The 135,751-nt window shown below is 36.2% G+C and overlaps 2 protein-coding genes across 12 annotated transcripts; one reads left to right on the top strand and one right to left on the bottom strand.

Moving 5' to 3' along the window:
- Positions 1-20,024: 20,024 nt before the first annotated feature.
- On the bottom strand, positions 20,025-99,018 carry khdrbs2 (KH domain containing, RNA binding, signal transduction associated 2). Of its 8 annotated transcripts, none has more exons than XM_048204782.1 (14): positions 98,683-99,018; positions 83,990-84,117; positions 61,810-61,926; positions 55,554-55,700; positions 48,697-48,824; positions 46,436-46,634; positions 36,433-36,515; positions 36,263-36,321; positions 33,957-34,043; positions 32,016-32,063; positions 28,285-28,406; positions 20,549-20,714; positions 20,257-20,398; positions 20,025-20,068 (listed from the first exon to the last, which is right to left on the bottom strand). In XM_048204782.1, the coding sequence occupies exons 1-10, from the start codon at positions 98,771-98,773 to the stop codon at positions 32,041-32,043; spliced, it is 1,062 nt and encodes a 353-aa protein (XP_048060739.1). In that variant the 5' UTR covers positions 98,774-99,018; the 3' UTR covers positions 20,025-20,068; positions 20,257-20,398; positions 20,549-20,714; positions 28,285-28,406; positions 32,016-32,040. The 8 variants fall into 8 exon arrangements, with proteins under 8 accessions (XP_048060739.1, XP_048060738.1, XP_048060740.1 ...); XM_048204781.1 differs by having other exon boundaries at positions 20,613-20,714; XM_048204783.1 differs by having other exon boundaries at positions 20,613-20,714; positions 33,957-34,040.
- On the top strand, positions 63,520-131,475 carry si:dkey-103j14.5 (isoaspartyl peptidase/L-asparaginase). 4 transcript variants are annotated; one of them, XM_048204778.1, is made up of 8 exons: positions 63,520-63,739; positions 64,967-65,019; positions 109,228-109,433; positions 111,218-111,360; positions 118,323-118,480; positions 123,400-123,518; positions 123,721-123,831; positions 129,941-131,475. In XM_048204778.1, exons 3-8 carry the CDS (start codon positions 109,247-109,249, stop codon positions 130,147-130,149), a joined length of 927 nt encoding a protein of 308 aa, XP_048060735.1. In that variant the 5' UTR covers positions 63,520-63,739; positions 64,967-65,019; positions 109,228-109,246; the 3' UTR covers positions 130,150-131,475. The 4 variants fall into 4 exon arrangements, with proteins under 4 accessions (XP_048060735.1, XP_048060736.1, XP_048060734.1 ...); XM_048204779.1 differs by lacking the exon at positions 63,520-63,739 and adding an exon at positions 64,467-64,563; XM_048204777.1 differs by lacking the exons at positions 63,520-63,739; positions 64,967-65,019 and adding an exon at positions 105,854-106,008.
- The last annotated feature ends 4,276 nt before the right edge of the window (positions 131,476-135,751 follow it).

Here is a 135,751-nt window from a genome sequence, read left to right as displayed (position 1 = left end):
AAATTTTCTTGATAAAAAGTACTTATTTTTATACCAACCCCCTAAGAATTTTAATTCAAAAAGGCAAAAATATTGAAAATAACTATATATATTACTCTAAAACAGCAAACAAGTTTTAAAATTAACTGAACAAATACATAAAACATGGGCTGAGTACTAAAAACATAACAGAAGGGTGTGTGTGTGTGTGTGTGTGTGTGTGTGTTGTCACAGTTATGCCAAAACTGGCTTACACTGTTCCCTTTTTATTTAGTCTTTGTGGGCCCAGTAAACTGGAAGCAAACGGGCCTCCAAAGTAGTAAGTACATGTTAGGCTATATATCACATTAAACAAGAGAATCTGCTGATTCAGGTGATACCAGATCGGTCCTTTAACATCCATTAATCTCAAATCAAATTATAACCCAAAAGTGAAATTAATTTTCTACCTCAGAATAGTTTTTTGTCCATTAAATCCTTTCTATTTTTGCTCCCCTGTGCCATATTGCTCTCCAGTGTTTGCAGACATTAGATTCAAATGAACTGCTTTTTTCTTCTTTTGCCTTTGCCATATTTTTACATCATGAAACCGAATGAAAATACGTTAATTTGTAACAGTCTGTCAGCAATACAAAGCTGCACAAAGGAAAGTTCCTTTCACTTTGTAGCCGCTGGAGTTCCACAGCTCAAGAAAGGACATGTGAAATTGATTCCATTTTCCCGTTACTGGCTCCTTTCCCTAAAGATTCACTTTTGGGCATGTAATTAATTTTAATTGGAATGTGATGTGATGCACACAGAAATAGCAGTGGAAGAGCGGGCGATCTAGCGGCGGCGGTGGCGGCGGCCTGTCTGTCCCCTTTTCTTAGCCGTGTGTGATGCATGTTCATTTGAATTATTCCCACCCTGATGATGATCTGCTTTTAAAACCATTTAGCCCAGTTCAAACAACTGTACACAGAGTAGATGCTTTCTCTCCACATAACGTTGCCATCCAAAACACCAGTATAGAAAATTTGATTTCCCTTTTTGAATACCGTCACATGTATTAAATCAGAGTGTGACATATCAAAAGGAAGAAAATGGAGGGCGGAAAGGTTCTTTTTAATAGAGTGAATTTCAAGAGTGGAGTCCTCAGAGGATGCTGGGAAGACATAATGGCACTGACAATCAACTGGCTGAGTGCCTTCCTCGTTCTCTTTTCATCGGCTGGGATTTGGGGGATGCCTGTGTCTGTGTCTGTTTGAACCCGACACAGAGCCGGGGAGTCAGCTCGACTTAAGTGGAGCAGAGATAAGCACCAGGAGGCCGTGTGGAGACCCAGTTACCCATAATCCCACAGACCGCCCTGTGACATTGATAGATTAAAAGAAAAAAAAGGAAATCAGTGCTCATATGTTCAGAGCTCAACGCTGAGCTTGTTGTGGCTGCGAATTAATACATCACAACATAAGTCTTTAAAAAAAAAGTTCCATGGCAAGATAGCAACCGTCACAGCTCTGTCTGATGGAGGTGTGATTGCTTTTTTTCTTCCTCTCAGACCTTGCACCTTTAACAAAGTAAACAACGGATTTAAAATCGCTTTTCCTTTCTGGGTACTTGTTTATCTCTGTGAAGGAATCTGATTGCAGTGCACATTGCAAACATTCAGCTTTTTCAATAAACGTCACATCCACTGCATATCTGAATAGATGCCTCATTAAAAAAAGAAAAAAACCCATCTCCAGCTAATTTTGTTATGACATGTAAAACATGATGGAACGCTCATAAACATGTCCAAATCCCCAGTTAAATGAAGGTTACCAGACATCCTACTGTCAGCTTTGATATTATAATTACAGGACACAGTACTGCAAATATGTAGATATCTGTAAGGTTTATTTACTTGTTGAAAATGTTGAAACTAACAGCTTTAACGTAGGTGTCATCTGAGAGCATCTGTTGTGATATATCACAGGTATGGTATGTTCCTCTTGATGTTTTCATATTTAAATAAAACTGTAATTTGCCCATGTAAAAACCAACCGGTATAGAGATACTAAAATGATTTCTGCTACTATATCAACCTAATTCTACCTTCCCCTCTATAACTCTTTTATAACCCGATACATTAAAGAAATATTAATAAAGAGTTCAATACAAGTTAAGATCAATCCACAGCACTGATTGATGTGTTCTTCCTTTTCTTAAAGGTGCCGTAGAACATCTTTTTAGAAGATGTAATATAAGTCTAAGGTGTCCCCTGAATGTGTCTGTGAAGTTTCAGCTCAAAATACCCCATAGATTTTTTTTAATTAATTTTTTTAACTGCCTATTTTGGGGCATCATTAAATATGAGCTGATTTAGGCTGCGGCCCCTTTAAATTCTCGTGCTCCACGCCCACAGAGCTCGCGCTTGCCTTTAACAGCATAAACAAAGTTCACACAGCTAATATAACCCTCAAAATGGATTTTTACAAAGTGTTCGTCATGCAGCATGTCTAATCGCGTAAGTATGGTATTTATTTGGATGTTTACATTTGATTCTGAATGAGTTTGATAGTGCTCCATGGCTAAAGCTAACATTACACACTGTTGGAGAGATTTATAAAGAATGAAGTTGTGTTTATGAATTATACAGACTGCAAGTGTTTAATAATGAAAATAACGCCGGCTCTCTTGTCTCCGTGAATACAGTAATAAACGATGGTAACTTTAACCACAGTACTTTAGCAACATGCTAACGAAACATTTAGAAAGACAATTTACAAATATCACTAAAAATATCATGTTATCATGGATCATGTCAGTTATTATTGCTCCATCTGCCATTTTTCGCTGTTGTTCTTGCTTGCTTACCTAGTCTGATGATTCAGCTGTGCACATCCAGACATCCTGCCCTTGTCTAATGCTTGAACATGGGCTGGCATATGCAAATATTGGGGGCGTACACCCTGACTGTTACGTAACTTATTTTGAGATTCGCCTGTTTTCCAGAGGTCTTTTAAACAAATGAGATTTATATAAGAAGGAGGAAACAATGGTGTTTGTACATTTCCATGTACTGAACTCTTGTTATTTAACTATACCAAGATAAATTAAATTTTTAATTCTAGGGCACCTTTAAAAAAAAAAAAGAAGCCAAGTCTGGGTTAAAGTGAGTCCCTAAAGCCCAAAGTATAGTTCATTTTTTATGCGTACACGAGGGTCAGCATACAATGACGCAAATTTTGTCATCAGAAGAGTACGCGCACGTATCGCACGTAACCGCACATACTTCTACGCGCAGGTCGCACATGCATTACTTTTTTTTTTTTTTCAGTAATTCGTTTACCCACAAGTTGGCAACTGTGCTCTGGGGCATCGATTCACAAGGTAGTCAAAGAAAAACCGCATAAACAGAACAGACAGGAACGCATGCAACATTGGAGGCCTACATAGACGAGAGATTGTGCGAAGAGGTTAGAGTACAACTCTAGCGTGAAAGAATACAAAGATGTTTACATGGGTTGTAACTCGTGGTGCAGCTTCAAAGGGCTTTAAACGAATTTGAAGCATTTGAAGAATGTGGAAAGCGGAAGTACGTGCAAGGCGATATTTTGTGTTTATAAAGCATATACAGTTGTATTTTTTTCGAAAATGACCGATTGTTTCGCTAGATAAGACCCTTATTTCTCATCTGGTATCGTTTAAAGCCCTTTGAAGCTGCACTGAAACTGTAATTTTGACCTTCAACTGTTTGGGCTCCATTGAAGTCCACTATAAGAAGAATAATCCTGGAATGTTTTCATCAAAAACCTTAACTTCTTTTCGACTGATGAAAGAAAGACATGAACATCTTGGATGACATGGGGGTGAGTAATTTATCAGGAAAAGTTTATTTAAATGTGAACTAATCCTTTAAGTATACATTCCAAGGCTGTGCGTTCGATTGTGTGCGTACACTAGCGTATGTGTACAAAAACTAAGTATACCCAGGGCTTTGCAGAAGTGAATGTGGGTAATTGGTAAACATTAAAATACTGTTTCAACAGTATAGCAACCAAACGTAAACAATACGCATGATTTTAGTTTTATCAGACTTACAATTTTGTTGACATGATAATATAATGCCTAAAAGACTTTTAACAGGTGAATAAGCACTGCAACTCCAAAAATTGCCCCATTTTGTTCAATTGTAAGTGCCTCACAACAACCTTAATTTTTGCTTTTTTATTATTCAAAGAAAATGAGGGGTGAGTCCAGTTTATTTTTACAAGGTAATCAACATTATCCCACAAATGTTGACACAAATTAAGATGTTGTATCACACCAGACTGTTTTTTTAAGTTCACTGTTTAATTCTACAGTTTCAAACAAATAAGTACAAGAAGTTTTGAGAAAAGTTTTGGAAACGGACATTGTGAGGGTGAGGAATACTTGAGCAAGTATATTGTAATATACACCAAATCTTCACTAACTGCTGGTGATTTAAAAGCTGCATTGCTAACATTACAGATGGAGAACATCACCTTCATGACCTTTACAACAACCAATTAAAGCAGCATTACAGACACTGCACAAGAGTGCCAGCGCTCCAATTAACAAGATAAATAACGACATTTGGATTTTGTCTCCTCGTCTCGGAGAAATGTGCCCCATCTAGACGCCGAAGTAAATGACAAAATAAAAAAGCAAACAGAAAACACTACAAAAATAAAAAAAAGAATCTTAACAATTAGTATCAATAACACATGACAAATTGTATCAACTAGCAACTAGCATCATTAAAATAGCACTAGATTGACTGATTCCATATTATTTTAGGTTGATTGACAGACTCACTAATTAAATTGTGAACTGTATTAATGCACCTCAGTCTACAAACTAGTGCTAATACACCTACGAACGCGGTTCCTAAATAACCTCACTGCTTTATGTAACTGAACTGTCTGTTGATTGAAATGAGCTCATCTTTATAACTGCCATGTGGGAATGACAATTGTCATATGAAGAAAACCTATTTCTTTATTCTTGCCTATAATTTAAAATATCAGTAGCTGTATCTGAATTGTTTTCCTTCATTATCCCTTTCTCGTTACCATGGGAACTTGTGCAGACAATCTTGTGTGTAGTTTGAAATATGAAGACATATAGTGAATAAATCTTTTCGCATTAAATCTTGTTGAGAGATCTCATGGAAGTCCTTAAATATGCTCTGAATAAAGCACAGGAGTCACACTTGAAGAATTGAGTCTAGCGTATCAAATATCAGCGAGTCATTCATATGTTTTGTTAAACAGCAAAAATTTTCCTGTGCACCGTCTGTGGGGTATATGCGGAAATGAACATTTTCTCTCCCTGGATCTCATGCTCATGTTCTCTGGGAGGTGGCCTTTATCACTCCTCTCCTGACATGTGTTCTGTGTCTATACAAGGACACAAGCGGTGCTGGTATGGAGAATTATAATGAGGAACTTGGCTAGCTAAAGAAAAGCTCATTCTCCTGGGTAACACTTTATATTGAGCAGATAAAAATGAATAACAGCTAAGAAAAACCTTTTATATCATTATCTTTTTGGACAGAAAATAGCCTTACATCTGTATATTTTTCTGCACTTATCCACATCCCCCTTTCTTTCAGAATCTCTGATTGTGATTTTGCAATTTGCATATAGCATATGTTCAATTTTTTTTTTTTTTTGAAAAGTCCTCATTGGCGGTTTGGATAACAGAGCCCAGTTTCACTCATGCTGGTAATTGTCCTCTTGACATTGCTAGATGAATAATATTGGTAATGTCAAGAAGATAGTTCAAGCAGAAAAGATTACCGGTCAATTGAGTTCCATTCGCTCGGTTCAAAATGAGTCAATTATTCCCGTGGCTGGATCTCGCACGACTCTCGAGTTCCTTCACAAAACGAGCCCCCCAAAGGAGCTAATTGTTCATCCTTGCAGGTGTTCTTTTAGTTTTTAAGGAAAAATTTCTCTATGTCATTTATTCCAAGTTTAAAATAAATTTAATAATATATATATATATGCAACAGAATAAGAGTGCAATCTGTAAGGACTGTTTCAGGCCAGTTTTTAGACAGGCATATCTGAAGTCTAACTTGCCTAAACAGCTACTTATAAAATCAAGGACATGGTTTCAATAAAGTTATTTCCAGTGCGTTCACTGGAATTCCACTTCATTTTAAGGTGAATTCAGCCATCATAACATCAGTTTTGTGACAAATATTTGACTTGAAAGCGTTACTCTTCAGGTTAGATTTTTAATTTAAAATCTGAGAGATTCATGAAGGACAACTACTTCACCAAATGGCCAACCACATAGTTTCATCACTCAAAGAAAACTCCCTGACCTCTTGCTCATTTATATAATGCTAAAAATATCAGAGTAAATGTGTTTTTGAGATCTGAAGTCCATGAGCAAATGGAAAGGAGAGATGTTAGAAAATGTCAAAGTGTCTCTTTTTGGAAGTCCCTGAGATTTCACTTCTGTTCCTTGCAGAAATTGAGGTGCAGTGTTTTCACAAGAGACAAAAGCCAAGCAAACACGGCTGCAGGGCTTGCCACATTGATAAGGTGAGGTCAATGCAAGCTCATAATCGACTTCAACAGCTTATGGCGCTTGCCCTCTGGGAATTTCCACATATCAACAAAAGCAGCTCGGCGGAGCAAGTAATAATCTGCTGATATCTGGACTGTGGCATGGGACTACCATCGCCAGCGGCTTTCTGAAATGGTTTCCAAACAAATCCCTTCTAAAAAAGAGAAGAGTGCTTTAAGTAATTTATCAATACTCTGAGGCCTTTGTCTTCATCTTTTTGAAACTCTCTGGAAATGCATTTCTGCTTAAATATAACTATATTCTTTCCATAATTGCAGTTGAAATGTCTGTAGTTGCGGTTCTGACTGGCATGGGTGCTCTTTTCAGTTTCTATGTGTTTCGTTTCAGTATTCTATTCTATTCTTTTCTCAGTTTCTATACTGCTTCATGTCGTATTCAAAGTGCTGTAGTGTCGAAGCAAATTAAACTAATGTGTGTACACAAATAACTCAAAGTGAACCTAAATGACATGTCAACATTTGTAATGACTACTGACGTGTGTCAAATCAGCTTTGTTGTTCATGACCCATTTACTTGCTTCTATTCAGCAGTGTTGGTGCCATTTAAAAGGATTATATTAAAATACACACACACACACAGCAGGGAGTATTGAACACACACTGTGAACACACTTCGGGAGCAGTGGGCAGCCATTTTTGCTGCGGCGCCTGGGGATTGGTTGGGGGTTAGGTGCCTTGCTCAAGGGCACCTCATTTGTGGGTAATGAGAGTGAAAGAGAGCACTGTTCATTCCTCCCCACCTACATTTCCTGCCGGTAAGTCCGACTCTCTAACCATTAGGCCACAACTGCCTCAAGGTGTAATTGTAACTAAATGATAATGAATGTGTAGGAATATCATTCAAACTTTTCTCTTATTTTTTGGTTGGTCATTGATTGTTCAGTAAAAAGTGTTGCCTCCGAAGCCGATTCAGTGTAGGAATCCAACAATCCCACCTGTCAAACCGTAAGCAAAGGGTGGTGTATCAGAGGACACATCACTGTGATGGATCATGAACTCTCTGCGGTGTGACATGGGGGTATACATCATGCTGTCATGTGTTTTGATCCCTCTAGCCAGAACTCAAGTGTGTGACGCTGTGCTGCAGAGGGAAAAAGCGCACGACCTTCATTATAAAGACCCCATAAAATCATTATTTTTACCCTTCTACATATCTCATGAATTCATTTGCCCTCTATGTTTTGACACAGCAGTCCATAAGCTTTAGGATCAAACCCAGTTATGGTGTAACACACTTTTAGCTATGACAATGTTGAAATGTTGAGAGCAGCTCCACAGTAGCTGTCACTGAAACAGTAGTTTTGGTGAGGGCATGGCTTGTTGAAGGGTGCATGCACCCAAATCTCACACTTAAATCACAGTTTTTTGATGCTTCGGTCAAATATCTTAATCTGAAATGTGCCTCTACAGACTTAAGCCTACTTGACTCTTCACATTAAAGGAATAGTATCTGTCATTATTTTCTTAGAGGAGATGTTCCAAATCCTTTTCCTTTTATATTATCTGTTGAATACGAAAGCTTGTATTATACAGTAGCTTTAATATACAGTATGATTGATCATAGTGACCATGTCTTTTAAAGTCCCTGTAAAGTCAATTCTGAGAATTATTTGTAAACACTTTATAAATGTTACAAATGTATTCCTGAAACGCATAGCAAAGTCTGTGAATTGTGTAATGCTTAATTGTGAAGTTAGAGCGTTAAACAGTTTTTCACCAAGTCTCTGCTCAGGATTTTTTGGGCGGAGCTATAACGGGGGTCTGATGACGCACATCGTCCCCCAAGCATAACCCCTCCCCTAACACTATATAACTGTCGATGACGCACCGAGCGTGGCGCCGCCTCTACAGCGGTTCTCTCGCTCAATCTCGAGTGTCATTACAGTTATACAGCCCTTTGTACATTTAGCTAGTAATGCCTTCGTCACGCAAATGCATATTACATGGTTGTTATAATATACAATATGCTCGGTCTCCTTATTTAAATTTCCTAAAACGATGACATGAAGGATTCTAAAGTGATCGTTCAACACCGGATAATTTTACAAACTTTCATCAGACAGCTGGGATTCACAGATAATCCGCTGTTTTTGGTGAATGTGACTGAACAGACCTCGCAACCTAATTATGTTATAATTAGTAGGTGGTCCACAGTAACTACTAAAAAGTGCAACCCTCTAACGTGATTCTTTTGTTTATATGCATCAGTATGTTTGACTCATTAGACAAGTAAGTTGAGACGGCAGCTCTCGCGAGTGGGTGTGGTTTCAGCTCCGACAGCGGACACGCCCCCAGCGTTTGAGAGCAGAGAGCACTGCCTATTTTTTCGAGATTTTGATAACTTATTTCATTTACTTGCAGATTTTTTTTAATCAAATTTGTCTCATGCTCTAAATTAAAAGTCATACAAAAACTGTGATGTATATTACAGAGATTTAAATGCCCACAGAAGTGCTTTGGAACACGCAGCATTATTCAATGTGTTGACAATTTCATCTGAAACAGGAAGATGGGGCGGGACATATCGAACAGCCCCTCCCCTTTTTTTTTTTACAATAGCCAATAGCGTTTTGTTTATATCACAGCTCAGCCAGAGCCACTAAGCTTGGTAAAGCCTCAGTTTCTTATGAATCTCTAACCGTTTCTCCTCCATATAAAATGACAGCATTCTCATTCAAAAGGGTCCGATAAGTTTTGTGGTGCGCCGATGGCACATCCTGATTTTGCTGAGTTAGATGCGTTCCTGTGTCAACATATTTTGATGCTTTCCTGGGTCAACCTATTCCTACCCCTAAACCTAACCCTACCCCTAAGTTATCCCAAAAATCAGAGGGAAATGATAGATGAATAACACTGATGTAGAAGCACCAATTCATGATTTTAATGAGGTCTGAGGTCTGCGTTTTTTTTTTCTTACCAGTGTGAAAGAGACTCAAAATACTCTGTTAATGTTGCACATACAATTAAGAGTTATCCACCATTTTAATCTGTGGAATATCTTCTTTTATTTGTGTACACTCAGAGTAAAAACAAAATGTTGTGCTTTTTGTAAAATAAAGAAAACTAACATGATGCATGATCTCTCGTCTCCCTCTGAAGGAAGTCCAATCTGATAGTTCTCAGAAAATGAATTGTAACTTAGTGAATACTAATCACAAAAAAATTTGATTTATGTCTAAAAAAACGTTGAAATGTCAGGTTTTAAATCATGTAAGTCAAATCGAAAACAAACATTCTGTGTTTATGTAATCTGTATGAAAAGAGAGCCATGTCAGAAATCCGTGATTCAGCTCATTATCCGCTAATGCGGCCACGCCCACGGAGTCAGCGCTATTCAGTCAATACATGCATTCATCGTCTCAATCGTGTATTTATTGTCTTGAAAAGTATTTTGAATAGCCATAGTTAGCGATCTCTGTCCTCTGTTAGTTCGGTTAGTTCCTGGATTGCCTATTCTTCTTTAGTGCTCAGGCATTTGTGGACTAAAGGTGTACAGAGCGCCCTCCGGCTGCAAGTATGAATTGACAGTATCCAGCACTCATAGTAATGACAGTAAATCCTGAATAAATATTACTCTTCTGTATAGAAAATTGACAAACATATGAGAATCCATCAATATTTCTCCAAATGTGCATGCTTTTAAGCTAAAAGCCTATATGAAATGCCATAGAGGTAACATAATTGTTCAGACACTTTGCATCACAGAAATACATTATATTTTAAAGTATATAGAATACCATTATTTTATATTGTAATAATATTTCACAGTATTGCTGTTTTTTCTGTATGTTTGATTTACACCATGATGAGATTTGAATCATGATCACAGAGGGTTTTTTCACAGCCTACCTGACTGAAAGGCCTCATTAATATGCAAGTCATTTCAGGTCATTATTATGTGATTCTTTTGTCTTCTCAGGTGAGAATCACCCATTATACATGAGGATTCACGCCTCCACGCATATTGTGTTTCTTGACCAAAGATGTTTTAGAAAATTTAAATCTCTCTATTGTTTTATATGAACAAGCAGGCAGCATAATTTTTTACCTCATTTTGAAGCAAAAACTCTAGTCTACAACCTCCAATACCCAGAAGTCTTGTGAACAAAGATTTAATATATATTTTTTGGCTTTATTTCAGTGACTTAAGTTTTTTGTTTTTTCAATAACCACGCATAAACGTTATTCCTTCAAAAACACAAACATGTACATACATGTTCCTCACATATTATTGTAGCCTAGTTTGTGCTGAATACAGTGTAATGACACTTTTTCCATTAATATGTTTATGAACAACTGAAAAAAGCACAAATGTCAGGGCATGTCAAAACTTCTCCAGGGTCCCAAAAATCCTCAGACCCCTGAGGGTTAAGCCTAAACTTGACATAATCTGTAAACTTGTCCCTCAAATCTGATTGGTTGATTTGAATGTTGTTCCAGGATCAACAAAAATGTTGACCCAGGAACATGTTGAACTCAGCAAAATCAGGTTATGCGCGCTGATGCGTGGTTATGATCAGCTCTGTGCTCTCATGTCTCTGGACCAGGAACAGACTGTGCGCACTGCTGGAGTTTGCGTGACACTAAAGTGAAACCAGACTACATTGGCCTCAATAGAAAGCATATTTACACTGTCTTAATCGTTCCCTGTTCCCTATATAGTGTGAACAAGTGACCGATTTCAGCCGCAGCTTCAGCGTTTATTTCTAATGTAGGGGACGGGATGCTTTAGATTCTAGAGAGCATTTGATTGGACAGAAGATTCGATGAGAAACTGAGGTGCGTGGTGATGTCATGAAAATCTGTGATGCATTTTAGTGGAAGTGAGAGACTGTAAGTTTTGAATGCTTATATCTCCTAAATGTGAATTTTGTCATTGTTTTGGAACACACCAGCTTATTCATAACCTTAAGGCTAACATATTCATAATAAAAGCTAAAAAACTTACATTTTGATTTCAGGGGGACTTTTAAGTAATTAATCACTGCTTAAAGTCATTATAATTCAAGTCTTTAATAGTATAAAGTCTACATTTAGCTTTTTACCTCTGGTGATTGTATTTACGCTTCAAATAATCCAAAAGCCAATGGAAAAATTCTATTGGGCTTTTGTTGAGGGAACCAGGGTGATGCTAACTTCCCCAAAAATGCGTTATCACTGAAGCACTCTATAGGCACAGTTCAGAATTTATTTACTGCTGCTGTCAGATAATGGCTTTGGTGTTTAAGTCGAGATCACAAGAAAGAAAAACTATGCATGGCCTCTTTTGTAGATGTGCAACGGCGGGAATAATAAAATGGCTCACCTGCACTTGAGCTGGACTGGCTGGCCTTGAGACTATAAAATGAATTGGAGACGGTTAGTCTTGAAAAGTGCTAACAGAGGGGTTCTCTCATGGCCATAAGGCTGATTTTTCTAACGCATAACTACACGACTGGATGGGTGAACACACAAACTCACCAGGACAAGTATGGAAAAAGTCACTGGGGCCCATCAGCTGTTTGGTTACTGACATTCTTCAAAATATCTTTTGTGTTCAGTAGAAGAAAGAAATTTGGAACAACTGCAGGGTGAGTAAATGATGACAGAATTTTATTTTTTTTTAAATACACAAATATCAGAAAACAATCCAGGACAAGTAAACTACACTCAGTATAGGCTTTTAATTAGCAATGGATAAAGGCATGTTAATGCGTGATTCTTACGTGTGTGAGTGTTGGTTCATGTGGCGTTGCTGCATATGAGAAAGAATCCTTAATGACGAACAGCTGGTGAAAATCTCACTGAATCTCATTACAAGGTTCTTCTCACTTCAGAGGTGCAGCAGCGCAATATACCTCAGGAAAAAGGGGAGATTTTCACATGCAGCTTTTCTAAATGTGTTATAAAATATTCCATTCAGGAAACTTTACTATGGGTTTAGAAGATAACGTGTGTCGGAACTCACACCGTGCTCGTTTTAAAATTTTATCTTCTTCTCACAGAAAAGTGCATCGCTGGTAAGAAGGTGTGAGCCAAAAATTTTTGGAAATTTATGAAATTACCCCTGTCAGTGACATGTTTGAAGTTTTGCTTTTAAATCACTGGAGTGTCCTTGACTACAGTGAGATTTTAACAGCCTATTTTTAGCAGCTGTCACCACAAACCAGAGAAGGTTTGCCTTCATGTGCTAACTGCTAAGTGCTCTCCATATGAACAATTTGCAAGCAACGTGGTGCTGGAAAGCCATATTGCGGCAGCTCTAAATACAAATCATGTCTGCCATTTGTGGGTTGTATTATCATGCGAAAAACAAAATGGTAAAACTAATATATTAATAATGGATGATGTGATTTATATGCTGTGGGATTTTAAAAGGAAGAGGGAAGTGTTGTTGTATTAAACCCCTGCATGTTCACAGGCGATTTAATACAAATCTGATCATAAAGTGCTATGTATGCATTTTTAAAACAAATCTCTGTCCTGGGTTTGAAACCTACTAAATAATTCATTTATTTGATTAACTTTAAAGGAAAAAGGCTGAGTAGATCATTATTAGAGAAGATAAATTCATGACAGTGTGAAAGAGCTTTATGAGATTTTGAGGAGGAAATGCTAAAGCTCTGATGTCTGTATTTGATAATTAGACACATATAGGCTTGTGCCAATATAACTAAAGTGACTAAGCATTCATGTCACAAATTATAGTACACTACATATTTTGAAGTAAGCATTTGTCAAGGATTTACTGAAGGATGACTGAAATGGGCACCTGGCAATTGACAGACTTGTTGCTTTTTACTTTTACAGGTTACAATTTATGTATACGTAAGTGTATCTTGGGTTCATTCTGCTTAGGTTTTGTAGCACATTAAAAACAAGTATTTCTATGAAATGGTAGAACTTTAGAAACATGCTCTGCTCCAGCTCAGGCACTTCAAACCTTTTAATTATAAAGTGGTTAATTTACACAGTGACGAGAAAATTAACAGGATGCCTAAGATGATTGACAAAGATCCAAAGTTGCTCAGTGAGAATTAAAGTGAGAAATAAAGTTGAGCACTGAGAATTAGTCTACTTGAAGATTATTTGGATTTTTTTTTTTTTAAATCGTTTGGATATTATACCCATTTCAGTATTTTTATCAAATGGGATGGAAAGTTCTAAAGTAAGATCAACAAACTATTACTACAAAACATCACAGAATTCATAAAATCCACTGCTATTACTTACTGATGCTTGTGCTGTTTTCCCACCAAAGTGATGTCACTTCCTGAGGGATGATGCCATTAAGGGAGTGGCTTTTGTTAGTTAAAGGAACAAGTGAACTGTAATGAAAGAAAACTCACTAATATGATTTACATGTATGAAGAGTTTATTATCCAACATGTTAAAGGTGCCCAAGAATGCTTTTTCACAAGATGTAATATAAGTCTAAGGTGTCCCCTGAATGTGTCTGTGAAGTTTCAGCTCAAAATACCCCATAGATTTTTTTTAATTAATTTTTTTAACTGCCTATTTTGGGGCATCATTAACTATGCACTGATTTTTTCAGCGCGCCACCCCTTTAATTCGCGTGCTCCCTGCCACACGAGCTCTCGATTATATTACAACACATTTTCAAAGTTCACACAGCTAATATAACCCTCAAATGGATCTTTACAAGATTTTCGTCATGCATGCTGTATGCATGCTTCGAATTATGTGAGTATAGTATTTATTTTGATGTTTATAGTTGATTCTCTATGAGTTTGAGGCTGTGCTCCATGGCTAACGGCTAATGCTACACTGTTGGAGAGATTTATAAAGAATGAAGTTGTGTTTATGAATTATACAGACTGCAAGTGTTTAAAAATGAAAATAGCGACGGCTCTTGTCTCCGTGAATTCAGTAAGAAAAGATGGTAACTTTAACCTCATTTAACAGTACATTAGCAACATGCTAACGAAACATTTAGATAGACAATTTACAAATATCACTAAAAATATCATGCTATCATGGATCATGTCAGTTATTATTGCTCCATCTGCCATTTTCGCTGTTGTTCTTGCTTACCTCTGTTGATTCACCTGTGCAGATCCAGACATTACTGGCTGCCCTTGTCTAATGCCTTTCATAATGTTGGGAGCATGGGCTGGCATATGCAAATATTGGGGCATACACCCGACTGTTACGTAACAGTCGGTGTTACGTTGAGATCCGTGTGCTTTCCGGAAGTCTTTTAAACAAATGAGATTTACATAAGAAAGAGAAAGCAATGGAGTTTGAAACTCAATGTATGTCTTTTCCATGTACTGAACTCTTGTTATTCAACTATGCCAAGGTAAATTCAAATTTTGAATCTAGGGCACCTTTAAGACTTGATGAAGACATAAAAATGCCTGGAATGACTCGCTAGGTCCTGTAACGTCTCCATTTAAAGTTTTTTTTTTTTTGCCTTGTTCATTTTAAATAGTCCTGCAGTGTGATGGAATGTGAAACATTGCTTATAGGACACTGCAGTCTGGAACATTACAATTCACTCTCTGAGCTCAACAGTTATAAATTGCTGACATTTGTGCTGGTAGCAAATAGTACAAATCCTGGAAAGACAGATTTGAATTTGATACTGTCAGAATGTGTGCAGGTAAGAACCTGTTTGAGCTGTCAGCTCATCCTTACATCCTCACATCCAACCTGGCTCCCTGCCAGTCCAAAAGAAAAATGAAAAAAAAAGATGAATTCTGTTTCATCATTGAAATTCTAATTTTAGACTGTTTTGAGATAAGACTACAGCTCATCAAATGACATTGTTTAAGCTACCTGTCTCCATCCAGGAGGAAGTACGCTGTTTGATCTAGTGCATTGTTGTTTTATCTCAGGGAAAGCTTCCACTCTAAAAGTTTAATTTTTAGATCAGTATTATGAGAGCTGATTAACTTTTTCTCATTGCTTCTCTTCTCACTTTAATCATGAAAAAAACAAAAAAAAACTGAATGGCAAAATAAAAATGTATATACTATGTAAATGTATTTTGCAAGGCAGTCATATTGGGTTCAGGGTGTCCCGTCATGTTGTACCTTAACATTATCACTGAAGCAGTTTTCTCAAGAGCACGACAGCAAAAAAGAGAGACGTACAGAAACATGTCTGTTGGGCACTGTTGTCCATATCTTTTTGGGCATTTAAAGGGATCATATTTCTCACCACAATTTATTGTTTTTTAGCCCATTGATATTGTTAAAGAAGGTTCCTTGCAACTCAACACGGTGGTAATTAAATTTTAGTTTCCATCTGCTTTTCTTTCTCTTTAAATTTGCTTTATTTGATCCTTCTTAGATTTAAACAGGCAGTTTTTTGCTGAGCTAAAAAAAGCCTGTATCTTTAAGACCACATGTAAATAGAGTTCCTCAGAGATGACGTGTTTTTGTAGGCAAAACCCGGAAGCGAGTTAGCATTTTAGGACTTCCAGTTCCATCGCCCTATGGTCTATGGGTTTTTTGAATGGGTTTTTGCTAAATCGCCTGAAATAAGGTCTGTGGTTAACAAAGCCTCTAAATATTTTCACGTTTTGATCTATGACATAAAACACACCAGTTATTTTGTGATTTTTTTAAAAACCTTTATTGTGTCTAAAAAATGGCAGTTGCTAACAAGTTGCTAAAAGGGACAACTTCCTCTGGCGGGGACTTTAGACGTCATCATTAAAAACGGGACATTTGGACAGCATTTCTCATGAAAAAGTGGACAAGTATTCAAACACAGCGTAGATCATAATCAGCGAGCATGTTTTTAAAAAAAAGTTATTTTTTAAATAAAGTTTGAGGAAGCTTGGTGGTGGTGACGTTGATCCGTGACCATGGTGTGCTGTAGTCCGTTTATAGCCTACTGTTAGCCTTTTATATCTGACGGCTTTATTTAGGCTTCAAAATGTATAAATGTTGTGTATAAGACAAGATTTTCTTGATAGACAAAATGTGTACGTGTCATAACCCTTTGTTAAACACAGAGCTTATTTTTTGCGATTTTCCAAAAGTCTATGGGAAAAATGCATAGGCTTTCGATCGAGAGAACCAGTAGTCTGGAACATTACAATTCACTCTCTGAGCTCAACAGTTATAAATTGCTGACATTTGTGCTGGTAGCAAATAGTACAAATCCTGGAAAGACAGATTTGAATTTGATACTGTCAGAATGTGTGCAGGTAAGAACCTGTTTGAGCTGTCAGCTCATCCTTACATCCTCACATCCAACCTGGCTCCCTGCCAGTCCAAAAGAAAAATGAAAAAAAAAGATGAATTCTGTTTCATCATTGAAATTCTAATTTTAGACTGTTTTGAGATAAGACTACAGCTCATCAAATGACATTGTTTAAGCTACCTGTCTCCATCCAGGAGGAAGTACGCTGTTTGATCTAGTGCATTGTTGTTTTATCTCAGGGAAAGCTTCCACTCTAAAAGTTTAATTTTTAGATCAGTATTATGAGAGCTGATTAACTTTTTCTCATTGCTTCTCTTCTCACTTTAATCATGAAAAAAACAAAAAAAAACTGAATGGCAAAATAAAAATGTATATACTATGTAAATGTATTTTGCAAGGCAGTCATATTGGGTTCAGGGTGTCCCGTCATGTTGTACCTTAACATTATCACTGAAGCAGTTTTCTCAAGAGCACGACAGCAAACTTCCGTGCGCCGCTAACTTCCGGGTTGGCCTACAAAAACACGTCATCTCTGAAGTACATTTGTTCAGATTGGCTGGTAAGACAGGCATACACTCCTAAAAACCAAAGCTCTTTTTTGGCATCAATAGTTCCATAAAGAACCTATACCATACATGGAACATTTTCAAAAACAATGGTTCTTTTAAGAACGGTTCACTGAAATGTTCTTTGGGGAAACAAAAATGGTTCTTCATGGCTTCACTGCGAAAACCCCCTTTTGTATCCTTTATTTTTACCTTTATTTGTATGGTAATGTCCTGATGGTTGTGGTGTCACTGGCATAATGATTTCTTAAAATTCCCTCTTTTTTTGAATTTCATAATCGGTCTAGGTAGAGCTTTACGCTGTGATGTTCTCTTTTAAATATTTTTTTTGAATGAGACAAATGAAAAGTGAAATGTGTTCTACATAGTGATCTGATATTATACACTGAAAGCTTATGAATGGTGACCGCAGTGCATATACAACTGAGCCATTTAAACAGTGAATATGCAATGCAATATAACTAGACGTTCAGACACAGATTTCCCCCCTTGTGGTAATAATACAGACATGATGAAAATCCCTAAACATTGCAGTTGACAGAGCGCCTCTCAAAGCTCCACTGCAGCCTTTTCCATGTGTTAGCTCCAACTTGCCAGATGCCAGACATCAGACACGCTTATTCACTGTCACAGCGACGGCCCTCAGATGCAGCGTAAGACAGGGGCTTTGCGTTTTGTCGGCATCTCTGCTGCTGGGGACAGATTTGTGCAGGAAAGAACCCCTGTGACATCTGGCCCTTATGTCGGCAGTGGGCCTAGCTGCCTAATGAAGGGACATGCTTGTGCTTGGCACTGCAGTGCACACCATTTATTAACGTCAGAGAAAGTCACACCAGGGTCTGCTGCACTCTTTAATGATGGCACACTCAAGCTCACAGAGTTTGCAAGCATTTGTGTGAGAAAGCTAGTCCTCTCAGAGAGGCTTACACTTAATTCATGCTCCCCTGTCTTTGAGTGCTTGTAAAATGTGTTCCTAACTAATAGAAGATACATTCAATATGATATTATATGAAATGATGCAAAGTTCAAAATATAGATCCAACATCAGATTTCTAATTCTACTTAAAACAGGCATTTGCTAATATTAAAGGCCTTGGGATCTGCTTTCAAGCAGTTTACATCTTGCTCCAGCACACCTGCCAGTGATTTCCATGTGAAACTGTAAAGCCTGATGGGGTTCAGGTGTATTTGATTAGTATTGAAGCAGAATAATGCATGATGGGAACAGTTGCACAAAGATCCCAGCCCAAAGACACAACAAAATTTTCAGCTGAAAAAGAGAAAGCTTTTTATGCGTTTTTGCCATTTATTTACATGACAACAGTGTTTTGGGGGCCCGAAAATCGGTTTTATAGTTCTTATTTTTGAAACCGATAGCGTTATCGTACAAAAACGTGAATTTGTGAAAACGGTGACGTCATGCGCATGCTTATTACATGTTTAGTCTATAGGCATGTAGTGTTTCTTTACAAAGTGACATCGCCATCTACTGGCCTGGCATGAATACAGCATTTTTAATCGATTTGCGGATCCGTATGAATGGGGATCATTTTGACAACATTGTCATCCGTACATGAAAAACGTTTCCATTTTTAGTACATTGTTGTTGTGTAAGCGTACCCTAGAACTGAAGACTTCATAAGACATCATGCATTGGTATGCTGTAAAGTTTTATTATGTTCTGTGAAGTATAAAACTCTGTTGCCGGTCAGGATTTTATCAGTGTTACTTTTATGCATTACATTACCTGAGAGAATTTGCTTTTTATTGTGGTTCATATGAGTTCATACAGAATGTCCCACTATTGGTACAAGTGATGAGAGTCTCATTACCTGGTCTGGTAAGTGATCGAAATTAATTAAATAAAATCACTTTTATCAATTTATTCTCTCTATGAGCACATAGAGAGATGATAGAACTGCTAGATTTGCTGACAACAGCTGAGTGAAATTGCCAATAAACTGGTTCGAAATTGGTTTCAGAAATAAAAGGATTAAAAAGATCCTGTTTGTATACGACTATAAAAACAATTATAGTTTTATTGTATCAGTTGAAATGCATGCAAAATCTTTGACAAGCCTACAGACGATTCTGTGCAAACTTTTGATTGGTTTCAGGGATATGCGTTGAATCCTACAGGCTTTCCACATTCTTCAAAAAGATGTTTCATTCGTAGTCATAAGAAAATTGAATTTTAAAATTCTGTCTGAGCTGCGCTGATAACCTCAAGGGCACTTAAGACGGCGTTAAAATGCCACTTAGAAAAACATGATTGGATGTTTTGAATTTTCATTACAAGGAGAAAAAGCTCAAACACATTCAGCTGAGGAACTCAAAGCATTAATGAGAATATGTGTTTGTCATAAGAGTTTTGGGCTGGATATTGTGTGAAATTCTTTTACTGTATGTTTTGTTTAACTGTTAAAGTATCTTTAAAGCCTCAGGCTTTGAAAGCACAGGTTCTGATGAGTAATATGCGCTGTATTCCGACTTTGCTAGTAGTGACATTCGCAGAGCAAACTGAGTCATTTGATCACAGATGTTACAGTGGCAGAAAGCACAGAAACAAGCTGCTTCTATAACCCCAAAAAATACAAGCAAAACTGTTTGTGTGGCATAAAGATATTTATAGGTATTTAGTTGCAAGTAGCTGTAGATCAAGATTTAATGCACCATGTTAAACCCTCCCATTTAGCTGTCATTGAGGTGACATAGCGTAGACAAAATATACTCCATCTTCAACAGCCATTTAATCCAATTATGTCCTTTTTTGTCCTGTGGGATAAAAAGATTAAGCTAAAAGAGGATATATGACCAAAAAATGCAAGACTTTACAGTGCAACATTATGCATGAGAAAGGATTTAGCTGTTATTTAAACCTGAAAACAATGTCAGGATCAACATAGCCTTATGTTACACCACAATATGTGGCATGCCTTATGTTAATTTTAACACTGTATTACCATATCTCTGTAGAATTCAAACTGGATTTTTAGATGTGATACAGCTTAAGAAAGGTATCTTCTTGGACCTTCTACGGTGGTCTGAATAAGCCAATCCAGGAGGGAGGTCAGCCTCATAAGATACTGTTCAGCTTTGAATTTGCTGAAAAAGACGATAAAAACAAGCGTCGCAACTTAGTGTCACTCAAAAGACAAATTCCTATACATGTATATTTTTAACAGGGAAAAACAGGCACAAAAGCAGATCAGCACTGTATTCTACATTCTACCTGTGCTTTTTATTTTAACTTACTGTAATTTCTCATGCCGTCCTTTCCCATCTGTCACAAACCAAGTGTGTCTGTACAGTGACTTACACAAAATGTATACGCAGTGGTCATCTGGGCCCTGCAGTGATGTTCTGTCGAGGTCAGCTCTATCGAACGGCTGGGGGATCCATAGAAGCGAGAAGTTCAACACTGTTGGGGAAAGAAAAGAGAGAGGTAAGTAATATATTTCATGGATTCTAAACACCATTAATTCTAGTACACTTTTAGATCTCCCAACAGAAGAACATTATCACATACAAGTAAGACAGCTCAAACACTGTGGGCTGAAACGCATCTCGAGCGATGTTGGCAGTGACCTCGAGAAAGCACAGTTACATTGACAAGCGTCTGTCAGTTGGAAGCTGTTGTCTACAGCCCTGCAATTATCTTTGGTTTCCAGAACAAATCCCTCAGTCGACTTGCCAAGTGTGTAGTGTTACCATAATGGCAGAGAATAAGAGAGTGCAAGTGCACTCCTGCAAGCAGATGGTGTCATTGTATCACTGTCAAACCTCTGAATTTTCAGTCCGACTGCATTAATTGACTCTTCAATCTTCACTGCTTTTGGTGCATAGCAAAAAGAAATAAGAAAAAAAAAGAAGAAGGAAAAAAACTAAATGAGACTAAATGAAATTTGTTAAACTGAGTCATGAATACAAATAGTATTATGCATTATGAGCAATACAACACCTTCTTCAAATCAGGGGGCCAAGGTTTGGCTTGTTAGCATGTTAGGGATGCCGTCACTACCATACCTGGTTCTTTTTGAACCTAAAAATTCTTAAAAATAAGAATCTCTCTCTTTTCACCATGAAATCAAATGGAACAATTCTTGTTTTGTTTTTTCCTTTTCAAATGGAATATTGCAGTATTTATTATAAATGATTTATCCGTGCACATTACTATAACACTTTATTTTGATGGTCCTATTTAGACATTCTGTTGACTATGCAAGAATATTAGTAGACTGTCTGCTTAATATCTGATAACACTTTATTGTGATGGTCCTCCAACAGACAATCTACTGGATTTAAGTAAATTTGCAAGTACATGTCAATTTATTCTACTAACCCTAACCCTACAGTCTACTAATGCTCTACTAATAATCTAATGGGAGTTGGTTGACATGTAAGTGCAACCCCGCTAGAAATTTTACGTTCCCAGAACATTCTCAGAACGTCCCCAGTGGTGCTAAGGACGTTGCCTAGTAACGTTCCCAGTATGTTCAGAGTTCTTTTAAGGGTTGGGGGACGTTATTTGGCGGGCCTTCACAGAACATTCAGGATGTTCTCTGAACGTTTAGGGAACCATATTTAATTTGTGATGTTCCCAGAACATCCCTGCTGCTGAATTGAAAATTAGAGCTAAATTGACTACCAAAAGTGGCTGTTCAAACAAAAACTAAATTTTCTTTGTCTTACAAAAAAAAAAGCACTTTGCAGGTAATTCCTGGATTATTATGAAACCTTTTCTTTAAAATGCAAATCTCTTGCAGTAAGTCATTAACTGACAACAGCACATGCATGAACTAATGTAACTACTGTATCACTACACCAGCAACTACACAGTTACTGCTTTAAATAAAGCAACATGCAGCTCATCAGTGTTTCTGGATCATCACTGACTGAAGCACAGGCTCTACTGTTCAGCACAATGGTGACCTCACAAAACTCAGATAACAGAAACAGAGCATTAAACACTAACAGATCTCTCTAGATCTCTACATCGTCATTTATTACAAACTACTCTGACTTTATTTCTTTAATTCAAAATGTATTAATGAGGTGTTGATGTTTTATTGAAAAAATGAAGTTTGAAGTCACCGTTATGGAGGTAAGCACTTGCTTTTGCTGGGCTCCTGACCTTGACATTTTAACTGTAATTTTTCTCCAACTGTTGTAACTGTGTGTTTTTAAAGCACATTTGTTACAAAACAAAATTATGAGGAAAAAAAAAATCTGATCAGGTGAATTTGGTTGGCTATTGTTGATGATTTCATCATTGTCATACAATGGCTTTATTTACTGATCTCTGAATATTGTATTATTTTTACATTATTGTAGCTCTATAATACTGCATAAAATCCTGACCTGCTTTGATATTTTGAAAGTTTTTGTCATTATGCAGAAATTATTCAGACAGGATCATGTAGACTCACGCAGACATCAAGATTCAGCGTTTGAACCTCAACAATGGTGACAATTTTCAGATAAACAGATTAACTCTGAACATCACAAAACAAGCTACTAAAGATTTTTGTTTATTGTCACCATTGTTGAGGTTCGTATGCTGATTAATGATGTCTGTCTGTGTGAGTCTAAAAGACACTACTCAAAACTCTGTATAATGAATTTTAAAAAAAAATCGTAAAAAAAAGAAAAAAAAAAACCTAACAATTAATGAAAAACTAGCAGTTAACAAACTCAGAGTTTAGACTCGAGAGAGAATCAGGACACTGCATGATGCTTGAATCACCATCATTAAATAACCAAATTCATCTGAATAGAAATTGTCTTGCAATTTTTACTGTAACAAGCATGTTTTGGAAACACAGTTAAAGCAGCCAGAGAAAATCTAATGTTAAAATGTCAAGAATCAAGAGCCCATCTAAAGCAAACACTATCCTTCATAACGGTGACTTCAAACTTTATTATTTTCTATAAAACCTCAACATCTAACCTGTCACCTGGTAACGTTCCCAGAATGTTCAGAAACGGTCACGATGGAGTTCTTTTAAGGGTTGGGGGACATTATTTGGTGGACCTTCAGGGAACATTCAGGATGTTCTGGGAATATTTAGGGGACTATTACTATAGGATGTTCTGTTAACTTCCCAAATGTCCTTTTTGTAACGTTTTCGTGCAACCATAAAATAACCAGAATAAAACGTCCCCCTAAACTCATATCGGGAACGTTATAAAATGACCAACAGAGGACCGTGTGGCAACGTTCTGTTAATGTCCCAAATATCCTCTTTGTAACGTTCTTATGTGACCATAAAATAACCAATATGGAATGCCCCCTAAAGTCATATAAGGAACCTTGAACTGCAGCACTTTCATTACCAAAAGAGGACGTTGCAGGAACATCCCTAACGTTTTGTAAAGGTTCGTAATTTTCGTCACCTTTAGAGAACTTTTAGGGAACATTGCGCAAGGTCATGAGAACATCTCCTTCTATGTGGGATTTTACTTATAGTCAACATAATGTCTAAAGAAGGCTTTCAAAATGAAGTGTAACCCATCATTATTATGATTATTTTTTAATTCATGTTCCAATGGACAAAATCAAGTCCTGCCCTGCATTTTTTCTTGTTCAAGAAGACATTACACTTGGATATATGTCACAACAGGGAAGAAAAGACTACCGCAACTTCTGTTTCATGGCAACTTTCATATTATTTGCATTTTCTGAAACAAAAACAGCATATAATATCAATGATATACAAAATCAGTATATCATTTATACTTCATTACAGCACAGCACATGCAACTGCCTTTGAGATGCTAATGGATTGATTTGCACAGTTATTATTGACGTCCTTGATACAACCATCATTTTCTACAAAGATTTCAAATCAAAATTGTAATTAATCACTCATTGTCTTGTTTTCAAATGTCCTTGAATCACTGCAGAACAATTAACTTCCTAAAAAGCTGTAATTTGTGAAGAATTAAACAGATGAAGAGATGGGTGAGTGATAAAATGATTACATGAAAACAGGTGAAAACAACAAGGCTCGCTGCATTCTGAATTCACAAACAGGCGCTAGGCACTCTGGGAATGTGGCCCCTGGCTCACACAGTTATAAGCTCAGCATGAGAATGGCTCTGTGCAATGTGTCTGCCAAAAGAGCACCAATAATGCTGGAATCCATTATACTCCTATAATACTAATCAGTCTAACACCAAAACTAAACAGAATCTATGCAAACATGGCTGCATTTTCCAGGTGCAATGTTCAGGAGGGACTACCGGAGTGTGATTTTCACTAGAGGAGACAGGATAAGCCACAAATGCATGTCTTCCTAAAGCATATGGAGTGTTTATTAAATGAAGAGGAAAGTTCTCTATAATGAGAAGAGTGGGACTACAGCTAATTGAGATTCATTAAAAACTAAAGGATAATTACATTGTGTCTAGCATGCTGAATAGAATATTTCATTATCACACGATCAAGAGTGCTGTGGTTTCGAAGCACAGCTGTGATTTGGCTGTGGGTCGCGCTGATTCAGACCGACAGAATGATTGCGAGTATAATATTGAAACAACAATTCAGTATTGTTGATGATAATATTGAGTAACTCACATTTTACACACAATATTGCCAGTTACTTTGTCTATTCTTACTGCGACAGCTAAAATAGTTACACAGAGTCAAAGCAGTGCTTGAACTAATCACTTGAGTGATTAATTCAATGAAGCACTTACAGACAGACACTTGTTTTGTTCCTGAACGAATCGATGTTGTTGAAACAAATCAGTTCAATAAATGATTCACTCCTATTGGCGTATCTATGAAAAAACTACAGAAAGAGTCACTGAACAATTCATACCATTATTGCACAGAATGACAGTCTGTCTACTTGGAACATGCAAACATGGACAAATGAAAAGTGCTTCAAAGTCCCAGGGCTGTTGGGATGTTTATTAGCGCTCTTGGAATGCCACTTGGCAAATCAAATTCGAGGAACGGAACTAAAGGCCTCTTCATGCCAAGAACTATAACAATAAAGTTTTAATAGTTGTTCTAATTCTCTGAGACTCTATAATGATAATATCAATTTTTCCAGCTGATGAAAGATAAAAACATTGACAACAAATCAGAATCTGAATGAGTTTAAGCATTTAACAGAACGTTATTGTGCATTGGTGTGGTTGAACACCAAAAATGATAACTATAAAGATAACTATAACGATAACTATATTAGAGTCCACACAAAGGCATGATAATGTTATGTTTATTGTAAGCATGTGCTTCAGTCATGCCATTTGTCACTTTAAATGCTTGATCAACTTAAAGTTTGGTGAATTCTGATTGGCAATCAATGTTTTTATCCTTCATCAGCTGAAAAAAAGTTCTGAAAATGACTCCAATGATCCGTTATAGTAAAAACTGATTAAAACTTCATAGTTATAACCCACATAGAAGGCGATGTTCTCGTGACCTGGCGCAACGTTCCCTAAAAGTGAAGAAAATTCTGAACCTTTACAGAACATTCAGGACGTTCCTAAAACGTCCTCTTTTGGTAATGAAAGTGCTGCAGTTCAAGGTTCACAATGTGGAGTTCTTTTAAGGGTTGGGGGACGTTATTTGATGGACCTTCAGGGAACATTCAGGATGTTCTGGGAATGTTTAGGGGACTATTACTATAGGATGTTCGGACCCACTTTATATTAAGTGGCCTTAACTACTATGTACTTACATTTAAATTAATCATTTGATACAATGCACTTATTGTGTACATACATGTTTTTGCATTGTACTTATATTTTAAAAATACCTGCATGTAATTACATCTGTAATTAATTTCTGTAATTACATTTATAATTACACTGTTGACCCATCCCTTACACCTTAGCCCTACCCTTAAACCTACCCATACCACCAAACCTTTCCCTAACCTTACCCGTATCCCACCTCAATAGCAGAAAAAGTGTTTTGCAATTCAATATGAACCCAATAAGTACATTGTACTTATTTTTTGATGTAAGTACATAGTAGTTAAGGCCACTTAATATAAAGTGGGACCGGATGTTCTGTTAACTTCCCAAATGTCCTCTTTGTAACGTTCTTGCGCAACCATAAAATAACCAAAATAGAACGTCCCCCTAAACTCATATCGGAAACGTTATTAAATGACCAACGGAGGACCGTGTGGGAACGTTTTGTCATGTCCCAAATATCCTCATTGTAACGTTCTTATGTGACCATAAAATTAACCAAACTGGAATTTCCCCCTAAAATCATACAAGGAACCTTGAACTGCAGCACTTTCATTACCAAAAGAGGATGTTTTATGTCCCAAATGTTCTGTAAAATGTCTGAATTTTTGTCACTTTTAGAGAACGTTTAGGCAAAGTTGCACAAGGTCACGAGAACGTCGCCTTCTACGTGGGTGTTTTATAGAAAATAATAAAGTTTGAAGTCACCGTTATAGAGGTGAGCGTTTGCTTTAGATGGGCTCTTGATTCTTGACATTTAACATTAGATTTTCTCTGGCTGCTTTAAATGTGTTATCAAGACACGTTAGTTATAGCAAAAAACGCAAGAAAAAAAATCTGATCAGATGAATTGGGTCATTTAGTGATGGTGATTCAATCATCTTGGAGACTAAACTATGCGTGTACTAACTGTTAGTTTTGCATTAATTAATGCTTAGATTTTTTTTTAATGATTTTTTTTAAATTCATTATACAGAGTTTTGAGCAGTGTCTTTTAGACTTACACAGACATCATAAATCAACGTATGATCCTCAACAATGGTGACAATAAACAAAAATCTTTTTTGTGACTTTAGTAGCTTGTTTTGTGATGTTCAGAGTTAATCTGTTTATCTGAAAATTTTGTCACCATTGTTGAGGATCATACGCAGAATCTTGATATACATGATCCTGTCTGAATAATTTCTCCACAATGATAAAAACTTTTTTAAAAATATCAAAGCAGGACAGGATTTTATGCAGTATCACAGGACTACAGCAACATGAAAGAAAATACAATATTCAGAGATCAGTGAATAAGACCACTGTATGATGCTAAAATCATCAACAAAACTCATTTGATCAGATTTTTTTTTCCTCACAATTGTTTTTTGTAACAAATGCTTTAGAATCACACAGTTACAACAATTAGAGAAAAAATAAAGTCAAGGGTCAGGAGCACAACTAAAGCAAGCGCTTACCTCCGTAACGGTGACATCTATACATTTTGATAAAACAACAACACCTCATTAAGAAGATTTGAATGAAAGAAACAAAGTCAGAGTGGTTTGTAATAAGTGAAGATGCAGAGATCTAGAGAGATCTGTTAGTGTTTAATGCTCTGTTTCTGTTGTCTGAGATTTGTGAGGTTACCATTGTGCTGGAGAGTAGAGCCTGTGCTTCAGTCAGTGATGATCCAGAAACACTGATGTTCTGCTGCATGTTGCTTTATTTAAAGACAGTAACTGTGTAGTTGCTGATGCTGTGATACAGCAGTTACATTAGCTCATGCATGTGCTGTTGTTTTTCTGTCTTTTGTAAGACATTTAAGAAAAATTGTTTTTGTTTGAACAGCCACTTTTATTAGTCAATTTAGCTCTAATTTTCAATTAACTTTTTTGACAAGGGCAGCAGGGATGTTCTGAGAACATTTCCAAATAAAATATGGTTCCCTAAACGTTCAGAGAACGTCCTAAATGTTCTGTGAAGGTCCGCCAAATAACGTCCCCCAAACCTTAAAAGAACTCCACATCGTGACCGTCTCTGAACGTACTGGGGACGTTACTAGACAACGTCCTTTACACCAGTGGGGACGTTCTGAGAATGTTCTGGGAACGTAAAATTTCTAGCAGGGTAAATAGTTATATATATATAAATGTATGTATAATATGATATACAGTAGGCTATTAATACTGCTATTATCTATACAAGTAAAGGCAGTCTACTTATTTTTCACTAAGCTTTCTGTACACTTGTAAGAGGCAAGTATAATCTACAGTATATGTAACACGAATTACCTGGCATACAGCATCTGCACAAAGACTGTTTATAAGCACTTCCTCAGCCAAATGAGACGGAGCCCCCTCACTTCTCACTGATTGGTTTTATCAATATGCTCCACATATCAACTGCAAAGCACCTGCAACGACAGGGAAAACATGTTACTCGGGTTAAACAGACACAACGTTTAAGAAGGGATATCCTACTCTTGGCAGCATAACATGCAGAGACTAGAGCTTGGATATGTGGGAGGACTTTGGTTGGGGAAGCAGCTGATGATAGTCATACCCTCCTCAGCGATAATATTTGTGTCTAAAATCTTGCCTGAAGATAACATGAATATGACTAGTGTATTTTGCCTGACAGTAGTGGTAGTTGTGAAAAAATGAATAGCCTAAAATGCCTCGGAGGTTTCCTAGCCTCCAACTACATCATGTTTATACCCTGCTTATGATTCATGATCTACTGAAGGAAAAGCTGTATCTTCTTTCACTCTCCTCCACACTGACTGTCCGATGGTTTAAAATAGGTAATGATTACATCTCACATAACATTCCCAGGCTTAAATGAAAGCTACAAGCTTCATTTAAAAGAATTTAGAGGATTTATTTTCAAATCTCTTCATCGTCTGCGCCGATCATTGATTATGGAAAAGTAATGGAGGCTGGATTAACTGGTCTCTTTCTATTATCCACGTTCATTCCAAAAGGGTCCTCTGAAGAGGCTTAGGCTCGCACACCCTTTCAGGCACAAGTCTTTTTAATTCTTGTACAATGGCTTTTATTGGCATTGTAGGATATCAACATCACAAGGGTATAAAATAATATAAGTCTACATTTGAAAAGATAAAAGGCCCAACAGACCCCTCATCTAACATTTCAAAGGACTGAACACTGCTAAGAAATCAGAGCTTGTCGATTTCTCATTTTGCACAGTTAGGAGCTTTGTGTCCTTAACATTTGTTTGTCTGCTCTCCCGCTGTGTTAAAAACCCATAGGAATTTAATTACATGACCAGCAAGTAACATCTTCAAGCACCACGCTGCCTGACAAAATCTTTTTAACTTATCCTTGTGTTTAAGATGGTTAAATCTGCATATTTATATGTTTGATTTAATATTTAGGTAGTTAATGTTGATATTTTTGATATTTTTACCCTTATGCTACTGACGGTTATGTAGAACGCTAAAGGCCTACAGACAAGTTATAAAGCTGAATAAAATGTACTGTAGCTAATCTTTAAAAAAATTGCCAATAGCTAAGGCAGGTGTTTTTATAGCAATTACAATTTTTGTTATTGTATTGTCGTGCAAGTGCCCTTAGTTTTTAATATCATAGGTATATTAAAAGTTGCTGTTTGGGACAAACAAATAATTCCCACAATGCGAAAAGAAATGTGATGACAAGTCTAAAGCCCTTTTGTTAAAATGACTCTCCATCTCAGTCTCTCCACGTGATGACCAACTGTCACAGAAAATGACAGTAATTTTCAACAGAGATGAAAATTCCACTAGTATTTGACAGCAAATTCAATGTCTTGTGTGTGAATACAGTCTCCCAGAAGAAAGCATCATGCATTCATCTGTTACTGTCATCATAAATGCATTCCTCCTCACCACAGAAAAATGCAAAAAGATTGTATCAAATAAGACCAGATTAACAGAAAACTTAAAAAGTCCTGTTACTTGATACTAATGCTGCCTTCACGTGCTCTCGGAAATATCGTAAATACAAGTTTCCTATATGTAACACCCTCCCATTTTGAAACTTGAATGCGATGAGCTCGTAATCACGACTTCAGGGAATTATCAAATTTCCGATAGCCTGTGAAGGCAGCATAACTAACCCTGACAGAAACAAAGTGTCGGCCCAGATCCGGCCCCCATCTGATCCGCATGTTATCCACATGGACCAAACGTGGGCCGGATCTGGGCCACACTATGTTGCTGTCTGGAAAGTCTCATTAATTCACAGCACACATGAGACATAACCCCTTTTTTCATGTTAAGCACCTTCATGTTTGCAGTTGAAATATCAGACCTCCTGCACTCTCTTTTACCGTGGAACAGTGTTTAAGGATAAATGAGCTATATATCCAAGCTTCAAAATCCACTGCTGACATGTTCATGCCGCAGGTACAACTGCAAAACCGCCACCTGCGTGCCACTGATTAGAAGATACTGCCCATTTTAATTAGCAGTCATATCTGTCCACAAATCACAATAATACCATAAATATTATTTAAATAATGCATAATCTATTTTTGATTCTATTTAATTATACGCTATTTTACACCAATTAAATATAGCAGCTGAAGATTTTTATTCAAGCAGAGCATTAAAGATCAAAAACCACAGCAGTGTTAATGCAGCTAAAACATCTTCACCATTGTTTCCGTTCCTATTACCTTTCCATTGTAAAATAAGCCATCTGATAGGCAATGTGATTTAATCATCCTTTGTTGCTTTACAAATGGTTCTCAGTGTGAAAAACGCATCTGTTTGAGCATGTCCCTGTCTTGTCCTTAATTAGACTATAAAACATGGCTGACCTCTACAAAAGACTTCCATCCATCAAGAGAACCAAAATAACATGACGATGGTCAAAATTAATAGATGAACTAATATATGAAGTTACAAGCTTTGAATCTTTGAAAAAGCTTAAATTGATAACGAAAAGGTTGCGTTAATTGATTTTTTTTTTTTTATTTGCTCATAATTACTCTAGCAGAAAAAACACCAAATGAACACTGTTTTAGTCTCTTGTTGCTGTTATGCTCCACATGTGGGGATAGCCTGCATCATAATTAATACAAAAATTGTTAATTACCCAAATGTTCAAAGCATTATTCCTGAAGGCCACATTTCACTCGAGGTCATACTGTTGCTTCTTAATATTTTAGTGGTGTGTGCAATTAATCTGTGCATAGTTTCACAAGTCTACTTCATACTGAGAGGGATTCTGTCTTCAAGCGATCCTAAAGGGATGTTTGTGTTAATTGCTAAATGGCTTATTAATTGTACTGTCACAACAAAACATTAATACATGCTCCTCACTCTGAAATAAAATTGTTTACTTTATTGTTTTCTCTTGCTAAAAGAACGCTCTGTGGTACATATAGGTACTTGGTGTTTCTGTTGTTACATGACACATTTATGCTAAATGACTTTCATAATCCATCTGCCCAGGATGTTTCCCTGCCTATACAGAATGGGATGTTGGGAAAATGGATGGACTTCCAAAATAATAAAACTATGTATCAAAGCAGGTAAGAGGTTGTAATAAACCCCACACAGAAAAGTCCCCAGAGTTAAATCAACTCTGCTCAGAGAACATATGGTCCCTCTCTACATAGAGTTAAAATAACACTGAAGCAGAGTTAAAGTTAATGAGATAATATGCTGTTTGTGGAGTTGTTTAATCAGATCTTGAGAGATTTAATGTCTTTTATCTTCAGGCTGTGGCTGGAAGTCAGTTGTAGTTCTTGCGTTTCTCTTCAGTGATTCTGCTTGTTAACAGCAGGTGTTCATCACTAATGCTCAATCATAACTTAATTAATCACTTAATTATCTCATTAACTTTAACTCTGCTTCAGTGTTACATTAACACTATATAGAGAGGGACCATATGTAATCTGAACAGAGTTGATTTAACTCTGGGGGTTTTGCTGTGCAGTAAAAAGCAAATATATACAACTAAACTATATTTGAATGCACTTGTTGTCATGTAGAGACGATTTTGCAGCTTACCCAGTCTGATTCAATCCACTGCATCTCAGCTCACAGAGAGACTGGTACCTGTTGGAAGGATATACATACATATTTAAGATACAGATTTTGAGGCGATATTAGTACAATACACAAAATGAGGAAGAGACAATGAGTGAGACTACAAGTCAAAACAAATGTACACTCGCATGCACGATTAACAGATGGATTGAAAACAGTTTGACAAAGCATATGTTACTATCAAAAAAGTAAACCAATTTGTGGGGCTGGACAAAAGCTGTCAGAGCAGAATATGATTTGAGAGCAACCATCTTTTTCAGCGTTTCTGGTTAAAAAGCTTAGTTTAGCTGGTCAGGTATTAAAGATCAGTTTTAGCTTGTTTTAAAAGATGGATTGTTAATTGTTTTTCTTTCTTTCTTATGTGTTAGGAAGTCATTTTTGATGTCACTAGTTAACTTTATTAGCGGATTTAGAGGGCCGAGGCATTTATTTGGGGTTAGTGAGGGCAGGTTTACTTTTTGAAGTATAAATAACTTAATTTATGACTGGCATTCGCAACATTAGAGTTATTATTAGGGTTACCTGCTTAACGTTTAGTCATCCTTTCGAAGTCTTAATACGCGTCAGCATTCAGTTCTAACAGTCACAAAAAAGAGTTCAGGTCTCTATGGGGCCTTCAATAGTGCTGATATTTAAAAGCATTGGTATTACAACACAAATGCAGCCTTCTGATGTTCATTAACATAAATAGCAGAAGAAAATATACTGTAGGTAGCAGAGATAAAGCAATTTAACTGGATCCCATTCACTCCTGTGAGTGATGAAATATGAGTGTGAATATCAGCCATATTCACATTGGCTACAGTGGTTAACACCAAAGGCTGAAGGCACTTAGAACATCTTATTGGAATATGGGGACGTTCTTACCTCCTGAATCTCCATATCATTCTCAGAGTCACGTTAGTGCAGACAAGTCAGTCCGACTTATTGTTTAATAAGCTGAAGCTTAAAGAGTGTGTTAAAAAAGATTCAATTTATTGATCTAAACAGTTGATTTCCATTAACATGTTAAACATTTAAATGACTAATCAAGAGTCAATGAACAATTTAGAGCTAAAGTTAAAAATTATTTAACAAAGTTTAATTCTATTAATGTAGCTTATCTATTATTACACAAAATGACTTGACAACGTCTCTACGGTTCCTTTTTGTGGCTTTTCTGTTAAATATATATATATAAAAAAAACATATTAGCCATTTCCTCAGGTCAAACAGGCATTTAGTACTAGAGACAAGTACGTAGCTAATCTAATTTTACAAAAATGATCTTATCCTTATTAACAAATTATAGCAACACAAGTTTAACAATTATAATCACCTATTTAGTGAAGCTTGCACAAGGCGCTTTACATCCTTTTTATTACATTTTTATGTACAAATACAAGCTACACACAAAGCAAAGCACTTGGATGTGGCTACGTACATAGCCAATTGCTTTCAAACCCATTACTGATATCAAAATTAAATATACAAACTCAGTATTTACCATCATCAAATCAAGAAGTATTAAGAAAGATGTTATGTACAAAATGAGTCTTTTCACTGTGGCGATACATTTTTTTCCTTAGCGCAAAGATTCCCAAAATCAGGGAAGCACAATGTGTAGTTAATTCCATGCTTTACATTTGGGGGACAAACAATGGAAAACTAAAGGAAGGAGCATTCAATGACAAAAGTACACTGCCAAATTCTGGCCAGAACTAATGTTCATATGGTATCTTACAAAGAAGTCAACAGTTTCAGATAAGAAAAGAAGGGACTGTGTAGCTTTTTCCCTCCAAGGTTAGGATGAGTTTAAAAACAAGGTTGACCTATCACTTAAAAATCCCTTTTTAGATTATTTAGCCAATACGGTTTGCGTTGTATGGAGGTCACGTGATCTGGAGCACCTTTAATATCTACCATAGGGGTGATCTCTGTAGCCCCCTCGATTAAGTCTTGATGCTGGAGCTTTGAGGTTGGGCCGGGATGATATCCAGTCCTCTTCTGCTAAAAGTAAGATGATTAAAAAGGTAAAAAAAAATGTAGAAGTAATAAATAATCAGGTAAGACAATCTTCATTTAAAGTATCTGACAGAAAAACTGAATTTAACACAAGTGATATGTAGATGTTACAAAGTAGAGAAGCCTCCTTAAATGACTGAAATGCAATGCTATGACGATTTATCAAGTGATGGATATCCCAAGGCCATGTAATTCCATGTGACATTAGCAATTTTTAATGCTTTTTTTTATCAAAGCATTACAAAATGATAAACTGAGCACCAGCTGATCATCTTACACATACATTTCAATAATTAGTTTCGAGCTCCAGTCGCACATCTCATCTTGGGCATGTTCGCCTCGGTCCATTATCATAGATTTCAGAAATATACAATGTCACTTTGCCCTAATTATCAGTTACCAAAGGCAGAGCAGATGAGGCATGAACTCCTGGCTGAGCTCACAGTATGACCCTGCTGTCATTTAAATACAGTATGTGTTGGGAGCCGATGCTCCATTAGGTTCTCTGAGTGTGATCGCTGGGCCATTGAGGAAACAATCAGCACGCCTTCAGGGCAAAGAACCTTAACCTTCATTGTTGCTAACTACCGTTTCACCGAGAAAGGAGGAAAAACCATTATACATCATGACAAAATCCCTTACATTCCAGTACTCTCTGTAATGATCACTACCACACAAACAGCCCTCCCTTACTCACATTACACTTAATATGTTTTCCCCTTACATCCTCCTCACTGTGAAAAACTATCTCTGATCTTGGCAACTTGCAATGATCCTATGGAAGTCTGTTTCTGCCTCTGAGTAAAAAAAAATAAAAAATACAACATGTAATTGTAAGATAAAGTTAAATTTTTAAATAAAATCACATTGTGAGATATATATATATATATATATATAGTCACAATTACAAGAAAGTCAAATTGCAAAAAACAGTCATAATTGTGATACATAAAATCACATCGCAAAATATAAAGTCACACTGCAAGAATAAAAATAAAAAAAATCACATTTTGAGATAAAGTCACAGTTAACTTCTGAGATATAGTCACATCACGAGAAGTCACATTTTTATACAGTCACATTGTGAGAAAGTCACTATTGTGAGAAATGAAATTACATCGCAAGAATTAGCCTTAAATAAAGTCACATTCTGAGATATAAAGTCACATTGTGACAAATAAAGTCACATTTTGCGATATAAAGTCAAAATTGCAATATTGCTAGAAATATTCACAATTGTGATAAAGACATCATGAGACATCATATTGCAAATTATAAAATATACTGTGAGATATAATAAAAGGTTGCAACTGAGAAACAAAGTCACAACTGGGAGAAATGAAGGTGCAACTGTGAGACTTAACACATTGTGCAATATGAAGCCACAAATGCAAGACGTAAAGTCGCTATTGTGAAATAAAGTCACAAGTTACCTTTTTTTTTTTTTTACTCTGAGGTGGAAATCCATATGATCCTAACTGCCTAACAAGCAAAACCTTTTGTAACACACACACACACACAAAAATCTTGGTTTCTAATCAAAAGGTGGCAAAATATCAAATCGTTCCTTTTAACACAGACACTCTACTGCACAATTTGACACAATGCAAAATGGATGAGCAGGCACATATACAACGGGAAACTGGCATCAGTGGAGCACAACAGTCCATGCCAAGAACAGAGGGAATCCTGCATCAAATATAATCCAGAGAGGGCACATATTCAAAAGGCAAAGTATAGGCTGAAAGGCCATTCTGTCTCTCTTGGTGGGCCTCAGCAATGCCTCCAGCTCTCTACTGGCTCTGGTCCATGATTTCAAGTGCATCTTAAAACCCAGCCCTGAAGCAGGCTAGTAAGGTAAAATGGCAGCTGCTGTGCCCTGGGCCTCTGTGATTTAACAACTGGCAAATGCCGCTAGGTGTTTTTCCTTACCTTTAGCTCTGAAACATTTAACAGCAATATGGAAAATGAATGAGGCAAAGAGGTTTCTCACTGGTGTGGGCAATGTGCCATGACTGAGTTTCAGCCCGCCTGCTACGCGAACTACTGTTATGCATAGAGGATGTTTCTCTTTGTGGTGCACTATTCAAAATGGTTCACCTAAAATCCTAATAGTTTCCTAGTGTGCTAAAAGAAAAAAAAAAAAGTCTGAAATGAAAGTCATGTTGCTTTAAGCAGAACTGTAGATCAGATAAATTCCTTACCATAATTGTTATAGGTTTCATCATTATTGCCATGTCCATATTCATAATACTCTGAGACGCTGTAAGAGGAAAAGTATTTGTTATGAGACATTTTGACAGATTCTTAGAATGAAAATACACATTAATTAGCTCATGTTGTGACAAAATGTCTTTCAGAATTAAATGTGCACCTTTTCGACTGGTTGCTGTAGTTGTCATCATAGCCCTCATAACTCTGGTCATCATATTCCCCGTCATAACCATCATCATATCCCTGAAATCACAGAAACACAAAAGAATAATCACAGAGGGAGACGTAAGAGGACTGAATCCGTCTCAAAGCAGTACTCTAATTGTTTAGGGTTGAAAAATCAATGTTTAATTACACTGCAATAGGATTTCTCTAATAAATATACTCCCAGAGTGGTGGACTGGCACAGCTGAATCATGTCCAACAGAAAATATTGATCAGTAAGCGACAATTAGTCTCATTTGCCACGTCTGAAGACAAGTGGATAATGCCTAGGTCGATTTAGTATTACAGACAAAAGAAACAATAAACAGATTAAAAATTTATACTGAGATGTTCGAGATCCTACATGACTGGTGTCATCCATACACTTATTATTACTACTATTTTTTAAAAAACAGTAATATTGTGAAATATTATTACAATTTAAAATAACTGTGTACTATTTAAATATATTTGACAAAGTAATTTATTCCTTTGATGCAAAGCTGAATTTTCAGCATCGTTACTCCAGTCTTCAGTGTCACATGATCCTCCAGAAATCATTCTATATGCTGATTTGCTGCTCAATAAACATTTATGATTATTTTCAATGTTGAAAACAGTTGTGTACTTTTTTTTTCAGGATTCCTTGATGAATAGAAAGTTCAAAAGAACAGCATTTATCTGAAATACAAAGCTTCTGTAGCATTATACACTACCGTTCAAAAGTTTGGGGTCAGTAAGAATTTTAATTTTTATTTTTTTGAAAAGAAATTAAAGAAATGAATACTTTTATTCAGCAAGGATGCATTAAATCAATCAAAAGTGGCAGTAAAGACATTTATAATGCTACAAAAGATTAGATTTCAGATAAACACTGTTCTTTTGAACTTTCTATTCATCAAATAATCCTGAAAAAAAATATTGTACACAAATATTTTGTACAATTGTACACATTAAATGTTTCTTGAGCAGCAGATCAGCATATTAGAATGATTTCTGAAGGATCATGTGACACTGAAGACTGGAGTAATGATGCTGAAAATTCAGCTTTGCCATCACAGGAATAAATTACTTTGTGAAATATATTCAAATAGAAAACAGTTATTTTAAATTGTAATAATATTTCACAATATTACTGTTTTTACTGTATTTTTAATTAAATAAATGTAGCCTTGGTGAGCAGACGAAACTTCTTTTAAAAACATTAAAAATCTTAGTGGTTCCAAACTTTTGGACTGTACTGTATATATAAAGAAATTTACAAACATTATGACAAATACAATAGAGAAACAAATTAAATAAACTTGTTTTTCAGATACAGTAGGTTTATTTACCATGTATACATTTATTTTACATATTTTGTGCATGTGATCGCGCGCAAGAGAGCGTGATTCCGCTTATCCCACCCTTCGCTAACTGCAAGTTAATCGATAACAAATTGTGATTGGATGGTAATTTTGTTCTATGACTAATTTGATTGGACAAAACATGCATTTTTTTCTTAATAAGTCTGGACACTAAAAATAGAGCGGAAATACGGGACTGTCCCAGGACGTATGGTCACCCTACACAAAGGTGAACCTCAAAGGGAAACTATACTTCAAGAATAAGACATTATATTTTGAATAAAAAAGGAAGCCCATTTGTATGACCATTAAAATTGTGTGTGTGTGTGTGTGTGTGTGTGATTCACCTGAACACTTCAAAAGTCTGAAGACTTTTTGGTCTGTAGTAGATATACAGCATCATAAAATGAAAATTCATCTTTCCTCAAACAAAATCCCTTCATAAGGACCATGAGGTCCCTATTAGACCACAAAATGCCATCAGAAACACTATATTGCATTGATTAAAGTACCTATCTACTAGGTAAACTCCAAAGAATTTATAAATGCAAACTCATAAGTGTTACCATTTTGTTGTTCAGATCCTTTTTTATTAGGCCTAATCTGTCAAAAAAAAACCTGGGCAAGCTATTTTGACCCTGCCTATTCCCTTTACATTAAAATTCTGCACAAGAGTCTGGTTTTATGAGTATGAAGAAGGATTAGACTAAATTAAAGTCATGGATTATGCCAGGGATTATGTTGTTGAGGAGATCTAACACACAAGTTTCCTTCTATTAGTTTTTCCTCATGCTAACAGGGTCAGGGTTCTGTCCTCTCCCAATTGACCGGTTTGTTAACATTGTCTCTTGATAGAGTACTATGCATATCTTAAGCAGCAGAGTATAGAAGAGGCAGCATGTTTTACTATTTAATGGCATATTTCAGAAGATGTCAATCACACTAATACCAACAGCTCTCTAAGGAAATACATTTTAGTAGTACAGTGAGAGGAAGTGGCTGACCTACCCGTTTAATAAGGTCATTTCATCGAGAGCAGAAAGAGTAGCTTCAATTTCAACACTCATGAAAATGAAGATGTGTCCTTTTTGTCTGCTATGACATTTAATGAAAGAACAGAATAGTTCACCAAAAAATGAAAATTCTGTCATAATTTACTCACCCTCATGTCATGTTTTGATCTGTGCAATGAACTGTTTGATCCAGAAAGAAAATCAGAAAAAAAAAGATATGAGGGTGAGTGAACTATTCCTTTAAAACTACATAATACGCCAAAAAGAAGTTGACATACTACAATATGAACACATAAAAAAAACACATTTAAACCTCTACATGACACTGCAGTGCAGATATTAAAACTATTTTGGATCTTACAGTATGCAGAGGCCTTGTACTATGCAAACATTGTGTGACCAGGATATTAGTATAATAACAAAGTGCTGTTTAAAAGGTCCTTGTGCCTGACCTTTCTGACTTTACCATGCACTTACAAGCCACTGCGCATAATCCGAGCAAGCTCTAGTTAATGGTGCTTGATCGTTACATTTCAACACTCATTTGAAAGAGCAATTAACTCTGGTCCTATTGAGCAAGCTAACAGGAAATAAATCAAGTGGTAGAGAGCACTGCAAGAGTAATTAATACAGCAGACAGCCAAAGGTCTTCAATACTCAGCTTCATTATCAATTGACAACCACCAACACCTCTTGACAGTGACTGATCTCTGTGTGGGACGGCAACTGAATATGATTCCTCACTGGAGAGCAGCAAAAGGAAATGAATGGTTGAAAATGATTTTTGGCTGTGGCTCCGTCTGCTTATTGAATGAAGTCTCTTTGTCTACCCTTTATTTCTCAACCAATTTTTCTGGCCTAATATTTTCAGTTTGAAGTATGAGCAAACATGGGCTTTAGGCCAATCTGCAGTCTGAAATATACTGGCATCCAACAGGCCATATATCTATTTAATGGTCCGTTCTGATTGTTGCAAACGGTGACACATAATTCTTTCATAACATAATCAAAATGGGATTTCATTGCACATCAATTTTATATAAAAGGGAAACTGCATTTCATATCATGATGTTTAGTGACTAATAGGTTTAATGATGAATTAGGTGTGTTCGGTTGACTACAGTTTATAGGAATAAGGAGAATGAAAACAGAAAGACAAGTTTCCTTCTATTAGTTATTCCTCATGCTAATAGGGTCAGGGTTCTGTCCTCTTCCACTAATTGACTAGTTTGTTAACATTACCTCTTGATAAAGTGCTATGCATATCTTAAGCAGCATGTTTTACTATTTAAAACTCCATGGACCCTTATACGGGTCCCAAAATACTTCATAATTCATGTTATAATGTTTACACATCCATTTAAAAGGCTTCCCTGTATGGTATCACCCCATATTTGGTATAATTTAAAAGCTTAGTATCTAAACTTTACAGAGAATACCATAAATAAGAATGTTTTTATGATACATAAAGCAGTAAAATTGAGCTTACATATGCATTGCTCCCAGACACGAATTTTCGCGTGATGATTGCGAAGAAAATTTTCTATGATTTTTTTTTTATTTTTCTTTTTACATTTTTCACAAAACAGTCAAGTCATATATCACAAGAAAGCTCATGTAGTTTGTTTCATTGTGTGACAATCATAGATCGAATGATCGTCCAAAGAATCGAGCAGTGAAATATGATAAAAAGACAGCGTCACATTTGAACTCCGATGACTGCTTCAACCAGTCACAAACAGCTACAAATAGACATTATATACTATAATATTTATCATTGTCATGTAATTTCAATGGGTTTTCTGTAAAATGACACTAGTATATTGCATTTATACCACTGTATATGGGTATGTTAAGACTTTAGATTTGGGTAGGCAGAAATTACATAAAGTAATATTCTTCCCTTCAAGTGCATTTGAATAACTCTTGCATACAACATTCATACAATATTCACCTCAAGCCATCCTAGGTGTATATTACTTTCTTCTTTCAGAAGAATACAATCGGAATTATATTAATAATTACCCTGATGCTCCTAAGCTTTATAATGGCAGTGCACAGAAACCACCTGTTTGAAATTCAAAAAAGTGCATCCATCCATCATAAACGTACTCCACACACAGCCCTGGAGGGTTAATACAGGCCTTCTAAAGTGAAGCGATGCGTTTGTGTAAGAAAAATATCTATATTTAACACGTTATAATGTAAAATAACCAGCTTCCGCCAGACCGAAATTGTAACGCCTCTCGCAGTCCAAAATGCTATGCTACGTCCTACCCTTACGCATCAGTTACGCTTTTTTCGTAAGTTGAATACGTAAGGCGGTAAAATGTATTAATATAACTCAGATTATATTAGTCTGAAAGAAGAAAGTCATATACACCTAGGGTGGCTTGTGTTTGTATTCATAGCATTAAGGTAAACATTCACTAGTCAACTGCTCGGCCAACCTTTAGGTAATAAATGACCACAATTAGGTAGTATAATAAATACATTTGGATCATGAGTATCATTGGAAGAAATTATTTGTAAAATAACTATATTAACAAGTGCAGTTTTAAATTTAATAGATTTGTTGACGATCTGATTACATTTTTTTTTTTATAAAAAGCTGCTCTCTGAGTTTTCCCATACATTTCCATGCAAATATGTCAATTACCATGTGTTGTTTCATATGTGGAGAAATCATCACATATTCAGGAGCACAAGATTTCAAGAGAACAGATTTCACAGAAACAGATTTCTTTGCTTTAGGCAAACAATACACCAAATAATCGAATCAAGCAAAATATTGTCTGTGGCCAGGAATCAGGTTTTAATTTATTTAAAATAATTCAAATATCTTACTACTTACCACCTGGAAATGCAAATAATTGATATGTTTATTCATATATAATAACAGCTCACTGAATTAAGACACTTTCCACCAACTCAAGAACAACTACATGAATATTTATAGAGCTAAAATAACAATTTAGAGAATCCTGAAAGCACAGGATTTGCCTGAAAGCACAATCGTTTGCAAGTACTAAGAAGGTGGCAGCAGAAATGTATGGAGGCAGCTCTGTAATAAACTAGGACTGTTTATTGCCAAAGATCTCACAGTAGAAATATAGGAGCACTTATTACTTGTTATATAAATTTTTACAATCACCCAAATAAAAGAACTAATTCAGTAAGATGATGACAGACAAGTAGGCTATAACTTCTAACCTTCAGAAGCCGCAATTCGTGTAACAGAGTAATCTGCTGTGCATTTGCGAATCATGTTACAATAATTTTTAATAGGAGTTATTTATGCATGACAAGGAGCTCCGATTCAGTAATCACTGACCAGTAAATATACTGTTGCTCACAGAAAGCATAAGGATATTTGCATGCACTGTACAAAACAACTTAACCGCCACTGCAAACCATATAGCTCATGATATTTTCACAGCAAAAGCACAAGTGCTACATTTTCCTATTTTTTATGCAGCTCTCAGACCTGAAATAATATGCAGAGCCTCTAGGCATTTCACATGCTTCTCTTCAGCAGGAAATTATTAAACTTCTTCTCGAGGTGTATGTCGTACATCTGTTTTATTAAACGAGGGAGTTCTGCATGAAGAATTCCATTTCAATAATTAGTTCACCTCAAAAATGTCAAGTCAGCGGTGTAAGCGAGCCCATTGTTAAAAAACAATTACAGCCGTGGTGAGAACCTTGTGAGAACCGTGCGAGTGAAGCCTTTTCGCAACATTCTATTCTGCGTGTTGAATCGGCTCTTGCCATGTGAAGTGGTGTGTGATTGCGTGTCTAAGAGGTTTACTGTGATATCCGAGACACTCAAAGGCTTCTTTCACAGTCATTGACCCTTTTCATTTATTTATCCACACTGAGCTGGTTGTGACCTTAGAATGAATTCTGTATGCTTTTTAATTGGGTTTTTGAACAGTTCGTACGTTAAAACAGTGTCTTATAGATGGAAAATGGCCGTCATGTCATTCCAAAGACTTTTGTTCATTCTCAAAACAGAAATGAAGATATTCATATATAATGTATATGCACACACACATAAATTAAACACTTTTTTTGCACACAGTACAAAGACCATATCAAATATGGTAAACGGATGGTGAAATTGCTAACATTTTGGTGGAATGGACTTTCAATGGTGGGACAGAAATCAGATTGCATTAAAAGTATCCTCCTTTGTCTTTCAAAGATGGACCTAAGTCTTATAGGTTTGGAAGAACTCAAGGGTTGTGAATAAATACAATTTTCATTTTTGGAACTATCCCTTTTAAACTATCCCTTTAAATTCGGAGTAGTTTGCACACATCCAAAATTGGGAACATGCTCGTTCAGAAAAAGTCAAAATCAAAGAAAAAAAAAAATCATCACCCTGGTTTATCTGCTCTGATGAAACGTGCATAACTTGCAATGTTTCGACTAAAAAAGGTCTTTGTCAGGCAATAAGAACAACATTAGGGGATTTTAAATTTAAATAGTAAACGCTCACACCCAATAAAAGACAAGGGCAATCAGCGAACAAGCCAAACTACCCCTTTAAACACTAATGTTTTCCAACAGAATTTAAAAAATAATTATTGTTCTCAAACATATTTCCCCATCTGCCATTGATGAAGATAAGCATATAGCTCCGCCCCAATCTAACACCATTGGTTGAGACCCTGTTGCTATGCTTGGCTGGTCGGGATAATCAAACAAACAAAATGTTTGATAGCACCACTGATCCTCAGTGTTTACACTTTGCAGCATACGCAACCTACAAATGACTTATAGCTAGTCTGCATATTAAGATGGGATGGGAGAAAGTATTTTAACATCAAACAACGTACAAACAACGGCCAACAGATAAGAAAAACTGGATAATTGCAAATCAACAAGCAGCTTTGAACATTATTTTAAAATGTTAGAGCACAGATATCTATCTATGTTTCTGCTAAGCCACATTCAGAGGTTTGTTTATTTTGTGGGAAGAAAAGGGGTGTCAGCTCATAGAGGAGTGTCGAACTGGTTTGTAGAAGAGCGAAAAGCCCTCTGAGAAAGCACTTGTGATCTTTGAGTAAAGCTGTTGTGCTGAGAGGGGAGGAGGCGGCAGTCTGGCACGGCTCAGCTGATATACATAAGAGCTGTGATTAACTGGATTCAAATGCTCACCAACAAAAAGAACAGAACATTGCCACATAACAGTGGATATTCATGTGTCTTTTATTTTATACATTTTAAACCTGGATGACAGTTAAGTTTTTGTAATGAATGCAGAGAGCAACAAATGCATCAAAAACTGCCTGACCCTTTCTATTGAATAGTCTAAGCCCTGTCTGTGAAACCAGGCCTCTATTTCATTAAAGAATATAACTGGCATTGCATATTATTTTAAGGGTTTGGATAACACAGATTGCACAGATTTAGACATTATTCATTAATGCAGTTTTTTTTAATCAAACAAAAAATCCTCTCCAAGTTTACCAAGCTTATATATTAATAATTATTGTAATATATGAATAATGTTATATTTATTTATTTAATATTTAAAAAAAATAAAATAAAATACATCAGAAAATATTTATAAACCAACTTTCCTACAATCCTTCAATACTTCAATGGCATTCAAAACAAAAAAAACTCAACTTCATATTGAAAACAGGTTTGGTCTTTGTAAATTTAGCTTAATGTAGAAGAATTTTCATTATTATGATTATGCAATCGACAGTGTTTTCATTATCTAGTATATCAGCACCAAACTTCCCATGATTGTTTGATATTACTGTAATATAACTTTGCTGTTATGTTAATCGTGCACATGTAATGTGATTCAGAAAGATATTCTAAAATGATACTTATCAATGAAATGTGAATAGGTAATGCAAGATACAATTTTCAGATTCAAATCTCTCTCGCTCTATGTGTATTATGTATATAAAATTATAGAAGACATTAAGATATACACACTCGTATAAACATATTTCCACAACTTGGAACTCCCAAATTTTCTAGGGAAAAATCCCTGAGGTTGAAGAAGGGCAAGGTTAGATTTTGAAAGGTGTTCCTTGTGAACTAGGAACTCATTTCTTAGTCCACTTTCCTCTACCTGTCTACCCAAGACCCAATTACTCACAGAAATATGTCCACGTTTTCCATGTCTCCCGTAATACAGAGGCTCTCCAGCAGAACTCAATTCACGTTGGTAATGAGTCTGTACTCTAACATTTCCCCATGCAGACAGACCAATCTGCCACAGCACTGCACATATAGGACTTTTGCATTAGGCAAAACCTCAGAGGGAATCGAATCCATGAGATATTGCTTTTTTCATTAGGTTGGAGTTTGACGTTCACTTGGCTGAGAATTTTCAAAAATAACCTTGTGCACACCTGGGTGCAAAAAGTCTGCAATGTGGAGGTGTTGTTCTACAAATGGGGAAAATTATCCACTATTATTTAATAATAATGATAATAATAATAATCTAGAATCTATAATAGTCTATAATACTGATAACCAGGGCTTAAAATTAACTTTTTTGCTCACCAGCCACTGTGGCTGGTGGTTATCCAAAGTTACTAGCCACTCAGCATTTTCACTGGCCACACATTTGACATTGATACCATGGGGGAAAACTGCCACATAGATATTTTTAATATTATCTCATAATTTGGCAGCAGATATATTAGGCTGCTGTCACTTTAAGACCTGACACACAGATTAATTAGACTGTTAGTACTGAGAGGCGGCTTTATGTCCGCGCACTTTAGGTGTGAGCACAAAATCACAAAAATTGCCCAATACACGCAATCCCACGCCAAAATTCAAGCCGTGTAACAGCAACAATATTCAGCAGGAGCAAATGAAACGAGTGAGTGAAGGGAGGCAGGTTTGTGTGTCAACTCGCTGGCAGAGAGATGAGAGAACGAGAAAGAGCAGCTGGTATCGTGTATCTATTCTGTGGAAATTGGAAGCGTTTCAGATATATTTCAATTTTGATATGTATCGATTTGACAAAAATGTATATATTATATATAAATTTCAACCCACCAAGGTGGCTAGTAGGAGTGACTGCATTACACTGCTGAAATCCACTTGCATTTGGCAGGTGTTAATGTCAAGCCCTGCTGATAATGATAGTCAGATACTGACCGTGATCGCCAAACTCATCACCACACTCAGATAATAGTTAATGTAGTGAGCAAATGTTTTTCTTTTTGCACCATATGGATTTTCTTTACAGTATGTCAACATTGTGGACTAACATGTGGACTAGCTTTCAATCTGTCAGAATGGGTTCTGTCTCCACTGATTTATTCAGCCTTTGGTAAATAGAAAGGCCATTCCTGTGAGTTTTTGTCCATTTGGATTTGATTTAAGGATTCATAAACCTTTCTTCTGTCAAGCCTTTTATTTTGTGAGTGTGTATATGTGTTTGTGTGGGTGTGTAAGCAAGACTTTCAGGACACCAATTCAACTCCGGTCATACAGTATAACATCAGCAAATGTTTACCAAGTTCTTGGTGTAGAAAATGCACCACATTTAACTAAAACACATAAACACTCCCAAAAAAATCATTGTCATTAAAAACACTGAATCTTCACTTACATAGTCATCATATGATTTGTGTGTGGCCTGCAGTAGCGAGGCTCTGTATCCAGGGGTCCCTGTAGTTCCTCTGGTCCGGGTTGCAGAGACTCCTCTGGCTAGTGTGGGTGTGGGGACGGAGGTGCGAGTGCCCACAGTTCCTCTGGGTGCTGCTGCTCCTCGTCCAGGAGGAGCGGGTGGAGCTGCCCCTCCTCGACCACTAAAAACATAAGTAAATGGAACAATATGATTTTTAGCACAAATTTTCACTTTTTTTTTAACTGCTTATTTTATTTTTATGAAAATAACAATATGTATTTGTAGTGTTATATATATATATATATATATATATATATATATATATATTACGCATTTATATATTTAAATAAATAATAAAATACAACAAACAATGTCAAGAATTAAATGCCAACTAAGAATTTAAAACTCAACTTCATATTCACTTGCATTTTTAAAAGCTTTGCCAGCCACAGCAAGAATTTTTGATCATTTTCACAAAAAATTCATGGCCTCCGAATATTTGTTGAATGACTATCTGAACATGCGAAATGTCAAAAGAAAGAACAGAGCCTTTGCTTTTAAACAAACAAACAAAAAAAATGTTTTATTCTAACATTCTTTTTTATCATCATTGGAATGTGGGTAAAAAAAAAACAAGATTTTGAACAAAAAGCTGAGAAAAATCAAATTTTTGTCAAAGACTACATTGTGAATAAGCAATGCTTTTATCGCTTGTGTCTGCATTTTGCCTGTGTTTTGATTCCGGAGATTCTTTCAGAAGATGAGTAATAGCTCCCCTACCATATAACAGTAAAAACACGGAAAGCCACAAAATTCTGTCAGTAGCGTTGTTTCATAAATTACAGAAAATTCCATCAATGGTGGAGAAAGAGTTAATGTGAAACAATTTTATTTCTTCTGAATATGTAATTTACAGTGCAGCCACTATCTAGGCACTTCAGTAAAAGTGTTAATTTGACTGTAGTCTATCACCAAATTTACCCATAATTGTTTGACATTACTGTAATATAACTGTTCTGCAGAACCACATGCAGTGACAGCACTATGCAAAATTAGTGCAGCACAACTCCAGTGTTTACAGATGAAAAATTAGCATTTTGTGTGAAGTCATTTGCTGCAGTGCTATAATAGTGGGCTGCTGTTAGCTAGTGTTTTCATCACAGACAGCCTATTAAAGCCCTGTGAACCATGAGTTTTCAAAGCTATTGCAATATTCACTGCCTCAGCTCTTTTCTTTCACAGAATTGCTCTGGTTATACACTATAACAGTGGCAGTGAAGCATGGCATCAAAAACTGACCTGTAGAACACATTGTTTCATTCAATACGATGAGAGACAGCTTTATTTTGATCTATGGTTTTGCTCCCTTGTGCTGCTACTGTTTTTTTTTTTAGGATGAATCAAGGGGTAAAGTCTGTTTCTGGAGTAATATTCGACCTGATTAGAGCTGCAACATGGCAGATGGAGTTGGCAACACGGGTGAACGGCAGATGTTTCAGTCTGTCCAGATCCACATTTTGCCTATCCAAATCCAAAGATCCTACAGAGACTAATGGCCTCATCAGTGTTGTTTTTGCCATGCTGATTTGTGGTAATGACTTCTCAGGGCACCACAAGGAGCACATCAAGGGGAAGAGGCACTTTATAGCTGGCTTTATCCGTCAGGAACGGTAAACAGAAATATCATATTTTGAATCTATTATTACTACCTGAGGTAATGCAAGCTGTCGTTGTTGTGGGAGAATCCTAGAGGGATCTTCAATGGCTCCAGCAAGCCAGAACAAGGGCGGTGTGGAATTTATGAAATAAACATTAAAGACGGTGTAAATAATGTATGATGGTATATATAAGTTATGCTTTTGATGAGAACAATTAAAGCTTCACCTGCTAACCTGATTAATAACACTGAGCCTCAGGGCACTTTCATGATCCAACAGAGCGCAGATGTTCGGGAGTGAAAATTGAGAGTTGTTAACAGTCAGAGCTAAAGCGTTAGAGTAAACTGGATGGCTTAGGTTTCTTTAGAAACACGGATTGAGAATTTTTTTTTCTTAATATTTTATTATGTGATATTGTATTGTATTAATTACATGAGATCAGATTTCTCTATCTTTAAGAAATCTTAAAAATTTCTTGTTCCTTGGAACGACATGAAGATGAATAAATTATGTCATATCTGGATGTGCTATTCCCTTAAGGTTTCCATGATTCTTCAGAGGAGTGGAGAGGTGAAGTGACTGTACCGGGTGGAGGCTGTGGAGGTCAGACGTAAGCCACGTCCTCGTGCGGTTCTTCCTCGGCTCGGGTCATCTGAACCATTTAAATAGGAGAGCTCACGAAGCTGCTCCTGCCTGATCTCATCATTGTAATCCTGTGGGAGAAAAAAAAACAAACCTGCCATAAAAATACATTTATATACCAAGGTAAAGGTGTTGTATGTGCATCTCATCTGACATGCTTCACTTCAACCACTGCAAAAAGAAATGATCCAGTTGGATGCACATCTTGCAGACACCAGCAACCGAGCTTTAAATGCATTGCCAGACAACCAGAACGTTGGCAGGGAACGTTAAATATACTGCCAGAAAGTTTTGCTGACTTCAAACAAAAAATAAGGATAAAAAATGAAACATATTTTTGCTTGTTTTTCAGATGTGGAGGACAAGAAACATTTTGCATACATACTGACAAAACAACACCATATGACAAGCACTCCAACACACACTGAAAATATGGTGTAGAATGAGGTACCGTGATGCACACATATCTTTCATTTAGAGTAAGAGGAATGGTAGAAGCAGGAGAAAAATAGAGCACTGGCTTATTAACTTTGTTTGACATCAGCTATCAGTGCATTGTTGTGAAAGAATAATTCCACTTTCTGCATTTATAAAGTCCCTCTCTCATTTGATTGAACATGACAGGGCCCTGAATCACAAGGACGATTACAGAGTGGATAGCGCTTATTTTATTATCATGTCGCTGCCACAGGCAGATAAACAGAGCCTCATTTCCACCAGCCACTTATTTCCCTTCCTGTTTGGCACAACAGCTGTGTACAGGCAAATATCAGACATGGCAGCTAAAGGAGAGTGGCCTTTCCATGGAGATATGCTCAACAATCAATAAAGACTGCATTAGAGCTGCGTCTGTGTCCACTAAATGGGCATTGTTATAAAATAAAAATTTATAAAATATATACTAAAATATATAAAAATAAACTTTTGAAGCCTTTAGCCTCCTTGTTAGAACGTCCGACTCCCATGCCGGAGACCCAGGTTCGAGGCCCGCGCAGAGCGGGACGAGTACGACCTGGGTAGAGAGGTTACGTTGGTGCCGTGACCCGGATGGGAGTGAGGTTTAGGGGGGTGAGTGTAACGGAGGCCAGCTAGTAGTCTCTGTGCGAGTAAACCTCACTCCTCTGATCTCAAGAGATACTCTAGTGATTGACGCTAGGGGTTGCAGCCTTTAGCCTCCTTGTTAGAGCGTCCGACTCCCACGCCGGAAACCTAGGTTCGAGGCCCGTGCAGAGCGGGGCGGGTAGGACCTGGTTAGAGGGGTTACAATTTGAACTAAAGCACTACATAAATATCCATCCACAGTTGTTGACCAAGCAGCCACAGTGCTAAATGGTAAAACTTTTGGAAATAGGACGAATGAGACAAGGGGGCGATCAGTCCACACAGTCCTCTGAAGATCATCTTAGTAGCTACAGAGACAATCACCAAAGAAATCCAAGACCCAGGAATTTTGATAGCTTCTGCACCAAGTTGAAAGGTGGGAGGTGTGGGTAAGTAAGGTGAAGTGTGTGGAGTTTGTGCTTGGATCAGCACTAGCTAGGTTTTCCCTGTTGCCACGGCAGCCCGTGTCATAGCACCTAAACAGTCTGACTGCATTCCTTGCCTTGAGAAATTAGGGCAACACACAGACAGACAGAAATGTATTTTATACTCATCAGATGTAATGAGCATTCTGATGGATTCATTATGTAGAGTGTCTCGTGGTGAAGCTAATTATGTTCTGAATCAGATTTAATAACAGCGGTAATGCATTGATTCGGGATATAAACAGGGAGTCTTAGAAACACCAGGTCAAATTGTGGACAGTCAGCCGGTCAAGCTGAAAAAAATAGAAAGAACTTGTTTTTGCTTCTCAGTCTCCATATGAGTCTCTACATCATCTCTGTATTAATGGTATATGAAAAAGACTTCCTCCTACAAAATCTACCCAGTTTCCCTCTTAATGAGACTACAGTCAATAGACGTACAGTGTTGCAGCTGAGGAGAACCCACTCACACCTACTAAAGATGCTGCGTTTTGCATGATTCACTCTTTTCCTGTGGCGATGTGTGAGGTTGCGTAATCGTATTCACATAATGGGCTTTCTGTAGGCCTTATCAACAAAGGCTTGGGCCTATCAGTAGTCTAGGATGCAAAGGCGTTTTGTTTGTTTCTTTTTTTTAAAGACACATTTATACTATGTTAACCACAGCTAAACTGGAATTATAAAATTCATTCAATGGGACTTCACAATTCATAGTGGGATTTAATCCAGAGCTACATGTATTCTGTGTGCAGCTTTATTGTATGAGAATGATATAGATTTACAAGCAAATCATCCTCAAAGTATTTATGGTCTATTGTCTAAACTAGACAGTAAAATGTTTGAAGTGATTAACTGAAATTACACCATATGGCCAAAAGTACCCGGACAAGCACACATTTAATGCCGCATTAAATGTGGCAGAAGAAATGTTACAAAATATTTCAATTTCAAATGACTGTCTATTTATCAAATAACCATTACAAATGGTTTCCACAAAATATTAAGCAGCTCAATGGTTTTCAATATTGATAATAATAATAAAAAATGTTACTTATGAGAATGCATATTAGAAAGATTTTTGAAGGAGTAATGGCTGCTGAAAATTTAGCTTTGTCATCACAAGAATAAATTACATTGTAAAATATATGACATCAGAAAAAGGTACACCATGTAACTTTTGGCGCTCTAGCGGTTAATAAACAAAACTGCATGCATCTTATGGAAGAACATTGTAGCTGATTATGTATATGAAGAGCCACGCAGGTACTGCAGTGGTGGATAAAGTACTCGAAAGCCATACTTGAGTAAAAGTATAGATATCTTACCCGAAAATTACTTTGGTAGAAGAAAAAGTTAAAGTCACTGTTTAGGATATTACTTGAGTAAAAGTTTTAGAGTATGTGATATTTTTTGTACTTAAGTATAAAAAGTTTTTTTTTTTTTTTATTAAATGTACTTTAAAAAAAAAAATACATTGAATTAATTTCTGATTTTTTATGTTTCTGTCGCTGCATGATAAGGATACAGTTTAAATATTTAAATTTCAGCAAACAAATGGATATAAACTAATGCAAATGAATGGTAACAATCATGACATTAAAAAGATTGTGTTTTTATCATATTGTTTTAACCGCTTGAGGTACTAATAATGTTAGCATCCTCTAAGCCTCAATGGAAAACATACAACTGTTCTCCACTAATGCAGCATCTAGTCAACAAACTAATTACTTTATAATGATATGAAAACATGTACTGTAGTGTACACTGTATAACATACCGTATTGTTATCTATGTTTTAAATCCGTTTTTGAAGTGTCCCGCTCTGTGCAGCGCGCAGCCTCACGTCACATGTCAAAACAAACTCCACGAGGCATCAGTGATAGTTTTTATTTTACCTCTAGAGGCCGCTCTCGTACTGTATAATGATAACACACTCTTCTCAGCCGCTACTGCAACAGACGCAACCCGGGAAATGAAATCAACTGTGGTTGTGCGAGCACTTGTTTGCTTGCTTGCAGTCTGTGTTCTTCCGACTTTATTTTGTAGTAAGTAACGAAAATGCTTTGGGAAAATGTATCAGAGTAAAAGTATACATTTTATTTAGGAAATGTAGTGGAGTAAAAGTAAAAGTTGACAGAAATATAAAAACTCAAGTAAAGTACAGATTCTTCCAAAAATACTTTTTTACTTTTACTATTACTAGTATTACTTTGTTACATTACACCTGCCCGGTCTAAAATAGTCCAAATATAAAAACTTATTATAGGTGTACCATAGTGATTCAGGAAAAGACGAAAACACGGTTTGGAAGACGGATTCATGATGTTCTCACTCATTTAAATTATAAAAAAGTTACTTAGTGTACCTTTAAAATTGTAATAAGACTTTACAATATTACTGTTTTACTGTAATTTTTTTATCAAATAAAATTTATGCTTGGTGAGCATAAGACGTCTTTCAAAAACATTAAAAATATGTGCTTGTTGAGCATTTAATTTCATAACCACAGGCATCATTTGGGATTTAGGTCTCCCCTTGCTAACAACTTTCACTTTTCTGGGAAGGTTTTCCAGCAGATGTTAAAACATGGATGCTGGGATTTTCTCCTATCCAGCATCCCTAATGGCAGGTAATGATGTTGAGTGAGGTGGTCTGGCTCACAGTCTGTGTTCCATTTCATCTCAGTGGTTTTTAATAGGTGTTCAGGTCTGACCTTGGTGCAGATCAGTCGAATCACAAGTGATGCTGGAACAGAAAAGTGCTTCCCAAAGCTATTGCAACAAAGTCAGAAGCACACAATTCACTAGAATGTCATGTGTGCCATAGCATTAAGGTTCGTTTTCAATGGAAATAAGGGGCCTAGCAAAATTGTTAATTACAAAAGGGGCCATGTAGTGAATTTGTAATGTCATGTCTCTATAAAACAAACACTATGAAATATCAAGAAATATATTAATTCACATGGCTGCCTGGATACTATTAACACTTCAAAGTGCACCATCTTGAGATGCCAGCACACTCCTTTAATCCTGACAGGAATCAAGCTTTCTGACAAAGATAAATGTATAAACACATTCAAAGAAGGAAAGACGTCAAGACATTAGCTTCAAACCCTAATGAGCTGCCTACATATGCAGCTGCTTTTATGGCAGCATCCTAACTGAAATGGATATACACTGTTCCTTAAAATTGGGCTAAAAAGGGAGGCATCATAATTATGTCAGAAGCTTGCCTACAGAGGTGTCTCACTATGTTCTGGAACAGAGCTATTGAGAATGAAAAATGATCTGCTTGGTATTCCACAGTGGGCATAAAGATAACACATGAAACACCACTTACAGAAATACATATGGAGGATGTGACCAGATCAGAGCTATGGATGATGCAAAGATGTGGCCCAAGAGGCTAAGAGCCTGCATAAAGTCCAGGGTGGGAGAGGTGAATATAGGGAATCTCTCCTTGAATGCTTCCTTCCTGAGGCCAAGACTTCATACTGCTACATTAATATTTATAGTCTAGACTTTATAGAGATATTCATTTGACACATTAATCACCTTTGAGAGCTCCAGGACTGGCTTTTTTCTGTTGAATATGACTCATTATTTACATTGCTAACAAGCAAGCTAGTGTATATACACTACTGTTCAAAAGTTTGGGTCTCGGTAAGATTTGTTTTTAATGTTTTTGAAACAAGTCTCATATGCTCACCAAGATTGCATTTATTTGATAAAAATAAGGTAAAAACAGTATTATTGTGAAATAGTATTACAATTTAAAATAATTCTGTATTTTAAAGGTGCCCTAGAATTAAAAAATTGAATTTACCTTGGGATAGTTGAATAACAAGAGTTCAGTACATGGAAATGACATACAGTGAGTCTCAAACTCCATTGTTTCCTCCTTCTTATATAAATCTCATTTGTTTAAAAGACCTCCGAAGAACAGGCGAATCTCAACATAACACCAACTGTTACGTAACAGTCGGGATCATTAATATGTACGCCCCCAATATTTGCATATGCCAGCTCATGTTCAAGGCATTAGACAAGGGCAGGCAGTAACGTCTGGAGCAGCACAGCCGAATCAACAGACTTTATGCAGGTAAGCAAGCAAGAACAATAGCGAAAAATGGCAGATGGAGCAATAATAACTGACATGATCCATGATTACATGATATTTTTAGTGATATTTGTAAATTGTGTTTCTAAATGTTTCGTTAGCATGTTGCTAATGTACTGTTAAATGTGGTTAAAGTTACCATCGTTTATTACTGTATTCACGGAGACAAGACTGTCGTTATTTTCATTTTTTAAACACTTGCAGTCTGAATAATTCATAAACACAACTTCATTCTTTATAAATCTCTCCAACAGTGTAGCATTAGCCATTAGCCACGGAGCACTATCAAACTCATTCAGAATCAAATGTAAACATCCAAATAAATACCATACTTACGCGATTAGACATGTTGCATGACGAACACTTTGTAAAGATCCATTTTGAGGGTAATATTAGCTGTGTGAACTTTGTTTATGCAGTTTAAGGCAAGCGCGAGCTCCGTGGGAGGGGAGCAGGAGAATTTAAAGGGGCCGCGCAGCCTGAATCGGCGCTTATTTAATGATGCCCCAAAATAGGCAGTTAAAAAAATTAATAAATGGGGTATTTTGAGCTGAAACTTCACAGACACATTCAGGGGACACCTTAGACTTATATTACATCTTTTAAAAAGACGTTCTATGGCACCTTTAATGTAATGTTAAAATGTAATTTATTCCTGTAATGAAAAAGCAGAATTTTCAGTATCATTACCCCAGATCCTTCAGAAATCATTCTAATATGCTGATTTGCTGCTAAATAAATATTTCTTATTATTATCACAGTGGAAAATGGTTGTGTTGCTTTGTGGAAACCGTGATACATTTCCATGAGTTGGAATGTCAATCATAATGACCCAAACTTTAAAATGGTGGTTATACATAAGAAACAAAATTAAAAAGAAAATTCATAACCTAGGGTGAAATTAATTTTGATAAGATACTATCAGAAACTAGCAGCATTTTCAGCCAATTCCAACACATTAAACATCCAATTTTGTTAGGCTGATCTCCAATGTATATATTTAATCAAATGCACATCTCTTTTTTCCCTTGCAATAAACATAGGCAAATTTATGCATGTAGGAGAGCACTAGAGTTCAGTATTAGTTGGTGCACTCATCTCATCTTGGCTTCCAGCTCACCATCTCTTTCAAGGAATTCAAGTATATAAACTTACTGGAACAAGGAATTTTTTAATCTCCTCCAGGGCATGGCTCATGCGGGAATAGGCTTCTCCAGGTGGTGCAAAAACTTCAATTAAAACATGAAGATCATTGCTCAAATGGGCGTATTTCGCCTCTCCACTTTTTCTCAGCTCTTCCTCCTAGAAATGGAAAAGCATCAAGTCAGGAATTCTGTGTGAAGAATTAATCATATCATTAATGAATTAAATAAAGAGTGCTTTTCTTCCCCCAAACCATATTATGCATATTTTGAACTGAGAGTGAACTGGAAAGGCATTAAAGGGATAGTTCGCCCAAAAATGAAAATTTGGTCATCATTTACTTACATGTATGTCTTTTAGAACCTGAATGACTTTTGTGGAACAATGATTGATTGACTGATTGATTGAAACGACATTGACTGACTGACTGACCTACTGACTGACTGACTGATTGATTGAAATGACATTGACTGACTGACTGACTGACTGACTGACCTACTGACTGACTGATTGATTGATTGATTGATTGATTGAAACACTAGACCACATTGGTTTTCATTGTAAAGACAAAAAAAAAAGAAGACATTTTTCAAAATATCTTTTTGTTCCACATAAGAAATAAAGTCACACAGGTTTGGAACAACATGAAGGTGACAGAACCGTCATTTTTAGGTGAATTATCCCCTTATAAAAGAAGCTCTTTTTGAGATGATGTTCTTGTAATGTATTTTGACAAAATGTCACAGACTTTTTTTCTGGTGAATAATGGAACCTATCGACACCCTTACTCTGTAACAGAGATAATGGGTACGTAGATACTGCAAATCATAATGCCTAAACCTACCCAAGGGCTTTTTGTCAGAAATAAATTGACACTGTCACCTTTCTGATTAAATCCTGTCATCGAAAGAACAGAAAAGGGTGATATTTCACAGATGTATTCAGTTTCTCAATTCTCTCTGATTGCTGAAGGTGTTCTGTGGCTCTTCACAAAACTTGAAACTTCAGAAAGCTTGTAATTACGGCAGCCAACATTTCTGTTTTATGTTGATTACCGTTTGGCTGTGGCTTCTTCTTAAAGACAGGAGGGCTTTGATGTAGGGGGGCATTCACAGAAGCCTGATCACTGATGCGGGCCCTTGTAGCCCCTTCAGCTTTAATAAACACTTACCGATGCCGTCTCTCTATCATGTCAAAGTGACCCAAGCACTTTTTCCATCATGCTTTGCATGGACAAAAGGTCAGGAGACACTTAAGCTTTCATAACATTTCTGAGAGGTGCAATGATATTTTGTTGGGCTCCGGTATACACGAGCTGACGAACTGTGCAGATGAGATGGATCAGATGGTAATTTTGTGAGTAGACACAAATATATCTGTGTAGGCGCTGGCACTGTGGGTGTCTCCAGATTGACTTAAAAATGGACAGACAGACAGAGGAGGAGGTAGGAGATGGTGAAAAGTCTGCCGCTCATTTCCAGTTTTCTGGAAAACTGTTCGTCAGATGACATTTGTTCTGTTTCAAGTCTGAAAGCTTTAACTTTCCTTTCATGTCAATCCATGAAGAAAATGTTCTGTTGTTTCAAAAGGTAGGTCTGTCTCCCAGGATTCATTTCAAAAGGCACTCAAGTAAGCATGTCTAAGCACAGTAGAATCCTTTTCAAATATGACAAAATGAAGGGTTCCTCATATTTATTCCCAGTAAAGTACAAATAGTGAATCTGACACTTATAAGCTTGACAGTTATCCAGTACCCCTATGGAGTTAAAGAGCTCAGTTTTGAAACGTTCAAACAAAAGCTTAAGCTAAACAAAATCTACTCCTAAAAGACAGTGCTGTTGGCCATAATAAACACTGGATTTTATTTTACTTACATAAAAAATTAAGGATATGTGTTCAATTTTTGTGCTATATCATTTGTATATATCCCCAGATTAAGATTTGAGGTACACAAAATGTCTTTCTGCATGGTGGTGAATGTAATTTCCTGAAATTAATTTTTGTTTCAGCCAATTTCCTGCCCTCAGACGCATGCTGTCCTTTTACCTGCCCATGGAATCATTCCGAATGCAATATTTTTTGCTTTGCTAAACCCTGGATGTAGAGAGTTCTTTTATAAGAAGACCTCAGCAGGACTCTCAGATACTGCACAGACAAATCTATGGCCATAAAGATGCAAGGCAGACTCTTAATTTCATATGTATAACAAACCTGTACCAGCTCAAGGTGACTCTTTATAATGGAATATGTTTGCATTAATGATTGCCTTTGGGATTTAAAACAATCCAACAGTCTCGTTTGAGTTCTGCCATAAATTTAAATAGATTTCAGACCACAGTTCATCTGCATTGTTAAAAGAGTGTGAAATTCCGGTGAAACGTGTGTTTATAAAACTTAAAAAACAACACTCTGCTTGTAGAAACTTCCCACACAGCTATTTGGAAAAAAAAAAAAAACAACAATGCATATTCCTGTCTCTTTTGTTTCTTTTGGAAACCCTTTTAGCATTTAACAATATAACAATGTAAGACCATAAGACATTGGTCTGGTTTGTTTCTATGAAATTATTGCAGTGATGCATATGTTTAAAATCTGAGGGGGAATTCATTAAGAAAGGATTACGGCCTTAAAAGCATCTTTTATTTGTTTGCTATCTTCATTGCTTGAGCACACAATTCACTTAAGGAATTATGTAAATCAGATAATGGTAAAATTGGGACTGTGTGCACAATGTGATTGCTAAGATGCAAATGTATCAATGGATGCAAGGCCACAAATACACAGACACATACATGTATCTATGTGTGCATGCAAAAGAGGAGATAAAAATAAAACAACTGGCACAATTTATAGAGCTTAATTTATATAGAATGGAGTTTTTTGTGCTGAAAAGAATCACAGCGCTAAAGCATATTTGTAGCACCTGGTTAAAACAGATTGCAGGTGCTATGTGAACAAGGCAAGGGTTTTGCACTGTGTACTACATTTCATTCCTCTAACAAGTTCAAACACTTTTCAGAGACCAAATGAGGACAAAGCAGCTTTTGTGTAAATAATTCATCCTACACTCTCAGGTAACTGTAAATGCATTTACAGAGATTTTCTGGTGACTTTGTAGAAATCTTCAGAAACAATTCTTCAGTTAAATTCTTATATTTGCATCATTAAAAAAAATTACCGTTCTTGGTTGAACAACATTCAACACTGTTGTAAATATGCACGCATCAACTGAATGCTATAATGATATGCCAAGTCTCCATGCTTCAGTTGTGCTTAACAACACCCCTAAACAGTGGTAAAAATCACTGCAGCACACATACTCGCTTAATGCATTATTCTATTTTATACTCTACATGAAAGAAAACTAATATTTGTTTGATATGAATGTTTTTAATTCAATTACATTGAGTTACATTCAATAAAATGACATTAAAATGAACAATTTATTGAACTGGGGAATTCAGGAAGGTCTATTATGAGATGACAGGAGCAGCAAACCGAGAAATATTACATTTGGAACGATTCTCTGGCTAGGTAAATGACCAGCATGTCTCTTAGGGCAGCTGTTTGGCTGAACATTTCACTCACCACCGCTCAATCCAAAGCACATGTTTAAAACAGATCCACTGAGAAAGATCCATATTGTGAACAGCTCCTTTATAACCTAGAGATATTGTTGATCCTCCAAACACTGATCATTTTTTTTTCCAAAACAAAACATAAGTCTGTTAAGGTGTTAACATGATTATTGTGAAGTCTGAGGAGTTGTCATATGAACATTCAAAGACCCAATGAAATCAAAATATGAATTTTGTGGAATGTCCATTCTGCGCCTGCATAAGAATAAATGCTTTTCTGTACCAACAGGTTGCAGTAGCCGAACAGCCAATCAAAATGATCAGATGGCCCGACTGACCGACGAGCTCTGACGTCGATTCAACATGTCGAATTGACAGAAAAAAAGCCGGAGGACCAACTTCAGCCGACGGTGCGGAACACACTAAGAAAACTGTTGGCTTGGTGTGCTCCGGGCGAATGTTTTGCGAATGAGTCCCAGGACTTTAATATGAATAAGATATTATCACTTTAAAATATGCGGACAAAAATGGTAAAAACATTTCTAGGAATGACAACAGCACCACAGTATATGCGCTGCTCCATCATTATGACTTTACATTGCGGATCTATTTTAAAAGTGGCTTTTCGCAGAGTCCACGTTTGTATTTGACCAATTCGACTCTGGCTTTGGAATTTCAGAATGATCACAGCATCATTTCAGATGGGTCCGAAGATTATTCCAGTTATGAATTAATTATTGTAACAGAGATCTTTTATTCCTAATAAATTTACAAGGAGTTTCATCTCTAAATATGTTTCCATTGCGTTTTATGTGCAATTTATTTTGTTGAATAAAAAGTATGCACCTCAGTGAGTGCACGAGATACATTTATTCACATCTTGTGCAATATCGTAAAATGTGCAAATGTAGCCTTTTTTTTCTTTCAGAAAAGCATAGGCCTATATGCAACTCATTTAAAATACTGTTCTACAGTATTAAATTATTCCAACAGCCAAACTGCATGAATAAGTTTCAGAAACCCACTTTAAAAAGAACAGAGAAGCAAATACCGGTCAAATCCAATAGTTCATCGCTAAAACATGGCATTGACCATTTTGTAGTGGCATTTATTCAGCTTCTTATTGATTTTCTTTATTGATTGATTACAATATGTACACATATGTACACAGGTTGTAACAAAGATCTTTCATTGGTGTATGAGATGGGGGATGCCCTAAATTTTAGGCCCGGGTATAATTCACTGTGGACGTTTTGCAGACGTGCGTGCGAGCCTTTGAAAGTATACTCCTTGGCCCTGAGCATAGAAAGATGCATTCAGAGTGTGCGCACTGTCTAGTGGACTTTTGTTTCCAAGCACTCAATTCACTCTCGCATGGGCTGTTGTACACTCACTGTCCATGCAGTCACAAAAATTGGGGTGCACGTGGGCAGGGCCCATATGCACGTGCATACTCTGCATACCAAGATGATACGCCACTGTTGCAATATCCGAACTAAAGCCCTTCTATATATCCCCATCTTTCTGTTTCACTAGGAATTATGTCAACACAAGAAAGAAAACTGTGCTCAAACCATTTTATGTCTCATGGCTTTTGAGCTGAATGACAGAGAACAGGCTTTGTTTTCAGCCAAATTACACAATTTGCAAGTCAATGTTTAATCATTTACCCACTCACTTATGGGCGAAATGAATGAAATTTGTAAACTGCTCTTTTAAGCAAATATCATTCAGTTATTGTGCTAGACTGCTAGTCATACTATGTGCTTCTTTACACAGGTCAGTGCGGTATTATTTGTGATATTGTTTGTGATAAATATTTCTCTTTTCAAGAATGTACAACATCAGTAAATGCTAAAAACAGCAGTTCCACCACTATATGAGGACATATACTGCAGGTAATGATCTTCAGTCTCATCATCATCTCACACTTTGCTCTGTCAGCTCTGATGCTTGTTAGACTCACAGAAATGAAAGGTTTACAGGATTTAAGGGATAAAGCACTCTGTCCTGGAATAAATGCAGTGTGCATAGCATGTACAAGCTTATAGAAGCCCATTTCCTCCACATAGGGGGAAAAAATCATGCTTTGATAAATCATAATTACATAAAATGTAAAAAAATATGACATACTAGGAAATAATTATAAGATAAAAAGTCAAAGTTATGAAATACTAAGACATAGTTATGAGTCATTACGAAAAAACTCATAATTATGAATTATTCAACAGTTAACACTTGTTATTATTGATATTGTCATAATTATAGATGTCAACATTTTTTAATAATAAGTATGACTTTTTAATTCTTTTTAAATATCATATTAATGACTTTTTATCTCATAAAAATTACTTGTCTCACTTTTAATGTCATAAAAGCAAGATTTATTTTTTTGTATGCAGTACAAATAGGCTCCATAGAAGCTATTTTAGTTTCTTATAGACAAAAATCAACAAATGATTTAACGCAGTTCAAATATAGTTTTTAATCACAAAGATAGTTTGATCAAAAAGATAGTTTGCTTTACTTAATAAGCAGTCAGGTTAGGTGTTTAATATCTGAAAATATGCTGGTTTAGTTATGGCATTTATGTTTACAAAAAAGTCGATGTCAGTAATAACAATTCCCAAAGTATTAATGAAACATTAAATTTATTCAGTACACGGGGAGAAAAAAAAGAGTTGCCTTACCTTGCCTTTATCCCTCATTGAACCCTTGCCGAGGATGGACATCTTTGCTCCTGTTTCCTCTTGTAATCTTTTCATGGAATTGCCCCTGGGCCCCAGCAGTTTCCCAACAAAATTAAACTGTAATAAGGAGAGAAAAGGCAATACTGTTGGTCTCTCACACTGCTTGCTTCCTAGATGGTTGCCTCAGTTACCTCACAGTCAATAAAAAAACATTCGAAAGTAAGTTGGTTTTTCTCATAATGCACAAAACCAGTTACAATGAGAGAATGAAAAATTCTTTTTTGGTTTAAAATTAAATCTGTGTCAGCCGTCGATCAAGCATATTTTTACAGCTTTCACTTTTTTTCTTTTTTTTTGAAGTTTGTCAGAAACAATTAAAAAAGATGTGAGAGTCTACACCTGTTTCTGTAGGGCACTGTAGCCACTCATGTGTCTAATCGATGTTAGGGGTCAGTGGTTGGGCTCCGCTGCTTTCAGAGATATTATAACATGTACCAAATGCCAAAAGGGATCTTCAAAACGATCCAGGAGTCCATGCTTGAATGAGGCATAACATAATGAGTTCATTTCCAATGGGGATTCAAGTAATACTACCCAGATGATGAGCTATCTAGTAACTGCCTTGGGGCAGCAACTAACATTTCAGTCACATAGCAGATCAGCGGTCATTGAGAACACTTGGCCCTCAACATTTTTTTTTTTTCACCCTCTGTTGTTTTACAACAACATTATAGAGTCTTACACATTGCAATCAGATTTGGGCTGCTGAGGATTGTCTAATGCCCATGATAACAACAAATCTTAAGTCATCAATAAATGCTGCCATTGTAAGAAAAAGTGCTCTTGTATAAAATGGTGCATCAAATTCCCTTTATAACAGTGTCACTTCATCACTGTCTGCTCATGTTCAGTGTTCATCACTTTTTCTGATGTATTGCCACAATATTCTTAGCCAGCAGCCCCTCTAAATTCACTTTAGATATAATATGTTTTTTTTTGTGAAACTTTTTAAAACGCATTTTTCATGGTCTTTACTATAAGGACAATAAAACAGAGTAAGATAGTGACCTTTTGGATGTTGAAAACGCACCTAAACAGATCATTGTTTCTGATCATAATTAGAGAGTCCATGTACTGTTTTATATATATATATATATATATATATATATATATATATATATATACAGGGGAGAATTTCGTATATGAACTATATTAGCCTATTTTTTATATTTACCTGTTAGTAATGTCTTGATTACTTAATGTATGTTTAAATAAATTTATCATGAAAACAAGTTATGACAGTAACAGTGTAAATTATTATATTTCAAAAATGAATTGGAGTAGAAAATTAACTTTATAATTAGATTTAGAAGCTAATGCAAAACCTGCCTTATGTGCAATTTACATGCTTTTTTATTTGAGTGTTGATTATTATATCTAAAAATAAATAGCAACTGAATTTAGTAATTTGGGCTTTGTTGTTATTGTAACCTTTAAAGGGGACCTAATATGCCCCTTTTTACAAGAGGTAATTTAAGTCCCAGGTGTCCCCAGAATGTCTCTGTGAAGTTTCAGCTCAAAATACCTCACAGGTTATTTATAAATCCATGTTGTAAATACTCATTTCTGAGTGTAACCAAAAACAAGCTGTTTTCATGCATGCGCCTTTAAATGCAAATGAGCTTCTGCTCTCCGCCCCCTTTCCAGTTCCTGCCTTCCTGAGGATACTAAAAAGACATCTGCTTGGTTTTGATTATCATCTACAGTATATCACGGTCACGCTAACAGACAGTGCAGTTCTTCTTCATCATAAAACTTTATTTTCTGCATGCGTTTTAAAACTATATCAGTTTAAACTTCTAATTTATAATTTTCTAAGCGCACACATCTTAATCACACACAGATAGCTGGCTGTCAGACAGCACATCTCGTGAGTATTTAACTTCTCTTTAAACTCACATTTTTTGTTGTGCTTGAACTGTAAAATCCAAACAAGGTTATGTCAAAAACACACAAAGTTCACATAAATACAGTCGGTTGTTTCTGTGAACGTAAACAGCAGGGACAGAAATTGCATACATATTATGCTGTCTTCACGTGCACTTCTGAAGTCGTGATTATGAGCTTATCTCATTCAAGTTTCGACATGATAGGGCGTTCATGTGCAATTTTTTTACCAAGGAAACCGAGAACACGTGAAGGCATTAGATCTGTGGTGCATTCCCTTCAAAAACAAAACTAATCCACTGCATATTCAGCGGCTCAGATGTCAGGAACAAATGATGACTGTAATGTTCACTCTTACATCCAACAACAAAACTCCTCAATTGCTTACCAAAAATTCTTGTCGCTACTGCTGCTCTGGCATAGAGAAAATGGCAGACATTGTGTACAACTGGCTCAGGAAGGAAACTATAGGTGCGTTCACGCGGCCTCGTAATTCCTGTAGTTACGAGATTGTACCTTGTAAAAAGTGATTCATGTCCTCCTAGAGCTCGTAATTACAGTTTGTAAGCTGGGAGTTTTCTGAAAGCTTGCAGATGTACCACGTGGCCGCTGTACCACCTGACCGCTGTAGATTCATAGGCGTTGATAGCGGTGCCATGGAAACGCATAATTCCCAGTCCAAGGACGTGACAGAGATTGTATATAATGGGGAGATAAGAGGGTCTGTATCTCTCAGGCTTGCCTTCCAGTAGCTTTGGACGTGACAGCTCCGAATATACCGTCACGTGTTGTCATCTCAAGATTTCGGTAAATACGAGGTGGCGTGAACCATAGACATCATTATATATATATATATATTATACATCATATAGACACCTTACACCTATATGATGTCTGTGGCGTGAACGCAGCATGTCAGCAGTTGTGGGCGGGGCTTGTTAATTGAGACTATTTTTGGGAGAGATTTTTAAAAAAAGGAGTGAGCGGATTTTTATCACACTACTAACACATTTATGTTCAAACACTATATAAAAGTGAATTTTGTATAATAGGTCCCCTTAATATTATAGTAATGTGTAATGGCTCCCTATATAGTTTGCAGCATTAGCCATTTTAACCTTAAGAAACTTGTAATTATAATTGAATGTATTTAAACACAGAGGCACATTTTCAAAAAAACAGTTTAATAAAAAAGCAATTTTATGTTTAGGTTTCTCCCCCCGCTGTACTGAACCAGTACCTAACCGTGACTTCAAAACCAAGGTACGTACAGAACCGTCTTGTTTGTGTACCATTACACCCCTATTATATAACAGGATAAAAATGTCCAGAAATGGACAAAATGTCTTTGTGTGCATGGCTGTAGAGATGCAAATTCTCTGCAAGAGTTTATTGAATTTAACTAACTAACTATATAAATGTATGCTGTGTATGACTAGTCAACAATCGTGACGATCCCTAACTATATCATAAATGAAGCATTCTATGTGGAACGCATTTGTATAGTTGCATTATTTTGGAGAAATGTTTACTATTTGTTGTTAGTTTCCAGACCAGTAAGTGAGACATTACTAAGGGAACGGAATTTGCCCTTCAAATATTTGCAAAGGTTAGCTGATTTGTGGTGGCCAGAATGAAACAGTTGGCTATAACACATGTTGACATACCCTGCCTAGCACATGGCTGGAAACTCCTCAACACATGCTCTTCCCAGCCAGGCTGTAGATGCAGCTGTAGGGAACTCTAGCTGGCAAAATGCAGAAGAACCGTCACTGAATTTGGCCGGAGCCACAAAGCAAATGCAAACCGTTTCAGGTGAAAGGGTGAGGTGTGGGTAGGGCAGTATATTTAGCAACACTGCAGCACTGCGCCAAAGTGTGATGACCATCTCTCTCGGAGTGGAGGTGTGCCGTTTGCATCCTCTCCAATGGGGTGTGTATGACAGGAATACTCTGCAGCTGGCTGGGTGCCTCGGAGCAGATGGTTGCCTCAGCTACAGTGTGAAGATGCTCACTGGGCGGCTGCAGTGGAGTGGCCTGTTTTCATTAAGCTAATGAATGTCTGGAGTCACTCTCCTGCTCCATGGTGGGCAATTTAGGCTTTATTAGGGGGCACAGTTCAGTGCTGGATGAGGTTTGAAGCGACGCAAGCTGTCCCTCGCAGTCCCCGGCAGAGGCAGGCCGCAGAATGATGGGCATTATGCAGCACTGACAGGCTGAGGATGATAAACCTGACAACCGGAGGCATAAGTGTCAAACCGCATTGGCTTATTATAAGCAAATGTGACTTCTAAGAAAGTACGCATGGTGTGCTGTTGTGATGGAGACTAGATCACTAACCCACACTTCCAGAGCCTGGATCAATGTGTACGTCTGAAAACACTGCAAAAATCCTGGGAAAGCATCCACTGCAGTGTTTATTGATAACTGAAAAAGCCCGGATGGCTATTCACTGTGCTGTCATGCAGAATCACTTATTTTTGAAGCCCGCAGTGAGTTTAGAGTGTGTGTGGCTGGCTGAACAAATGACTTTTCACACATGAGTCCCTTTGACAGGGACCTTCACCTGCGCTTGGCGCCCACTGATGTGCATTACATTGATTTCTCTGTCAAAATCTTTTCAGAAGCCATTCAAGACCACTGAGCTCTTGATCAGCTTCATATTGGCACAATCACCACCAGACACATTTTACCATCATCACATACTGGCAGTCATCCTATCGGAGACATTTTTGTTGATTCGTCATGTATGCTGTAACTACCAAATATGCAGACAAAAAGCATATTTCACTATTTTCTTTCATTCAAGGAACAAATATAATCACTAATATTTAATTTCCCTGCAAAAGCATAGGTGAAATTATATATATATATATTAGAGATTTCTCGTCGAGGCGAAAAGTAGTCTCGTGATGTTGCCTTGACAAAGTGTTAGGATGATTAGGAAAGAATATGCCACCGCTACGTTTACATTACGCCTCCACTGTCCTTTTGCTTTGTGTTTAAATAAAAAAACATTTAATTAAGTTGGATAACGGTCGCCGCCGCTCCATATTTACAGAGTACGCGCGATCGCTGAAAGTGAAAGTAAACGCGCGCGCGCGCATTCAAACGCGATTTCAATACCCCGCATTTTGAAAGCGGCTCCCTGATAGGGTTGCCACCCGTCCCGTGAAATACGGAATCGTCCCGTATTTACAGCCAAAATGACGTGTCCCGTATCAAATCAATACGGGACGCGATTTGTCCCGTTACCGTATTTTACATAGGTCCATGTTATGCAGCATCCCATGCAAATCACCCCACCCTCATTGTGTAAAGATACGTCCTATTCTGCCCCTGATTGGGTAATACTCGCTGCCATCATGGTTTGATTGGTTTGTTTCAGGTTCACGGGCCATGAATCACGGCCAATCAGAGTCAGAGGAGGGCGGGACGCCGCCTCGCCGGTTCTCTCCCGAGGCAGATAGTGTAATGTTTTATTTTTTTTTTCACCTCAAGTTTTTGATTGTTAATAATGTACATTAATCATATTATGGTATGATTTGTTTATTAAGGTTAGGTTGTACAGTCAGACACATAATCATTACTTTAATAAGAGATAAGAGATATATATTTAATACATATTTAATCAAAATATAGTACCTATGTAAATAAAATAAACAACTATTTATGCTTAACCAATTTAAATAATTGCATCATTCAATACTATATAATTAACAATAGACTATATAAAAATGGAATAAATAAATACAAAAATCTATTTATTTGCCAATAATAAAAATGTTAAATGTTTTACTTAAATAAGAAATGTTTGTAGATATTATGTCATTTACTGTTATTTAGGTGTGATTTCACTGTTTGGATGGTGTTACTGCAAACAATGACAAATATTTTAGCCAAAATCTTTGTTCACAACAAATGACAATTTGCAATTTGTTTAAATTATAATTACTAAGTTATGGATCTGTTAATTTAATAAGTTAATAAAATATGGTTCACATCTCACAAGTTCCTCCAAAAGCCTATTTTTTTGTGGTCTCAGTCACACTTTGTTGGCCTATGTTTATTATTGTCATAGCTGTGTATTCAATATGACCACTTAAGTTGTGATAGTGAGAGACTGAGTGCATCTGTTCACACTGATTTCAATAGCACATATCTTATCATAATGTCCACTGGTATCAATCTTAATATTTTTATGAAAACATGTTTTAAGTTATGATATACCACCACTGGCACGCCATCGGGACTGTGGTCATCGTGGCCCAGAGGGGTGTGGCCCCCGCTGCGGCAGGCGTCCCTTATTTTTCTGTATTGAAGGTGGCAACCCTACTCCCTGATGAATGCAAATATCTCTCAATATGAAAGCTATTTTAGGCTGGGCAGTGTAGCTGTAACCATCTCTTAGCTCTGTATCAAAGAAAAAGTTGGTCTTATTTGCACTTTGAATATTGAGAGTGCGATTATGGTTGCACTTATTGTAAAGTGTTACCATAAAAATGAATAACAGTTTCTCTTAATCTTATAAAGCACAAACAGTAAGGTTTCATTTGTTAACATTAGTTAATGCACTGTGAACTATCATCAACTAACAATGAATGACTATTTTTATTAACTAACATAAACAAAGATTAATAAATTCTGTAGCATATATATTGCTCATTGTTAGTTGATGTTGGTTAATTAATGTTAATGTTAATAAATGAGACCTTATTGTAAAGTGTTACCATTTTTATTTATACTGTTTTATTTCTATGATCAGTTTGTGGAAAGAGTTCAGTTAGGAGGTCAAAATTTGTAGAAACTCATAAATCATGTACAGTAAGGCCTGAAGAGACTGAAATCATACAGAAGAGAAGTCAGTCAGTTGAGTTAGTGGCAAAACCTTATACAGTACCAGAGTATTGTTGTCTTTTACTGCATATGATAATTCATACTCAGAAAGTAGAACTGAAATAACATTCATTAAGATGATTAGTTAAAACATTTCAAATACACCTGCAGAGTCATGTATTTCGCCATTGAGGATTTCTTAAAAATTGTGTGTAAAAATCTTGTCTCGTCTCGTCTCGTGAACTCAATCTCGAGTCTCGTCTCGTGAGATACCCGTCTCGTCACACCCCTAATATATATAAAATAAAATATAATATTGCCATAGACATTAATGGGAATGCCAGTGGATACCTACTCCATGTATCATAAACCTTCTTTTTTGCTGGGAATTAAGCCTGTGATATCGTCAAATGTCTTAATTCTATGATGTGGGGTTTCAACAATTTTGGAACTTAAAAATGGGTCACAGACCAAATAAGGTTGAGAATCCCTGAACTAAGACCAGCTTTGCTTGTTAATTTAAACTTCCTCAGAAAGAGTCTTAAGAGTTTAAAATCTGTCTCCTACTCTCTTGTGTTCACCAATATCATTCTTGTGTACTTAATTTTATTTTGTGGGGCACTAAGAGTGCTGTTCTAGAACATTTCTCTTCTGCTGTCCCAATCTCAACAGATGCAAATTGATGCAAATTGTTCCTCTATAGTTATCTAAGTCCTTTTTTATTCTGCACTTTCATTCAGCAAAGGTGCTTATTCTTATTTGTCATGAAAAAAACAATAGTATACTAATTTATTTTTGGTGCATCTCATCACATCAAAAAATTGGAACAGGAGATCTTGAGGGGCACAGGCACAGTTTCAATCTACTGCAAATTTACAATTACTGAATATAATCTACAGTTTCAGCTAAAAAGACATCTGCTTGTTTTTGATTATCATCTTCAGTATATCATGATCATGCTCATGGACAGTGCAGTTCTTCTTCATCATAAAACTTTATTTTCTGCATGCGTTTTAAAACTATATCAGTTTAAACTTCTAATTCTCTTCATGTGCTATAGGGGGTTAAAGGGGTCCAATAATGCTCATTTACAGGTTCATAATTTTGTTTGTTTGTTTGTTTATGGCATCTACTAGAATATGTTTAAGTCATTTAATGTTCAAAAAAACTCATTATTTTTCTAATAATTTACATTGTTGCAGCACCTGTTTTCACCCTCTGTCTTGAACCTCTGCCTTCCAAAAGCCAGCCTAGTCTGTTGTGATTGTCTAGAACTTAAGGTGTATCAGCTGCTGTAAACACTACTGTATATGCTAAATATGGCGTCAGTTTCGCTACATCAGTTCGAGTCCGATAATGACAGTTAAGAAGATCAAGCTGATCAACCCAAAACGCCTTAACAAGCACGACTTGTGCAGGGTCTTTTGGACATTGCGACAACACAGTACTAAGGCAACTCAATCAGACTTCACCCCCTTTTTTTGTGTATGCCTTGGGCAGGAATTATTTAAATGAGGGAAACCGTGATGTGTACATTCCCATAAGAAAACTGAAGACTACAATCTAAGCATTACAGGGAGTTCAGAAACAATGCTTACTGATATGGAGAACAACTCTCTTTGGAGTGGACTTTGTGCTTTGTAACTTTGCAGACATGTTTCATGCTCAAACTGCAACATTAACTAAAAGTGTAAAAAAGCATAATAGGACCCCTTTAAGCAAAAGGCATGCCATCTTGTGTTATTTACGGATTTGGGTTTCAGACTGTGCCAATTAAACCTGTAATTATAGACTCTACAGAAACAGCTACAGTCTGAATCGTATGCAGTATAAATGACTATGGTGTCAAGGGCCAATAAACTTCTAAATATCCTCAAGGCTGTTTCAGCAAAATCGGCACAAAAATCCTCCGGCTTCACAACAAAATGTGCTGCCAGCCAAAGCTGGCGAAGGGAACACTTAACATAACCATTAGTGCAGTTTGAGTTGGAGATTGAAACATAGCACCCTTGCCATAAGCTGTGAAACCAGATAAGATCCACAGATGGGGTTAGATGGCTACTGCCAGTGTAGCCAGCTGTGCTGCTAGCGAGGTCTAGCACTGGCTGATAGCAGGATTATTGTTGGGGACTAGGACTGGGAGATATGTAATAATGGCCAGGAGAGACGGATTGGCCACAGTCAATGGACACAGGCATTAGCAGAGAATGGTTTAAACAGTGGCAGAGTGCTATGGTGTTAAATAGAGATGAGAGTTGAAGAGCCAGTGCTGGCTGTTAGTGGAGGCTAATGAGCTAGCAGAAAGACGGAGAGCTTTGATACTGGACACTATTCAACAAAATTCAACAATCTTTACTACCAGAATAAGCCAAAGGGCTTTGTGATAATAACTAATAAAGAGTATTTGAATATAATTATATATGTATATATATATATATATACAGGGTGCGATTTGTGGAGCACAGTGGAGCTATATACAACTTGTTACAGAAACATTTTTACAAAAAATCTTCTGATTTAACCTTGAGATTTGAAGTATTAGATAGCTTAGATATTTGCACCACTATTTACAATGACACTAATAATTCTTAATTTCTGATAGAAATGCAAAATCAATCGGTAGTTATTAATAGAATAACGAGACACAACCCTCTGCATTCAATTTTTGATCACAGTGCATACACATACAAACTTTTAGTCCAAAAGTGCGCACATTTGGAGAAATACACGTTTACCTCAGATTTCGTTAGATAGAATATAAGCCTTGCCGTACGCAGGGTTTCATAATTACTGAGGTCAGAAAATGTAGTTTGCTAGGGGTACGGGTGCATGCTCCCCTGAGAAAATTTAGATTTCCCTGGTGTACATATGTGCATTTTTAATACGTTTTTTAATACGGCCAACAAATTGGATAACAATAGCTTTAAAACCATGTCAACATATACATAGAAATCCCCCCCCACAAATCGCACCATGTATATATATATAAAAACTCACACACACACACACACACACACACACACACACACACTACTGTTCAAATGTTTGGGGTCAGTACAATTTTTAAATGTTTTATGTTTTTGAAAGAAGTGCTCACCAAGGCTGCATGTTGTGAAATATTATTCCAACTGAACTTTTCTATTTGAATAAATTTTACAATGTAATTTATTCCTGTGGCAAAGCAGAATTTTTCAGCAGCCAATACTCCACTCTTCAATATCACATGATCCTACAGAAATCATTCTAATATGCTGATTTGGTGCTCAGGTAACGTTGAAAACAGTTGAGCTGCTTAATGATTTTGTAGCAGCTGTGATACATTTTATCAGGATTCTTTTATGAATACAACATTCAAAACAACAGCATTAATTGAAATAGAACTTTTAAGGTCTTTACTGTCTTTTGATCAATTTAATGTGCCCTTGCTTAAAAAAAAGACTATACCTGAAAGCAGTAAGCTGTATGCCTGACTTACCTTACAACATTATTATATAAATATTTAAGCATATTTATGAGAGTAAATGAGATGCACATACATATTTGTTATGCATTCTGTTTATGATATCAAACTAACAATTCATGTTCCAACATTCTGAACACTGTGTTCAATGCAGCTCCAGAAAAGGTAACAGCCTGAGGAAAAGTTGATGATGGATTCCCTGCATTACAGAACCCATATTGAGCTCTGACACTCTGGGGCTGACAGCACAGATGCAGGGTAAACAAACAGCACATTAAGACCATCTCAGAGTCAGGAGGCTGACAGGTTAAAGACTGCTACCCATACAGATGAGAAGCATACACTCTTCCCCAGACTACATTTCCCATGTTACTTTGGTGTTAGCTCTTAAAACGAACAAATGCCGTAGAAAGTTGGACAGAAAACTGGAAAGTCACACATTTACAAGTTTTACAAGCGCAAAAATATTTGTTTGCTAAAGATTATGGCACCAATATCATTCCGCTGGCTGCTTAGTGAGTGTGTTATCCCATGGGGTGTTGGTCATTTGAAACATACTGGGATAAGCCTTATAAACCGATTAGGAAAGAAGCCATATTCCCATAGGCTCAGTGTTTCTTTCCATGACTTTCCGTCTCTCTCCAAATCTTGAACCAACAACTGTGCACCCCAAGAAAACCATGTTATCTGAGCTCATGTTTACAATTATATAAATAACCTTCCTGAAAACAAACAGAGGTGCCTCAGCAGGCTTTTAATTCATTAAGAAGATACAACTTCCTCACTATTGTTGATTTTTCTTTTTAGTTTCCACCTCTGTGTTCTGTTCGATTTTGAATCTGTTCCGCGGCTTATCTATGTTAAACACCTTTGACAAGGTTGGTCGGCCTTTGGGACTAGGAAATTTTTTTTAACAAGACAACAATTTGATTATCTTTGTGTGCAGAGCTTGCCTACACCTCCATGTAAAGGTCATAAAACTGGAGACAGATAAGCCACAATCTACAGGGACAACAACCACCGGCGTTACTATTCCACGGATTAGTCGTGTTTTCAGAACTAAAAAGGCAAACCTCAGTGGTAGATCTGTTAGCATCTTTTCTTGTTGCTTGGTTTAGACGAACGGTTTAGGCAAAGCTGGATGTTCACCACAATAATAAAACAACATTGTGAATTCTGAATGCAACATTAACATGGTTTTATGAATCTTCAAGATTTCTGGCAAAACGCACTACAATTCTTGCCATTCAGTGCTTAAAAACATGTTCACTTGCTTTCATTTCTTGCAGGCCTGACTTTCTTTACAGCACTGTAAAATATACTGTATAATGTAAAATTAATGTAAAATTGTAATGTTAAATCCTTGAAACCTCTGAAATATTTTAACATTGATGAATAGATATAATCATATTTAATTCAGCATAATAATTTTATGCTAAATTAGATATATCCATTAATCAATGTTAAAAGATATGTGGTAAATAATAATAATAATAAAAACAGTGTATATATATATATATACTGTATATATATACTGTATATTATTATTATTATTATTATTATTATAATGAACATTATTATATCCTATATCTATAATATTTCTTCAGATATTTGTGATGTTATTCCATTCAACTATGATCAACAATATTTCTACCTTTAAAGATTTCTTTATAACATGATTTGACATAGCGACAGTTTAAGTGCAGCATTAAAATCAGAAAACAGGCTGAAAATATGGGCATTGCAGCAACTGCCTTGATCCAGGTGCTGATGATGCAAGTTTTTTTGCACCACTAGCATGTGCTGCTGTCTGAACATGTGTTTGTCAATTTAATGTTCAACCCAATGGAATTAGGTGAACGATAGCATAGCTTAACATACACTCCGCTCTATTTTGATTCATCAGTGTGCACTGCACCAAAACAAGCACAGCGTTAACTGCGCCTCTAATGAGTCTCTGCACAAACAGATGTACCCATAGGACATTTGCTAAGTCTTAATTAGAATCCACTGACAAATCAGATGCCAATGCGGTCTGGCTACCTTATAAACCCACGCAAACACAATGAAGTACACTACAGTGTAAAGCAAGATGTCCCAAATGTTTATGCACATGTCCCAGTTATCAGTTGATCAAAATAACCCCATTACCTATGTGAAAAAAAACCCTACGGATATTCATAAAACAAATCTGCAGTGATGCTCAGATGTGCAGATAACGCCCTTTGATAGATTGCCCAAATCCATCTCTTAAATCTAAATACAGTGGTTTCCATGGCGACCATGTCTTTGACTTTACTAGATGGTAATGCAGGTACCCCCATTCATTTCTTGGCTTCCCTTTTGGTCTCTCTCTCTCTCTCTCTCTCTCTCAGTGTGTGTGCGTGCATGTGTGTGACGCTCCTATGATTTCTATCAGTGCTCACAGGTATCTGAGCTCTGTCAGCAGGGACTATATTTCATTGCAAACCACTGACTGTGCTTTTGTGCAAGTTATGGTAAATCAAACACTTTATTTGCATACAGATAACTGATGAAAAATGAAAACCGTGTGTAGTTTTGTGATGTCACAATGAAATATATACAGATCTGTGCAAAGAGATATAAGAAAGAAGAGTTGTAGGTGTAATGAAAACCAGGATAAAAATATCCAGTGATTTGGTGGACACCATCCAAAACACATCAACTAAGCATTTTTGCTGACTTTTTCAATACAGTAGCAGAAACTGGACTCCAAACAAGATGAAGGAGGTACCAATGTAACATATTAAACATACAATGTAACATATTAAATTTCTCAATCACATAACTTAACCATGTCTGATTAGCTACAATGCTCAGTGCTGCAAAAACACGTAAATAGAAACCTTTAGCCGCTTTTCCATTGTTGGGCCGAATGATTCTAAGAACAGTAAGGAACGGTTCCAGTTATATTTCTTCTTGAGCTTGGTTTGGCAGGCATGATTACAAACTGTTCTTGGCCTGGAATTCTCAGAATTCTTAATGAGCGTAGTGACATTGCAATTTAGGATTGGTCACTTGTCTGTTGTCAAGTTTCTCTGTAGCTGAAGCAAAGTTATTAAAATCATGTGCCTCGATCATGGGCTGGCATATGCAAATATTGGCGGCGTACACCCCAACTGTTACGTAACAGTCGGTGTTATGTTGAGATTCGCCTGTTCTTCGGAGGACTTTTAAACAAATGAGATTTATATAAGAAGGAGGAAACAATGGAGTTTGAGACTCACTGTATGTCATTTCGATATACTGAGCTCTTGTTATTCAACTATGCCAAGGTAAATTCAATTTTCAATTCAATGGCACCTTTAAAAAACAAAACAAAACAAAAACACTGGTGCGTAAAGAGTTAATAGGAAAAAGCTACATTAATTCAATAACTGCGCCCTCTACTGTATAACAGTGAAAACATGGATTGCTGGAAAAGTCCGTCAATGGCCAGGAAAGACTTAAATAGATTTGAAGTAAATTCCTATGTACACTACCAGAGGACTACACAAAAACTCACATATTCAGAACGTATTGTTTTCTTTATAAATCAATATTTTCAAACAATGTAAGTTTATAAGACGGTATGTAAAACTATGTGAAAAAAGTATTTAATAGGCTACTCAATCAAAAGTGTAAATACTACAAGCCAAGTATACTTAGAGTACTTAATTATATTTTTAAGTTATATATATTTTTATTTTTAACAAGTATAGGCCAAATATACTTTTCTGTCAGTATAACTCAAGTATACTTTAGTGTAATATTTCCAAGAAGTAGCCAACATAAAAAGTAGACAAAGTATATTTTCTTATTTTTTGTATTTTTAGTAGAAGTATACTAACAGCAAACTTGTAAAAAACTTTTTTTTTTATTCAAGCGTGCTGTTAGTAAGGGAAGCATTGCTTAAATAATGCGATCATCAAAAATTAAACAGCATATAAAAAATCAAAACTGCCTAACGTTACAGAATGAAATATTGACCCAGGAAGAGGTATAGGACTACATTTTGGTCATCATTCTGAATCCAATCCAGTGTTGTGTTGAATTTGAACTCTTTGCCAAATTTTTACCCCCCCTCATTGAGGCTGCTACCTGGTTGCCTAATCCTATAACCCCACCCTCACACCTAATCCTAAACCTACTAAAGTTGTCAAAAGTACCGACTTCGGTACCTAGTCGGTACTGAAATTTAAAAAATGTGTAAACAATTCGTAAACATCTCTGATTGGCCGTTGTTTTCACAGCTCATCGGATATGTCTGTGATTGGCTTCAATGATCAACGCTGTAAAAACGTTGTAAATAGTCATCAATAAATCTCTTCACTAAGCGCTTACACAGATACACAGATACACACGGGAGCATTTGAAAGCAGGCGTCTATCGCGGATCGGTCCACTGTTAGACACCTGCTTTCAATCGCTCGCGCTCCCACTTTCAAAACGCTTTCAAATTCAAACACTTCCGTGTGCTTTCAAATGCTCCCGTGCGTTGATCATTGTAGCCAATCACAGGCATATCCGATGAGCGCGTCAACACAATGGCCAATCAGAGGTGTTTACGAATCCGCTCAACAGTGCTCAAAGCGTCACATTTTTAAAATTTCAGTACCGATAGGTACCGAAGTCGGTACTTTTGACAACTCTACCTACTGTACCTAAACTGGTGTTGATAAAAAAAAAAGAATTAAAAAAAGAATTAAGATAGAATATATATTTTTTTAAAGCATAGGCTCTGTTTTTCCTTTTAATGTACTGCATGTTCAGATATATTCTGGGGGCAATGAAAGATTTTGAGAAAATGTTCAAAAATGCTGGCTGGCAACTTTAAAGGTGCCATTGAACGTTTTTTTTACAAGATGTAATATAAGTCTAAGGTGTCCCCTGAATGTGTCTGTGAAGTTGCAGCTCAAAATACCCCATAGATTTTTTTTAATTAATTGTTTTAACTGCCTATTTTGAGGCATAATTAGAAATGCGCCGATTCAGGCTTTGGCCCCTTTAATTGCTTGCACTCTCCGCCCCCTCCCAAGCTCTCGACTCTATCATTGCATAAACAAAGTTCACACAGCTAATATAACCCTCAAAATGGATCTTTACAAAGTGTTCGTCATGCAGCATGTCTAATCGCGTAAGTATGGTATTTATTTGGATGTTTACATTTGATTCTGAATGAGTTTGATAGTGCTCCGTGGCTAACGGCTAATGCTACACTGTTGGAGAGATTTATAAAGAATGAAGTTGTGTTTATGAATTATACAGACTGCAAGTGTTTAATAATGAAAATAGCGACGGCTCTTGTCTCAGTGAATACAGTAATAAACGATGGTAACTTTAACCACGTTTAACAGTATATTAGCAACATGCTAACGAAACATTTAGAAAGACAATTTACAAATATCACTAAAAATATCATGTTATCATGGATCATGTCAGTTATTATTGCTCCATCTGCCATTTTTCGCTGTTGTCCTTGCTTGCTTACCTAGTCTGATGGTTCAGCTGTGCAGAGATCCAGACGTTAATACTGGCTGCCCTTGTGTAATGCCTCGATCATGGGCTGGCATATGCAAATATTGGCGGCGTACACCCCGACTGTTACGTAACAGTCGGTGTTATGTTGAGATTCGCCTGTTCTTCGGAGGACTTTTAAACAAATGAGATTTATATAAGAAGGAGGAAACAATGGAGTTTGAGACTCACTGTATGTCATTTCGATATACTGAGCTCTTGTTATTCAACTATGCCAAGGTAAATTCAATTTTCAATTCAATGGCACCTTTAAAAAACAAAACAAAACAAAAACACTGGTGCGTAAAGAGTTAAGAGGAAAAAGCTACATTAATTCAATAACTGATTGTATTAAGCTGAACTTAAACTGAATGATTTGCAGCAGATTTATAGTTCCCAGCATGCTTTGCATCAGATTTTATAAGGAAAATAAATGTTGAAAGTGTTATTTTATGCGTTTTTGCACAAGATGAATATAGGGAGAGATACAATAATGTTCTGCTACAGTATATTGGGATTTATAGGGACTTTTGTTATGTTACTTTTTTGCAGAGGTTACCATTCTGCAAAACCTCAATGCTATATATGTTTCTTAATGTGTATATGCAAATAGTCATAGTTTTTCTCATTATAAGTTTATTAATAGCACAGTTATTTTTAACATAATGTAAATGTTTTGTGCACAAAAAAGGACATTAGTGGTGGTCTGTGAATTATGAAAGAAAAAAATAAAATTGTTACAGTTGCCCCTTGTTTCCCATAGGTAATGTGGTGTTTTAATCAGTAAGATGCATATTCAATCAATCAATCAATCAATCAATCAATCAATCAATCAATCACCACGACAGAGCCAAGTTGTACTCTCCCTTCATAATCATGAAGGGGATTGTGGACAATATAGGTTGCAATTATTAGAAAACTAACAGCATTCTTTAATAAGAATTAAGTTTTAGTTCCCCTGTCTTCTATAACTTTGTCAACCTCTCTCAGCACAGAGAAGCCAGTGAATTTAATATTCACTTAATAAAATCATTTAAACAGAGCCTGCTGTCAGTGCCACTGTAAATTCATGAATTGTTCTTTCATATTTCTCAATAGTTAGAGAAAGTGATATGCGATAATTTGGAGGAAAAAATAACATGCCATGAAAGTATATTAAACACGTCATTGCATTATAGCACAACAGTGATGTGCAATTAATATCTTGTCATGAAAAACAAAGGTCTTTGAAGCAGTGGAGCAACGAATAAAACGTCTCAATCTGAAATGATGCAGAGAAGTAAAGACTCAGAACAAGGAATTCATGTCAAGGTCAATATATACATTAGAACAAATAGCGAAAGGGCACATAAACTGCCATTCAAGGTACACAAGGCCTATTTTTCATTATGCAAATATATAAACTAAAGTTAGCCTAATTTAAAGAGAGGATCAAAGAAACCAAATATCGACTACAACTCATTTATTCTGAGCTGCAGCAGCAGAGATGCTCTTCCTTGGAGACGGTCTCATCAAGCATGATTAAACAAAACTCAAAGACAGTGCTGTCGTCACACACGGATTAATTAACTGCACGTAGATAAATCCTGGGGATTTGTAACAGAGAGTATAACATAAAGTCTAGACTATATAAGCTATTATCTGTTATGGTCCAAAGTTCATTGATTAGCTGATTTTGAGGTTAGATGGTGTGGTTCTGAGTGTTAAGCTAACCATTTTTTTTCCTGTTTTTTTTTTTTTTTTTTTTTTGGCCATGTCAGAGAAATGGCTTGTAAATGCAGGAAGCACTATATTAAAGGGACAGTTCACCCAAAAATGAAAATTCTGTCATCATTTACTCACTGCTGAACACAAAGAAAAATATTTGGAAGAACGTCAGTAACCAAACAGTTCTCGCCCCCCCATTTACAACCATAGAAGGAAAAATTAATACTATGGAAGTCAATCTGTTTGGTTACTGACATTCTTCCAAATATATTTCTTTGTGTTTAGCAGAACAAAGAAATTCATACAGGTTTGGAACAACTTGAGGGTGAGTAAATGATGACAGAATTTTCATTTTTGGGTGAACTATCCCTTTAAGTTCAATGACAAGTAAAAAAAGTAAAATGTTTTCTTAGCAGGACTTATTTTAAGAGATGCACTGATATTAAATGCGCTGACACAATAAGCTGATAATCATTTTGTTGTGTATTGTATATTGTTATGCAATAAATGTTAGATTATAACATTTATATTACGACAGATAACCGATTTATATGGGTGATATTAAACATTTAAAACATTTAAAGCATTAAGACATTTGTATTAATTAACTGCAAGTGAATTTAGCATCACAATATTATAACATTCAGTAAGAAAAATGAATATTCAATCTGAGATTTGCTCAATTATATTTTTAAAAAGTGTGTTATTAAATTATTAGTGTTTTAATGATTAAATTTAAGTGAGTTATGCAAAGCAAATCTAAATGTAAAAACAGGAGAATTAAAAATAAATAAATAAATCAACCAATACAGATTAATTAAAAGAAAAACATATACTGGCCGATAACCGATATTATACCGATATACTGTGTAGTCTTGTCTCAGATCCATAATAACCTAAACTTCTAAAATTAGATTCCAAAAAAAATATTCTGGCATCTGAAAAATATAACTCTTCACAAAAACACATCTTTGATCTGCTTCTATTTATGGGGAAAATACACCCTCTTATCTAGTAACAGAAACAATACGTAAGGTAAAATCAGGAAAAGCTATATAAACGACACTTAATATTAATCAATGCAATGACATTTTACAGATATTTCTCACATTTCAGGAATATCACAAGAGAACTTTGCCATAAAATTACCATAACTACAAAGCAGCCAAGATCCTCAGGAAAGAGGGATTTGGGAAAACAAAAAGCCATTGTTACAACTTGAACAAGACATGTAAAATCTAAACCTAAGGCGTGTTCTTTGTACTCGTTTTTCGACAGCACAAATCTACTAAACCCATCAAACAGTCTGCGCATTTTAGTGCTCCAGGGATTCATTTCCTAAAGCAGAAACAGTAAAAAATGAGGGAGCATACGAGAAGCTCAGAAGCTTTATGGATCCGTCTGTGTGATGCTCATGGGCTTTTTTCCACTCATTTTCAAAGCATAATTTTAAAGCAGCACAGTGCTGAATAAAAGAGTGCAGTGTGCACTGAACGTGATAACGATAGAGTAGTCTGAAGTAAATAACCAGTTACCTAAAATAAAAACCCTGTTTCCATCTAAAATAAAGCACTGACTTTACTATTACTGAAAAAACTGTGATTTTCAACATGTAATATTGTTTCCAGATGAATCAAACCAGGCAGTTCTGGCTCTTTAATGACTGAATCACTATAATCAAACTATCAGCGGATATCAAACTTAACCACTCAGTGCTAAATACGCTACATGTCTCATTTATGGCACATTTAAATACCTCAGCTGTTGTCTGGGAATAAAACTGATCAACATAACAAATACAATTCTGACTTGTGATGAAGCCTGAATCATAATCACACCGTGTTCATTCATTGACCGGAGGAGAACTGGCCCCCTGACTGAGCCTGGTTTCTCCCAAGGTTTTTTCTCCAATCTGTCACCTGATGGAGTGTGGGTTCCTTTCCACTGTCGCCTCTGGCTTGCTTAGTTTGGGAACACTTAAAGGTTTAGTTCACCCAAAAATGAACTTTCTGTCATTAATTACTCACCCTCATGTCATTCCACACCTGTAAGTCCATCGTTCATCTTCAGAACACAATATTTGATGAAATCCGAGAGGCACGTGACTCATCCATGGGCAGCAATATAATCAACACTTTCAAGGTCTAGAAAGCTACTAAAGAAATTCTTAAAATAGTCGACGTGACTGCAGTGGTTCAAACTTAATTTTATGAAGCGACGAGAATAAATTTTTTGTGCAAAAACAAAACAAAAATTGTGACTTTATTCAACAATATCTTCTCTTCTGTGTCATTTCATACACTGTTTATGTCTAGAGCTTCCAGGTTCTACGTCAGAACAGCGACTCATTATTGGCCGTCTCCTGCGTCAGCATCACATGTATGGGTCATGCTGCTCACGTGTGCACCTTTGGCCAATACTGAGCCAGCATTCGGACGTAAACACGGAAGCCTTCATTGTGCTTACTGTGCTTACTGCATTAACTGCATAAGGATAATGACAGGGAAGAGAAGAGATTGTTGAATGAAGTCATTATTTTTGTTTTGAAAACAAAAAGTATTCTTGTCACTTCATAAAATTAAGGTTGAACCACTGCGGTCACGTCGACTGTTTTAACAATGTCTTTGGTAGCTTTCTAGACCTTGAAAGTGGTGATTATATTGCTGTCTATGGACGAGACCTATTCCTCTCGGATTTCATCAAAAATATCTTAAAGGCACAATATGTAAGATTTTTATATTAAAATATCCAAAAAAACACTTGCACAATGTATATACACTGCGTTCCAAATTATTATGCAAGTGACATATCAGTACGATTTCAGTAGAATAAACATTTAGATTTTAGTTTTTCTAAGAAAATTTTTGTTTGTTTATTTAACGATGTCTTTTTAGATAACTGGTATCAATCTCAGACAAAATAATTTGCCAGGTCTATGGAAACCCTACTTAGAGGTTGTTCCACATTATTAAGCAAGTCACAGTTCTCATGCAATATGGAGAGGAAGAAAGATCTTTCTGAAGATGAAAAGCATGAAATGGTGCAATGTTGTGCAAAAGGCATGAAAACAACTAATATTTTGTGAAAACTGAAAGGAGATTATCAAATTATCATAAGATTTGTGAGTGATTAGAGCACTACACCTACACTCCATTGATTACAACTCTTCAGCTCTCTAGGGTTTCTTCTTGTACCTTTTTTTAGTATTTTTCGAGCAGTCTTTGAAATCAAGTTAGACTTTGAACCTTTATATAACAGCTCAGGTTAAAGGGATAGTTCACCCAAAAATGAAAATTTGATGTTTATCTGCTTACCCCCAGCGCATCCAAGATGTAGGTGACTTTGTTTCTTCAGTAGAACACAAATGATGATTTTTAACTCCAACCGTTGCGGTCTGTCAGTCAAATAATGCGAGTGGATGCGAACTTCTACTATAAGAGTAAATAAAACTCGCATAGACAAATCCAAATTAAACCCTGCGGCTCGTGACGACACATTGATGTCCTAAGACACGAAACGATCGGTTTGTGTGATAAACCGAACAGGTTTTATATCATTTTTTACCTCTAAAACACCACTATGTCCAACTGCGTTCAGCATTCGCTTAGTGAGGTCTGATCGCGCTCTGACAAAAGGCAGTGATGTCTCGCTCTCATTGAAGTATATAGCTAACATTATAACATGATGAAATGTTAGAGTATGATCAGTATGATATTCTAATGTGGATCTAGCTTACTGTTAGTCTCATTCAGCCAACAAACTAATACATAGAATAACATTACAACTTTCAACACATTCAAATGCAGTAAGACCAAGTGAAACAGCGTTGTGTTACCTCACTATTTTAATTCGTCAAATAAACTGACCTGTATGAGTAGTTTTTCAGCACTTGGTCGGTAGAACGAAATGTCCTTATTCCTTTATATTCCCCGGGACTCATGTGGCACTGATATCTGTCTCTCATTAGCAAACGTGCCCGCGATTCTCGGCCACGCTCTGCTTCATACCACGGTCATGTTAAAAACATGAATGCATTCACTCACTCACCCATAAACATTATTTCTCCATAAACATTATTATCCATTGGCATGATGACAAGTTCCATGATTCCACGCTCATTGACTGCATCATCAATCTGTATAAAGCACTATATAAATAAAGGTGACTTGATAATTGCTGGAAGCCCCCATAGGAAGTCGAAGAAGTCGAAGCCCCCACGTTGAAGTTCAATCAATCAACAGACTTGGTGCAAAACTGACCATGTTGCTGAATAAAATGCAGGCGATGAGAAGCTAAAATTTCCTAACAGATGCATGAGATGCCAGCTGGTAAAACATTAAAAAAAAAAAAAAAAAAAAAAGAGTTGGAAAAAAACAAGAATAATTTCCTGATTACAAAATTAGGCAGAATAATGTTTGAACAGCTAGAAACAGATGTGGCATGCCTGTTACTCTGAGAGAGCCAGGAACCTTTTCAGCTAGGACAGAAATATAAGGTGTAAATAACAGATCTGCAGTGCAGCACAAATCAGAATCTGACACCATCTGGTTTGCTCCTGCCAGATACAGAATGCATTAAGTCATTACCAAAAGCACAGCAATCCCATAAAGCTGATGAATTGCTTTTGATTCTCTCTGATCTCCATATGACTATACATTGATTTGGTTGTCACGTCATCACTCCTTTGCACGTTATATGGAGCACTGAGGTCTTACCTTAGGATACTGCTGCACCGGGATCAGCACGCGCTCTGAAAGTTTGATGTTTTTGTTGCTGATGATATCCAAGTATTTCTTCACCTCACCATCTTTTCTCAACTCATCTCCTTCGAACTTTTCAATCTCTAAATAAAAGAAGAAAAAAAAAGTTGAGGTCAAATAATGTCATGCTTTGCCTCGATCGACCCAGAAAATCAGGAAAAACTCAAAAAAGGCTTTCAGATCTTCTCAGCTTCCAGTGGAACATTTATTAACAACAATTAAATAAACACTCTGCGTAGAACGTAACTTGTCGGCGTAAGCCTACTAAGCCCTTATTCGCATGACAAACACAAATTGAAAAGCTGCTGCGCAAAACTGTAATATTTTGTGCTTGAGGAATTTTATGGTGCTTTTGAGAATTGAGCCGGAGACTTAACAGCCACACAACATTAAAGAGGCTTGAAATGAAGCTGTCACCTGGGTTCCTCCAGGGAACCCCTTCTGTCGCTACTAAATTAATGCTCAGCAGAATTGAGAATTATGAACCTGTGCAACTCGTGTAAAACATGGAGTGGGAAAAGAAGGGAAGAGAAGTCAGCAGGTGAAGGGAGGCCATTATTTTTCACCTCCCCTCTGGAGAGACTCTCAGCTGCTTAAACCTGCAGAAAACCATATTCTCTCGCTTTCATTTCTATACTGTATGTAGGAGCGAGGAGCAGCATGAAATTCATCCCAATGACTTTTCAAGTTTTAAGTTGTCCTGGAGCGTGTAGTGGTCATTTGTGAATACATCACAGGTTGTCTGAGGCAGTTATACAGCTCTTGTCCCCTTTATACATTTAAAGGAAACTTAATGCTTCCTCTGTAATGATCACCTCACCGTTTTTTTCTAAATAAACTACTTATTGTCTTAAAGCTTAACAATAAAGTGCTAGAAAGCAATTATTTGCAGGTTCAAATATAATCTTTTAGAATTATGTGCAAAAACAGAGGATGAACTCACACAGAAAAATAAATAAAATATGAGACAAGTTATTTTGAGTTTTTTTTTTTTTAGCCAGCTGGTCTCAAGGTGATTTTTAGAGGATGTATTGAGTTAGCTCCCCTCAAGTTCACATAGGCATCCTATCAGAGTAACCACAGGTGTAGTTCAGCACATCAAAAATGAACATGTTCCAGCAATTTTTGAAAACCAGAAGGTAGGCCTACTTTGTGCCTTTTAAAAATACTCTTTTCCTTCATTTCGTACAGCATATCGATTGTTTTATCACTTTAAACCAGTGGTTCTCAACCTTTTTGACTGTTGTCCAACACAATCACAAGTGGACAAGGGAGACGCAAACCTGTTTACACCTGGTATTTTATTCCATCTCTTTTGTCCATTTTCAACCACGTCTTTCCTAATTTTTTTCAAGGGAAGGGGCTCTGGGCAGTTAAATGTATGGGCTTTTCAGATCTTTCAATCTAATGGACGAAATAAACCTGCGCAATTTACATATGAACATGTCCAGAGATCACAGAAAAGCATACGGAGAGCATGAGCTTATGTTTCTGCTTTTGTTTCTTCAGAGAGTAGGTGGTCTTTTGCGATGTTCGAACACATTCAACCACATAAGCGTTTATACTATGAAAGCAATCCAGTCGAATGCGTTTTTTCGACTACCTCTGGAAGTGGTTGAAAGTGGACAAGCTCATAACGTTTAACACCCCATTTACACCTGTATTTAGCATCGTCCACTTCTTAGCGTCATCCGTATTTAGCGTCGTCCACTTCTCGCATCTTAATACCAGGTGGTTCCAGAAGATATGTTCTGTATTCCAGAACTGTTTTCAATAAAGAGAAAATAAAAAGAAATCTGATCTACGTTTACATCTTGGTTTCATGTATTTATTTTTAGCATTTTCATTTAGATTAGATTTTATATATTTTACTAATTATTTATTATTATTTATTTATTTAAATACTTGCAACCCACTTGCTTAGGCCCCCCTAGTGGAACCCAGTCTTCTGGTTAAGAACCACTGCTTTAAACCTAACCTATTTTCACTTGAAAATCTTCTTTTCTAACAAGAACTAACAAGAGTTAAGATCCTGTTTGAGGCAATCCATGAACTGGAGAGTTACAGAGTCCTTGCTTCTTTCTGTGCCCTTCAGCTTGACACTTACTCTCAGGCAGCTGTAAGCAAATAATGGCAAAACATCTGGAAAATGACAACAGTAGGAAAAGGTGAAATTTGATTCTGATAATTGAGTTTTGAACCTTTTTTTGCTATTTTTCCTGTCATCTTTCTCTTTTCTCTGGCTGAAAGATACAAAAGAAATCAAACAAGGCTGAAAATGAGGCATGTTTGGGACCTAACAATATGTAATGCTGAGAAATTATTTTAGGAACGCGGCAATAGACGCATCCTGAAATAATATTTATTTCTGCAAAAACAGACATAAACTGTAACATAGGAATGTAAGAAAAGTATAAGCTCTTTGTCCTCTTGCTTATGAATATATGTTCATTTTAAACATAAAAAGCACTTCAGTGCAGACTCGGTGGCTGCATATGTATCTCATTGTAATCCACAGGGAATAGACTCATGCTTTGTTTATTTCTAATGCTCTTCTATTTGTGCAGAAAAGATTTGATCAGACAAAAGCTGCTGTATTCCTTTGACATTTTGCATCATACAAACTGCCAGTAAACTGAAAACCAAACAAATTCAACATGAAACTAACAACAGTGCTGTAAGACCTCATGTGTTTTTGGATTTCATTGATTTTGGATGGCCCTACACACAAGGACAGCTACCTCTTGAGTATGCCATGCATGCATGCTTGACAACTCTAACTAACAAAAGTCTCTGGGTGCTATTTAGGAGATGGTGATCTGATCTTATTGAGTGAGTAAAAGACCAAAAAATCCACAAATGGGCTTTTAGTTGATACATATAACAATTTCAAGGGTGAGTGGCCCTGTGGAATGAGTATCGCAGCATAATAAGGGAAGATTCAGGCTTATATTCTGGTTTGGCTTCTTTCTCTGGCATGTTGTCCCTTTATAAAACATTTCAGCCCAGCTTGTTTAAAGAGTGCCCTATACGGTCACCAAGGCATTAACAATTGATGGTTAAAAAAAAATCTATTAAAAAAAATCAGCAAAATCTATTTGCTGCACAATTTGTTCATTTTTAAATTCCATCCTCTTGACATTACAATAAGCAGGAAAAATGTGCACATCACAGAATGAAACTGAATATCAAATATATTCACTCATCTATGGGCTCTGTGAAGTTTCTCTACGGTTGTAATTCACAATAAGATTCTAGGCTGAATTCTATGATCCTTCTTCAGCTTGAACCAATCGGGTGCAATTTAATGGATGCTGGAACCATCCAAATAATAATGTTCTCAAAGACAAAAGAAAATGTGAAAAGACATTTGGGCCTAAACAATCTGAGGTCGATCCATTACCACAGATTGACCAAAAAACTGGCTGGCATGGTTTTCCGAATATTATTTGGAGTACCACAGCCCACAGTATTGTTCCCTGATATATAATACATTTTGCACCCCTTGATTCACCTTTTCTAACAATCCATCAAAAAGACAACAATACTACACTTTTGAAGATAACCTCCTGTTGACTGGAAAATGAAATTTCTAACTGAAAATGACTTTCACATTGTAAAATACATCAATCTGACCTGATCAGGTCCGTGCGGATATTCAAAATCGCCCACATTAGGATAATACTGCTATGAAAAAGGGAGGTAAATCACCCTTTTGTTCTAGTAAAATACAATTTTCAACCTAAAATCATTTCTAGGTTATTCATTACAATTCCTTCTTGTCATTCCCATTTTGTGTTCACTTTTTCTCTGTAATCTGTAACAGAATCAGTGCATAATTTTTTGCGCTCTCCTGACACACTTGTACACACATCTAAAGCTACAAAGAAAGATGTATTTTAAAAATGATTTCATCCAGCTAAAGGCGATGACTAACAGGATATGGAGGAGGCAACTGGCAAAAATGAAAGATGTGTAAATTAGTTTGGGATAATTGTATGTTACTCAAACCAGCCTTGTGTGTAATATTTCTTAAGGTATTTCTTAATGTACCATGGATAATACCCATCCCATTCAGAAAAGACAACATAACATGTTTATAACATAAATCCCACATTGAAGGATATGCTTGATGTGTAATAAAACCCAATTTGGACACTTTCAGTCAAGAAGATGATTTAATATTACATTATATGTAAAAATTAAGTGCTATTTCATGTGTTTTGCTCAATATTGATGTAGGGGGAGATCTGTTAGTGTTTAAAGTTGTATTATTTTGGAATTTAAAAGTTTTTTTGGTATGTGTGAGTTTTTGGGGGTTATCACTGTGCTGAAGAGTACAGTCTGTGGTTAGGTTTATGATTGGCTGAACACCATTAAGACTATAATAACTTTATTTAAAAAGTAATGGCTGTGCACACTATACAGTGATAGTCTCTTTGGTAGAAATGTTAGTACATGCAGGTGTGCTTTTGTTAACTAACTTGAAAATATGGAACATTTAAAATGTAAATTATTATAAAATATAAGAAATGTGTTACATAATATATTTTACCATATACGTGTTTATATATCTGCAATATATTATGCATGCAGTACCATATCTGATCACATATAAGTATATTACTGGATATAAAATTACATACATTATGATATATTAGTAAATATATTATTATATATTTTTCAATATATCAAAAGTGGCAATTCCTTATGTATTATTCAATAAATTGTAATTTATTTACGCAATCTATTTTTCTGTATATTTTCAAATATAATGTTAAATCATGTAATATATTGATCATTCCTATAGGGAAATATATTTTATTCCATAAGGGAGCGCTTGTGACTACACTTGTTCACTACTAACTAACTGTTGTTGTCTACAGTACTACTTTTTTGTCTACTATTCTTTGAGCTATGACCACCTTTGTGAATTTTAGATTAGGATTTAGACTCTACTTAAACTTTTATTATAAATCTTCTTTAGAATTAGAATTTCATAGAATATGAGACTGGTATTTTTTGAATATTTTGCTATTGAAAACTTTATACTTTGAAATGTTTGAATATGTCACTTCCCAGCACTACGATTTTACAATAGGCTTTATAATATTTGTTTCAGATGAGTTTTAGATGACTGAAACTCATTTCAGTTTCTGAATATTAAAATTGTTCCATCTCAACAAATATAACCCAAGTCATTACTATTAGAAACCTCTTCTCTTTTCATTTCTTTCCCCATCATACATCACCTTTCATGTGCATCACCCTAATTTACATTACTTAATTAACCTTAGTGGCCCAGCGGGAATGTACATATTTTTTATAGTTTAGTCAGAGGTAATATTTACATATCGTACAGCTAAAGACACTGAACCATTAAAACAGTGTAATCTTCTACACAAAAACTACAGAAATAGATGCTTCAAAGTCAAATACATTGATATCAATGCTGACATTAAGCATTCATATCTCTGCAACAAATGTGTTGTAATGATAAAACAACAATTCAGAATGAATGATAATGGTTTTTCCAAGATGTTTCTTAAAGGGCAGGAAAAGACACTGAACGGTAATGTTTAACCTCCACAGTAAAGAACATCCTGTCTTGCTTCCTAATTAGAATAAAAGTGAGCCTGACGTGTGCTGCATCACTCCTCTCACCTGCTCTCTGAACTTCTAATAAGTGGGAAAATAGACTCTCAGGTCTAAAGGATAGCTGGTCGACAGATGTCAGCACAGTTGGTTTCCGCACCTTTCAGGCAGGCCATAACAAAGTTAGAGTGCCGCTAAACGAATCAGGAGAGTTAATATATTACAAAGGGTTTTTTAAATGTAATTATCATTTAATCATGTTTTAAAAATATCAGCTGTAATAAACAGACCTGTTTACACCAGAATATCAAATTTCACCCAGCAGGTATAATCTATATATGTTTTTAAAAGACGTCTCTTATGCTCTCCAATGATACAATATTCTGATTAAAAAACTACAGTAAATCACAGTATTTTATTTCTGTGATAGAAACCACAATTTTTTTTGTTTGCATGGACTTTGCATGGAACCAGTAATAATACTGTACGCATGCTTTTATTTTGCAACTGTTTATGTTCGCTATGTTTATGTTTACAAGGATACTTGCCAAGATGGGCATTTTAACATAATTTTGCATGAATTTGTCTGTTCAAGTGCAAGATGACATGACAAAGAACACAATTCAGTATTTGCTCGCTGTCTGAGAAGCAACTTTCTATGAATGTTTGTGCACAAAACACAGCCTGCGAGTGCTGAATTGAGTTCTCTTTTGCTCTTCTTGAATATTTAAATATGATTTAAGGCTTAAAAACACATGCAAATGATAAACACATAAATAGCCAGTTTTCCATTACATATTTGCGCAAATCTTTTGTGATATTTTCTAAATGTCGATTAAAAACTATTGCAAAATGATGGCTTTCCATTAACTGATATTAACTAATTAATAAAAAACTTAATTTTTCCCTCTTGCGATAAAGCCGCGCACACACTTAACGATTGTAAGGCCGATTATGAATGTAAATTGATACTTATGACTGATCGCGCTCAAACGCGTCCAGTCAGAGGCAGTTGCGTTCAGTCTGCGATTACAGTCGGTATTCAAATTCCTTGTGTGAGTATATAAATCGGCTCCAGTCGAAGGAAACAATCGGTATTTGTGTTCAGTTCAGTCTTAGAATGTTTCAGCTAATCGTTAGGTGTGTCCCCGGCTTATGTCATTCCAAAAATCATGGCAACAGATGTTAGTAGGTTTAAGTATATCGCGGCACTGCATTAGCCATTTTTTTTAATCAAAGACGTAGGTGTGTTAAGGAAAGCCCCTTATACTTAGGAGCGGCCACGTATGAGATGTTTCTCCCTCCTATCTGCTTCGAGGTCTTGATAAATTGTGGTATTTCTTTGTTGTTTAGAATTCAGTATTCCTTTTGTCTTTTATGAATTTAATAAAGAAATGCCTCATATTCTGTCCAAACATACTGCGCAATCTTTAAAGAATGATTGACTTTTACTTGCGCCAGTTGACCTGTAAATAAAAAAAAATATATATATATATACACACACATATATATATACACATATAATCATTCAAAAGTTTGGGGATGTATAAAACTAATCAACAATGAAATTGAAATTGCGAATTAAATATATATATATATATATATATATATATATATATATATAATTTATACACATATTATATGTGTGTGTGTGTGTATATATATATATATATATATATATATATATATATATATATATATATATATATATATATATATATATATATATATATATATACACGCATATAATCATTCAAAAGTTTAATACAAAAGTTTGTATTAAACTAATCAAGTTACAGTAAAAAAAATTATAATGTTACAAAATATTTATATTTCAAATAAATGCTGCAAAATACTCATATACACACACACACACACACACAATACATACATACATACATACATGGAACCGAAGTGTTTTCATGTTCATACATCAATTTGAGAAAAGACTGATTAATCTGTTCATAAAACATATATGTGTGCACATATTACAGACTGCACACAGTTAGACTGTATTCATGGCGCTTTTGACAGCTCAATAACAGTAACATAGAGACAAAAACACAAAAATGCCTAAAATCATTCTGACATGCTTTTTAGCAAATCTCTTTTCTCCAACACAATTTAAATGGCTCCCCAATCATAAGAAGATTCCTTAATTGAACTTTTGCCGGGGGGCTCATATTATGCATGAATAAGGAAATGAGTGTGTGGTTGTCATGCACTAAAAGGACGAAATGATGTCTGCTCCAGCTTTGCTCAGTCTCCTTTCACACAGTGCTACAGATGAGCAGAGAAGAGCACAGGGACAGAGACTGCAAGCTTTTAGATCCCACACATTTGCTTCACCTATGTAAAGCCCCCAACATATTTAAAAATTAAATCACATACTTAATTCTGTATCCATTTTGTTCTTTTGCCAAAATGCACATTAACATCTGCCACATGTATAATGTTGAGCAAATACATGCAAATTATTCCGGGAGCACAAGGACAAGTCCATTTGAATCTGCTGTCAGCCACCTCGCATTCTCCCCGAAGAGTGGTATTTCATCAAGTCCCCAAACATGCTCGCATGGAGAGTGCTACTCGCTGGCTCTCACAGCAAGTGTATAGGCATCCCATTTTTAGAAGGTGTTGCTGTAACAGTAAGAAGAAAAGGAACCTGCCATCCAGCCAGAGAAAAAAAATGGCACTTGGGAACCCTTTGTTCCTGCTGGAGTTTCAGGCACAATCTATGCAGTGCATTTCACTGTACGTATATCTCACAGCCAACACAAGTTGCCTGTGCCAGTTATGCCACAGAGAAAACCAAGGAACATGGTGAAAAAAAAAAAAATCCTGGTAAAAATATCCTGGTGGAATATATAGACAAAACCTGTCATAAGTAATAAAAAGTGAGCTTTGTAGCTTATTTAGAAAAAAAGTTTGTAACTATGTTCTCAGAAGAAATGCATTCAAACATTGAAAAAAATATTGTACAAATAAAAATGAAAAATTCTGAACTATTTTCAGCCACTCCATTATTCTTTCCACCAACCGTAAGCCGCACAGGATTGTGGGATATTTTAGACAGCAAAGGATTTACATCTACACTGCCTTCAAAAACCAACTCGGATAAAAGCACTGTTACTCACTGGAGTCAGTTGTTCCTTGATGCCTTCTTACTTCCAAATACTGCCTCCGATGGCATCATTTTTTTAGTTTTCAATGCCAACTCCAGAAAGGCAACATGCTAAGAATCATGATGCTGAGGCTCAAATATACAAGGAGGTGTATGGCAATCATTTGTTCCATCAAAAAAAAAAAAAAACTTCTAGTAGCGTAACAATTCTAGTAGCTCACGACTACACTAGGCCTTCCTGTGGCCTCCAATGACAGCAAACCATAAAAGAGACCTGGCACGTCCCTTATTATTTAGAACGGGGTATCAAGCCATCTATCAATTTCAGCTGTGGAACAACATCAACATATTTATCAAAATATTAAGGTACCGGGGTTAACCTATTAGCCTGCACATGATTACTCTGTGATAGAGAGCTGTGGCTTGATAAGTTTTCAAATGGGAAGCTGTTAGGAACAGCTGATCCTATCAACATACCCATTTTAAAAAGCTCGCACTCTACATACTAATGTCCAGAAGATTGCAGTAGTTGGTCTATCAAGGTCTGTGACTATGCAATCCGCAGGTCATATTTATACCGCAGGAGAACTAAATCAAGTTAAAAGGCTGCTTATGGAAACATATCATTAAACATTCATTCCATCTTGAGACACGTTCTCTGGCCTAATGATTTCGTTTTGTCAGGACAAGGTCACTGCTAGATCACACATTTGATCAACTGCATTTATTATCAGTAATTTAAGACATCTGGAAGCGTTTGACCTGTCATAGATGTGTGTATTAAAAAAGATTCACTTGAATATCCTGGTTAACTTGTACTGTAAACATTTGTAGTTATTCTACAACCACTAAACTCAAAGCAATGGGTTATGAATCTCTGTTAGCCAGAAGCAAAGAATGGTTTATAAATTGCTGGTTAGTGTAGCTTGATTAGCCTCTGCTGGTATGTTGTAACTGGCATTAAAAAGCATGCATACACACACACACACACACATGCAAGCACATATAAACCCCAAACTGCTTTATTATAGTACATAGTGTAATTTTTTGATGGCTCTTAAATGCATTCTTTGACATCACACTTTAAGATACTTTCCAGTGAAGGTCTTTGGGACTATTTGTATTCTTGTGGAGCTGCCATGAGCAAAAATCTCATTCCATATCTCGTACTACGACTTGGTGATGCACCAGCTGAGCAACTGCCATTGAGGTGAATGGAAATACAGATAGCTTTCTCTATCTATTACATCTTTGGTTATGATAGAGGGTGACTGATTACTGAAATACGACACTCATGCTGTTCTATATAATTAAGGGTGTAGTGGTAGAATTTTCCCATCAGGCACAGCAATCCTTAAGAGTCATATATTAGTGTTGTTTACAGTACAGTTGTTTACAGTACAGTTGTGGAAAAGCTTAATATAATCTATGTACTGTAAAAGCAGAATAAAACTACTTCTACATTCTCAGATTAATAAAAAAAAAAAAAAAAAAAAATTGTACCACTTTTCATTTGTCACCATCTACCACAAACATCTGTCCAGCAACAAATGACCAGCTGTTTTAATCATATAAAAGCACTTTGATTTAAATGTTTTGTTTTCATCTCCACATTGAAAAGTTCTTCAGGGAGGAAACATTCTGCTAGAAAAATCCAGCTTGATCTTTAACACCACCTTGTAAAATCCATTCCTAAAATGTTGTTGCTAAGCAGATTTTTTTTTTTACTTTTTACTTTTTGTCCCTACGAGGCAAAAGGCTCTTTAAAAAAAAAAAAAAAAAAAAAACGGAATCTGAAGTGGATGCCGTTGCAGTCTGTCCTTTTCTAAAGTAAGTAGTTTGCATCAAGTCACCTCTATAAAAGCAATTCAGCAATGTGCTTTACAAGATCAAAATGACAGACTGGAATTTGAAGCATTCTCTTTGTTCCCCCAAGAGGAACAGCTTATTCCAGGTTGGTGGTTCTCTGAAGAGGACTGTCTAACCTGGAAATCAAAGCATCTGGACGGAGAAGACACATAAACTTTAAACAGTCTCCTTAAGTCAAACTTCCCTATCTCTCAGTTTCTGAGACAAACCTGTCAACCCATGCTTATATCACTTATGTCATGATATATCATGCATTTTATTATTATATGTTCCTTGAGGTTCATTTGTAATGTTAACAATGTTTTTTGCACAAATATATATATTCTGAACCTCATCTGAAATGATCGGTTTTTAATGGCCGGCTCAAGAAAATGGCCAACGTTATGATTGGCTAACATCATTGCAAAAGTATCAATGCTTTAAAAACATTATCCGTTTAAAAACTGTCATTTACAGACAAAGCATTATCACATCGTTTACTTACAGTTTGTGATGTAGCTACAGTCAGATCCAATACAGTTGGCTTTGTCTTTCAACAAATGTTTCTTTGCGAACTCTCCATTATATTGTGCCTCCACTCCAAAAAATGCTGGGTTGTTTCAACCCAAATTTGGGTCAAATATGGACAAACCCAACCCTTGTGTTAAAAATGTAATAAAAAAAAATTACCCAATGGCTGGGTTCGTCCACATTTGACTTAAATTTGGGTCAAAACAACCCAGCATTTTTTAGTGTCGTTTTGCAGTCAAATGCTCCGAACCAACATATAATCCTCTGGCGCAATCCAGGACACAATAAAAAAAATCAATCATCCACTTGTTCATCATGTGGGTGTCCTCCTTCTTTCTTTCTTTTTTTACAGTGAGTAGGGTGTTTTAGTTATGAAACTGTAGGATGTTTTAATTTTTAAGTAAAAATACTGTAATATTGATACCAATATACAGATTAACTGAAAAAAGTCATCCGTTATTATACGTTGCACAGTTATATCTGTTGCAAGGCAAATGATCTCCTGGAAAACAGCCAAAAGTTGACCAGAATATCAAAAGCTTTCCCTTTTATAATCTAATTTTGTGTAGCTCTTAAAAAAAAAAAAAACGTAATAATTGATTTGTTGCATTAAAATATATCTTGATAAGTATCGCTTCTTTTTTTCACATTATAAAAAAAAATCTAAAAAGAGCTATTCAAATAATTTGTGCATGTTCTTTCACAGTGGATATATTGCACTGGAATTGTGCCGTTTCAGAGAGGTCTAGACATTCAAGTTACGCAGCAGGCATGGGCCATTTGCTAAAGTGCTTAGTCGTCAGTTGTTTCCAGGCCGCCTGGTGTTTAGGATAAGTTACGCTTGTATCGATCGCCGTTGTAATATTAATCACTTTCCTCTTAAAGGGTATGACAAATTTTGGACCAAAATAACTAAGCTGTGAGAGACTCTTTGCCTGAACTCTTCTTAAACCCAAAAACTTTGAGAGGGAAAGTATTTGATGTAAATTCCTGTAATATCCCAAAATGTAACATAACAGTGTATAGTTTTTAATCTTTAACAAGAAAACACGTTAAAATGTAACCTGAGCTTGGGTCAGAATAATTTTCTATCCATGTTCAGGTTGGCTGTACTGTTCACTGCCCTAAAGGTACAGTGCCAAGAGGCTTGACTATCATACGACATTTTGAAATAAATAAAATATGTGCTTGGGTAAATAAACACTGGCAGACTACCAGTGGCTCAGCATGAAATTTAACGAACCACAAGGTTTGCTTTTTTAATCCTTGCCACTACTGAAACAGTCCTACTAATGTGCTACCAAGGTGAGAGATAATAAAGTTTTTTGTATTTTGGAGTAAATTTTATAGTTTATATTATGATGTAATTACATAACTCTGAACATGACAATAGCTAAATAAGAAAATGAGATTCAAATAAAACAAAAGACAAACTTTTTTCTTCATGTCTTGGGGCAAAGCTCTACAAATTATTATAAGTCTTTTAAGACAGTGGGTATCTACTTACATTAAATGTGACCCACAGGAGACTAAGTATCTTTACTAGACTGCCACTAATTTCCATTAATTCCAGTTCAAAAAGCCTTTTTGGGCAAAGGCAAAATATTCAGACTGAATAATGGTGACGTAAGCTGTATGCAGGCTTTCACAACCATAGCCAATTTAGTTCATTTGAAAGATAGCATGCAAATGACTTATTATCCCTTTTGTGAAGAGACGTGTTATCTTGATTTGTTTTTAAGATTATGACTAATTATTTTGCACCATTTTGAGATTTTTACTGGACATGTTTGTTACCTACAGAAAACCCTGGTAGCATTTTCTCTTTTGAGAATGCACAGCCTGTTTCAGCTTCCAGTTCTTCAGAATCTAAATTATCGGCTCATTCTTTTCTAGCTCTAAAATGAATAGATTACTAGCCTGGTCACATACATCTGAATGATCTGAATAATCCTTCCATATTATCATGAGCTTGAAGAATGAATTTTGTTTCTGTAAGAAGATGAATCTAACCTTCATGAATTAACACAACACAACAGATGCATGTGCTGCAGATACACTTCTAAGAAACCAAAAAGGTATTCATGTTTTAATGCATGTTAAATCAATGTTGCACTTTATTTACAGTTTAAACATATGTTATTTACAATTTCCTGATAACCTGGACCAGTTACAATGGTTGTCATTTAATTACATGCATGCTTATTCAACAGCACGCACCCCACTGTGCTCCCCTGCACTTGAGATAATCTGAGCCAGTGTGAGTAATTTGTAATAGCCGTAATTGCCTCTTAATTACTCTGCTTACTATCTGATGAGCTGTCAAGGACCGATTTTATCTTATCTATAATATTTTCAAATAGCAATGCTACCATGTTTGGCTGTCACCATGACCTTACAAACATGAACACTGGGGTTGGCAATAAAACATCCTGAACATTACATCGATAGAGATAGGCTAACCCAATATTTGAACAACAGAGCAGCATAAATATAATACAAAATTGAATTAAAATCATAATTAGGCCTAAAGTTGTTCTTTTCATACAAGTTCATATAGGGCTTTCAATTTGGTTTTCAAACGTATCAGTAATGATCAAAGTTTGAATAAAATTAGGCAGTCAGAGATGACGCTCACGAACAAAATTCGCTCGTTAGGCAAAGGAAGGAAGCATAACAATAAAACGCTGATCGCGAGATTTTCATCGCGATCATTTTTAGGCTGTAGTACGTGAAGCGTGACACCATATAATATATGATTATATGGTGTAAATAAATGATAAATAGCCTATATATCACAACTTTGTGATAATGTTTGTGTTTTGAATTTAATGTTTTGATCAAACAGGTAGCCTATTTAAGATGTGACGTTTTGGTCGAGACGATCATCGACAGATGCGCTACGAAATAACTTTTAGATTTAATAATTTAGCACGTTTCATTTCTTAAGGGAAAAAAACTAAATTTCTTTAAAATACTCGACTGCCCTGAAAGTTATGTGTAATTAGCATATAGATTAGGCTATTAAATTAATTAGAATGAGAGATAGCAAAATGTTAATTTGAACATCAGATGAATTGCAGTAGCCATTGCAATATACCTGCAACTCGAAATCAGGGTTTAATTTCTGTGATAAAATAGCAAGCGACACATCGTTGTAGAACATGAACTTTTTGAACGGCAGAAGAGCCGCATATTTGTTGTGGTTTATGTTGCACGAAAAGGTGTTGCTTCTAATTTCTAATCGGACGAAGTTGAGTACCAATTACTGGAAAAGCCAACCCTACACACAAAAATTATTTATAAAGACCAAAACTGTCTGTGAACAATTCCCTTATTTTACAATACAAATTATCACCTGAAAACATAAACAAAACACCTGACACGCCTGATTCATTCTTACATGGTTCAAGAACGGACGTCAATATATCAAACATGATTAATGAATATTGTATAAGCGATAACGGCACAAACAATGTACAGCAGCGTCACCACACCAAACAAATACGATCCTAATAATGATGGCATGAAGAAAGCATAGTTTACTTACCTTCAGCGAGAAGGCGCATCGCGTGCACGAACGACGGGTCCAAGCTCTCCTTCTCGGCAACGAGCTCTGGCAGGTACTTGTCCTGATCCATCACTGGATTCCTCTCCTGAGCACCGCGAGTGCAGGTGAGACGACCAAAGTGGTGAGTGATGGAATGGGTGTGCGGTTGTTGCGTTTAAATAGACTGCGTAATATCGGGGAGGGATCGTGTGGTTTTCGCGCACAACGTGGAAGATATCAATGCAGTGTACCCATCTCCTCGAGTCTCTCATGTAAAACCTCCCACCTCAGACTCCGAATCTGTACTCTCACTCCGCCCCTCTATATCTGGATTGGTCATGGAAAAGAGCAAACTGCATGCAAATGTCAGATATTGTCTATAGGATCGAATAGGGGGACATTCTGTAAGTAACCGCTGATCTGTCACCCCTGTCCATGGTTCTGAACACCAACTCTTCTATGCAAATCTAGGGTTTTTTACTATCCTCCAGTAGTTACATTGAATATCCTTTGCATATTTGCTTTGGAAAGACATCAGACAACAAATGTATGTGAACAGGATATGCAAGTATATGGCTACTGAATCCAACATGAAACGATGGTAGTTATCATTCTCAATATGTTTAGTGAAAATAGTGGTAAAGAGAATTCTGTCAACTGGACATGCGAAATAATAAAAATCCAGGACAAACATAAGTTTTCCCATTGCAGACGGCATAGTTGGAAGGGAAATTTGGTCACGGCCATGAATACTAATCAGTGGATTTGCCTCAGTTTGCCAAGATGGATTAAGCTGTTGTGACAGACAGTCACAGATAGTGCAAACACACACACTAACACTTAGCCAAGCAGCTAAGCACATATGAGGGGGAAGGAGAGATAGCCACAGAGGAGAAGAAGAGAGAAGATGCAGAGAGAGAGAGAGAGAGAGAGAGAGAGAGAGAGAGAGAGAGAGAGAGAGAGAGAGAGAGAGAGAGAGAGAGAGTGAGGCAGTGAAAGGAGGAAGAGGGACAGGACCAGCTTGCCTAATTAATAACTGAATGGATTACAGTGCTGTTGGCAAACATCTGCACCCCAAGTGTCATATTTACTGTCTGCCTGTGAACTATGAACATAATTACAGAATACTGGACCATACAGAGAGAGTGTTGAGCGGTAGTGCTACAAATGAAAAACCATTTGGCACAAGTAATCAAAAAGTAAAACATCAAAAAGTCTCATGTGAATATTGATTTATCCAGAATATTTCATAGTAGAAAAATGGGTTTATGAAAGTAAATCATGCTTATGCATAGATAAAATATTTTTAGGTATTCAAAAATAATATAGTGTAATATTATATCACACAACAAGCCATGCAATCTGAAAGGCGTATGGTCAAAAAATATTATAATGCGTTATCCATTTCGGTTTTGAATTACTGTTCACAGTGAATGTTTAACAGAATTTCAATATAAATTTATATCATAATAAAGCTCTTTCTAGATAGGAGCTTAAAAAGGGGGGACGTCTTAAATCTTTTATTTCTAAAACCAAAGAGACACTTTCTGATTAGTCCTACTACCTTCTGTACATTTCTAAACACTTTAAATGACTTTTGCTGAATTTAAATGTATTTTGTGTTCTCACTTTAGAACTTCTTAATTTCCTCAAGTGACTTCCAATTCATGTATAGCTGACAGGTCCATGTTGCACTTTACGCTTTAACACTCCGGATGGAATCGGTTTGGCAATAGGATAATCAAATGGATTTGGGGTTTCTATATTGATTCTGAGGGAAGTGAATGGGAAAGGATTAAGGAAAAAGAAATAAGGGTTTGTGGAGGATCAACACTTTCTATACATCACTCACCACTCAATATAATGAAACCTTTCTGAAGGGCAAAAGCAATCAGTTGCTATGATATACGCTTCTTTTGTCTCATTTCTACAAGATGAAAAAGAGTTCATTGCTTCATCAAAAGATTGTAATACATCAAAAGTCTCTCACTTAAGATAATTTGTTGCTTCCGTGTTCTCATTTTTACAAAATGAGTCTTTATTTTGATATAGGTGGGAGAAAACATCAGTGGATGACAATTTATGGTGATACCACACCATCAGTCATTTCCTATCACTTTTGTGTTCATACCAGACACTGTAGAAATACATTTTTTTTAAAAATTAATGCTGCTAATTTTGAACTTCTGAGGCAATTGGTCAAAAAAATACAATTAGATCAATGTGGCATAATTGACTCTTTTGCTAGTAAGAATGGCTTTCTGCAGCACTCTAGTGGCCAAAAATAACACAACAGGATCAAGTAGATAACACTGCTTCTAAAGACCCAGATTTTACATTGAATGAACAGTGACCAAAAGTGTTAATCGTATATAAAAACCCTTAATTTTAAAGGGACAAACAATATGCAAATTTATTAAACATGGTATAAGCTGAATCATTTTGGTTTCTAATTATTACTTGAAATTCAGTGGTTTCATGCTGGTGGCAGACAATAATTCACCTCACAAAAAAAAAAAAAAAACTTGTTTGTGATTTTGTTTTTGTTCCCTGCTGTCCTTTGCCTTATGCATCATCAAAACTAGAAGGAACCGTTTTTAATTGGCAAAGTGACACATTTAACAAATATTAGCTTTCATAAATAATCTTTTAAAAACTAAATAAAAACATCTGTCATTAAAACTTCAGAGAAAGCCTTTAAATTCAATATATGACTGTCAACCATCAAATATGTCTCCTGTGTTGTTTTTTTGCACTTTCTTTCTTTCTTTTTTTTTTTTTTAAGATCCAGTCAGTCATTATGGATTGATGACACATTGAGCACTGAATGATAATTAGACTTTAAAAATGCAGGGAAAAATACATGATGAATTGCAAGGCTGTGACAGCACCATGTGTTCAGAATAATCAATCTTTATTATACAGTCAAAATAAGTAGAGCTATAGTAAATTAACTCTATACCTCAGAGCAAGCTCCCTAACTAAAAACAAATAATGTTTAGTAGTGAGCTGCACTTTCATGAAGCACTTTTGTGCTTATCAGAAACTTCTGAGTGAATGTAACCAGCACAGGGATGATAGCTTTGGTATTTTAGCAGAGTCTCAGATAGTGGAAATGCAATAGCCCACAGTGTGAATTATTAAGCAGTACTATTGAGAGAGAAATCAGGAGAGGGGAGGAAATGGGGTAATGGGATATTAAGTTTTGCTCAATTTGAGGACTAAAGGTTCACATGGCATCTCAGGCCCTTGTGTCACATCAACCTCCTGCTTCTTTGCTTGAGATTTATGTATTATTTTTACAAGCTTTCTGCTTCACACAAAGCAATCCATTCTACCCTGACAGGTGGATACAGCTATTGAGACAATGCTATAAAACAGCATACGCTGGTAACAACTGTCTTAGTTTGTAATGCATTCTGTTTGTAGTACTAAACTTTGTAGTTCAGGTGGCAACCAATGCAACCAAACATTCATAAAATTCTATCAGAATTAATCAATTAACTGTATATCAAAATTAAGCCCTAATATTGTCATAATTTCAAATGTATATTTTGCAAAATTTAATGTGTGATCACATTTACTGTTACCTGGTGAAATTTCACGAGCCATTCCAATACGAATCTGCACAGTCTTGAGTTTCGCATGAGGGCAAAAAAGTTTGCCACACACATTTAGTTAGTCATGCAAATACACTGCACTGACCAATAGAAAAGCTGCTTGGTTTGAAAGTGACTTCTGTGTGAGAAGTGCTTCATGCATCTCTATGCTATTGACAATGGACCTTATTTTTGTGATCGCACCTTTAGTCAAGCGGCTGATGAAACTCAAATTGATGCAGGACTGCATTATGTTAACTGAACACATTCAAGCACTGTTTATTTGTGGATAGCAATTACTAAACTTTGTTTTCAGGACTCCTAGGTCAAAGCCTGTGGCAATCAGAGGCCTAGAGGCACAGGTCACACTGGTTTTTCATACATATAGAGAACAATATGTTATGTCTATATCGGGCAGTAGAACATGTGTGAGTGAGTGGTGGGCAGACGATTGTTCGGAAGTATTTAAAGATTATGATTCATAAAGTCCAGCATTCAGGCAAAATGTGTTAAGGCAATGTTAGGACAGCGGATCTAATTTAGGCTTATGATGGTGTAGGCCAGAGCAGATAATAGCTGGCACTGCCCCTGGCCATAAGAGTCCACGAGGCCAGCAGGGTTAAATAGTGAGTCTGCAGTATCCTGACAAGCCCAAACTCTTTGTCATCCACAATAATTTCCACTGTGAGCTCCCTCGTAAAGGAAAGTTTAATAAGAGCCTCTGGGCAAAAAAAAAGAGAATATGAAAGACCTTACATTACTAATTGAAATAGCTTTTTTGACCCACAGGGCATCCTAATATCAGCAGTTATTACAGTTTGCCTATTCTACTGAGGGCGCTCTCCATGATCAATTAAGATTAACTCATTTTATTGCTCCTCAGGCTACTTGTAAACAGTGCTGGACATGTCTTGTCTTTTGAGGACCACTACTGAGAAAAAGAAAAACAGTACCTCATAACTAAGAGTTTGCTGTATATGAAACAACATGTTTTCAAAGAGACCTAATCATTTGTCATGGAAAAAAGATATAGGCTACACTGCCAGTCAATCATTTGGTGATGGTACGATTTTTTAACGTTTTTAAAAGAGGCCTCTTATGCTCACCAAGGCCAAATTTATTTGATCAAAGATGCAGTAAAAACGGTAATAATATAGTAAAATAATATTACAATTTAAAATAATAGTTTTCTATGTTAATATATTTTAAAATGCTATTTATTCCTATGATGGCAAAGCTGAATTTTTCAGCAGCAATTACTCCAGTCTTCAGTGTCTTATATCCTTCAGAAATCATTCTAACATGATGAGTTGGTGCTCAAGAAACATTATTTTATTAATGTTAAAAACAGCTGATAAATATTTTTGTAAAATAATTTGATTTCTGACCCCAAACTTTTGAATGGTATATACAGTAAGTTTCAAAATATAAACTTAAAAGATAAAAAAGACATATCTAGCTTCATGACTATATTTAAAATTTATATAGAAAAGTGTTTCATAATAATAATAATAGATGTTGTAATTGTTGTAATGTAAAAGTGTCATGGAAAACAGATAAGCGCATGTGTTTAGTGTGGACACCTGGTTAGATGAATGCTAGAATTAATGATAACAGTGATTATAGATTAACTCCACCAGACCCTCTATCCTCCAGCTAAAGCTTCAGGCATCATCATCACACTAGTCATGAGTACAGTTTGTGACATACTGGGTGCTACACATGGAATACTGTCCAGGGAAAATGATGAATGAACTATTCTGTAAAATCACAGTGAAATTTACTGCACGAAGCGGTCGAAAAAATGACGAATGGTTATAATCAATGCAACGACATTACAAGAATCATAGCAGCTTAAACCAATGGAGTCAAGCAATGGTACAGTCAGCCATTTTTCTCATTCACTTGTGGTGGGGGAATCTGATATATTTAATTGCCACAAATGCACAACATACAGAATGTTTGTAGAAATATGTGGCATTGATTTTAAGAAACAAATGGTTCTAAGGTGCAAATAAATGTGTAAGTGGAGAGCAATGCATCACACATTTTATACCTCCCCATACATCATAGCGCAAGTCATGGCATTAGTTTTGCCGTGTGGCAGAAAAGGAAATGAGCTTGCAAGCATTCTCAGGGACAAACAACAGCTAGTATTTCCCTACTCATTAGTTGCAAACCACATCTAAATAAAGAATCCATAGCTTAAGTGTTTGATCTCCCAGTTGTCTTCTTAAATGCATGAGCAATGCTCAGATCAATATGCAAGGCCCACTAGGAGAAATATGATGCGTTAATTCATCATTAACCCAATGAGATTGGGTTAATACGTGCCCTTTAGCTTTAAAATGCATTTTCTTTCATTTTTTTTTTCCTGCGCTATAGAGAAATCCGTCAAGCTCAATCTGAAAGACGTGAATTGCCTGATGATTCACTTCTAGACATGAAACATAGATCACAATAATCTTTTAGTTTTCCTCATGCCATCACTTGTAATGAACACATCTGTTCAACTCACCAATTTCAGTACAACTTGAGTAAAAGTCTTAGAGTAACTGATTTTAACAGTACTTAAGTATTTTACGCATACTAAATATGGGCTCAAAGATGCACTAGTTCTCGACACCTGAGAGTCATGCTGGTGGAAAAAAATAAACAATTGATTTGTAAGATGAGAAATCATGTTTATTTTCTAAAATCGAAATAAAACTGAACACCTCAATACTGCAATAAATCAAGGTCGACACAACAGCCTCTTAAACGTCGACAAACTCTCAGTTAAGCTCAAGTGCACAAAAAGGCCATAAATAAACAATATCCTTCAAAACGGTCTTGTCAATATAGCGGATAAATAAATTAATATTAAGTCAAATTAAATAGTCAAAGCCTACTTGCACTGGATGTGCTGGTTTTGACCTCATCATCGGCTGCAGTCAAGACCTCATCTCATAAATCAAACAGCAATACCTGCTAATGCACTCGCATTCACGTAAAGTAGCCTTGTTGACAAGTTTGGGTGAGTAAAGGCAAAATGCACAAGATATAGTACCTTCAATGCCCTTACATGGTGATATTGCTTCTTTATAGCAGAAACAAACTGCTGCAGAAAAAGTAAGGTGCCATATAAAATGTAACATGCAATTGCATTACTCATCACAAATGTAGTGGAGTAAAAAGTACATTTACTTGTTCAAAAATGTAGTCAAGTAGAGAGTAAAAGTTGTTAATATCTTTGATACTCAGTACAACTACAAAGTAGCCAAAAAGATAACTAATTACATTTACTCAAATACTTTACACCTCTGACATTACTGTACCTGTCTGAAAATCTGACGAAAATGTAATATTTTCTGATGGACTAGACCTAACAGAAAAGACTTGATATGAGGAAATAAAGTTATTTTCCCTAACAGACTTTTTCACTGTTCTTAGCACAAACAATTATCACTGATTTAATCACTGGTTATTTTCCTGCCTCCTTGCAAAATGTTAAAACTTATGCACTTGTCTACAACAAGTGTGTGAAATCGAAACTCATGAATTAGCAGTATTAAGTAAATAAATAATTTACATCAGCCCTTTAATGAATGTCTCAGACCAGACTTGGCCTTTGTCCAAAATATTATATAACACAACAGCACAATAAAAGACACGCAGATAACGTTAAAAATCTGCTTGGTCATCCACAGATAATACAAAGGACTTGCAGCCAACGAAGACCCAAACAGTGAGTAGCTAGCCTATACATTTAATTTAATGTTTAAGTGTTCGTATCAAGTAAAAAGATATCTGACAGGGAAGCAGAATTATTTCAGATTAGCCATGTAAGGTTAGCCTGAATTGAATACGCCAGATTGGTAGATTTGGGAGTAGGTGTGGGGGAGGGGTTAGGATTAGGCAATCAGGTAGCCTAGCAACTTCAACGACTGGGGTAGTAATCTGGCAGGGGGTCGGAGAAAAAGCAGTTGATAAAATACAGTAGCCTACGTAGTAAGCTACAAATACATTCATACTGCCCTACAATGACAAAACAGTGCCTACAGTTCAAATGAACAAGTGGAGAAAAAATGAGCAAAAAAGTGAAAATTTTAATTATTTTGATATCAGTTTTCACATAGCTGAGAAAAACCCGCGTGTCACAGAACATATAATGTGAGAAACTCATTTTCGCGCTTTGCCTTGCTCGACAGTGTACAGTAGCAGGTGCACAGTTAGACTGTTGACAATAAGATGTCTAGTTTCTACATGACTGGAGCACACTTAAAAATGTCCTTATGTACCAGAGTCCACCCGTATTTTAGTGTCATGTACCTTTTCTAATAATCTGGAGACAGAGTAGCTGATCAGCTGCAGCGCCACTCTCGCTTTCAGTTTAGTTTTACAGGTAGAAATAGGCTACGCATTTTAATAAAACGAAAATATTTAATCTGGCACATTTCATGGTGTATTATGCTGCCTTCACAATTTGATAGCCTATTCCCCACTTCTGAAGTCGTGATTACCATAGACATATAATAAATGTTTATTATAATGTCTATGGTGATTACGAGCTTATCGCATTCAAGTTTCATCAAGAGGGCGTTCATGTGCATTTTTTTTTACCTAGGAAACTCGTATTCACGATCATTCCGAGAGCATGTGAAGGCAGCATTATATCAGGTAATGAAATGTGTATAGGTTTAAATGTTTAAAGTGCAGCTTCGCCGATTTTCAAGCCGCTTTGTATTGTTACAATGTCGGTAGTAAATGAACAGTGTTTCTCCTGGACGAGAAATTCACATTTATTTTTGTTTTTACGTTAATTATGATGTTTAATTTTGTATCCCAGCCAACGGACAGTCGGTTATATTAAAAGAACAGTTATTGTCACTGAAAATTGTATCGTACTTTGTCTACTCTTTAAACATCATTATGGTAAAAAAAAAAAGAAAAAAAGAAATGAAAAAAATGAACACTGTAGCAATAGCTTTCTTACATGTACGAGACGTCCTTTTGCTTCTGGAGGAACTGAACGACAGTTTTCCCCTCCGTTTGGCCTAAAACACTGTGTTCGTGGTCATAGTTTGAAATTCTGACTACAAACATGGAGGTTTTTCAGATCTTTTTTGTCTCTGCGGCCTTTACACATTGCCTTCAACATGCTGGATCACTGGAAACAAATACTAAACGTTTACTTTTTGAATTCTTGCTCCTGGGAACAATACAAGTTGATACCATTATAACTAAAAGTTTGCTAAGAAGTAGTATAATTCCTACTATTTGACACTGTTAAGGGGATCCATAGCAGACTTGTGGGAGTGGCCTTGGACGGCAACATGCCCAGTGCATTATGGGTGTTGAAGTTTTCCTATTTGGCAAAAGGGAAGAAAACAGCCATCTCATTTATTTCACCTTTCTTCTGTATAGGCAGCAATTTTTTTTTTTTTTTTTTGAAAGCCTATTTTGCCACTGGTGAACTACCTCTTTAAAGGATTAGTTCACTTTTAAATAAACTTTTCCTGATAATTTACTCACCCCCATGTCATCCAAGATGTCCACGTCTTTCTTTCTTCAGTCAAAAAGAAATTAAAGTTTTTGATGAAAACATTCCAGGATTATTCTCCTTATAGTAGACTTGAATGGGCACCAAACAGTTGAAGGTCAAAATTAGTTTCACTGCTGCTTCAAATTGTTCAACACGATCCCAGATGAGAAATAAGGGTCTTATCTAGTGAAACCATCGCTCATTTTCCGAAAAAAAAAAAAAAAATAGAAAAAAAGTTTTAACCATAAATCATCATGAACTAGCTCTCCTCTTCTTCTCTATTAGAATTCCAGCAGTGTAGACACTTCTAAGTGTATTACTGCCCTCCACAGGTCAAAGTTTGAACTAATTTTTATATGCAATATGCTAGTTCAATAGTATATAATAATTAGTTCAAACTTTGGCTTGTGGAGGGCAGTAATACACTTAGCAGCGTCTACACTGCTGGAATTCAAATAGAGATTTCAAATTTTCAAAACAGAATTCAAATTTTTTCTCATCTGGGATCGTGTAGAACAATTTGAAGCTGCAGTGAAACAAATTTTGACCTTCAACTGTGAAGTCTACTATAAGGAGAATAATCCTGGAATGTTTTCATCAAAAACTTTAATTTCTTTTTGACTGAAGAAAGAAAGACGTGGACATCTTGGATGACATGGGGGTGAGTAAATTATCAGGAAAAGTTTATTTAAAAGTGGACTAATCCTTTAAAGAAAGTCCAGAAAGTAAAACTCATTGGTCGGTTGCTGTCCTCGGCATACATAAAGACATAGCGTCGTTTCCATAACAACAAAAAAAACACACTTATGAATATTTTATCTATTTCATTTTCGTTATTGTACTAGTATTTACCACCAAAATGGCGAACAATTATTGTTTCTACCATTCTATTCAAGTTTCTATTCTACTTTTTACACTATCTACTATTCTACTATAAAATGGAATTTTCTACAAAAAGTATAATAAGCATTCAGAATCTTTTTTCCCCCTCTCTCATTAATTTTTGATGACTGTGATGGTTGCCACAGCTTTATTGTATAAAAGCCCTGGCATTTTGGCAAAGACCCTGGATACATGGTGCATTTTTGTAGTGGTTTTCATTTAGTCATGGTGTGGTTTTGGTAAGTAAAGCATATGAAAGTTGTTTCAGGTAAACCAAATGGAATTGCTCCTTTCATCTCTCAGAACCCTCACTTTAATAGAGCTTGAGTAAACATGACAGGAGCCTGAGAACCTGCTTCCTGTAAACAACCCCAGACACCCTTCTCATGGAGATGAGCTGTGAAAGTTTGCTTTTACCCACTCTGTCAGTGTTCATCTGAATAAATTACACAGCTCAGTAAAGTCCAAGGGCAATATATTAAAATGTGCTAGCTCTCAATATCCTCTCTCCTGACAGCACACACATGTTTGTTTCCTCAGGGCTAGAGGAAGGCCGAAGATGAAGACTGTGATTGTGGTGCATGGTGGCGCGTGGGCCATCCCGGATCTGTTAGCCGAAGCATCCGTGGCTGGAGTCAAGAATGCTGTGCGGGCAGGGGATACTGTTCTGAAGAATGGGGGGAGTGCAATTGATGCTGTAGAAAAAGCTGTGAGGTCTTTGGAGGATGACCCAGCGTTTGATGCAGGTATAATACATACATACATACCCTACGTGTAGATTGTAAGATTTTTTTAATGTTGCTGAAAGAATTCTCTTCTGCTCACCAAGGCTGCATTTATTTGATTAAAAATCTGTAAAACAGTAATATTGTGAAATATTGTTACAATTTAAAATATGTATTTTCTATTAAAATGTAATTTACTCCTATGATGGCAAAGCTGAATTTTCATCAGCCGTTACTCCAGTCTCATTGTCACATGATCCTCAAATCATTCTAATATGCAGATTTTGTGATTATACTGCCATTCAAAATGTGGGGTAAGATTTTAAAAAGAGATTTAAAATAAATAAATAAGAAATTAATACTTTTATTCAGCAAGGATGTATTAAATTGATCAAAAATGACAGTAAAGACATTTATAATGTTACAAAACTTTTCTATTTTATATAAAAGCTGTTCTTTTTCATTTTCAGTTCACCAAAGGTATCTTGATATCCACAAAAAATATTAAGCAGCACAACTATTTTAAACACTGATAATACAAAATGTTTCTTGAGCATCAAATCAGCATATTAGAATGATTTCTGAATGATCATGTGACACTGAGACTGGAGTAATGGCTGCTGAAAATTTAGCTTTGCCATCACAGGAGTAAATTACATTTTAAAATATATTCAAATAGAAAACACTTATTTTTAATTGTAAAAATATCTTACAATATTACAGTTTTACTGTATTTGTAATCAAATAAATGCAGCCTTGGTGAATATAAGAGACTTCTTTCACAAACAAATCTTCATCATTTCAAAATTTGGCTGGTAGTTTTATTATTATTATTATTATTTATTTATTTATTTTCTCCTTGACTCTCTATTGACTCTCTGACTCTATTCAAGACTTCAAGCAGAGGATGCACAGATTCAGTAGTTTGTGAGCGACTTCATCTAGGCTCTGACTAGGACAGTATTTCAGCACATACCCTTGACACTTTGTTAATGATCATCTTGAGAGTAAGGTGAGAGGTTCTCCAATAATTATCAGATTACAAGGAGGAAAGCGGGGTAAAACAAGACACTTCATTAACACACCCAGCCTGTCGGTGCCAATCTCGTTTGTGATGGCTAACTGCCACCATAAGTGAAATGGCTAATCCTCCTCATATCAGAGCTGCACATTCAGCAGCTCATCAGGATCGTTTTATACACTGGGGTAGCCAGAAGCACAGACTGATCAATAGATGACTAATGCAATCCTGTAGAGTACTGAAAGGTAGACATCAGAGTGGATAACTGGAGTCTGGAGTATGTCAGGGTGCCCTGACAGAGATAAGAATGAGATATATGTGTGAGAATGAGATCATGTTGTATCCGATCTTGCTCCTGAGGGCCACAGTCCTTCAGAGTTCAGCTCCAACCCCAACTAAACACATCTGAACCAGCTAATCAAGGTCTTAAGTAGGCATACTAGAAAATTCCAGGCAGGTGTGTTGAGGCAAGTTGGAGTCTACAGGACAGTGGCCCTCTGCTCCAAACCTACCTATCTATCTTTCTGACTGTCTGTCTATACACACACACACACGCACACACATATAAAGCACCTTAATGTTTATTGTGATGTCTTTTTAAAATATGCATCATATTTTCTGTGTAAAAATTAATAAACACCACAATTATTTCTGCAGTCAGTAAAGCTAGCCAGTATGTGTTCTGCAAATCTATCTGTCTATCTATCAGTGTTTACGGGAAACGTGGTAAATCTTTTCAGACATGTGGACTTCTGAATTGGAGTGTAAAATCTTTCATGTGCAGGTCATGGTGCAGTGCTCAATATTGATGGAGAGGTGGAGCTGGACAGTGTCATCATGGATGGGGAAACACTTGCCGCTGGAGCTGTGGCCTCTGTTAGAAACATTGCTAACCCTGTTAGTCTTGCTCGTGCTGTGATGGAAAAGGTATGTTTTCTTCACAAATTGCTTCTCAATTTGTCATCGTCTAATGCAGCAGATCACAAATTCAAATAAATGAGTCGACTTATTTTTTTGGATGCCTTAATTTGTGTTTAGAGTTCTCTCTGGTGAACCTCCAACCCATTTAATTCAAGCAATTTCTCACTATACAAAAATGTGCACTAAAAAGTAGGGGACGTGATACGGAAACTGAATTTCTGACATACAATTTACATACATTCCATACATTTCTATATACTACACTGCAATATGCTACATAAATTAAAATTCAACAACCATTTCTCAATCATAAAGGCTTATTTCATTTCATTTTTCCATCAAAAAGACTTGTCTAACTCATTAATTGTCCATATAAGAGAATATCACATGGTTGCTATAAAATATGTCTGGTATACCTGTAAAATTAGCATTCACATTTGATAAGGAAATTATCTCAGAGCTAGTTCTTAATGCCTGCCCTTATCAAGGAGGTCTATATGTGGATCACTTTGAAGATTATAAAACTTAGAATTGGGTGATATACCCACATTTTTATATTCTTGTAACAGATTAAAAAAAAAAGCCATGATGTTGACTTCAAAGGTGAAATTATATGACACTGTAGGAAAATCCGGAAAAACTTTAACTTGTCATTTCATCAGCAGCTTTGTAATGACAGGCTCCAATGGAAATAAATGCTAGCTGATTTTCAGATTGATTTCAATCAGTGCTCTTTGTATTGACATAGATAGCAGTCTTATACAATGATTTATCTCCACATGTCTAAAAGACAAAAGCCTAGCCATCATTTTGTACTTATTTCTTAATATATATATATATATATATATATTAATTATTCAACTATTATTGCCCAAACAAGGTATACTGTAGGTTATTGAACATGTTAACCTAAAATAGTATCGTAAGTTATCTCAGTGAATTTGACAAGTATTATTTGTTTATGGAATATTGCAGTGTGATTTATCCATACACATCTTTTTTTTTTTTTTTTTAATTCATGAGCCCACATAATCTTTAATACAAATAACTTTCCCTCCCACTTGCAATGACATCTCTTATCTTCTCTGATATGTTTACTGGCACATGGGGGTGGAAACTGAGGGGAAACAAATCAAAGCTGCTCACATTAGATCACAATTTTAATTTCAATGATCCAACATTATTCACTCTATTTTAAGGTCATCTTAAGAAAGAACGCAAAATACAAAGTTCTGGCTTGAAACTCAAATGGTCAGGCTAATAGGTCCTTTAACACAACCTGCAAATTATCACATCATTATCTATAGGTCACAGATGATTGGTTCCTGCTGTATTAGTATCCAATGAGCTTGCGTGCTTAATCTTTAAATACATGAGTTGGCTTTGCTTAGCAGCGCAGCATGCTTCAGAAACCCTCCACCTTCCCCAGCTCCACCTGTATAGATCTGCTACGTTTATTCATGTACGCTATATTGTACTGCAGCAGCATGTCTTACTTGCTCACAGCAGCGTGTTGTGTATGTATTGGCAGTAGCAAGTCCCGTACTTGCTCTGCAGCAGCAGCAGCAATAAAGCAGAAGCAGCGTAGCAGATCTATTCCGCCAAATATATCTACATTGTCATATCCATTACCATGCAAACACTCCGAGAGTTGTCATGACAGAACTGCAGTAAAACATAAATAGCGATTAGTGATGTTAGCCATTATAGACATCCACCAGATTTAGCCGAATTAAGGACCGTTTACATTGATAACTATAAAGATAATGGTCTATAATGATTAGCATCCACACCAACAGGTAATGATGTTCTATTTATTATATGTGCATACTGCAGTTATGTTGTCTGCTGTCAGCTCATTAAAGTAGGATGGATTCTGATTGTCTGCCAATATTTTTATCCTTCATCAGCTAGAGGAAAATAAATTATTCTGAAAGTAATTCCAATTATATCGTTCCTCTGCGTCATTATCTTTATAACTGTAGACTTCCCTATTCGAATACAATTAGAATGATTATTCAAACTTTATACTGAAAAATTATTGTTATAGGAAGCAAAGTGGAAGAGACAGAGGGGATGGGATCAGGAAAAGAACACAAGCCAGGACTAAAACTTGGGTGTCTCAAAGCACTAGAGTACTATATGTCAGTGTGCCACCCACTAGGCTATTGGCATGAACTAACCAGCCTCAGTTTGATAAATATTAGAACCTTATTTTGTACAATCAATGGGGGGAACAGAATCTGACAGCAAAATCCAGTTGTCAGAATCCGTTCCCCCATCCAGCTGTCAGAATCCATTCCCCCATCCCCATGATGAGAGATTTTGGATGTAGTGGATTAAAAGATGCTGATTCTATTCTGTGTGTGGATGGAGCTTAACCAGCAAGTTTCAAAATTTATTTTTTGCCTTTTATTGTGATAGGACAGCATTTAGACAGTTATCATTCTTGGTGTTAAAGTAGGCATGATTACCTACTGTAACGTAAATCCAAATTAAACAGCTTTTCCAATTAGAAAAAAAAAAGTAGGGCAGACTTAATTTTGTCCATTGGGAAATGCTTGATTCATTGGATGGTTGTGGTTTTCTATTGCTGCGTGATCTCATGTGAGTGACAGGGTGTCCAACCCTTGCGCCTGTAAACGCATCATCAGAGAACACTTTGCAAGAGTGGGAAAGTTATTTTGATTATTTTGATTTGAAAGATTACAAGGGCCCATGAATTAAAAAAAATAATAATAATGTGCATGGATAAATCATTTATAGTAAATGCTGTAATATTCTATAAAAAATAAGAATTACATTTTGATTTCATGGTGACTTTAACAGGCTTTCAGACACCCCCCTTCTTTCTACAACAATGCAGCTTTGGCGTAACCATTGTATTTTTACCTTTTAAGCCGAAGTAATCAAGCTCAGCGTCTGTTTTCAAGTGATTCAAAGCTCTCACCTCCCTCTAGCAATGAAATCTTTACTGATGTTCACTCCTGTCCTGTAGCTTTCTGGTCTCTTTAAATGGGAAGTCAAACACATCAATGGAAGGAACAGCGCAGCGCGGACGAGTAAGCATTGTGGTGCAACAGAAAATCAAACAAAAAATCATAGCCAAATTTACAGTAAAACTGGCTGTGAACGTACAAAATGTTTGCCAGAATGATATATGGTAGGAGATAGGCTATAATAAATAATTATTATGTCAAAGAGATTAAAATTTTCCCCTTCACTGAGTTCACTTTACAAGGCGTTGGACATGGAGGAAACAAAACCCAAAGAATACATGATAATTGATTAGCTGCAGCACCTGTCTTGACTGCCCCAAAAGACCTTGGCCTTACAGTGGATTGGCAGATCTCCTTAATAGCCAGTATTAAAAATTCATCAGGTCTTGATCAATGCTGCGATCAAGCTTCACTGACCTCATGCTCTTGCTTTGCAATCTAAAATGCACAGTATTTGACAAAGAAAAATGACATTAATAACTGAGTTAATATTTAAAAGTTTCCTAAATCAGAGTTATGGTTTAATCCATTGTGATGTTATACAGAAAGTTACACAGAGAAATAAAATTGTATTATTAGAGACAGCAGAGTATTGTCTCAATAAATAATAGCAGTTCCACATGGATTTGTGCACAGCAAATACGGAAATAATGTGAAAGTGTACATAAGTTTAGTGTAGTTGTTTTATGCCATAAACTATCATTTTTGTTGTGGTGTTTACATGCGTTAAATAACACATAGAACACCCAAGGAAATCAGAATGCAAAAAGAAAAATTGTACTGATTTAGTCAGCACAAAGAACTAACCAAGACATTTAACAATGTAAGGCTGTAAACCAAACAAGGCTAAACACAAATTGTATCATCTGCATTAAGGAACTGCTGTACACTTGCTATAGAGTTAAGGCCAAACTTAAGAGTAATTTGCCTTGGGTTCCCTCTGGAATACTGATTGGATTTTAGACTCAATTAGGCCTTCTAAACACAAAATGTTTGATTTATGAGGAAAATAAGGTATGTGGTTACATTATATGACAATACTTTGAAAAGAAAGTTACATTAGCCTATATGACAATGTAATTTCTCATATGATAAGAAGTCTTGTTCTGTAACATGAATGACACACAGTCATATCTCGAACATACATGAAAATGGAAAAGGCTAGTAGCCTATGTAAGCTGCTTTCTAATTCATGACTTATCGAATAGCCTACTCTTTCGAGGTCCAAGCCTCTACTCCAAGGATTCTCAGCTCTGGCCCTCAAGGTCCACTTTCCTGCAGAGTTTACCTCTAACCCTAATCAAACACACCTGAACAACAAGCTAATCAAGGTCTTCAGGATTACTAGAAAGCTACAGGCAGATGAGTTTGATCAAGGTTGGAGCTAAACTCTGCATGAAAGTGGATCTTGAGAACAAGTGAGAATATCCCAGCAGCTGTTTATGAGCACAAGGTTTTAAAAGCTCACGGCTTCCCCGACACCAATGTTTAAACAATTCATAAAAAATTCATCACTGTCTTTCCAACTGAGATTTCAGTATGGAGATGAAGGTTAGGATCATGATTCTTCAGTAATACAGCACACTGTGAGTGAGTGTATATTAGCATTATTTGTTGTTTGCTATTGGGAAACGGTGACATGTGATGTCAGACTTAACTGGATTGATTAAAGCAGTGTTTCCCAATCCCAAATGAGGTGCCCATCTGACAAGAGCAGGGGTGCCGTGTAAAACTTCCTGTTTTAAATGTATAAAAATAATTTATGATGTACCATAGATCTCTGATATCTCCATCAATCTCTTATATCTCCAATAACAATAAATAACACACACAAATTTATAATAAAAATGCCAATCGTAAGAAAGGTTGGTCTGAATTTTGGCATGTTTTGCATGATTTCATTCCCAGTGAGTAGACATAAAGTGCTTACGGTCAATTACACATGAAAATATTAGGCTTGTTCGACTTCATTCAGTGCCACAAAGTTCAGCTGCCACCTGACAAAAGCAATGCGTTCTGGTTAGAAAATTAGTCTGATTTTGATCGGCAATGCAGCCGCCTTACGATCACATGTGCCATCAAATGAGGTCTTCCTAGGTCAGGCACTGCAGTTGCTCAAAATCAGCTGCAAAAGCCTTGATGAGGACACACTTTATTCTCATCGATCGGATTCTGTGATGACTAGGACAACTTGTGTTGCGTGTTTTTTCTTAGAAATGTATTCAACCAATTCCTGTATTCAACCAATCTTGATATTGAATATCTGATATTCAAAACATGGGAATTTCAATCTTATCCACTTCTTCAGCTACAGTCAATGCAAAAATCGTGCGGTCTGCCAATGACGTTGGTTCAGCATCTTCTCCTCCACCTGCATCTGGCAAATCTCACCAGCCGGTGGCAGGCTAGTGTAGTTAATCTCAAACAAGCCTATTGTCACAATGTTCGTCTTGCCTCGTATTCATATTAAACACATCAGTTATGTCCTTATTAGTGCTGTCAACGTTAACGCAAAACCTGCGCAGAACCGATCACCGGTGAGATGCATGCCGGTTAGAAATGTGCTTGAGTATGGACCGCCTTGCTCTGATGTCATGCCAAAGTGTGTCAAAAAGTCTTGTGAGAGCAAGGATTCTGCAGTCAGGTGCAGTTGCTCTCCACCGACTGTGTTGATCCAAAGCTTGATGGCAAACAACTTGCTGACGACACAGCTTAAAGGGTTAGTTAACCCAAAAATGAAAATTCTGTCATTTATTACTTACCCTCATGCCGTTCCACACCCGTAAGACCTTCGTTAATCTTCAGAACACAAATTAAGATATTTTAGTTGAAATCCGATGGCTCCGTGAGGCCTCCATAGGGAGCAATGGACACTTCCTCTCTCAAGGAAGGTACTAAAGGTACTAAAAACATATTTAAATCAGTTCATGTGAGTACAGTGGTTCAATATTAATATTATAAAGCGACGAGAATATTTTTGGAGTGCCAAAAAAACCAAAATAACGACTTATTTAGTGATGGCTGATTTCAAAACAATGCTTCATGAAGCATCGGAGCACAGATGAATCAGTGTATCGAATCATGATTCAGATCGCGTGTCAAACTGCCAACGGCTGAAATCACGTGACTTTGGCACTCCGATCAGCAGATTCGACACACTGATTCATTTGTGCTCCGAAGCTTCCTGAAGCATTGTTTTGAAATCGGCCATCACTAAATAAGTCATTATTTTGGGTTTTTTGGCACTCCAAAAATATTCTCGTCGCTTTATAATATTAATATTGAACCACTGTACTCACATGAACCGATTTAAATATGTTTTTTAGTACCTTTATGGATCTTGAAAGAGGAAGTGTCCATTGCTCCCTATGGAGGCCTCACGGAGCTATCGGATTTCAACTAAAATATCTTAATTTGTGTTCCGAAGATTAATGAAGGTCTTACGGGTGTGGAACGGCATGAGGGTAACTAATGAATGAGAGAATTTTCATTTTTTGGGTGAACTAACCCTTTAATGCTCATTGATTTAAACAGCCGTGATGTATTGTTCTCTTTTAAAATGTTTGATTTGAAAACTCTGATATAATGTTTTGTGTGTATAAAATGTGTAAATATTCCCATACTCTCTGACAATGCGATCTCTATGGGTTATGTTGTCATATATAAAAACATATCTGTATTAAAATAAAAATGATTGATAAACACGTCTTTCAAATGGAATTAAGTAACAAGTACTTTGGGTGTCTTGTTCATCATATTAATTTTCTTATTATTTAACTTAAATTACATTGAGTTTATCAGCAACGAAGCGCATGAGTGTGAATCTGCCTTTGATTTTGTAGGTGTCTAATCCACTACGAGAAGAGAGAACTGTCCGAACTGTTCATCAAGTTGGGAAACACTGACTTAAAGTAAACATTTAGACAACTAATCATCTTTTTAAAACCCTTTTTTGTGCTTTTTACTCAGACAGATCATGTTATGTTGACAGACAGAGGGGCAAGCATGTTTGCAGAGCGCATTGGTATTCCAGTATCTCATGATTTGGTGACTGAGCCAGAACGCAAAGAGTGGGAACACAGCAACAGCTATGGAGCCGAAGTCAAACAGCACTACAACACACAATGGTGCGTAATTTCATGTTTGTTGCCAAAATGACTGTAGTTTTTTCCTCTAAATGCTTCAAGATGTCTTTTATTTCCTGATTTCTTGACATACTTGATTTCAGAGATGGATTTTAATGACCATACTGTTACGGAGCGGTCACATTAGTGAAATTTTAGTGAGATTGCACAGGCAAAAAAAGGTCTATTGTCCATTGTCAGTTATGTAGTGATGAATGAAGCATAGATTTTCGAACCAAAGCAGCTTTCTGTTGGTGAACGTGGCAAATTTGTGTGACCGCATCTTCAGAGTAAATAGACCATTTGGGATCAGACGTCACAGTTACACCTTGCAGTTGAGCACGCATAGTGGTGGCAGAAAAACACACATGACATCTAGCTCCCCCTGTCTGGACATACAGTAATGGGTGGAGCTTGACCTAGTCACGCTCTACCTCTAATGGATGGAGTTATGTATAGCGATAGGGTTATGGGTAGAGTAAGGGTTGGTTCCCCATCCAGCGAGGGGGAGCTGGATGTCTAGCTCCATGGTGAATCATCCTTGTTGATCCAGGAGCAACATTCCAATCAACCAATCAGATTTGTAGGAGAGGTTTAGGGTTAATATCAAGTTTAGGCTTACAACCAGGGTTAGGTGCTTCTACATCAGTGTTATTCACCTATCATTTCCCTCTGATTTTATGGGCAGGGTTAAGTTTAGGGGTAGGGATAGGGTTAGGACTTTGTTTTGGGGCAGGACCGTTGTTCCAGGATTAACAAAAGATGTCTTACTTGGCAAAATCACAGTGACCCTAGATCCATTGCCTCTGCAGTGAGCAGCCGCTCGAAAAACAGTGGTAACAAGTGGAGACAAATGAGTGAGATCCACGAAATACGGGAAAAAATGTCTTGTTGTGCCTTTGGATGTCAGAATTGGAATGCAAAAAAAAAAAAAGATGGTCTTCATTTGTCACAGACACCCTTTGAAGTTAAACGCAACATTTATGGTTGCAATCCATTAAATGGACAGACTGAATTGACAAAACCTGTGATGATTAATCTACTTTTAAAGCATGAATTTGATGTAAACAATTGGATCTACATAATATTCACATATGCAGTTCATAGAGGCATAATGAATTAGCCTTACAGTTACAGCATGAAATAATATTTAAACCAATAACATTTAAACCTATAAAACATTTTAAATTCTGAGAAAAGTCAGAATTGCAGGAGAATTTTCTGCCACTAGGTAGGCTACAAAACATGTTTTCGCTGTTTGCAAACACCCAGATGGTCTACATCTTTGGAAAGAAGAGTTTTGTGTGCTCGGAGAGAACAAATTAAAAATGCAGAGTTCTTTTCAATAATTCCTCTCATGAAAACATTAAAGTCGGCATGAAATGAAAGTTACAATAGTTTTTTCTTCCCTATTTTGAAACTGCTTCTCAAACAAGAAAAAATGTAGGGTATAAGGCAGGACTTGATTTTGTCCATCAGGAATTTATTGGATCGTTTATCGTGAGTGACAGGTTGTCCCGCCCTTAATGTATAATACATACATAATGTATAATAAATCCTGCAATATTCCATAAAAAAGTAATTTCATGGTGACTTTAAATGATGATTCATGAGATCACCTGCCCATCTTTGCATTAATATATTGTGGAATGTATACTGCGATAAATCATTATCTACCCTCTTCATTCTTTTATCTTTATTTTATGATACTGATTCTAATGATGTCTTAATATAAAGTTCTTATAATCGTTTAGTTTTAAAAGGGACAGTGATTCTCCTTGGCATTGAGGCCATGAGCTGAGAATGGCAGCATATTCGCATGCTGGCCTGCACAGAGCTCAGGTCATTCCCTGAGGCCTTCAGGCAGTGCAGATAGAGCTGTGTGGGCTCCAGCAAAGCAGCCTTACCTGCCATCTCCACTTCCCCAGGCTGAGTGTTGAGTAGTAGTGGAGTCAGGGCCATGGCGGGGTGTAACCTCAGCCCCTGAGGGAGTCTGTAAAAATAGTGCTGTGGAGGTGCTAAGTGACAGTTGGCTGAGCTACTGCCTTTCATCCTGCCCCGCTGTGGCTTCATTATTGATAGCCTCCCTCTGCTCACCCTGTACCACCATCACTGGGCTTTTTAACACATAGGCCCTAGAACTCAATTACCCTCCACCTTTATTTAGGTGATTACATGGCATACCTCTGCCCTGCTGGTTTTACCATGCTTTTACACAGATGTCACACGCCATGGTGATCACATCAGATTAAAGCACTGGATAAATCTAAACGATTTTATGCATGAAAAGAATTGATTGTTTTCAAATTATTTCCATCTGCTATTGGTCACACAAACGAATAGCCCCACCTAAACTCACGCTATTGTCTGAGCCAGTGTTGCGGTATTCCAAAAAAAAAAAAAAAAAAGGTTATCATAGTGCCACAGTGTTTAATTTTTATGTCTCACAGTGTGACTTTCTTATTTTAAACATCATCTCACAGTTACCTTTATTTTTTACACCCAGGTAGAAACAAGCTTCAACATACATCCATTTAAACGCATACTGTCATTTAGTTTCAGTGATTAGTACTAGGGCTGGGTATTGAAACAAATTTCAAAATTCGATTAGATTTCGATTCACAAGCTTGCAATTCGATTCAATTTCGATTAAATTTGATTCGATTCAATATTGATTATTTTGGAAATGGGATCAGTACATGGCAAATTTTCTCAAGGAAAAAAATCTCTCAACTAATGCTGTAAACAGTGTTGCCAAGTCCACGGTTTTACCGCAGGTTGAAGCGACCCCAAAAAACATGATATTTTTCCCCTCGAATGCGACTTTTACCTGGGGAGCCCACCAAAAACATGGATTTTACCCCTACTACAGTGGGACCCCCTACCCCCCAGCTAATTCTAGGCTAGTTTTGTGTAGCAATTGGGCGGGTTTTGTTGTGAAAACCTGGCAACCCATTTGTATACATGATTTGTATACAAACACTTAAATTAGAGGAAGTTAAGGACGTTTTTATAATAATAAAGTAAAAATACTAACTTTACAATTATGTAATTATATTTCTACTCCAATTCTTTTTTTGAAACGCATTATTTAAATGGTGTCTTTTATAAAAACTTGATGGATTTATTCAAGAATACATTAAATATTGAAGAACATTAAAAATTATAATGAATGTGTTATATGGTGCATATATTTAGCAAAATCCTCCTCTCTAGAGTTCATTTTTATAGTTGACTAACAAGTTATAGTCACTGAATATTGACGTCTTTCGCGGTTGAAACACTGATTGAGCTATTCCATGAGACAGGATACGGATTTCGGTAAGTTGTACTTTATCTTTCAACATGCCTTTGGGTGTTCATTCATGTTTATTTTGCGCTGTAACTGGTATTAGAGGAGGAGATTATCGGTTCACGCACGCTTCACGTTGCCGCCACTCTTGAACTGAGGCGCTACAGCGATCTGTCACGCCACATTAAACAGCACCAAAACAGTTATTTTTGGAATTTCATAATAAAATTGACAGAATTTAAAATCTGAGACTTTGTTTCCTATCAAAAGTAACAAAGCACAAAGCTTATTGCCATTTATTAGATGGGAGGAGCGCTACAATGTTCTATTCATTCATCAACTGAAAACAGACTAGACTAATCAATTCTTGGGATTTAAGAATCGATATCGGTTCGTAAAAATGAGAATCGATTAAAAACGAGAAATACCCAGCCCTAATTAGTACTGTATGTAGAAAATACATTTGCAACAAAAAGTTAAGACAACCACTTGTTCTTCATAATGAGAACTCTACCAACTTCTGTTCCAAATTTTGCACACTTCATTAGACTGTTTATGGATGTGTGAAGATTTACTCCAAAACTCTTGTGATCACTCTGAAGTGTGAAATACAGTCCACCGTCAAGCTGCTTTTAAAAACCGTTTTCACCTGAACTGATGAGCAAGATCCAGCCATCGCCGGTGATTTAAAAGAGCAATCAAGCGCCTGCCAAAAATGATTGATGCCTCGAATCTGGAGCCTGACAAGTGGTTCTTTGCCAGCTGCTTCAGACAAATATTCTCCACGAGGACCATGTTTGCTCTTCCATTTCTGGGGAGAACGACACGAAGGCTGTTTTCTTTAATTTCACCTTGAAGCATTGTCCTCCATGTGACTTCAAATTCATAACACACGCTTGTTTTCCACAGCACTGCCTTAATCAGAGTTTCATGGGATATGAAGCCTGTGAAATACAAGGGCCTCTGTTCATCCCACTTTCTGCTCTCTATTCTATTTCCTTTCAAGTGAACTAGCAGGGAAGACTGATGTGCACATCACAAGAATTGTGTTTTCTTTTTTGAAGAAGAATGCATACTTTCTCATGTGTGTCTACAGAAATATCACAACTGATATAACACTTTCCCAGCAATCTCTCTGAGTGTACTTTGCTAGACTAGCGGCTGTGATTCAGAGTGGCGAAGGGCACTTATTCTCGCTTGCTTCCTTTGTTGACAGGCAGATGATGATGAGTCATTTTCAGGTGTGCTGGCACTCATAAAAGCATGTGTGAGGTTGTCATTAGCACACTCCCTTTCAGACACATCACTCTCACATCACCAGAACAGTACAACATGCATTTTTTTGGACTGAAGTTCACATAGGAAACAATAGTAATTGCACAGAGACTCATTTTAAAAGGGAGGGAGGCTTATGAATGTAGCTTATTAACTTGAATTACGAGACAAAAGTCTGTCTGATGAAGAGAAACTAAGCTAGAGGCACATCTCGGAGTGTGATGAATAATAATGCTCTCTCTTCAAAGCACCTTTTGAAAATACCATGTCTGAGACCATAAAATGAAAGATCTGAGGGAAAAAAAATCTCAGAGCTAATCTTTATTATTCAATTTTTTTTTTTTCATAATTATAGGGGCCATGATACCGTTGGAGCGGTGGCTCTGGACTCTTTCGGTAATGTGGCGTGCGCAACGTCCACTGGAGGAATCAGAAACAAAATGGTGGGAAGAGTTGGAGATTCTCCTATTATAGGTGAGTCCGATCAGAGATAGAGGACAGAGATAATCTCAGTGTCACACCAACACTAATTTTGAAGCAGTGCCTCGATTGAATGAGCCATTTCGGTTTGAAGGTGTCAGCTCTGATCAATACTCAATTGTCAGTGTTTTCTCCTGAGGTAACACACATTAACGTCCGACTCTCTGTGCGCTGCTGTCTTTTCCTGTGCGATAAGGATCTGGTGGATATGCAGACAATAGAAGTGGCGCGGTCTCCTGTACTGGTCATGGAGAGTCTATTCTCAAAGTCACCTTAGCCAGATTAATCCTCTTTCATATGGAGCAAGGTATGAGACTTTTACACTAATCCTGATGAGTGTGTGAGTGTGCATGCATACTCGTTTACCTTTAAGGGGTACAAAAGTGTCCATATTTGCTTAATTAATTTTGTGCCTAATCCATTTTGCAAAAGAGATAATTCAATATGCACTACCTTACAGAAACTTGAGGTCAGTATGATTTTTTTTTTTAAACAAAATTACAAACTTTATTCTGTAAAGATTAATTACAATGATCAAAAGTGACAGTAAGGACATGTATAATGTTACTAAAAATTCGTATTTCAAAAAAAAGAATCCTGAAAAAAAATTAGCACACAAAAAAAGAAGCTAAATCAGTGTATTAGGATCATTTCTGAAGGATCACGTGACACTAAAAACTGAAGTAATATCTGCTGAAAATAAAGTATATTTGCTATCACTGGAATAAATTACACTATTAAAAAATATTAAAATACAAAACAGTTATTTAATTGTAATAATATTGCTGTTTTACTGTATTTTTTATCAAATAAAGGTCGCCTTGGTGTGCATAAGATAATTCTTTCAAAAACATGAACAAATCTTAGTGTATAATTTTTTATTAATTTGGGTGCTAACATGTCTGTTTTGTACACTCCAAAAAAAAATTAAGATTTATTAATTTCAGTTGTATAGTAAAATTCCATCAAATTGAATTGAATAATCCTTACCTATTCATATTATGAATTAAGAATTTTAAATAAGTAAAAAAAAAAAAAACTAGTGTAATAAAATTTTTTGTATAAATCTTAATGGAACAAGGGAATTATGATTCATAATCATAAATTTAAACATTTCCATTTTTTTATGAATACGAAAACTGAAACTGTGCATTCCCTTGTTTCATTAGGATTTATACAAAATGTTTTATTAAGCTTTTTACTTATTTAAAATTCTTAATTCATAATGTGAATAATATGTAAGGATTATTCAATTCAATTTTATAGAATTTTACTATACAACTGAAATTCGTAAATCTTAAAAAAGGCTTATTTTTTTGGAGTGTATCGATTTTAGGTTAATATTTATATGAAAGTATAAGGGAACATGTATATTTTAGGTCTTGTAACTAGACACTGTTTCTTTACATGTACAGTATGTCAGCATTTGTAATCTTCACTATTTATACTTTAATTGGGCCTTTTTTACAGTATAAAAATTCCTTATCAAGGAAGCTGTGCATAACAATAGTAAAAATATAGCTGCGAGCAGCGATGGCGGGCCCAAGCCCGGTGGCACCGCCACCCCGGTGGCTTCAGGGCAACTGTGCACAGCGGGCAATAGGCACTTAAAACGGTTAAACATCAAAGGACTATGTCAAATTCACTCCACATTTACTGCACTACAAGGTGCCACTATAGAGCCCCTCCTCCCTGCCCATTTTCAAAGGATTACATGTGCCAAGTTTTAACATTATTCTGATGAATTTTGAAGCAAATCAGGTAAAAATAAGAGGGTGATCTCAATGTATGCTGAAAGTGACACATTTTCTGCTTCCAGTTGGTGGCGCTATTACTTTGAATCACAATAGTCACATCCATGTGATCAGCCTTGTACAACGAAGACTAAGCCGAAGTTTCATCAAAATCAATTAATGTATGCAGAAGTTATAACACTTTGTTTCCCTTTTCTTGCCATAAATTCGTTGCCTCGCCACGGCCAAACCGTTTGAGATATCCAAAATCCGTTTGCAATTAAACAACTTCAATGTGTTAGCAACAAGTTAAAAAAGTTTGGTGTAAATTGGATAAACCCTGTAGGAGCAGTAGTATAAAATTCATAGCCTGTTTTTTCAAAAAATTAACATTCAAACCAAAATAGCTGACTTCCTGTTGGTCGGAGCTAATGAATGTAAATTAGAAAATTGTCCGGCTTGATGAGAACAATATGTGTACCGAGTTTGGTGATTGTAGGAAAAACTAACCCCCCCCTTTTGTCAAAAGGTGGCGCTACTGAGCCCCTCCACCACGCCCATTTCTATGGCTTTGTCCATGTCTACTGGTTGACAATATTGATGTGTGTGTCGAGTTTCATGCAATTTGAAGCATGTTAAGAGCCTCAAAAACACTCAAGAATATTATTACAGTTTGACCTGTTGCCATGGCAACAATATTTCAAATATCAAAAATCCTGTCATAGGTCTACATCTGCTGTGTATTGACATTACACTGATGAAGTTTGAAGCAAATCAGGTAAAAATAAGAGGGTGATCTCAAAACATTTCAAAAAGTGATACACTTCCTGCTGCCAGTTGGTGGCGCTATAACTTTGACTCACAATAGTCACATCCATGTGATCAGACTCCTATAACGAACACACTCGTGAAGTTTCATAAAGATCAATATATGTATGCAGACGTTATAACACATTTCCTGTTTCCTTTTTCTCGCCATAAATTCGTTGCCTCGCCACGGCCAAACCGTTCGAGATATCAAAAATCCCCTGGCAATTTTTAATCATCAGTGTCTTGACTTCATGCTGACCGAGTTTGGTGGCGATCGGATTAATCGTCTAGGAGGAGTATATCAAATTCCAGAGCATGCGTTTTTCAAACAACCCTTAATAGCTGACTTCCTGTTGGCGTGGTGTTTAACTTAGAGCACGAAAGTTGTTCGGCCCGATGAGGTCTATATGTGTACTGAGTTTCATACTAATACGTGCAAGCGTGTTTAATATATGGACCAAATTTTCAGACTTTTTTCAAGGGGGCGCTGTCGAGCCCCCCTGCCACGCCCGGGTACCAGCCTCTCCGGCGTCCTAATGGCCGCGGATTCCAATGTGTGTGCCAATTTTCAAGAGTTTTTGAGCATGTTAAGGCCCCCAAAAAGCCCCGGAAGACGGAAAAAAAATAAAAAAAAAAAAAAAAAAAAAATAATAATAATCCTTAGAAGAACAAGAGGGCCCTGCGCGAATTTTCGCTTGGGCCCTAATAATCCTTAGAAGAACAAGAGGGCCCTGCGCGAATTTTCGCTTGGGCCCTAATAATTATAGCAATTAAAATTATAATAGGTGTAGTAGATGGAGTGTAATGTCACACTGATGTCAATTATAATACTTGCAATAAATACAATACAATCCAGTCAGATGCCAAGTCAATCAATATCTTATTATTATATAAAATTGCATAAAAAAGATCATTATGCAACAATGCCTAAATAAGTATTAATTTTCAATATTTTTTACTTTACTTTTATATTTTCTCATAAACGATTTGTTTTACCCCTGATATATGTCATCCCCTTTGTTCGCTTTTTTTGTCTGTAATGCAATTTGTGTTCGTATTGTTTTGTCTTGCAAGGTCTCGATCATCTTTGCTCCTTTACCCTCACCCACATGTTGCTATTATTATCAGATTTTGTATAACCAAGCAGAATGAATGTCAAACCGCACAAAAATTGGATGCTGCTGTTGCCAGTCATTTTAATTGGTGTGTGTGTGCCTGTGTGTGTGTGAGCGAGACAGGAAGGATCGGAGGTGCTGCCACAGTAGGCAGATGATAATGAGGTGTGTGTTTGTCTGTGGAAAGAATGTAAAGGGGTCAGCAGGCTATTGTTCGCTTTGACGTTATGCGGTAATGATACTGCAACCACTCTGTTTATATGTACCATTTTTATATTCATAATTTTTTCAATTATTAGATCAATGCAAGTTAGAATATTGGTAATACTGGCATATAAATATAGTGAGTATAAAAGCTTTGATAGGTGGCTAGAAGCCCATGAGTCCCCAGTTAAAGCAAGAAAGCAAATTCACTGCACCGAAGAACAAGGAATGAGATGAATGAAAGAGAACTAAAAATAGGCATTACATTGTTGCTAAATACAGTTATTTCTAGTCCATATTTAAAAAAAAGTAATGTGCAATGCAAAAAATAATGCTTGTAACAATTATATAATATGTTAATAATGTTGCAGTATTTGTCTTGTTGCTAGACTGATGTTTTCTGTGTTAGACATTTTTACCACATAGTTGCAACACTAAGACTGATGGAATGAGCAAACCATGAGAGCAACAAATATTGTTCATTGTGTGACCTGGACAGGGTCACCAAGGACACATACACTGTAGGTGCAGTGTTTCATCATACGGCACAGAGATCAAATGCTCTCTTTTTTTTTTCAGGTTGTGCTGGAAAATATCAAGAAAATACAAGCACAATAAAAAAAGGTTTTATACTATGTAAAAGTTTGGGGTGTTAATGTTTTTGAAAGAAGTTAATGCGTTCTTGCTGAATAAAAGTATTGATTCTTTTCTTCCCAAAATACTTTACTTAGGCCAGACTTTGGAATGGTAGTGTACAAACCCGATTCCAAAAAAGTTGGGACACTGTACAAATTGTGAATAAAAACAGAATGCAATGGCAAATTTCAATATTTTATTCAGAATACAACATAGATGACATATCAAATGTTTAAACTGAGAAAATGTATCATTTTAAGGGAAAAATAAGATGATTTTAAATTTCATGGCATCAACACATCTCAAAAAAGTTGGGACAAGGCCATGTTTATCACTGTGTGGCATCCCCTCTTCTTTTTATAACAGTCTGCAAATGTCTGGGGACTGAGGAGACAAGTTTGCTCAAGTTTAGGAATAGGAATGTTGTCCCATTCTTGTCTAATACAGGCTTCTAGTTGCTCAACTGTCTTAGGTCTTCTTTGTCGCATCTTCCTCTTTATGATGCGCCAAATGTTTTCTATGGGTGAAAGATCTGGACTGCAGGCTGGCCATTTCAGTACCCGGATCCTTCTTCTACGCAGCCATGATGTTGTGATTGATGCAGTATGTGGTCTGGCATTGTCATGTTGGAAAATGCAAGGTCTTCCCTGAAAGAGATGACGTCTGGATGGGAGCATATGTTGTTCTAGAACTTGGATATACCTTTCAGCATTGATGGTGCCTTTCCAGATGTGTAAGCTGCCCATCCCACACGCACTCATGCAACCCCATACCATCAGAGATGCAGGCTTCTGAACTGAGCGCTGATAACAACTTGGGTTGTCCTTGTCCTCTTTAGTCAAGATGACAAGGCGTCCCAATTTTCCAAAAAGAACTTCAAATTTTGATTAATCTGACCACAGAACAGTTTTCCACTTTGCCACAGTCCATTTTAAATGAGCCCAGAGAAAATGCCTGCGCATCTGGATCATGTTTAGATATGGCTTCTTTTTTGACCTATAGAGTTTTAGCTGGCAACGACGAATGGCATGGTGGATTGTGTTCACTGACTGTTTTCTGGAAGTATTCCTGAGCCCATGTCGTGATTTCCATTACAGTAGCATTCCTGTATGTGATGCAGTGCCGTCTAAGGGCCCAAAGATCATGGGCATCCAGTGTGGTTTTCCGGCCTTGACCCTTACACACAGAGATTGTTCCAGATTCTCTGAAACTTTGGATGATATTATGCACTGTAGATGATGATAACTTCAAACTCTTTGCAATTTTTCTCTGAGAAACTCCTTTCTGATATTGCTCCACTATTTTTCGCCGCAGCATTGGGGGAATTGGTGATCCTCTGCCCATCTTGACTTCTGAGAGACACTGACACTCTGAGAGGCTCTTTTTATACCCAATCATGTTGCCAATTGACCTTTGACAATTGAGTTGCAAATTGTTCCTCCAGCTGTTCCTTATATGTACATTTAACTTTTCCGGCCTCTTATTGCTACCTGTCCCAACTTTTTTGGAATGTGTAGCTCTCATGAAATCCAAAATGAGCCAATATTGGGCATGACATTTCAAAATGTCTCACTTTGAACATTTGATATGTTATCTAGATTCTATTGTGAATAAAATATAAGTTTATGAGATTTTGAAATTATTGCATTCCTTTTTTGTTCACAATTTGTACAGTGTCCCAACTTTTTTGGAATCGGGTTTGTAAGTGTCAGAGAATATAGTCAAACATTACAATAATACATTGTGTAAGATAGTAGCAGGTGTTAGCATATTAATAATGCATTTCACATTGCTCAACAACATTGACAGAAAATTCTTCTGAGGAAATACAGCAAAATGCCAACTACAGTAGATAAACTTGTGCTGGTAACTTTGCTGACACTGTCGCATATTTGAGTGTTGTGTTTGTGTAATGCAGGGAAATCAGCCACAGCCGCTGCCACCGCCTCACTCCAGTACATGGGTGAGAGAGTGAAGGGATGTGGAGGCGCCATTGTTCTGTCCTCCACAGGGGACTGGGCCGCCGGCTTCACCACACCACGCATGGCTTGGGCCTCCATTAAAGAGGACGTCCTGCACTGGGGCTTGAATCCGAAAGAAGAGTTTACCGAGATGCTGAAATGTTAACGTTTTTAGTTTTAATCATATTTTTAATTAACCTTATAGTGAATTTCTTGAGACTTTGAGCTAGTTCATCAGTTTGTCTTAATGGTTAGCTTCTATCAGTTTGTTCTGTTTAATTTCATTTATCCTTTATATAAACCTACAAGTTATTTTACATCAATAGCTATGAGCTCTTTTTCACATCAAAAAGATAACAAATACTCCTCGATTCATTGATTTAAAAACAAAAAACCTTATCTATGACTATTGATAGATGTTAAAAAAAAATGAAAATACATGTTAGTAACATTTAGCCATTTACTCTGTATACACTTATTAACATTTATGCAAGTTGTCCCCTACTGTTTCTGTATTGTACAAACAATAGAAACATAATATAGTGTTGAAACATGTATAGTGTAAGTGACTAGATGAAGAATTAAGATTTCTTATAAGCTTAACCCACAATTATTGAAAAATGATAAGAGTTATCTAGTTAGCATTATATGTATCCACAAATGACATCTGAGTGCATAGACATCAGATATATTATAAACAATATAAGACAAATGTATAACAGCCAGTGTTGGGGAAAGTTTTTTTTTTTTTTTAAAGTAATGTGTTACAATATTGCATTACTCCCTTAAAAAGTAACTAATTGCGTTACTTAGTTACATTTTATGGAAAGTAATGCATTACAATTCTTTTTGCGTTACTTTTTCTCACCTGGGCTGGGATTGCTTGTTTGTTTTTAATTTTAAAAAAAGTTATTGGCAAATATAAAGGCCATTTCCCCCCAAAAGTGCCTCAGGCTGAAGGAAATGCACACCTAAACAGTAGAGGGTGCAGCTCAAACAAACCTTTCAGCTGTGAAAGAAGAAAGTTCAACACTGTTACTTGAGCAATAAAAAAATAAAATAAAAAAACACAAATGTGTTTAAATAGTAATTTTGCTTATTGCTATGGTTAAATTGGATCATCAAATGTCAGCAGCAAAGACACTGGTTAATAAAGTGAGAATAATACATATTTTATATTTATATATACATATTTTCATATATATATATATATATATATATATATATATATATATATATATATATATATATATATATATATATATATATATATATATATATAATATAGTATATTTGTATTATCTAACATATTGGTTTGCTTAATATTCTGAGTATTCCGAGCACTGATTTCTCAAAACATGCAAGAGAGGTGTCAGTCAATAAATGGGAAAGCAAAGTAACTTTTGTTACTTATTTGAAAATGTATTTTTTTTGTGAATGTAAAAGTAATGCTTTACTCGTTATTTGAAAAAAGTAATCTGATTACGTAACTCACGTTACTTGTACACTGTAAAAAAAATCCTGTTGTTTCTACGGAAAAATACCGGCAGCTGTGGTTACCAGAACAATACTGTAAAAATGACATCAAACCGTAAACATACTTACGGAGTTACATGTGAATTTTACATTTTAAATATGTATATTTAACATTGGATTTCAGTAATATTAACATCATTGTTACACACTGTAAAAAAAAATCCCAGTAAAATTTACGGTAAAATAACGTATTTCATTAACTGATATAATGTTAATTTACCAACTTAATGAAGTACTAATATCTGTAATGTACCTTTATAATACACTGACAGTCACCAAACACAGTGGCGATAAGAGTCACATGATGAATCAAAGTTCATCACAAGCTGAGGAGAACAATACTAATATATAGAAGGTGCACACAGTGTCATTCACACACACACTAAACACCATCATGGTAACATGCATTACATTTTAAAAATGCAATAAACATTAATTTAACAACATTAGATGTAACATAAAACCCTAATGTACATAACTGATTAGAAAAAAATGAGAAAAACTAAGAAGAAACAGAGTTATTTCAACGAAAATATATCAAATGTGAAGTGTCACGCAGGGAATTGTGGGAATGTCAATTTATGGTTTTTCACTGTAAATTTTACAATGAATTGCTATTTTTCACTTCCAAAAACTGTGAATTTAACGGTATTTTACCGTAAAATTACATTAAATGTACCGTTAGATCTATTACAGTTATTCACCGTATATAGTACGGAAACTTTCTGTAAACCAATTGACAGTTTTTCACCGCAGCATTTTTACAGTCTTTTACTGTTAAAATCACGGTCATTTTTTACAGTGTAATGCATTAACCCCAACATAGCTGTATTTGGTGTTGATTTTGCTTTATTAAAGATGCTGTGTCTTTCATGTCTTCAGTTGCTTCATTTGAGGTTTTTATGTGCAGGGTAATTGGTGGATCTTGAAGATAAAAAGATTATATTTATGTTTCTTTTAAAAAGATCACAATGTTCCCATGCACTGATTTGTAAGAAATATCCTTTAATTTTAGTTTGCTTCTCTTTTGTTTGTGAATAAAGTAGTGACAATATTATGAAATGGAAATGAAGGAGCGCTGTTAAATTATTCCAGCCATGGGAATTGATGCATGAGTAATAAAATTAGAAAAGTTTTTGCAACTGCTCCTAGTTAGCGTCTCCTTAGTTGCCCTCTTCTCATTCATTTATTTAGTTTTCAAATGAAGCTCTGGCTGTCTACTATATATATATATATAAAGACAAATACTATACAAATGCTGTACAGAGTAGAAATTTGCATACTTTTAACAATTAAAAACTTATATATTACTGTAGGTCTTATGCATTATAAAACAGTAAAAACCCAGAGAGCAACAGAGCAAAGGCATGGTGAAATCTCAGGAACAGAGTTTTCCGTCTCTATAAAAAGACAAAAGTTTCTCTCCTTCTTTTAGCTTAAAGGGAGCCGATTATTCCATAGTGATTCCCAAACCCCCGCTGAGTGCAGCACCTCTACAGCAATTAACATTTTGACATGTTTGATCAATCATTCAGACTACAAAAGAAAAAAATAAATAATTAAGTAAAGATTATTAGCCTGGCTGCATTCACTGTATTTGATCAGCGCAGCGCTGTTAGATCAAAGCATCGCACAAAGTGTGGAGAGCCGACGTTACAACATCTACCCAGTGCCATAAAACAAAAGTGTGCTTCCTCAACTGAAAAAGATAAACATTATGCAGAGAGCAACTCCTCTGAGGTTTAAATGAACAATTCTGACTCCAGCAGAGCTGAAGTAGGTCATTATTTGGGATTCCTTGTTAAAACTTAACAAGTCAACATTTTTCCAAGATGCCGAGACATACTCTAACTTGAGACTTGATTAAGCTCTGTGTAAAAATAGATTTTATACTTTTTATTACATTATTTATTTTTATGTTTTTAATAAAATGCTTGAATATGCATAGGGAATAAAACACAACTCAAAAATAATCTTGTCTTTTTCAACAACTCCTCTGTCTTTCTCTAGGCTATGTGTTAAATTTAGAATTGCAAAAAAAGTCACCAAATCTAGTTAATTTAGTAACAGTAACATACACATACAACATAAATATAGGTTTATACAGGTTGCCTCCTACTGTTTCAACAATATCTTTTTGTTAACCAACAAAAGAAACACAATTGCCGTTAAATGGCTAAATTAAACAAACCAAATTTACCCCCTGTGGTTTGGGAAAATTAGTGCTAGTGTTTCAGTGTCACATAATCAGCATCCTAGTGATTGTTTTTCCCCTCATCTCAATTTATTTTTCAAGTATACGTTAATTGCAAACATCTCAGACTGCAGGTGCTTTTAGAGTGGGCTATCAAACATCCCTCGTGTTTATGCTTTATTTGAATCAATTTGCACTGTATTGTGTTATTGGTAATGTAGGCCTATTATTGTTTTTTGATGGTGTTGTTGTGTTTCTATTAGATCGAAATGTCTGTTTGCTGTTCATTAGAATGTTTTCACTATATGACAGGTATTTAGATGAGGTTGTTTTGTGCATTTTGACTCAGGAGGAAGCTACTCCCTTATCTGTGCTGCCCCTTAGTGGTACTACGTGGTATTGCAATAAATGAATAAAATGAGGTGGGCAAGTTGGGTTTTGCATATTTATACAGCGGGTTTAGACATCTACATTGAATATTTAGGATTCAAAACAATTTAAATGAAAATTCTGTCATTTATTACTTACCCAAACTGCTGAAATCACGTGACTTTGGCGCTCCGAACAGCAGATTCGACACACTGATTCATTTATGATCCTATGCTTCCTGAAGCAGTGTTTTGAAATCGGCCATCACTAAATAAGTCATTTTTTTGTTTTTTTCGGCGCACCAAAAATATTCTCGTCGGTTTATAATATTAATATTGAGCCACTCTACTCACATGAACCGATTTAAATATGTTTTTAGTACATTTATGGATCTTGAGAGAGGAAATGTCATTGCTGGCTATGAAGGCCTCACGGAGCTATCGGATTTCAACTAAAATATCTTAATTTGTGTTCTGAAGATTAACGAAGGTCTTACGGGTGTGGAACAGCATGAGGGTAAGTAATAAATGACAGAATTTTCATTTTTGGGTGAACTAACCCTTTAATTTTAACTTATAGCCTACTAATGCATTATTAAAATCAAAAGTTGTATCAGTTAATATTATTAGTGTAGAACTAACAATGAACAGTTGTTTTATTAACTAACATTAACAACAAATTAGCAATACATTTTTTACAGTATTTACTCATCTTTGTTAATGCATAACTAATGAAACCTTATTTTAAAGTGTTACCGATGTTGTTTTGAACTGATGAGAAGATATAGGGATTAAGCTTTAATTTCTCTCTATTGTTTCATCAATAAATACTAGTGTCCATCAAATGAGCAACAGGTGGCATTTGCACAGGCAGTGCACATCATGACAATAAACAAACAGGATCAGTCAAAAGATGTAATATAGTTTATTAAATATTGCATAATGAGGCAATCACAGCAGTAAATAGTGTTTTAAATTCATTGTAATTGTAACAGCACTGCAAATAAACAAAAACAAACAAAAAATGCAAAATTTCGCCTCTGCATACAGACCACAAAGTAATAATTAAACATCTCAGGTGTCATCTCACACTCTTCACTAACTCATGTGATTGCGGTAATTAACCGACAACTCAGTAATTGTCTCGTATGACACACTCGGGCCAAAACGGTACTCTTTAAACATCCATGTTTACCTCAAGGCAAAATAATAATAATAATAATAAAATGAGGCACAGTTCAATGAAGCCATGAGACAGAAAGGCATTTCAATCCCAACACAGTGTCAGAATCACTCGTTCATTCATATGAGACGGCCTGTGTTACGCAAATCTCTGTGCTTTCCTAATATTCTTCATTTAATATAAACTGTAATATTTATAGAGGTTGCTGTAACTTCAATCACTTTCATTCATTTATACTTTACATATTTACAACTCTGACAGAATAGGAAAACTGTGAATTTCAACTTTGTTTACATCCAAGATAAAAGTTTCTCAGAGCACTACATTCAGATATGCTACGCTATCTCATAACGGTTCAAAAGGCCAAAACACATCTTTTCAAGTTCATATTCAATATAGAGATCGCATCTACTTTAATTCCTTGTCGATCTTCTACGCGATTACTTCTTCACAAAAAGTTTTAGCAACAGCCACTGGTTTAAAAAAA

Source organism: Megalobrama amblycephala, linkage group LG10 (genome assembly GCF_018812025.1).
Source record: "Megalobrama amblycephala isolate DHTTF-2021 linkage group LG10, ASM1881202v1, whole genome shotgun sequence".
NCBI lineage: Eukaryota > Metazoa > Chordata > Actinopteri > Cypriniformes > Xenocyprididae > Megalobrama > Megalobrama amblycephala.
Note: the sequence above shows the minus strand (reverse complement) of the source record. Positions and strands in the feature narration are given on the sequence as shown.

What these genes read in the sequence shown, in the direction of transcription:
- khdrbs2 (XM_048204782.1), bottom strand. Translation starts at nt 98,773, where the DNA reads ATGGATCAGGACAAGTACCTGCCAGAGCTCGTTGCCGAGAAGGAGAGC. An exon ending in CGGTGCAGCAGTATCCTAAG is followed by an intron (nt 61,927 to 83,989) that starts GTAAGACCTCAG and finishes TCCTTATTACAG; the next exon opens with TTTAATTTTGTTGGGAAACT. An exon ending in ACCTCCACAGCCTCCACCCG is followed by an intron (nt 46,635 to 48,696) that starts GTACAGTCACTT and finishes TTATGTTTTTAG; the next exon opens with TGGTCGAGGAGGGGCAGCTC.
- si:dkey-103j14.5 (XM_048204777.1), top strand. Translation starts at nt 105,869, where the DNA reads ATGTCTCAGACCAGACTTGGCCTTTGTCCAAAATATTATATAACACAA. An exon ending in CTCGTGCTGTGATGGAAAAG is followed by an intron (nt 111,361 to 118,322) that starts GTATGTTTTCTT and finishes CTTTTTACTCAG; the next exon opens with ACAGATCATGTTATGTTGAC. An exon ending in CAGCACTACAACACACAATG is followed by an intron (nt 118,481 to 123,399) that starts GTGCGTAATTTC and finishes TCATAATTATAG; the next exon opens with GGGCCATGATACCGTTGGAG.